Raw genomic sequence first — 121,896 nt, 5'->3', positions numbered from 1 at the left:
ATGTTCGTTATCTACTTCCTGCATAAAGCAGAACCTGTAACTAATGTTCAACCCTCAAACCCCACACCCTTATCCTGGCCCTCAAAAGGCTTCCCAAAACCCAGGTTCGGGGCTCTCTGTTCCTGCGTGTTCAGTGAGCCCCACGCATGTGTGGTAAATAAACCCCTTGCGTGTTGCATGAGAGAACGTCTCTTGGAGTCTTCCTTTGCGTGGCAAAACTCTCGAATTCTCACATTCTTACAGAATGACCTTTCCTTTGATTCAGTCTTACCTTCTTCAGGACACTTCTAATCTTCTTGGTCTCAATTTGAACATTCTCTTTGTTCAGAAGACCTGTGGGTACTTTTTTTTTTTTTGACACAAAAAAGACATTTTATTTCCATATACAAAATACATTCATTTCACCACAATATCACAAAAGCCTTAAATAATTTCAGTAATGGTATTAAGCACAAAGACTAATAGAAATCAGTTATAACATGGACTGTGCTGGTAAATAATTCTCCTCTGGCTATGGAAACTTAGAACAAGTTATCTGCTTCCAATATACATAACATTTTCAAACACCTTTCATCATTTTAAGACTGCCATTTTCTTACATATTTCTGTGACTAAGCATGTAATCAGTCTGTTCTGGCTTAATAATTAGATCATCTCCAACCTTCACATCTCAATCCATTGTACTTGTTGTCCTAAAATCTGCCCATCTTCTGACAGAGTTACTGTAGTTTTGGAGAGTGATTTAGGCCAATAGGCCATCTGATTTCCTCTTTTGTGGTTATTAATAAATCCTTTATTTTTCTGAAATGATAGTGTCTCAAGCACTGATCATTTGAGTGCATTGAGCAGAGAACCCACCATTGTTGATAAGTACATTGTGACTCAGAAACAGAAAATTTTGTAAATACCTCTTTCTTCTACCCATTCCTAATTATCAACAAATAGAAATGGGCAATTAACCATGCATATAACCTTGTAAACACCCATAAAAGTAGCTTTCATGTAATAGAAAATGCAGTTGATCTCAATTTAAGATACCTGGTTTCAAATTTTGGCCCTGAATCTGTCTGATTTCATGACCTTCAATAAAATACTTACATATGAAGTACCTTTTTCTTTTCATCTAACAGATTGGATTAATAATGCCAAATAATATGCATAAAGTCCTTAGCATATTCTAGGGTTCAATAAATATCTTTAGATATCACTATCGGTAGTATCATAGGGAAAAATAAGAGGCCTTCTGAAGCTACCCAGATAAATGTGTACATTGCAGCCTCATTGTGCTGGATAGATATAGATGTTTCCTTCTGACACATGGGGAAAAAATGAAGCTTTCACTATTGGGAGAGCCAAGGAACATGAAAGATCAAAGTGGACAGAAAGTCTTAAGATGTTAGAAGCTAAGAACTGGATGAGGTTCATTTGCTACTGGCTCATGCCTGTGGATACTTTAAACTACACAAATTACCATGTATTATTAATTTGCTAATTTCACTCTCCCACTAAGTGGTCTTGAAACAATAAAATAGTCATTGTCATTTGTGTCCTCATTTGCATAGTATAGTGGCTGGAATAATGTAGGTATCCCATAAGTATTTGTTGAATGAATTAATGAGTAACAATTCTTGTCTTCCACCAGCCTGGCAGTGGAAACCAACATTCTTGAATTCTAAGATATTAGTTGAAACAACAGAAAAGTGGAAAATTATTGGTGAGAATCTTCCCTAATTCAATTTTTATTAGATCTCTTGTGTCCTTTGTCTTAATATACTCAAAAGATGAGTGAAATCATGAAAGCCTTTTGAAGCTTTTGGAGTATAATTATTAAGTAAAGCTAGGACGTATGCAAAGACTTTTTACCTTTTATTCTGCTATTTTGAACACATTTTTATTTAAGAAATCAAGTCATGGGAAAAATTGAAAGAAGTCATCCAGTTATTAGTTGAAATTCTTTATTTCTTACAGGTATTTTTTTTTCACTTGGTCCAACTCTTTATATTCCAAATTGGGTATTCTAGCCTTAGATTTAAAACTCATTTTTCTTAAATATGCAAAGGAACATAAATTCATAAAGTATGTTGAAAATTAGGAAAATCAAGAGTTTTTGTTCTGTCAGGTGCAGTGTTTAAAGCGTTATTTTGATAAAATCCAGTTGCTCTGATATGGCTTGAAAACACTTGCTCCTTTGGAGTATAATTGCAAGGAAGAAACTGTGGTATAGGCAAAAATTCACCATAATCACTTGAATTGGTTTTATACATAATCATCTGAGGTTTTGATAGTGAGGTAGCTGTACAGAGTGCCTTTGGATCCATCATACATGAAAACACAGGATTGCCTGGATTCACACATGCAGGCAGTTCAGGTTTCATTTCTGTGTCTGGATTTGCAGCTGAAGGAATTTTCTTTTCCTAAAAGATTAACACATCCAATCATTCTCAATCACAAAGTTCTGAAGCAAACAATTTAACTTCACCTGACGCGCCCTCCTTTTTTTGGGAATCCTGTTCTCTTGAGACCTTTGAAGACTACATATTTGTACAGGACAAACTTGTCAAAAGTGTGAATAAGATAGCTTTTTAAACATCTTGCAATAAAACCACGAGAATCTGTAAAAGCATTTGTAAATCATAGAGAAAATGTGCAGTGTCAGTTACAAGAGGAAGGACAGCCGAATTTTGGAGTGAGAAAGGAAGAAGATAGACATTAAGGGATTTAGCCTTAAGGGGGATAGTTATTAAACAAATGATTACACAAATGACTATGTAATTACAATTGTGATAAATGCTACGAAGAAAAAAATATAAGGTATTTATGAAGACATTATATTTATGAGGACATTTAACCTGGTGGAGGGAGTTAGGGAAAGCCACTGTAGTGGAGTTTTTTTTTTCTTTTACATGGGCAGGCACCAGGAAACGAGCCGAGGCCTCCAGCATGGCCAGGCAAAAATTCTGCCACTAAGCCACTGTCACACTGCCCTGTAGTGGAGTCTTTTAACCTAAGCTGGAAGAAAAGGAAGGAAAAGATAGAGGCAAAACAAAGTCAGTGTGGCCAAAATCAAGTAAATTAGGGTGAAAATGGCTTGAGGTGAAACTAGAGGGGCAGGAGCCAGATCTGGCAGAGTTTGTTGATTATTTTAAAAATTCGGATCTTTATTGTAGAAGCAATGGAAAGATATTGGAGGGTTTTAAGGAGAGAAGCATCATGATGAAACACTTTTTTATTAAGATTACTTTGGCGCCTGTCAGGGCCTCGAGTGGGTGTAGAGAGGTGCTGCAGTAGTCCTTGTGACAGAAAATGACTTATAATAGAAGGGTGGTGGTATGGTATTCAGAGAAGAAAACGTATTTATAACATGCTTTGGAAGTAGAATTTACAGGACTTGGTGATTGGCTGGATGTGGGTGGTGAGGAACAAAGACAGGTCAAGGATGATTCCCAGGTTTCTGGATAAGCATCTGGGTTGTTAACGGTATCATTTACTGAAATAAATGGATGGGGGAACTTACACACACACACAAGTACATACACGGGCTGTGCATATATATATATATATATATATATATATATATATATATATATATATATGAATTTATTTTTTTAGCAGTTTAAGGAGGGAGGGATCAAGATATTAAACCATAGCAATGGATGCAAAAAAGAGGATAAAATCAAAATCTATTCAATAATAAAGATGAAAAAATTTAAAGGGAACACACTACATAGCTCAAAAATAGACCTGTATCATTCATTAATTAATTCAACCAATACATATTTCAGCACAAACTGTGTGTCTCACATTGTTAGATGCTGGGGATAGGGTGATGTATAATATAAAGTTTCTAGAGCTCATATAGAAGACAAACACATAGAAAATACTCATTTAAAATTACATGATAGAAAAACTAAAAATCATAGGGAAGGTATTTTAACCATACTAAGGAGAACATTCTAAAAGTGACAAAAGAAATCATAAAGGAAATAATTGCTATATTTAACTGTCTAATTTGTACATGAAAATAAAGCTAACAAAAATTAAAAGGTAAACAACAGATTTGGAACACTAGAAAGAATGACAATGGATTAAAACATTTAACTCATAAAGTATTCTTATGTAAAAAACAATAAGCAAAACATTGCAACTCTGATAAAGCAAAGGTAATTAAGACGTTAGTCTGTAATTTCTAAAACGTAAATTACAAACACAACGAGTTTTTTTTGTTTTATTTTAATTAAGATATCCAATTTGGCAATGAAAAAAGTACTTTGCATTGGTGGTGGTCAGGTAAATTAATATTAACCACTTAAAAAAATTTAACAGAATGCAAGAACTTTAAAAAATATTCATAACTTTGATCCTGAAATTTTAGTGTTGAAACCTATCTTTAAACTTAATTGTAGAAAAAAGTTAATGCACAGCTTTACTTATAAAAGTACTGAAATGTGTACTAATGAGATGGATGTTAATTTTAATTATATTTTTTAATGCCAAAAATACTCAAAAGATCTCTTAAATAGATAAGTTTCTTTCACAACCTTACATTGGTGTAAGAAAAATATTAACCCATTCCTGGTTTAATTATCTCAGAAGAATTAAAAGCTGATGAGGTTCCGTAAAGTTCTTTACTATACACTTTTTAATAAACTCACCTTGAGATTGTATTATACCACTTAATTTTTTTGGTTAAGACTTGCAATGGCTAATCCTTTATAAATTCAATTCATTTCCATTTCTAGTTGGGAAAATCACTACTGTCTTGTACCTATCTACTGGTATTTTAAATTTATCTGTGGCTGGTTATATTCCTGAAACAAAAAGGTCCTGTGAGTTAAAATGAACCTAAGCTGGAATATTTTCCCTATAAAAATTCCTGAAGGCTAGTTGCTTATTTAAAAAAACTATAAAATTATGTTCAACCAATTCTTCAGTATATTATTATTCTACCTGGACAGTGTCCCTAATAAACCTTTTCAAAGTGTGAATCAAGGTTTAGAAATATGAATTAAGTATAGTGGAAAGAGCTTTGAAATGAGGACCCAGATTCTGGTCCTAAATTTGCTAGAAATATAAATCTGAGTAAAACACTTAGATTTTCCATGTTTCAGTTTTCTGTCTGTTAAATAAGAGAGCCTGGATTATTTGATCTTCCAGATCGCTGTCATTAACTCTGTAGAATTTATAAAGTTGATAAAATAAGGCAGTATCTCATGTTTTCCTTATTTAATGACAATCATAAGGCAAATAAAATTTTTAGAAGTTCTTCTTTAAACAATTTTAACAAATCTTTTGGATTACTTTATGGCTTCTTGAAAATTCAATCCAAGAATTTTTTTTTCTTAAGAATTCTATATCCTTTATTGATCCTCTGTCTAGATGTTCTGTCCATTGATGAGAGTGGGGAATTGAAGTCTCCAACTATTATGGTAGATGTGTCTATTTCTCTTTTCAGTGTTTGCCACATGTATTTCAGAGCATTCTGGTTTGGTGCATAAATATTTACGATTGTTATGTCTTCATGCTGAATTGTTCCTTTTATTAGTACATAGTATTCTTCTTTGTCTCTTTTAACTGTTTTACATTTGAAGTCTAATTTGTTGGATATTAGTATAGCTACTCCTGCTCTTTTCTGGTTGTTATTTGCATGAAATATCTTTTCCCAACCTTTCACTTTCAACCTATGTTTGTCTTTGGGTCTAAGATGTGTTTCCTGTAGACAGCATATAGATGGGTACTGTTTTTTAATCCATTCTGCCAGTCTGTGTCTTTTGATTGGGGAATTCAATCTATTAACATTTAGTGTTATTACTGTATGGGTAGTACTTTCTTCTACCATTTTGTCTTTTGGATTTTATATGTCATATCTAATTTGTCTTCTTTTTACCTTTACTCTTAGTCTTCCTTTCTACACTCTTCTCCATACCTCTCTCTTTTGTCTTTTCATATTTGTCTCTAGTGCTCCCGTTAGTATTTCTTGCAGAGCTGGTCTCTTGGTCACAAATTCAGTATTTTTTTGTCTGAAAATGTTTTAATTTCTCCCTTATTTTTGAAGGACAATTTTGCTGGATATAGAATTCTTGGTTGGCAGTTTTTCTCTTTTAGTAATTTAAATATATCATCCCACTGTCTTCTCATCTCCATGGTTTCTGCTGAGAAATCTACACATAGTCTTATTGGGTTTCCCTTGTATGTAATCGATTGCTTTTCTCTTGCTGCTTTCAAGATCCTCTCTTTCTCTTTGACCTCTGACATTCTGATTAGTAAGTGTCTTGGAGTACGTCTATTTGGATCTATTCTCTTTGGGGTATGCTGTACTTCTTGGATCTGTAATTTTAAGTCTTTCATAAGAGTTGGGAAATTTTCAGTGATAATTTCCTCTATTAAGTTTTCTTCTCCTTTTCCCTTCTCTTCTCCTTCTGGGACACCCACAACACGTATATTCATGACTTCATATTGTCATTCAATCCTCTGAGTCTCTGCTCATATTTTTCCATATTTTTCCCTATATTTTCTTTTTCTTGTCGGATTTCAGATGTTCCGTCCTCCGGTTCACTAATCCTATCCTCTGCCTCTTGAAATCTACCATTGTAGGTTTCCATTGTTTTTTTCATGTCTTCTACTGTGCCTTTCATTCCCATAAGTTCTGTGATTTGTTTTTTCCGACTTTCCATTTCTTCTTTTTGTTCATTCCTTGCCTTCTTCATGTCCTCCCTCAATTCATTGATTTGGTTTTTGATGAGGTTTTCCATGTCTGTTCATATATTCTGAATTAATTGTTTCAGAATTGTTGGTTTGTTCCTTTGACTGGGCCATATTTTCAGTTTTCCTGGTGTGCTCTGTTATTTTTTGCTGGCATCTTAGACATTTAATTACCTTAATTAGTTTATTCTGGAGATTGTTTTCACTTCTTTTACCTAGGGTTTTCTTGCTGGATGAATTTGTTGTCTATCTCTTCTTTGCTATTCAGTTCAGCTTTTTCTGGACCTCTAGCTTAGGTTATATTAACAGAGGAAAATTTTTCAGTTCTTGTTTTCTTGCCCTGCTTGTATGGTGCCTTTTTCCCCCCACCCTTAGGAGGGTCTACGTAGGTATTATAGACCCCAGCCGGGTTTTCCCAGACCAAACTGGCCTCCTATCAGGGGGAGGGAGTCATCTGTGTCAGTTTTCCCTGAGGGTGAGACCCAGCAGGTTGAAAGACTTTCCTGTGAAGTCTCTGGACTCTGTTTTTCTTATCCTGCCCAGTATGTGGCTCTTGTCTGCCTGCAGGTCCCACCAGCATAAAATGATATGGTACCTTTAACTTTGGCAGACTCTCCCTGCTGGGGGCATGGTGGAGACAGAGCAGAGGTTGTAGGCTGGTTTTAATGGCTTCAAATTACCAAGCCCTGGTGTCTGAATTCCTTGAGGGAGGGATTACACCTGAGTTGGGCTTCACCCTTTCCCTGGGGAAGGCACAGGTTTGAGACACGCCCTGAAAGGAGCTTGTTTCTACCTATGCCTGGGGCAGTTGCAGCCTGAGAAGTTCTGCCAGTGAATCCAGAGGCAGTTAAGCCTTCGTAGAAACATAGCCACAAAAACCTCCGTTTCCTTTTTTTTTTCCTTTTTCCATCAGCCCTGCCCCCTTGGCACAGGGGCAAAAATGAGCAACCTCCGCTTTGACCAGGTTCACCTGAGCTGGGGGCCTATTTTTAGTAGCCCGAATTTGTTGATTAATGGCACAATTGGCATTTGGTTGAGTTTAGCCCCCGCTGCTGGTAAAGTCCCTTTCCTTTCCCCTCTGGGAAGCAGCCTGTGGGGGAGGGGGACCAGCCACCGTGGCTTGGGGGACTCACGGTTTTGGGGGGGCTTGCAGCCGGTCCAGCTGGTCCAGACTGGGGTACGCTGTGTGTCCAGTCACTGACGTGGCCCCAGGAGCTGTTCTGTACTGTTTCTGGTAATTTAGTAGCTGTTCTGGAGGATGAACTAAAATGCACACATTGCTAAACTACCATCTGGCCGAGGGCTGAGAAGTTTTCCCAAGAATATTTGTTTTGCTGCTGTTTTTCATAAGGGGAATAAAAACCTTATTCTTATGGTAAATTGCCCTATTGTAAATATATAAGGTGTTAGATACAAAATTGTTGGTGATTTCTGCTCCCCCTGCTTTTCAGATAAGTATAAATTTCTTTAAAAACTGACGCTGTGGGCCGTAGGGTGTTAACTCAGTGACAAAAATTCTCACTTGCCAAGCCAGAGACTGGGGTTTGTTTCCCGGAGTGTGCCCATTGAAAAAAAAGAAAAAAACTGATACTGTGATTTTCAAATGTGTGGTGTGTTCAGTTACTATTTTATTCTGTTGGTTTTTGCACTGAGTTTTGAATTTTCTACCTCAGGAAAATCTCATTGTTCCTAGGATTGAGACTAACATTTCAGGAATATCCATCTTATTTGAACCTTCAGCCATGGCTGGACCAGTCACCTTTGAGGCCCAAGTAGTGAATGACTTCATTCACTTGACCTTGCTAACCAGAAAGAAAATCTTGGTATCACCTTATTACCTACTTTTTCTCCGCTATAGTGTTGTTCTCTAGTGCAGTGCTTCTCATACTTTAATGTGCAGACTAAACCCCCAGGAATCTTTTTAAAATTTAGATTTCTGACTTGGCAGGTCTGGGATGGAGACAAGATTCTGCTTTTCTAGTAGGGCCCTCACTGCTCTTGCTGCTGGCCTCTGGATCACACTTTCTGAGTTCAAGGTTAGATACTTGGCAGAAAAGATGTGGCTAAACTGAGGCCAGGAGTTGAAGAGGCCCTTAGGAGAGTGAGTAAGGAGTCTGGGGATATGGACAGATGGTTGCAGGGCCAGATAATAATGACAGCTGCAGAGATTATACAAGAGCATGCCAAGCAGACTAATTGAGAAACTTGTTTTTATTTGTGTACCTCCTGCTGTAAGAGTTATAAAAAGCACAAATTAGGTGTCAGTAGTTGTGGATTCCAATGTTGGCAGTGACAATAGCTGTGTGACTTTGACAAAATTATTTTACAAGGCTTCAAGTTCCTTGTCTATAAATATAGAACAAAGAAGATGGATTAGATGGTTTTATCAAATTGGGGACAGAGATATCAGGGCTTTCTAAATGTGGCATTAGAAAACTGTGGTTTTCAGTTATGACGTTATAAGGCCCTCAATAAATGTATTCTTTAGTGTCAATGAAAGCAAAAAATAATTTTAGTGGTTAAAAAAAGCTTGGTAACCTTGTAGAATAGTTGAGATATAAATCCCTTCCATATAGGAAATTCTGTATTATATTTAAATAATCTAATAATGGTTGTTCTGTGCCTTTTTTAAAAAAAGATTAAATAGAAGATTGCTTATATATATTAAAGTTCTATTCCTTTTCTTTCAGAACTTTATAGTAGACCTTGACATTCATGAGACTGAGACTGTTTAAGAATCTCCTAAATGCTGAAGACCAGCAAGCATATGATCTCAGTTTCTTCAACTCTAAAGATAAAAATGTTTACAGAGTTACTGTGTCAAATTTAAGTGAGGACAAAGCCTCTTTGAAATTCAAATTTGGGTCAGATTAGCTATGTTTCTCACTAACATAATCCAGCTCATTGAATTCCTGTGTGATTCTAATTAATGTATCAGCAAAGTTAAACTTTCTGAATGTCACAAACCATCTTGTTTTGAAATCTTGATGGTCAAATCTGCAAATGTGAAGTGGTTAGTCCACTTCCTCTTTCCTTTGTTTAGATTTGAAGATTGTGAAGTATTGGAGAAGTAGTACAAAGTAGTACAAAGCAGGTTCATTTCACCTTTGCTTGTAAAACTGGTACAGATATCTACCTAACTCCTGTGGTTGCTGTGAGATAAAATGAAAGAGAAATGGATTTAAATGGTAAATTGCCATATAAATGGAAGCATTTTTTAAAATCCTATTCTTTTTGCAGGTTTACGTCAAGATATATGTATGATCTAGAATTTGCTGAATTTTTTAAGTTATTAACACTTTAAATTAGAATAGTACAGTTTACTAGCACTCATTTAATATTTATTAATACTTATTAATACATATTTAATATGGTGAGTATGCTGACAAAGCTGGAAGTATAACTCAGATTTCCTGAGTCTCAGATCAATGCTATTCTCATTAGGTCATGCTGTTTAGTCTTTCTGACATTGCTTATTAACATTGTTTTAAATACCAAGACAATACATAGACATAATAGTAAGTCACCAGAATCCTACAATTTGATAGTTTCTCAAAAGGTCTGCTTTTCTCAAAATGTCTACGTTTCTGCCGCACAGGAAGGGGCTTCCTAGGTGGAAGGTAGCTGCCCTGCAAGTTCTGGCAAGAAATATAACCCTGATTTACTTTATGGGCACCTACCCAGTCAAGTTGCCTAGGGCAACTCCTGTTTTGTTATTGTGTTAAACCATTTCCTTAAGTGACTGGGGACTCTTTCTTTCATCAAGTCACCCCCTACTACTGGCTCTAAACTCTGATCTGCTGTGGCTTAAAATGTAAAGCAGGAGATCGAATCTAGTCAAAGCAAAAGATAAATTAAGTGATAATCTTTGTTGGCATAATTTTCCACAGACTGGTAAATTAGTGTCTACTTAAATGTTTTTGATTCAGAAACAAAATACCCATTTCCCTTACTTTACTTCATAGGCCCTCTCTGCAGCTTCTTGTATTCAAGCTCTTCAAGTATGGATATACTGAAAATGTAGATAAGATGAAGACTAATGCAAAGCAGGCTACTGCAATGAATAATAAAAGGATTACTTTAAATTCTCTAGCAGATAACATGTCAACAACTGTTATTTACTTAAGGATGAAAGGTTAATTAAAATTATAAGTGATTATTTTAAAAGAGGCTGTATGTATAAAAATTAGCCTGTGAAAGTACAAAAATCTATTCACATAGATAGTATTAGATTTCTTACGAATTTTCAGGTCTCATAGTTAGAGAAAACCATGTCACTTCGACTTTTCAAAGTCCCTCAACATAAACACATAAACATTTTGAAGAAATGAAAACAGGCCATTGAAGTAATAAAAATGCCCATTTCTGTGCATATTTTGTAATTATAGTAACACCAAAAAACAAAAGAAAACAACAAACTCAGTCTTTAACTTAGAGGCATTCTTTGGTCTCAGCTCAGGCCCATCATCTTCCTTGTTAATGTTTTCCTTATTTATCTTTTGTACCACAATTGTGGGATACAGAATTAAACGTTAACTTTCTACTGCTTCCGTTAATAGTGAATTTAAGTGCGCCGATGCGCATATCTCTTTTGAACAAGGAATAATATAAATAAACGTAAAGTTAACAAGGTAGCGTTTTTTTGTTAAGTCATCAACGAAGTTAACAGGGGAGATATGTAGCATCCCCAATTATCTTTCTAATTTCAGAGGCAATTTCGGTTAATGCACGCAAATTTACGTTTGTGTAGCCCAAAATTCGCCTAGAAAGCGTTGTTTCTTCCGGGAGTGCTGGATGGAATGGGTAAGAGTAGGGGTTCTTGCCCAAAATACTAACATTCAAAAACATCCAGGCCTCTGCCCAAACCCACCCAGTCGTACTCGGTCATCCTCGCTCTCTTTTTTGTTAATTTTTCCGGTAAACGCAGTGTTGTCCTGCAGCTTAAGGCCAGCGACAGCCCAGGGGACGCGACTTTTCCACTGGATCCTATTAAAACATCAAAGAGAAAGTGAACCGTTGACGGGAACAATGCGCCTAATCCAGGGGACAGTCCTCCGGGGTGAAACCGCGAATCCTTTCCTGAGACTGTCTCTCGTCTCCATAGCAACTGGCCGCGGAACCCCTCCAGCGCCAGGGCCCGGATGTTGTGAGGAACTCCGCCACCCTCAGGGCTTCCTGCACCCCGCCCACGGCGGACTACGCTTCTCCTCGGGAGTCGTAGTTCTTCTCTCCTCCGCCACTCGGCATGAGGCGTGGGCTGGACTACGAGTCCCGGCATGCGCCGCGGCTCCCGCCGGCTGCCGCCTCCCGGCTGCGAACGCCTGCGAGCAGGTTGTTGTTTTTATGAGCAGGCGTCACTCGCGTTCTGAGCTGTGACCGCAATCACCGCGACAGTCAGCGCAGGCGGCGGAGGTGGCGCTGCCTGTTCAGGTACTTCCCTAGGCGGGTTTGGACTTCGGGGCCCACTGTCTTGGCCTTAGGTGGGCACCGTTGGCTCAGCCGCCCCGCTGAGGCACTAGTGGGGTCCCCTCTGAGGCGGGGCTGCTGAGGCGGGGGCTTGACCTCTGGCGCCTGGCGTGCGCGGCAGCGCCGGCTTCTTCCTCGGCCGCGAGTCCTCAGCCCTAGTGGTTGGACCCGCTCCTGAGGCACCCCTTCTGGTGGTTCAGTAGCTTTTAATCCTAGCTTGTAGCCGCAGCCGTGCGCCCGCGGTGGGGGAGGCGACGGCCAGGAGGACCTTTCTTCCTTCCTTCCTGGGCCAGGCTCGGGCGCTTTTCGGTCCTGATCGAAGAGAATCCATATGGTAAGATGTTACGTGCGTCACCCTGCCGGGTTTTCTGCCGGCCCATCTCTTTTGTTGACGTTTGAGTCCTATGATGCTAGGAATAGAAAGATTCAATATTGAATAATGCTGCTGGGGTTTCTTCTCGTAAGCCAGCCTACTAATGATTAAGCCCCCCCTCTGCCTTTCCCCTCCACAGGCCCTCTTAAACGTCGGTCTACTTTAGTCGATAAGTTCTAGGCAGCAGGCGTCCCACGCACTGCCTTGTAAGCACCTCATGCTTACCTCTGTTTAATAAATCCAGCTCTGCCACTGGGAGCGCCAGTTTTAACAAACTCAGCCAGTTAAGTTTTTTTTTTGTTGTTGTTGTTGAGTAGGTGAAATTTGCACTGCTGTCCTCTATTGTGGCTCTTTAAGCAAAACGAAATGGGGCTTTCTTGTAGCTGGAATAGGTAACTGCCGGTTTCGGGGATGTGCGTTCTCTAGTCCGGTAGCATCTGCAGAATAGTGCTTGATTAGCACATCATACCTTTGGCTTAAGATTTTGAATTTTAACAGACCCCGTATTTCTCAGTGGCTGTTTATTATACATAGTACCCTATGGTTTGGTAGTCTTTCCTGAGATCGTGTCATAAAGGGAAGCAGAGAATGAGGGTATCATTGTAATGCTTAACTTTTAACCTAAGGAGGGAATTCTCTTCAAAGAAGCCATTAAAAATCATTCTCAAATAATATTTAATGGTATGGGAAATACTCATTTAAAAATGAAAACAGGTTAGACAGTAGTATATTTCCAATTTTGTAAACTAAGTTACAGAACAAGGAATTTATACTGTGTTTATTAGAAATTAGACTGAAAGGATAATCGCAGTTATGAAAGTGGTTAGGTGGTGAAACTGCAAATGCTTTTTTCTTTATTATTTTCCAGTTTTGCTTTTTTAAAAAGAAAAACCTTAATTTAAAAAAAAGGATGTGATGTGATGCAGATGCAGCTGTTCCAGCTAAATGTGCCCTTAAACATTACAAAGCCCTTAAGCAAAAAATAAGCAACTACGAAAACCATAGACCCTGGTTCTGGAACCACAGACTATATGGGTGACAAATATAAATGTAAATTATTTGGAGAGAAGAAACAAGAAATACATCAGTTGGACTGGAAAAAATAAAAAGCAGACAATAATTCTTAGCATTTCACATACTGTCTTTTCTTTTCTTTTCATCTTGTACTGTAAAACCAAAGCCCATAGCCTTTTTTAAGTTAAGGCAGTGCAGTCTTTTTTTTTTTTTAGTTAGTTATGCAAGATATTCCTTTTATTTTAACTTAACCTTTGTGAATACTTCACAAAAATACACATTTAGAAGCAAATAAAACAAGTTAAACTAAATATCCAACAGACAGAACAGGTAATCAGAAATTCAAAGATAAACTGTAAGTGGCTGGTGGGATTGTTTACATAATCAAAGGAGTAGCACAAAATCAATTTAGAATTAATGTGGTTTTTTCCCATAAAGAGAAATGGTAATCTGTAAAATGAGTGGGTTACATGCATTGATGTGCAATCTTGAGTAATCCTGTAAATTTGTCAGGTGACAAAATATAGGGTATATTAACCTATTAAAAAGTAGGCTATAGCAGTTTCTTGTTTATTATTTGTATGCATTTACCAGTGGAATTTAAAAAGTTGTTAAGCACTTATAAGGAGACATTTTAAAGTTTGTTTACATTGAATCACTTTGAGTGGTGTGATTTGTGTGACTAATAATTTGAATAATGTATATTTTTGTTTCATTTGTTGTAGATATGTTGAATATGCATGGATAAATAATTCATTATTACCCTTTTTTGTTGTTTTTCAGGCCTTAGTGGTCATACTTTAGTTTTCTTGGGTTTTCTTTGAGGCTTTACTTCTCTACTCAGATTCTATTAATATTTTCAGTATTTTCCACCTTTTAATACTGTGTTCTTTGTCAGCTCAATATATTATTAGAATTTGGGTGCATTTACAGGGCATAGGAAACATTTATATTGGCTAACATGTCTGTTTACAGATTGGCTCCACTGTATTGTTATAAAGGATGTGTAATTGTGTTTTCCAAGTTAAATAAGTAAAGCTTTTAAAATATTAAGTGATTCTGAACTGCTGAAATAATAGTTTATGAAAATGTTAACATGGACGCAGCGGCAAGGCCTGTTAAGCCCAGGTAGTTTAAAACAGAAAATGCAGACTCACTAATAATGCAGAACTAGTTGAGACCGAATTGTTTTTGTGTTTGTGTGTTTAAGATGAGGAAATTGCCATATTTGAGGTGATAACTATTACATTTTCTTCCAGGTGGTTCTACCATTCAGACTAGATTAAAAGTTAAAAACTGGTCTGTTTCAGAGTTCATGTCCAGTGTACTGCACCAGATACAGTTGACCAAATCATCTCTCATTTTGAGCTCTAAAATGAAATTTAGCCCTATATATGTGCAAAGGATAGCAACTAACTGCTAAAACTAGGGATTTTTTTTTTTTTAAGAGTATTTAATGTGTGAAAAGTTGTTTCTGAGTCTATGGGATTTTCCAATGAAGTACTAGGAAATAAGATGTGTTAAAATTTTCTTATGTCCTCACAGGAAGTCAGAAATTTAATTTTTTCTTTAGTACTTGTCCAGAAATTGCTATTTTTCTCCTAAAACATACTTCTTGTTCATATCGCTAGCATGATGAAATACGAAAGAAGGATTGGATTCTGAGTCAGAAGATATGTTTAATGATATTGAGAAAGTAATTGAATTTATGAGCCTCTGTTGCTTCCTTTTTTTTTTTGGTGAAAAATAACATATGCAAAACAATAAATTTCAGAGCACACTGCAACAATTAGTTGTATAGATCAGGTTTCAGAGTTTGATATGGGTTACAATTCCTCAAGTTTAGGTTTTTACTTCTAGCTGCTCCAAGACAGTGGAGACTAAAAGAAATATCAATATAATGATTCTCTGTTGTTTTCTTTTGCAAATTGGAAATAATAGGTAGTTGGCTTACTTCATAGATTATTGTGAAGATAAACTCAGATACCATCACTTTGCAGATGATCTATTCATGTAAAGTAGTAAAATAGTATTTATTTAAAGCATGTTATAAATTTGAAGTGTGATGATCTGATGCAGTGTATGTCTGTTGACTGGGAAGTGTGATCTTCGTTTACTTTATTGGCACAGCTTGCTGGCTTTTTCTAAATTGAAGGTAACCTGGCCTCTTCTCCTGACTGTGACTTTGCACTCTGTTCCTTTGAAGGTTCTGAAACTGCAGTGTGCTTTTAAAAACGTTTGGCTTTTAATTTTGGTTTTTATTTGTTTTAATCTCAGGTTGAAAAGTTCAGGAAAGTTCTTTAGTTTAGCAATAGGAAGAACATAATTGTTTTTACTGCTCTAACATGGTACTTTCAAGTTGATTTCATGAACAATGAGCCTGTGTTGAATATGAAGTCACAAGTCCTCTGAGAGATATATTTCATATTTAACATTGGTCTTTGAGCCAAATTTTAAAGCATAGATGCTTCCTACTGGGTTTAGAATGTAGATGCCTCCTACTGGGCAAGTGAGTTCTAGCTATTACAGCATTTGATCTTTGCGATTACTTCAAGTTAAATTGAGATATAGATCATTCAAGTGAAAAAGTCTTTTAAAAATTTGTAAATAAATTCTGAGGACTTTACCACAGTATGTATAGGTAAGTGAAAGTAAAAGACAACAAAATACATACTGTGTGATGGGTTGTAATGACTTTGCTTATATGATTAGTTGATATCTCAAATAATTTTGCAAATATTTCATCTAGTATTACTACTGAAAAGTAACTATGGATTTATATATAATCATCTATGTAAATTAACAAATGGAAGACAGAAGAAAAATGAATAAAGTCCCTTATTTGTTTTCCATCTTTCCAAATGAAAAGTAGAAGACAGTTGTAAGAAAATTAGGGCAAATTATCCTTTGTAAGAAGGATGTTTAAAAAAGAAAATAGATAATGGATATTTATTTTTTAAAAAGTAAAAACAATTTTATTTTAAAAATTTTGAGAATAGAAGAAAGAACAAGAACCTAGTGATTTTACTTTTTTTTTTTTTTTTTTTTACAAAATTAGGGGAAAAGAGACCACCAAGGGCTTTTAGTGCTGAAGTATGAGCAGAATTTAACTTGTACATCTGTTGGCCCTTTCAGGCTTTTCCAAAATTAAGATAGAGCAATCCTGGACAGTCAGGATTTTTCTCAGAATGAGAATACCCAATGAAAGAAATATTTCAATAATAACAGTATCTTAATTTCCTCAGTGCTTTGAGCTCATATTGTTACTTTATTTTAAACTTTATATCAAAGGTGTGGCTTCTTTTAGATTGAGGCAAAAAGAGATACGTTTATCTTCACATATGGCAATAGCTGCTTTTGTTTCCCAATATGAGGGATGTTGCATCATAGAAAACCTGTGGAGTAATTGTGTGTTGGCTCACTTTTCTTGCAGAAATTTTTCTAGATCAAAAAGTTAAACTGCTGCATGTAACAGTATTGCTCCCTCTTTCTGGGTGCAAAATCTTGTTCCAGATTATTAGAAGATAGGTGCCTGTCTTTAGTAATCAGTTTCAGCATTTTAAGTGAAATTCCATTCCATTAAGACTAGGAGAGTCTGCTTTCTGTATTATTATTTTTGCATACATCCAGAGGTAAAATCTGCAGCAGGACAGTCATAGGACCACTATTTAGAAGTGATAATTGCTGCCCTCTTTGCTCAGAAACTCGATCAAAAGCTGTTGTTTCTCTAGTGTTAGTTATCTACAATAAACTTCTGAGACCACAGATAGTAAACATCTTAATGTTTACTCCTTTAACTTGTCTTGAAAAACTGATTGTCTAGAAGTTGCTTAAATTCATATCCATCATTCATTGAATTTTAAATTAAGTGTTGTATTTTATTTAAAGAAATATTTACTTTTTCTCTGATTATAAAAGCAGTATATTCTCATTGGAAATTTAGTGGACATATTACATACAATTTTAAGTTTTTTTTTAAGATTTAAAGATATTCCTAAATTCTAATATGGCACATGGTTTAATATAAATATGATTTATTGTACATATTTTATGACTTTTTTTCACTTAATATACTATTGCTCTTTCCATGTCAAGACATGGATCTACTTAATCTTATAAATGGCTGCTGTTATTAGTTTTTTTGTTTTTTGTATGCTATATGGTGTGGGTCACATTTCGTTCTTTTCCATGTGAGAATCCCATTTTTGCAGCACGATTTGTTGAATTTTTGTTTGTTCATTCTTTTTTTGCTTGCTTGTTTTTGGGAAGTTAATGGGCTGGAAACTGAAAGAATTAATAAATAATAATTTCACTGTTGATTGAATTTTGCTTTCCAACTTTGCATTATAAAAATTGTTTTTTATTCTTATACATCTGTATATAAATTTTTGTACTTGTGAATATTTTTATGAGATCAGTTCCCAGAAATGGAATTGGTAGCTCATAGGGTATATGCCTATAAAATTTTGATAGTTATTGCAAAATTACCTCAAAAGGATAACAACATACATTTCCACTGTTATAGTGTCTGTTTTCCCTTTTCTAGCCTTTTTATCTTTATTAATCTTTTGTTATTAGTCTATCATTATTATTTTAAATCTAATCTTAATCAGTTAGGTATAAAATAATCTAATTTTTCTTTGTGTATCTTTGGTGGTAAAGAGCATCTTTTCATATTTATAAGCCATTTTTATGCCTTCTATAAATTGCTCATGTTTTTTGCTAATTTTCAATTGAATTCTTTAAGACTGTTTTCTTGTTTGTTGGTATACTTTATATGTTTTGAAAATTAGATCTGTCCTGCATGTCACAAATATTTTCGCAGTGTATACTTTATATTTATTCGTAGTGACTTTTGGCATACATTTTTATATAGTAAAACTCATTTTCTTTCCCTTTATGATTTCTGAGTTTTGTGTGAAGTTTAGAAAGATCAACCCAAGCCCATTTTCTTTGAGTCCCTTTGTAGTTTCATTTTGTATATTTAAATATTTGATTAATAGTTTCACCAGGGTGGTCTTAAAGTTTTTGAGGCCTGATATTAATAGTGCTGATCTCTTACCAGGGGAAGAAGAGATGACATCATTCTGAAAGTCTTTTGCAACATCAAACCTAGAAAGTTTAGTGTAGGCTATGCTATCATTCCCAAGTGATGCAACTTTGTAAAAAACTGATTAGATTTTCCCCTTGGGAAGCAGGAGAGAAGAGAACAATGAAATATGCTTTCTTTTTTGATTCAGAGGCATTTTAGATGAAAGTGGCTCTCATCTTTCAGCATCTCTTTCATTCTCTTTATCTTTCACACAAACCATAAGATGCTTTTGTACTGTGCTTTGAACATCCAGAACGGCAGCCAGCCAATATTCAGAATTGCCAGTCACATAGTTTGTCCATGACACTGTTTTTTGGAAAGTAATTTAATTTGGACTTCTGTTTGGTGAAATTATGCTACAGGAGTTACCTGATTGTAATGGCTAAAAAGTCCTGCAAGTGAACCTGTAGTCTTCTTCAGACTAAGGGCTTACTGGACCTTTCTGACCAAGAAGGCTTGAAATCAGTTTGCCCAGGGTAGTAATTTCGTTTCCCAGACAACCCAAAGGCCTAGCAGGTAGTAGGAATTCCGAAGCTAGGTTTATTTATTGCCAGGTTTTGGGGTTGGGAGTAATGTCAATATTGTAGTCATTGTATAGTGTTTAAAAGGTATTGATTGGTTCTTCACTTCAGATTGAGTTGGAAAAGAGAAAACCGTACATGGAGAATTCTTCTTTCTAGAATTGAACAGGAATGAGTACCCTTTTCTTCCTGAAGGTGGCATATATCTTACCTTTTAACATCAGAGGAGTTTGATATATCGCAGTAATTTTTTAAAACGTGAATTTGTGCCAGATAACCTTAAAGCAAAGTGACAGTAACACATATCAACTGTTTTAGATGATTTTTTTCCTGTATCATTTACTTTTCATTGTGATAAAAACCAAATAGCAACCTAAACATCCATCAATAGGTAAATAGAGTATGATAAATATAATGTTACATAGTCGTTAAAAGTCATATTTTGGAATAATTTTAAAAATGTCAATGTAGAAATGTTTTAAAAAGGTAGAAAACTCTATGACCCCAATGCATATGTAAAAATGTTTGGGAAGGTATATCACAGGTGAATTAAAATTATTTGCAGTGAATATAAACTTTATGACCTGCTTATTGAGAAGGACTTTTCCTTACATGCTTTTTATTTTTGTTTTTATTGATTTATTTATTTTTAATGTTTTTTATTGAGAAATCTTGATACACATACATTCCATACTTGGTGTACAATCAGTGCTCACAATATCATCACAGCTGTATATTCATCACCATGATCATTTTTTAGAACATTTGCATCACTCCAGAAAAAAGAAAGAACTCATACATACCATACCCCTTACCCCTCTCTTTCACAGACCACTAGTATTTCCATCTACTCAATTTATGTTACCCGTTGTCCCCCCAATTTGTTTATTTATCCATACTTTTTTACTCATATGTCCATATCCTAGATAAAAGGAGCATCAGACACAAGGCTTCCATGGTACACAGTCCCATTGTAAAAGCTATGTTGTTGTACATCGTCTTCAAGAATCAAGGGCACTGGAACACAGCTCAACAGTTTCAGGTACTTCCCTCCAGCCACTCCAATACACCATAAACTAAAAAGGGATATTTATATAATGCATAGGAATAACCTCCAGGATAACCTCTCAACTTGTTTGAAATCTCTCAGCCCCTGAAACTTTTTGTCTCATTTCTCTCTTCCTCCTTTTGGTCAAGAAGGTTTTCTCAGTCCCGTGATGCCAGGTGCTGGTGAATCCATGGAGTCCTGGCGAATCCCATGTTTCCAGGGAGATTTACACACCTGGAAGTCATGTTCCATGTAGGGGGGAGGGCAGTGAGTTCACCTGCTGAGTTGGCTCAAAGTGTCCACATCTGAGCAACAGAAGAGGTTCTCTGGGGGTTACTCTTTATTTATTTATTTATTTATTAATTAAAAAAAGAATTAACAAAACAATTAGAAATCATTCCATTCTACATGTATAATCACTAATTCTTAATAACATCACATAGTTGCATATTCATTTCTTAGTACATTTGCATCGATTTAGAAAAAGAAATAAAAAGACAACAGAATAAGAATTAAAACATTAATAGAAAGAAAAAAAAAAAACAAAAAACCTATACCTCACATGCAGCTTCATTCAGTGTTTTAACATAATTGCATTACAATTGGGTAGTATTGTGCTGTCCATTTCTGAGTTTTTATATCCAGTCCCGTTGTACAGTCTGTATCCCTTCAGCTCCAATTTGGGGGTTACTCTTAAGCATAATTATAAGTAGGCTTAGCCTATCCTTTGCAAAAATAGCCCATGTTTTGCAGGAATAAGTTTCATAAAGGGCGAAATTTAAGATCAAGAGCCCAGCCTATTGATTTGTTTGTCCCTGCTGCTTCTGAGAATATCAGGGATTCCCCAGATGGGAAAGTTTAAGACCTGGAGCTCATTGCTACTCCTGATCCTTTTAGTCCCTAAACTGAGTAAATGCTTGCATGTCGTCTACTGTAGAGATAATAGAATGATAAAAAATTAGAGATGAGAGATGAGAAGAATATATTGATTTTTTATGATTAATATAAATCAATTAACATTTTTATGTTTTTATAAAGACATTTAGAAAAATAAAATCTGAGCTTTTTATCAAAACTTTGAGCTTAATGCTAATCAGTAAAGGAACTCAAGGAAAAATAAGCCGTATAAGCTATCCTTAGGCAAGTTATGCTAAGAAATATAGACAATAACTGCTGTAAAGTCAGGGGAAGGAAAGATCATTATATCAGGAGAAATTATTGGAGGACAGCTGAGAGTTAAATTAGTAGAATTCAGAAGACAGGAAGGAGGAAAACATTTGAGGAAGTGGGATTTGAGTAAGTGAAGACTACTCAAAGACAAAGGGCTACTCAAAGACAAAGGGCCATCCATTTTGTGTTTGGAAGACAGCAAGTAGATTACTTTGACCAGATAAGGTACAAGCAGAATTAATTACTAGCAAGCTAGATTAGAGTCCGATAGTGGAGTAGAATGGGAACTACAGAGAATGAGTTCATAAATGTGTAGGATTTTATGTAATAGAAGGTGGACTTTATATGATAAAAGGTGACATTTTGAATCATAGAAGGATGGAACATTCAATAATCAGTAGACTTTCTACCTCATGCCAAAAGAAACAGAAATCCAGATACATGGATTAAATGACTGCGTGTAAAAACCTAAACACTGAAAATTAGGAAATATAGGAGACTATTTTTAAAACGTAGGGGTAGGAAAGACTTTCTAAAGCAAGATAGAAAGAAAACCGAGAATCTATAAAGGACACCCTATTTCAGCCTCTACGTTTGACTGAATAAAATTTAAAAACTTTATGACAAAAGAGAGCATTACAAAAAAGTGTAAGCTTTGCAGTAGATAAAACAATGAATTCATTCATGACCTAACTTATAAAGAGCTATTGAAAATTAATAAGGACAGTCCAACTGGAACATAGATAATCCACAGAAAAGGAAATAAGGATAGCCTATAAACATAGGAGAAGATGCTCAATCCCATTACGTAACCTGGAAAATGCAGGTTAAAATAGAGATCCTGGTGCAGGGGTAGTTCAGTGGTAGAATTCTCGCCTGCCATGCGGGAGACTCAGGTTTGATTCCTGGACCATGCACCACCAAAAAATAATAATAAAAATAATATAGACATATTTTTTTGCTCATGAGGTGAGCAGAAATTAAAGATGGTTGTTACCCTGTGTTGGTGAGGCTATGGAGAAACAGATACTCTCATAAGTTGTTAGTGGGAGTTTAGCCTTTGGAGAGCAATTTAGTAATATCTGTAAAAGTTTTTTTTTTTTTTTTAAGTATGAATACCTGTTGGCTTGTAGGTATCTGTTTTAGAGAAACACGTGTATAGAGGAATTTACAAAGAAGTTCATTTAGTGTTCTTTGTGAAATAGTGAAAAATTGGATAAAACCTACAGTATATCTGTACAGGAATGCTTAATTATAATGCATCCATAAATTATTTTATATTGTGTTATAATTTCCCTTTTATACATAAGTGAGAGTTTGCTGTACAGAATGTTCTGCAGCTTGTTTTTTTTAAATTTATTTATAATTAAAAATAAAGAAACAAAATAAAACAACATACATCATCAATAATTCACAATATCATCACTTAGTTGAATATTCATCATTTCTTAGAACATTTGCATTAATTCAGAAAAAGAAATAAAAAGACAATAGAAAAAGAAAACGAACACAGGAAAGAAAAAAAAAAAAAGATTATACCTACCATACCTCTTACCCCTTGCTTTCATTGATCACTAGCATTTAAACTAAATTTATTTTAGCATTTGTTCCCCCATTATTTATTGTTATTCCATATGTTCTACTCCTTTGTTGACAAGGTAGATAAAAGGAGCATCAGACACAAGGTTTTCACAAACTTGTTGTGAACCAAGCAGCTTGGTTTTTGTATTTAATAAGTGTTGGAGATTTTTTCCATGATAAAAGTGCTATTTTAGGAATTAAACAGGTAAAGTGGCAAATGTAGGGAGACTAGGGAGAGGGAAATCAATAAGAAGGTGTATTGTTTTGTTAAGCTGTTGGAATGCAATATACTAGAAATGGGGTGGCTTTAAAAAGGGAATTTACTAAATTGCAAGTTTATAGTTCTCATCCTATAAAAATGTTCAAACTAAGGTATCTTTTCATCCATAGAAAGATACCTTAACTGAAGGAAGGCCACTGGGTCTGGAACAGCTCTGTCAGCTGGGAAAGTCATGTTCTGGCATCTGCTTGTGGTCCCTTGCTCTAGGGCTCTGTTGCTTTCAGGCTCTGTTGCTGTAGGGGTTTCTCACTTTGCTTCTCCAGCGCTGACTTACATCTGTTGGCTTCCCTTGGTTCTCTCCAGGTTCTGGCTTGCTTAATATCTCCAAGCATCTCCAAATATCTGTGTCTCTGTTCTCCAAGTGTTGGCATCTTTGTCAGCTTTGCTCTCTCCAAAATGTTTTCTCTTTTACAGAACTCCAGTAAGTTAATCAAGACCCACCTGAAATGGGTCACACATTTCCATCTAATCAAAAGGTCACACCCACAGTTGGGCATGCCACATCTCCATGGAGATATTCTAATCAAAAGTTTCCACCCTACGATACTGAATCAGAATTAAAAGAAACAGCTACTTCCACAAGATTGGCTCAGGGTTAAAATTTAGCTTTTCTGGGGGTACATAGTAGGTTTAAACTAGCACAGAAGGTATTTTAGTTTCCTTGTTGCTAAAGCAACTACCATGCAGTGGACTGATAATTCATTGGCTCACAATTTTGAGGTTAAGAGAAGTCCAAAATCAGGGCATCATCAAGGTGATCCTTTCTCCCAGAAAACTGTGGCATTCTGGGGACTGGCTGCTGGCTGTCCTTGGTCCTTGGCTTTTCTGTCACATGCCAGTGCACATAGTGGCTTCTCCCTTCTCTTCCAGCTTCCATGGATATTTGGCTTTTGGCTGCTCTTTCTTCCTCTTTCTCTGTGATCTTCCCTATAAGGCCTTCAGTAATAAAATTAAGATCTATCCTGATTCAGCTGGGGCATACTATAACTGAAGTAAATTCGTCAAGGTCCTATTTACCAAGAGATCATACCCACAGGAATGGATTAAGAACATGTTTTCTGAAATATATAGCTTCAAACCAACCACAGTGGGGATGTCAGCTATTGATAATCAAGCTTTTGGAATAATCCAATTATAATTCCCTTCTTTAGTTGCAGTTTAAATGATGTAAATGATATATTATGCAGTTGAAAAATGTCCTTTCTTACATGACTGATGAGACGTACAGGTTTCCAGTTGAAGCTACTCACAGGCCAGGATCACTCCTGTGCTTCAATCCAAACTACATGCATTTATAAGACTATACTAAAACAAAATTAACAATGCTTTTTGCTTCTTCTTTCCTTGGTAAGAATGATAGATTTTTGTCAGTTTTTATTCGTTAAACACATAAACAGTCTTAAGAAAAATCTCATTAGAAAGAGGACCCATAGAAATGCGGGGATGGGATAGAATTGTTGCATTAACTCAAAGGACAGGCTTTCCCACCCTTTCTAATAGAACAGGTGAGTTGATAACTCCTTTTATTTTATGTTTTTACATCTGAAATTGAAATCCATGACCATTCTCCCCCTCATACCTTTCCTTCTCTCCTGAAGGAGAGAGGCAGATGACTTGGTGTTCTAGTTAGCTAGCTGCCAGAATGTAATACACCAGAATTGGAATGGCTTTTAAAGGGGGGAATTTAATGAAATGCTAGTTTACAGTTCTAAGGCCGAGAAAATGACCCAATTACAACAAATCTATAGAATTGTCCAGTCTAAGGCATCCAAGGAGGGATACCTTGGTCCAAGAAGACCAGCGATGCTCAGGGTTTCTATCTTATCTGGAAAGACAAATGGCGAACACAGTCAGGGCTTCTCACTCGGCTGGAAGGGCACATGGTGAATATGGCATTATCTGCTAGCTTCCTCTCCTGGCTTCCAGTTTCATGAAGCTCCCCGGGAGGTGTTTTCCTTCTTCATCTCCAAAGGTCGCTGGCTGGTGGACTCATTGCTTCGTGATGCTGCAGCATTCTCTGCTCTCTCTGAATCTTTTTCTCCAAAATGTTTCCTCTTTTATAGGACTCCAGTAAACCAATCAAGACCCACTCAAATGGGTGGAGACATGTCATCCCCTAATCCAGTTTAACAACCATTCTTGACTAAATCACATCAACCAGGGAGATGATCTCATTACAGTTTCAAATATATAGTATTGAATAAGGATTATTCTACCTTTTAGAAATGGGATTTATATCAAAACATGGCTTTTCTTAGGGGGCATACTTCCTTTCAAACCAGCACACTTGGCTTCAGAAAAAAGAAAAAAGAAAAAAAAAAAGGCACTCAGCTTCCTCGATTTCCTTTCCATCCATCTGTGATTATACCTGTATCGAGAGTTGTCTTCATGTTTTCCTTTCAGTGCTGAAAGTTTTCTGTTCAGCACCCTTTTTGTGCCCAGAAACTGTCTCTCCTTAGTGATCCATCTTCTACGTATTACCAAATTCTCCCTCCCTGCTGGATCATTCCTTTTTGACATGGAAGCATATTAAGGTCATTTCTGTCTTCAGAATTTCCATGTTAACTGTAACATCTAAACTCTGGCTATAGCTCTATCTTTTTTCTTTTTTAGGCAAGCTCCTTAGAAAGTACCATATATACTATATTATTTCAACTTTCTCTCCTCAGTTGCAAACCTCTATATCCGCTTGGCAACTGAACATTTCTCAGTTGGCTATCCTATAAACCATATGGATTTGGTATTGTATTAGTTAGGGTTCTCTAGATAAACAGAATCAACAGGGAACACTTGCAAATATAAAATTTATAAAAATGTCTCACGTGACCGCAGGAACGCAGAGTCCAAATCCACAGGGCAGACTGTGAAGCCGACTCTGATGGAGGGTCTGGATGAACTCCACAGGAGAGGCTCACCAGCTGAAGCAGGAATGGGGCCTGTCTCCTCTGAGTTCTCCTTAAAAGGCTTCCCGTGATTAGATTTAACATCACTAATTGTAGAAGACACTCCCCTTTGGCTGATTACAAATGAAATCAGCTGTGGATGCAGCTGACGTGATCATGACCTAATCCTATGAAATGTCCTCATTGCAACAGACAGGCCAGTACTTGTCCAATCAGATAAACAGCTACCACAGCTTGGCCGAGTTGACTCATGTCCCTAACCATGACAGGTATGTTCACAAGATATCGTATGCCCTGACACATCTTTCCCCCTAACACCCTTCTCTTCCCCTTCAACCATCTTCTCTTCTCTTCCTCGTACTTTTCTGTCCTTTCTGATTGGCTTCACAGATATATCCTACTATTCAAGTCAGAATACCTGGCCATCCTGATCTTTTGAAATCCATCCCCAGTCATTCCCCTTCTTCCGCCAACCCTCCGCTACCCTCCATAATTACTTTGCATGATGTTCTTCGAGTATTAACTTATCTACACTGATGTGCTTTCTATCTTCTTTACCTTTTGGGATGCCCAGAAAGCTCAGGAGGTGTCAAACCTTTGCCTCTTATCAATTTCATTCTTTTTAGAAACAGTTAAGTTAATAATTCAATACAGTTTTCACCCCTAGATGGCAGTAGATCTTTTTAAGATTCAAGGTATCTGTGAGTGTTTTTTCTACTCAACTTTATCTCAGGATGTTAAGGCAGAAAGAAGGTTAAAAATTACTCTGCTTTGAAAGGCATTATAGAAATAAGTCCCTGAAAACTATCTGGGCTTTTTTTTGTCTTTGATCAAATTTACAATATGGGAGCACTTTGGGGGCCTTTGCTGATAGCCCACTGGTTGGCCTTACATTTGAATTATAGACGTGTAGAGAATAATGTCTCCATTCTTTTCCATCATGTCTGATTCTAGAAGATGGAAACCTTACCTTTTCCGTAGTAAAATTAGCTAGTTAGGAATGATAAAGGGTACCATCTTAGCATGGAATATTCACTGCATTTGTACTTTATGAGGTAAAATTAATAATATTGCTGTTATTTGTTTTTAATTAATTAATTAATTAAAAAAGTAACAACAAATGAACAGAAACATTAACATATGATCGTTTGCTGTTATTCTTAATAGTTTTGAAACCAACCACTGAAAGTGTTTTAAAGTTACATTTTTATCCCATAACTCTCTCCTGAACTCAATTTCCAGCTACCTACTTGACATCTCCACCTGAATGTGGTAATAGCTATCTCAGATTTAACATTCTGCAAACCAACTTACTGATTTTCCTCTCATAACCTGCTCCTTTGGAAGTCTCATCTCAGTGGCCATTCTGTTCTTTTATTTGCATAGACCAAGAGTCATCCCTTGTATCCCACATTGAGTACATCAGGAAATCCTTGGCCATGCCTTGAAAATATATCTGTAAAGAGTTCACTTCTCACCATATTCACTGCTAACCACCCTGGTCCAAACTACCACCATCTCGTGGATTATTGCAGTAGCCCTGAGAATAATCTTCCTAATCTACTTTTGCTCTTGTGCAGTGTTGTGTCTGTCCATATGGGCTCTTGTGGTTCTCATACTTTCTTCGAAATGTTTCCTCTTTTAAACGATTCCAATAAACTAATCAAAACCCATCTGAAATGAATGGAGTCACATTTCCCTCTAATTTAAGGTTAATACCCACAATTGGGTGAGTCACATCTCTGTGGAGATAATTCAATCACATTTCCAAACTATGGTTCTGAATAGGAATTAAAAGAAATGGCTGTCTCTGTGTGATGGATCAGGATTAAAACATGGCTTTTTTAGGTTACATAATCCTTTCAAGCTGGCACACCAACCAAAACAATTCCTGCCAATCCTGAAGAATACCTAGGTCATTATATAAGATTCTACATGCACTAGAATGACTGCAAAATCTACAACCTCCTGATGGATCCCTAGACCAAATAAGTCCTGAAATGCGAAGGGGCCAGCCTTTCCAGAGTGTCAACTAGTTCCATCCCTTTATTCCATATTATCAACAGCCCCTTTCAACATGAAAAAGCTAGAATGGAAATAGCTCAAATACCTCTAAAGAATGGGAGAAAGATCAAAGGTGATAATGGAATTATACAGAGAAGGTTGGGTTTAACAAATGAGTATGAGTGCTGAATCATTATACTGATCATTCTTTTAGCCTCCAATATCTTAGGGCAGCTAGAATAAAAACCTAAAGCCGTGGAGTTGTAATCCATACCAGGCTCTGAAATGTGTTCTACAACTAATTGTTGTGATATATTTTGATATTTATTACTTTTATGTGTGTATGTTATTTAAGGAGAAGGAGTAGTATAACAGAGAAGATAGGATTTAGCAAATAAGTATGACTACTGAATCATTATATTGATATTTCTGTTGGCTTCAGTTTCTTGGAGCAGCTAGAAGAAAAAAACGAGAAATCATGAAACTGAATCCCATACAAAACTTTAAAATCAGTGCCATAACTGCTTGTTAAAATGTACTTAGAAATTTATTGCTTTTTTTGTCTATATATTTCACAATAAAGAAAAAATTAAATTCTTCCACCACAGCATTTTGTTTTCCCCGTCCCCATTTTATTTTCATAGCAGGAAATAAAACATCTAATATACCACGTAGTCTACTTGTTCGTATTATTTGTTTCCTCTGTGAAAGATTAAATGCACTAGACTAGACAATTGGGATGATTTTTTTTTAAGAGAAGTAAGCCTTTATTTCCTCATTCACAAATAAAACTAGTTGAGTTGGCTGCTTTTTGAAGACTAATCAGAGAGACCAAATCCCATATCCTTGTCCAACTCCTCTGACTCTTCCTTTTCTTCAACCTTGGCTGGGGCTGCAGCAGCAGGAGCAGCAGGGGTGGTGGCAGCCTCAGGGGCAGCAGCCACAATGTAGATGAATCAGCCAAGAAGGCCTTGACCTTTTCAGCAAGTGATGTTGTAATCACTCTCCACGGACGAAGCCAGAACTCACTTGTACCAGTTGATGATGGAATGGGGTACTGAAGCAACAGTTGGGTAAGTGATCTGCAGACATATACTGGCAACACTGCAGACACCCTCCAGGAAGCGAGAGTGCAGTTTCCTCTGTGATGTTAAATACTTCAGGGTTGTAGATGTTGCCATTAACACCTGCTGGATGATCAGCCCAAAGAAGGGACAGATGTTCAGCATGTTTAGCAGTATGGCTTTGCAGGCTCCCATTTCGTCTCCATCTTAATCAGCTGCACATCACTCAGAATTTGATGATGCCCCTGGAGATCTTAGTGGTGGTGCTCAAAGCCTGGAAGAAGGAGGTCTTGGGCTCCAGACCAGTGTTCTGGGCAGGCACAGTGACCTTGTATGGGGTAATGGCGCCAGCATGGGCAGCATCTGATACCTTGTTAGCCATCAGCATGTTCCTGATCTCAGTGAGATCCTCCTTGATGAACACAAAGTCCACATTCCCCCGGATAACAGTTTCTCCAGGGCCAAGTTGTTTTCCACATGCCCTCGGATGGCCTTGTGCATCCTGGTGTTCTTTCCCATCAGCACCACAGCCTTACCCACAAGGGACATGTGGATCTGTTGCATCTGCTTGGAGCCCACGTTGTCTGCTCCCACAATGAAGCATTTTGGCTAATCATCCAGAAGTTGAATCATCTTAAGAAAGTAGTTGGACCTCCAGGTCGCCTTGTCTTTCCTGGACATCCTGGCGGTGTGTCAGGGATTGCCGCACAGGGTTTAAAGATGATGTTACTCTCATGAGGATGCCTGGTGAGAGCAACTGAGGTGATTTTATCCAGGTTATTGCAATAGGGAGAAAGTTCATTAATGAGAAACATCTCAAAGGGAGGAACCTAGAGTTTTTTTATTACTGTTTTTTTAATTGAATAAAATAACATATACGAAACAAAGAAAAAAGTAATTTTCAAAAGCACACTTCAACAGATAGTTACAGAACGGATAGATCTCAGAATTTATCATGGGTTACCATTTCATCATCTCAGATTTTTCCTTCTAGTTGCTCCAAAACACTGGAGGCTAGAAGGTTTATTAATATGATTCAACACCCATCCTCGTTTGTGAAATCCCATTTCCTTCTTTTCCCAGTATATAGGGATTTTTGGGCAATGCCTGTTCTAATTTTTTCATGTTGCGAAGGGGTGTCCACACTAAAAGATAGGGGAATATAATCAATTGATGATCCTGGAGAGGTTGGTCCCTTTGGTTTTTAGGATTATTTGACTTAGGAACCCCCTGGGAAATTATATGTTCCTTGAAGGCACACCTAGTATGTGAAACTTTTATAGTGACTCAGTCCGAGCCCTAGGTGTTCTTAAGAGTCAACAGGAGTGATGTTGATTGGAGTTTGGCAAACCATGGCAATTAACACTATCTAACTGAAGCTTGAACAAGAGCAGCTTCTAGAACAGCCTCTTGACTCCATCTGATCTCTCTTGGCCATTGATACCTTATTTTATTATACTTCTTTCCCCACTTTTGACTAGGAAGGCATTATCGATCCCATGATGCCAGGACCAGGCTCGTTCCCAGAAGTCATACCCTAAGTTGTCAGGGAGATTTTCTCCCCTGAATGGCTTGTATCATGTAGCAGGGAGGGCAGTGATTTTCCTTTCAGGGTTAGGCTTAGAGAGAGGGGAGCCACATCTGAGCAACGAAAAAGCTTTCTGGAAGCAACTCTTAGGGATATTATGAGTTAAATTAGTGACTAAGTACCTTTTTGTATCTTATTTCTGTTTTTGACATATTAATTTACTGTTAATATTCTTTTCTGTAATGTGTTCTCGGAGTTGAAGAATCACTAATGAATGATTCAGATCTATATTTTTACCCTGTTTTCCTTATTTCGGCACTGTTTCTATTAAATTTTCTGCAGTACAGTTCTCAACGCTGAGCAGCAACTTGGATCTAACGTATTCATCACAGTGTATATGCCATATTAGAAGCATTTATAAGATTTAGATGTAAAAAAACAAAATAAGACACCATTCAATTTAATGAGCTTAGTTTTGAGATTCAGATAGAGAGAGGAGAACAAACCAGTTAGAAGCATTAGTGTATGCTGATGTAGGACTTGAGTCTAGGTTATTACTAATGGTCACAAGTTTCTAACCAATCTATGGTCTGTTCTTCTGCTTTAGTCCTACTGAGGTATTGCTGAAATGGTTGTTTTCATAAAAACTGACCATATTGTGCTTCTTCCCTGCTTGAAAAACTTAAATTGCTTCATGTCGCTAGATAGACTTCCTTTTACTTGGTATGGGAATTCCCTCCTACTTATTCGGCCATGCTGTTTTTACCCTACTGTTTCTTGAAAATGTTTGCCATTACTCTTACTAATTCTCTCTCATTTGCCATTGCCCCAACTCTTGACATACAGTCAACTATGGTTCTCCTTTCCCCTTACTTCTGCCAGGCCAACACCTACATTTTCTTTCAGACCCAAGTTTCTTTTTCATTTTAGTAATAACAACTGTCCAGACTATTCTAGCTTGGGAAGGTCTCTCTGTGTTTGGTATTTGTTCATGCATGTTATGTAATCATCATATCTTATATGGTAAACCTATGGGTGGGTTTTCTCAGTTTCACCTGGAAGGCAGTGAGCCATTTTTCATACTTTGTATCACATATAACACTTGCTGTTGCAGTTCATAGAGTTTTTCATAATGTGTCCCGTATGTCAATATGTTCTTATTTTTGTAGATAGCTGAAAAATGTCTGAAAATTCCAGTGATAGTGATTCATCTTGTGGTTGGACTGTCATCAATCATGAGGTATGTTATTTAATACTTCTTATAATGTAATATTGCATTGTATAGCACTCATGAAATGTGAGTTCTTTAAAGGCCAATATTTTCCTGCATTTGAGCATAAAGTTCCATTTTCTATAGCTCCGACATTTTCCTATCCACTTTACATTTAACTGCTCAAAACTTAATGGGTCATGCAAATGTTCTAAGAAATGATTGTGGTGATGAATTTACAACTATGTGATGATATTGTGAGTTATTGATTATATACTAAGAATGGAATGATCATATGATAAGAATGTTCATCTTTATGTGTTATGTTTAAAAAAAAAAAATTACCAAAAAAATGAAACAAAATTTAATGGGTCAGCATCTTCTACGTTATTTTATATTGCTTTCCTCAGCTTTACATGAGGCATTAAGCAAATGTTTGGTGAGGGTTTAACAGGTCCTGTCCTTTGCCTGTATTCTCATATAACTTTAAAACAACCGTTTGGTACAGATGGCTTTTTTAAAAAAAATTTATTTATTAATTAAAAAAATTAACAAATGAAATAAAAATTAACATAGATAATCAGTAATTCACAATATCATCACTTAGTTGCATAGTCATCATTTCTTAGAACATTTGCATCCATTTAGAAAAAGAAATAAAAAGACAATAGAAAAAGAATTAAAATGAAAACAAAACAAAAAAAGATTATACCTACCATACCCCTTACTGCTCCCTTTCACTGATCACTAGCATTTCAAACTAAATTTATTTTAACATTTGTTCCCCCTATTATTTATTTTTATTCCATATATTCTACTCGTCTGTTGACAAGGTAGATAAAAGGAGCATCAGACACAAGGTTTTCACAATCACACAGTCACATTGTGAAAGCTTTATCATTATTCAGTCATCTCAAGAAACATGGCTACTGGAATACAGCTCTACATTTTCAGGCAATTCCCTCCAGCCTCTCCCTTACATCTTGAATAACAAGGTGATATCTACTTAATGCGTAAGAATAACCTCCAGGATAACCTCTCAACTCTGTTTGGAATCTCTCAGCCATTGACACTTTATTTTGTCTCACTTCACTCTTCCCCCTTTTGGTCGAGAACATTTTCTCAATCCCTTGATGCTGAGTCTCAGCTCATTCTAGGGTTTCTGTCCCACATCACCAGGAAGGTCCGCACCCCTGGGAGTCATGTCCCACGCAGAGAGGGAGAGGGTGATGAGACTGCTCATCATGTTGGCTGGAGAGAGAGGCCACATCTGAGCAACAAAAGAGGCTCTCTTGGGGGTGATTCTTAGGCCTAAATTTTGGGTAGACTTGACCTATCCTTTGTGGGGTTGAGTTTCATATGAACAAACCCCAAGACTGGGGACTCAGCCTGTAGCTTTGGTTGTCCACACTGCTTGTGAGAATATCAAGAATTCAACTTGGGGAAGTTGAATTTCTCCCCATTCTCACCATTCCCCAAAGGGGCTTTGCAAATACTTTTCCACTCACTGATCGAATCATTCTCGGATTCATCGGGGCATCACTCTGGGCAAACCAACAAAATCTCATGTCCTACCTGAGATTCCAAGTACTTACGGTGTTCAATCAAACTATCTACATAAGTTATATTAGGAAATGCACTAGTAAAAATATAAATTTTGGTACAGATGGCTTTTATTCGTAATTTGCAGTTGGGAAAACTGAATTTTAAAGAGGTTTAGTGATTTTAGACAGGTTTAGCAATTTGGTTAATTCTATGTATCTAGAAAACAGCAGGCCTAAATTTGAACAGAGCAGAAAGGGGCATGGCAGACATGTGCTCCATTTACACTGTATTATGTTATCAGCAGAACTTTACAAGGAAAGGAGTATGACTAAAGCTGTATCACAAAATAAATTTCATTATGGAAGAATGATGCTGCATAATTAGTCCAAAATAAACATTAGTTTAATGTCTTACACTGGTAATGTATTGTCATTGTAGAAACAACAAAATACTGATGAACAGGAAAGATAAAATTATCTGTTCAAAGTTTTTATGGAGTTTTCTTTAGTTTTTCTATTTGTTTTTAGGATCTTTCCTTCTTTTTTTTTTCTAAAGTAAAGGCATTATTTTATGGAAGTTTTCATATGGTAAAAAAATAAGATTACTTGAGTCTTATTCCTAGAAAAAAGACTGTGACTTAGAAATTTAAAGTAGTTTCTTTTTATTATTTATCAAATGTCATGTTAAATAGTAGAACTACATAGCTATAGCTTTTAAAAACAAAATCTTATTCTAAAGAATCGATTCATTCAAAGAATAAAATTTAAAATATGACCATAATTCCACTAATCAAGAGATAGCTCTTAGCATTTTAATTCATTTTCAGGGCTTTATTTCTTTTGAAAATTGAATCATATAGTATATACAATATTTTTGCTACCAAGCATTTTATTGTAAACCTTTAGTTCTTTAGTTTAAAAAGCTTACTTTTAGAGGATATTTAATTTAGAAAATATGCTCTTCGTGTATTTTTTGTCTTTTTTAAATTATGAAATATAATATATACATACGAACCAATAAATTTCAAAGTACATTTTAACAAGCAGTTATAGAACTCATTTTAAAGTTTGGTGTGGGTTACAATTTCACAATTTCAGGTTTTTCCTTTTAGCCACTCCAAGACACTAGATATGAAAGAAATATCAATATAATGATTCAGCAGTCATATTCATTTGTTAAATCCTAACTTCTCTATTATAACTCCTCATTCTCCTTTGATCCTTTTCTCAAACTTTAGGGATATTTGCCAAGATGTAATGGAGAGGCTGGAGGGAACTGCCTGAAAATGTAGAGCTGTGTTCCAGTATCCATGTTTCTTGAAGATGATTGAATAATGATATAGCTTTCACAATGTGACTGTGTGATTGTGAAAACCTTGTATCTGATGCTCCTTTTATCTACCTTGTCAACAGACGAGTAGAATATATGGAATAAAAATAAATAATAGGGGGAACAAATGTTAAAATAAATTTAGTTTGAAATGCTAAAAAAACAAACAACAACAACAACAACAGAAAAAACCTTTAGGGATATTTGGGTTATGCCCATTAAGCTTTTCAGGTTGTAAAGGGATGTCAACAATATGGGATGGGGGATGGAACTGGTTGATATTCGTAGAGAAATTGGTACCTCTGGGTTTTAGGTCTTATCAGGCTTAGGATGCATCTGAAAGTTTTAGGTTTCTGAAAAGTAATCTTAATGCATGCAACTTTTGTAGGATCTCAGATTGAGCCCTGAGTGTTCTTTAGGGTTAACAGGAATGGTGTTGGTTGGGGTTATTAATGATATTTAGGTGAAGCTTGCTTAAGAAAGCCTCCAGAATAACCTCTTGACTCCATTTGAACTCTCTTAGCCACTGATACCTTATTATTATTTTTTTTTGCTTTTTAAAAATTTTTAAGTTTTATTTAATTTTTTTAAATACCAAAAAAACACCAAATAAACGCAAACATTCCTATTTTGATCATTCCATTCTACATGTATAATCAGTAATTCACAATATCATCACATAGTTGCATATTCATCATCAGGATCATTTCTTGGAACACTTAACATCTATTCAGAAAAAGAAATAAAACGAAGACAGAGAAAAAAAAATTATACATACCACACCCCTTACCCCTCCCTTTCATTGATCACTAGCATTTCAAACTAAATTTATTTTAACATTTGTTCCCCCTATTATTTATTTTTATTCCATATGTTCTACTCGTCTGTTGACAAGATAGATAAAAGGAGCAACTGATACCTTATTTTGTTACATATATTTTCCCACTTTTGGTCAGGAAGGCATTGTTGATCCCACAGTGTCAGGGCCAGGCTCATCCCTGGGGGTCATGCCCCACATTGCCAGGGAGACACATCCCTGGACATTATGTGCCATGTAGGGGGGAGGATAATGATTTTACTTTCAAATTTGGCCTAGAGAGAGAAAGGCCCCATGTGAGCAACAAAAGAGATTTTCTGGAAGTAGTTCTCAGCATAATTATAGGTAGGCTTAGCTTCTCTGCTACAGAAATAAGTTTCATAAGAGCAAGCCTCAAGATCAAAGGCTTGATCTGTTAAACTTGAGAGTCCCTAGTTTTTGAGAGAGTATCCTGGGTTTCCCAGGTGGGAAAGTTTAATAGTTCCATTTTTTTTTTTTTTTGCATGGGCAGGCACTGGGAATCGAACCCGGGTCTCAGGCATGGCAGGCAAGAACTCTGCCTGCTGAGCCACTGTGGCCCACCCTAGTTCCATATTGTTTTGTCCAGTCCTTCAAGAGACTTTGCCAATACTTTTTAATTATCTGCCTAACATATTCTGGGATGTGTCCAGGTATTACATTAAGCTGTATAGAATTAGAAGCCCTTGTTCGCATTCTGGACTCCATGTGTTTGGGTTGTTTAAATGAACTGTCCAGAGGTTAGATTGTGTGTACAGAAAATTTAGGTTTTAGACAAAATAAAGCTTTCTTCCTTTAAATTATATTAATTCGAAATTACTTTGATAATTTGTTTAAAAAATTTATCATGTTCTAGAAAACATCGACAGAAAACTGATTACTTTTTCTGCCCAAAAGATTCAAAATTTAACAGCAGTTATAGTAGTTGAGACTGAGGTTTTTTGTTTTTTTTTTTAACCTAAATCATAAATGACCTTTCTGTTTTGGACCTGTTTTCTACAAAGCTTAGATCAACTCCCATAGCACCTTATCCTCCTTCAAGGATAATAAATAGTATAGGAGCAAGACAGAAAACTTCTGGTACTTAGCCTGTGTGTCATTAGGAGAGTTTTCTGTATTAGAGCTATCCTCTCACAGGATTAGATTATCCTTTATAATTTTATCCTTCTTCCTTCATATCTAATTACCAAGTTCTACTCTTTCTTGCTAATTAATGTCTCCTGCATTGTTTTATTTTCCTTTTCCATTGCCCTCTTTTGGTTTAGGCCATAACTGGTCTACCCTGCAACTCCCAATCTGATCCCAACCTTGCCTTTGCTTCTACCATTCTCCTACCTCTGAAGGCAACCCCAAAGTCTCATATTCATAATTTTTTCTAAGGCATAATTCCTCCCATGAATTCTTTTTAACTTTTGCTGTTTTGAGTTACTTAGCAGAAAAGTTTAAAAATTGGATTTCATGGATCAGTAAACTGTAGAAAAATTGGGAGGGAAGATCAATGTTAGTGGTTAACTTAATTTTGTCAATCAAGACATGAGAGACGAACTCCTAAGATCTCTACTACTATTTTACTAAAGAAAGGAGCAGTTTGAAATCAAAGTAGGGACAACCTCAAAATAAAGGTTAGTCTAAATTTTTTTAAGGAAAGGAGACTCTGTTATCCTAATACTTTAATTTATTAGAAATTTTTATTATGATAACATATTTAACAAAATGTACCTTTTTAAGTGTACAATTCAGTGGCATTAATTACTTTGCAATGTTTAGTTTCATTACTAAAACTTTTTCATCACCCAAAATAGAAACTGTTGAGTTGTTAAGCAGTAACTCTCATTCCTCCCACATTCTAGCCCTAATGACCTCTACTCTACTTTGTGTGAATTTGCTTATTCTAGATACTTCAGATATGTGGCATCATATAATATTTGTCCTTTTGTGTGTGGCTTTCACATAGCATAAGATTCATCAGTATTGTAGCATGTATCAGAACTTAATTCTTTTTTATGGCTGAAGAGTATTTCATTTTATGTATACACCACATTTTTAATCCAGTCATATTTTAATGGACACTTGAGTTGTTTCCACCTTTTGGCTATTGTCCGTAATGCTGCTGTGAACATTGGTATATAAGTATCTTTATGTCCCTGTTTTCAGTTCTTTTGGGTGTATTCCTAAGAATTGCTGGGTCAAATAATTCTGTGTTTAACTTTTTAAGGATCTGCCAAAGTATTTTACACAGTGGCTACACCATCTTCCATTCCCACCAGCAATATCAACACTTGTCATTTTTTTGTTTTATTCTTTTATTTAAGAATAGCCATCCCTGGGTGGGCCACGGTGGCTCAGCAGGCAAGAATGCTTGCCTGCTATGCCAGAGGACCTGGGTTCGATTCCTGGTGCCTGCCCATGTTAAAAAAAAAAAAAAAGCCATCCTTGTGGTTGTGAAGTAGTATTCTTTATGGTTTTTGTTTGCATTTTCCTAATGGCTAATGGTGTTGAGCATCTTTTCATATGCATTTTGGCCATTTGTATATCTTTGGAGAAATAGCTGTTCAGATCCTTTGGCCATTTTTAAAAATTGGGCTATTATGTTTTTGCTTTTGAGTTAATGCTTTTATTTTAATCTATGCCCTTAAGTATTTTTAATTATGAATTTCATAGGAAGAGGGTGGTGCAGTGGTGGCTCAGTGGCAGAATTCTTGCTTGCCATGCCAGAGACCCAGGTTCGATTTCTGGTACCTGCCTGTGCAAAAAAAAAATTGCTTAAATAAATTTCATAGTAAGTGATATTTGCCATGTTAGCTTGGTTCTCTGTTTGAATTTTGGATTTGAGTTTTTTGTATTCCACAACTGCTAGCAAAGTACCTTGCCTACAGTAATGCAAATGTTGAGTTAAAGTAAATTAGTAGAAATAGCTTGGGTTGGAAATTTTTTAGCTTCTAAGATTCAAATTCATTGCTTAATCTCTGAAAATACATTATTAGTCAGAGTATTTGATGTTGGGCCTGTCTTGACTTAGAATCTAAACTTCCATTCTTTTATTTCCCCTGCTGTAGGTCTTTTTATGGACTGAAATGAATAAATGTGAATCAGTATAAATACCATTCCCTTTGAAGTACTGCAGCACCTGCATCTTCATGCAGTCAGATCTTTGAGCAGCTGATAAGCAAACACTTTTGATAATTATCACTTTTTTTGTAGGGGTCTGATATAGAGATGGTGAATTCCAAACACGCTGCAGCCAATGACAGCCACGAGCTCACTCCAGAATGTTCATCTTTAGAGCAAGAGGAGCTACAGGTCTTGCAGTTAGAGCAGGGAGGTAAGTTGTTAAAAAAAATTTTTTTTATAGGGTATAGTATGGGTGACATGAATTTTCCCTTATTCCCAGGTGGACAGTCTTTCTGACTCATGTAAGGGATCTCTTAGATGTCACTGATGGATTAGACTTTTAATGAGAATTGGGTAGGCAGGCCTGTAGAACCCAGTGGCACCAACCTACCTCAGGGATTTATTGATTCACAGTAGTATATGTTTGAGAAACAGGTACTCTTTGTTACCACTGACCAAATACTATGTAATATGATTTAACTTGGATTTGTTTTGGCAGTTTAATTTACATTTACTTTCATTATTAATGTTGATTAAGACTAGTAATGTATAAAATTATTAATTTATCACAAGAGTTTTACCAAATTTTCCACTTATTTTATGCTTTACAGTACCCTGGTTAGTAGTGGCAAATTGGTATTTGATTACTGTATTACATCTGTGTTATTTATACTTTCTGTGGAGTTTGATACCTGTGTTAATTATGTTGAGAAATACTCCCAAATAATTAATGCATTCTTTATGCTTATATTTAAATTACATCTTGGACTCGTTAAAAGTAATTGCATTAAAATTTGAACTGAACAGAACATTTTCCCTTTAGGAAAATAAAGGATGTGTTCAGGTAAAAAATGTAATAGATTAAACCTGTTAATTTTTTTCAACTTATGTGTTGATTAATATTTTGATTTGAACAGTGATTGTCATCTTTTATGGGTCGGCATCCTTTTGAGGATCTGAAAACTATGGGCAGTCTTTCCCAAGAGACGCATATATTCACATACATGAACCCAAGTACATCTGTGTTGAGGAGTCTCATCCAAATTAAGTTAATATTCTATTAGGAGCATGAAAATGGTGTTTTTTCTTTTCTTTTTGTTCCCTTCTATTTTTTGGAGAAATTAAATTACTTAAGAAATGTGTGTGAGTGGAAGGAAAGAATGATAAGCAAAAGAAATTTACATCATGTATAATTGTTTTATCTAGAGGTGGTTACTATTAACATTTGGCATATGTTCTTTTTTATGTTTAAATTTTATGTTTTATTATATAGTTTTAATATTATTTTAAACTTTTGTTGACATTATATAGCCCTTTTCATTAAAAGTGCAGTATTAGAAACTCAGTATTCTATTTGTACATTTTTCCATTGAGATTCTTATAAAATATAATTTCTGTACTGACATTATCTTGTTTTTCATATTCTTTGAGTCTTTGTTTTTTATAGTTGATTTCTGTTGTTAAGCATTTATAATTTGAAGCCATAGTTTTGATTCCTATGTTAGGCATTAACAGTCATTAGAATAGTGGTACCTTTAGGAATTTTGAATGAACTTTTAAGAATTCAGGAATTGTAACACTGAGTATCTTGAGGATGAGTTTTCCATATTAACAGTTTTTTTAAATAATTTTTTATTGAGAAATCTTCACACACATATTTTCTATACATAGTACACAATCAGTGGCTCACAGTATCATCACATAGTTGTGTACTCATCATCATCATTTTTTTGAACATTTGCATCACTCCAGAAAAAGAAATGAAAAAGAAAAAAGAAAAACTCATACATACCATACCCTCTCCCTCCCCATCATCGACCACTAGCATTTCCATACCCCCAATTTATTGTAACCTTTGTTCCCCCTGTTATTTTTTTTTATCCATACTTTTTACTCATCTGTCCATACCAGACAAAAGGAGCATCAGACTCAGGTCACATTGTAAAGGTTATAACATTATATGATCATCTTCAAGAAACAAGGCTATTGGAACACAGCTCAACAATTTCAGATACTTCCCTCTAACCACTTCAGTACACCATAAACTGAAAAGGGATATCTATATAATGCATAAGAATGACCTCTGGGATAACATCTTGACCATATAAATTAGGAAATGCAATACCCAAAATAGAAATTTTGCACCAAAAAAACTTCACTCCCTTTAGTCTCACACAAAAGTTGAAGTTTTACAACATGGATGATATCATTTACCCAGTCTTCTAATATACCTTAGTCCTATCCAGATCAGCTTCGTTCATATCTACTTGATGTCTGATCACTTTCAACTTTTTAAACAGTTTCTGTATGGGGTACTGCTCACTTTCATGGCTTCAGAGCTCTAACCGTGAGTCTCATGTGTCATAAGTACCCAAAGTTTCTGGGAAAGACCAGGTTTATATACAAACAGCTCAATATCTCAGAATTTAGAATTAACACATATTAACAAGTTTTACACACACCTTTGATTATGTACTTTGGCATTGTAAGGTAGAGATTTTATTTACTTTGTCAAAGTTGCTTCAGTTTGACTTCTTAATATTAGGTCTTAAATGAGTTCAGCTCAGTATCTAAAATTATCCCCTGACAGTTTCACATAATTATATTTGAAATACAGGGATCTTATTTCAAAAGTGAGTGGCCATTATAATTAAATGTGTAGATTTTATTTATCTAAATTATAGTTATATGTAGTCTACAAAAAGCCAAAGTGTTTTAAATGAAGAAATAATTTAATCGATCTCTTCTCTGTGTCAGAAAGCAGCCAGAATGGCACAGTCTTAATGGGAGAAACTGCTTGTACAACTTTGGAGGAAACGTCAGCACTTGAGGTAAACTTGTATTTGACTCCATGGATATATGATAAATAGTATTCCTTAGAGAATACTAAAACAATGTTCCTTAGAGAACATTAATTAAAGCTTTTATTTCTAGTTATACCTTCTATTCATATTAGAATTATAAGCAACTTTCATTGAAAATTTTGAGATTCCATGGTTGGTCAGTTTTAAGGATAAAGCTAGCTACTATTTTGAGTCCAGATTCAGTGAGATGCCTTACTTTAGAAAAGTGATTTGGTAATGTATTAAAGAACTGTTAATTTAACCTGCAATGTAATTTTTCTTGAAAGTAGATTGCGTTCTTGAATTATATCACAAAATTAAACTTTTAGGGTTCATACATAAGATGAAAGTTAGTTTTTAAAATTCATAACACTAAATCTTGGAATTTTACTTGACTTCTAGATAAAACTAGGACTACATGATCATTACAAGGCATAGCTGTTGAAATTTATTGCATACTTAACAGGAAAGTTTAATTAGTCATTCATGGGCTCCCTGACTGCGGAGTTATGCTTAAATAAACCCTTAGAAGTTGCGAGAGGATTGACTTCCTGTCTCTGGTTAATGTGGAACAGTGGCAGGCTGCTTGACTTCTGTAGCCCAGGAAGAGAAGGGAGTGGTATAACCTGATGCTGAGAGTCACCAAGGATTTTGACAGTGTTTTCAAGCTAAAAGGTGAATCTTGGGCTGTAGTCCTTTCATATCAGGGAGAAAGCATATCTTCTCTTTTAGCCTCAAACTACGATAACACTTAGTACCATTATCTATTTTAAACTGTGGAAGATATGAGGTTGTTAAATAATTGTTGAATTTACCATCTCTAAAATTAAGGTTTTTTTTTTTCAGATAGGGGAAGAAAAATCATCTGAAGACAATATCTGTTTTGGAACTGTCAGTGATGATTCTGATATTGTTACCCTTGAGCCACCTAAGTTAGAAGAAATTGGAATCCAAGAAGAATCTCTAATTGTTAAAGAAGTACAGAGTCCAGAAGATTTTAACATGGGCTCTTCCTCTAGCAGCCAGTATACGTTCTGTCAGCCAGAAACTGGTAAGAACTATATGAAGATAAAGAATACACTGATAAAAGAGACTTAAGGAGTATCATAACCACATTTTAATACTGTGGCCTGTTTTCTAACACTGGATCTCAAATTTTGAATATTTTTGGATAAAACTCGACAAAGTTTATGTAAAAATTGTTATATCTAGAGATTTTCTAGACCCTGTGGCCTAGAGCACACCGATCCTTTCCTATAACAGTAGAGACGGACCATCTTTTTCAGTAAGTAAAAGAGAAAAAAATACGTCTTCAAAGAGATGATGTTTCCAGCACTTTAAAAAAGCATTTGGCATTTTTTTAGATTTTTAGAAGCCTGGGAGGTTGAGCCATTACATCTGAAAATAGGAGAATGTTAAAAATTTTGCTTACAGTAGTGCAAATTTTGTATTACAGAAATAGTGAAAAAAAGTTCTTATTGAAGTCTTTCCTATCCAGCCAATGATCAGTCATTCAACAAGCATTTATTGAGTTCTTACCACATGCCAAACAAGATTCAAGGAGCTGGTGATACAGTAGTATCCCAAAGCCCTGACTGTTGGGTCTTTGACTTTAGATTGTTAGGAAAACATACCTGTTACAATCACATTCTTGATGCAATTAATGCCCATTGTTCAGATATACTCATTTAGGGATTAAAATATGAGTTGCTGAGCTAATTCCCTCCACAATTCTTTGGTTCAGTTATAGAAATGTATATAATATCTTTCTAGGTATATAAATATTCAGACTTAAAATTGCTGGAAAATAAAGAAATAGACCTTTAATTAACCCATGCTTATTAACCCACAATTATAGTTTAAGAATGAATTATAGGAGTAGTGACACTTTAGGGCTTTGCTAATGATTCCAGGAATTTCCTAATTTGAGGTAAATACAGGAACATCTCTGTATCTGCTGATGGAAACTTCAAATAATTTTTTAAAGATTTTAGTGTTCTTTTTTTTTTTTCACATGTTCAGGCACTAGGAATTGAACTCAGGTCTCTGGCATGTGAGAACTCTGCCACTGAGCCACAATTGCCCACCCTTTAGTGTTCTTTAGTATTAACATTTAGCAACCAGAATCAGACAAGGTAGAATTTCTGTCATTCCAGTTTTAGCTCATGAAATGTCAGGTGGAAATTCTTTGCTATTTGATTTAATGATGAGTTATCTCAATGCGTACATCAGTAGTTTGTGTATAAACAAGAGCTTGAAAATACTTTATTCGAACTATCTGAATTCTCATCTGGCATTCTGAGTAGTCACAGAATACTTAGTACATTTGTTTACGAGGGCTTTATTAACTGTTAGATTTTAGAATCCTTTTTGGTCAGCAGATTTTACCACTTTCTAATTCAGGATTATTCAAGTAATCTCTCCTGCCTCTCAAACTACAGATGCTCCTTTCATTTAAGAATATTCATAGGCCAGAAAAGGTAGTCAAATTGGAGGAGGATGAATGCAGAGGATTTTACGGAGACATTTTAGTAAGTGACATTACACACCTGATTTTTTTATGAACTTGGACACATTAAAGTCCATTATTCAAGGTTTTTTTAAAAATATCAAATCAAAACAACATACAAACATGAACATTCTTAACATACAAACATTCCGTGCCATTATTCTAGCTTTTATCTTCTTTCTAAACTTGGCTTTCTTGGGGGGAATTTTGAAGATGCAGTTAAGAGGAATATTTTAAAAGGTGTTTGTTTTTTTTTTTTAAATCTATTGCTGTCCCTTCCAAAGGGATTAATTGTTTCAATAAACAAAATGTTAAAAAAATTCATCAAAGATGGAGTTTTGGATCATGTTGAAAATACTATATACAGATCTGTTGCCATTAGCTTTTTATTCTCTCCTTTATCACCATTTTGTTTTCCTTGGTGTGTTAATTTCATGCTACCCTATTACTTCTTTGGTTTTTCCTTTCCCTTTTCTATCTTTTAGGATTTCAACTTCAGTTTTTTATTCTTCTAAATTAGATTCTTGTGGTAATGTAGGTTTTTTTTTTTTTTTTTTTTTTTTTTTTTTTTTTTTTTTTTTTTTTAAAGGAAAGACAGAGAGAAGGAAGGAAGGATAGAAGGAAGGAAGAGAGGAAGAAAGGGAAACATCTTTTTTTTTTTTAAACATTTTCTTGTTTTTTATTGTATTTTGTTTCTCCGTTTTCGTTACATGGGCTGGGGCCGGGAATCGAACCGAGGTCCTCCGGCATAGCAGGCAAGCACTTTGCCCGCTGAGCCACCGCGGCCCGCCCGGTTTTTTTTTTTTTAATTTCAGTACACCACTCACTCCCTCCTCTATGACTCCCCTCCCCTTCCCAGAAGAGTGAATTTGGTAATTGTAGAAAAGTTTATTATAAATAGGTTTAAAAAGACATGATTGTTATATTTTGATGTAGCATAGATAATAATGTTGTGATATTTAAAAGAATTATTTTCAATTCTTTTTTCCTTTTCGTTCTTTATAATAAAGCTTTATACATCTTTTTTCCTGTTTATTCACAAAAGAAAGATGGTGGGAGAAGCTGTGGAAGATTCCTGAATGCATAAGGGGATGGGATGATCAGCTGAAACACCATGTTCCTAGCCAACTCGCTTTCCAAGGTGGTGTGACTGTATCTGATCAGCTTTTCTAGAGCTGAGTGTGCCTAGTCACATTTACTATTTATCTAGTGCTTTACAGATACCTGTTGTCATCTGTGATACTCTAAACAGGTGTTCAAAATTGATCTTGTAAAAAAGCTGGCTAAGCTTATTGCATGACTTTGCATTGCTTGCATCTTGGACTGTGGGCCCAATTAAGCTTTAAAAGAAGTTTAAACATCACAATATTTCAGCTATCATATATATGGGTTTAAAAAAGATGGAAGTTTTAGATAAGAATGTGAATTTATTAGTATGGGTTAAATGGGTTGTCTACTTTAATTATATAGTGAAGGCAATGTATGTGTAAGGTAGAATTGAAAATTTATTTAAAGAATACAGATAAGTGTTTTGTTTTTACATTTACTTATATGAGAAAGTGTGACCTTAATACTTCCAACCATGATCATGAATGCGTTTGTATTATGTAATGCTTTGTTTAAGTCTTCCTTTCTTTCTCTTTGTCCAAGAAATATAACCCCACAGCTGAGGCGACGGCATCTTGGGAAAACTAGTGATCAAGGATAACCTGATAAACATGATGGGCATATAAGGGTCATGGCCCAAAAATCTGTCATTGGCACCTGTATCACTAACTATTAGGAATATTCGTTTATTCAGTAGTGCCTTCTGTCTTTGTGTCTGTTGTTGTAAGTGTGAAACTTAACTGAACCCTTCATAATCCATCTTTGAAAAGTATTGCCTATCCTAAATCACCAGCTTTCCTGTGGCATGGATATCCTGTCTTCTGAAGAACTGTTTTGCTTTTTTGAAGCATGAATGTTTGTTGTGTTAGAGCTCCTTCTACCAAATTGAGGTTCACAATTTACCCTTTTAATTCTTTTCTTTTTCTTCTAACTCGTCTGTGGAGATTATTACTGAGTGATCTAATTCTTCTGTGTCAACGTATGGTTTACTGATATATGAAACAACATTAAGAAATTGTGCATTTGAAAAAACAAAGGTGGTTTTTCCAGTGGATATGTTTCCGGGCCTTGAGATTTCTTATAGGATTTTTTTTCAGTTTGTTATTCCTTACTGTTCTTTTCATAAAGCAACAGCACCAGACTAGTGTTTAATATCGGAGATAGCTTTTGTGTCACTTCCTCATGCTGACATATTTACTAGAGGGTGAAATTAATAACCTTCTAGTAAGAGTGGCAGTCGAAGGGAAGGGCTCATCTAACTTCTGGAAACCTATGTTAAACTATAGAGCTTTGAACTTTGATTGTGGGCTAATAGTATGAAATGAAACTAGGGACAAGGTAAACCCAAGGAAGAGTATTAGTATTTATTGTACTGTGTAAATCACAGGAACTGCTTGTACATTTTCCTGTGTTTCTTAAACAGCTGAGCTTAAATTACCTCTGTTTCAGATTGAATGGTTAGAGGCTTTTTATTCCTTCCCCAAATTATAATTTTTTATATAGTTTTAATGGCACTGAAATGTAATAGGCTATAAGAATGAATGATTAGTATTCTAATGATATAAAGTACAAAAGGGGTGAGAAAAAGTAGATAAGTCCTCAAAGGCACAGAATATGCTGAGCAGATTCTTGTGTATCACAGTTGAACCCTTTTAGGTTTTGGCTTTATGTTGATAAATGTGAGCACTTGTGTTTGTGGTTCTTTTTGGCTGCCTCATGTAAAAAGGCATGTAGAGATAGTATTGATTAATTCTAAATCACATTTACTGGGAAAACTTTTCAAAAATTTTAATACCTAAATATCTATACTTTTCTTTTTAAAATAGTATTCACATCTCAACCTAGTGATGATGAATCAAGTAGTGATGACATCAGTCTTCAGCCTAGTCCTGCCTTTAGACGACGCCGTGCTAGGAAGAAGACTCTTTCTAGTTCAGAATCTGAAGAGCGGCTTCTTGCTGAACAAGAAGCTGAACCTTCCAAGGAGAAGTTACATAAGCACCAGTTCAGCAGTGGTCTCAATAAATGTGTTATACTTGCTTTGGTGATTGCAATCAGTATGGGATTTGGACATTTCTATGGTAAGTATCTGAAAATTTCTTTTACATTAACTGACATTGTAGTGTAGAAGCAGTTAAATAAGAGTGATGAATTCTGGAATCTGTTTTAGTGCTGTCAATTAAATAAATGTATGGCCTTCGAAAACTTGCAGCCTGTTTGAGCCTCAGTTTTCTCATTTGTAAAATTGGAATAGTGCTACCTGTCTCACAAAGCAGTTATATGAGGCAGTAATTATTTATTTAAGAAATGTAAGGATTAATGTAATATGTATGTTTGTGGCTCTTTTTAAATAATAAAGACATTAAAAATCTGAAAGATCTATCATGAGGCAGATCATTTTAATTAGGAATCATAAACTTATTACAGTTAGGAAGAATATTTAAATCCCAGTTTGAAATAGCTACATTTGAACACAATAATTAGTGCTCATTTCTTCTATTGAGATTTCAGGCTTTATGTAAACATGTTTTGTGACCTTTATTGCTATTCCCATGAGTCATGTGAATAGACAGTATTTTCATTTTGTAGTTCAGCATCATAGTTTGCTTAGTATTATACTTGCTAGTGTTAATGTTTTTTTCCCCCCACAGGTAAACATGAAGGTAACAAAGGAGGAAGGTCTTATTTTATATATATATTTCCTACTAAAAAAAATTTGGTTATTGATTTTTAATATTAATCCAGATTGCATTTAAACCCCAGCAATTGCATGACCTTTTGACTCTTTTGTAGAAAGATCAGTTTAGAGAGATGTGCTTTCAAATTTGAGAAATTATGTTATTTTAGCATTTTGTTTTCTTATATAATTTGCTCTAATGATTATATTTAATAAAACATTTTCCTGTGCTTTTTTCTGTTTGCTTTTTCAGAATATGAAAAATCTGAGTGACATAGTATGAATTGTGTTTATATAGCAATGAGATTGGTTTAATAAACATATAAGAATTGATCTGAATGACTGTTAGCTTTTCAAGGTCACTACTTAAAGGACATCACAACTTTTCCTTAATTTGGTTCTGATCTAAGCATTTCTAAAAAACCTTTGGAGTTGCTTTTGGAGCTATCCTCTACCAGGAAGTTGGTCATTGCATCCCATAGTCAGTCATTTTCTTTATAATCATTTAACATACATACCATCTAAGTGAATCACTCCTTATATTCACCAGTCTTGGCTCCAAATAAATTTGGAGTGTTAAATCTATGCTGGAGGAGAAAACTAACATAAATGAGGATAGTAAAACAGTGTACTTCAGGTATTTGGCACTGCTTGCAGTTCTGAAAGTGCTTTCAGTAGAGATTAAATAGATGTTGACCAAAGGAAGCAGAGGTATAATAGTGCATAAATTCTGCAGATGGTCACATCTAAGTAAGGGAAGAATACATATTTGGTTTTGAAAAGACTACTTCTCTTTAATTAGCTGTAGTACATCTAGAAATGTGAAGGAATGAAATGTTCTGTGTAAGCATACTTTTTACTTTAGAAATACTGTATGACCCCATTTTTTCAAGTGTTAAGAATAAAGAATTACCAAGTCAGAAGCAATTGGTGACATAGAGGCACTTCAAGTTGGCTTAGTTCCTCAGGGTTATCATTGTGGAGGTGGATCATCATACCAGCATGGTAAGGAGATGCTAGTTAATGAACATGTACAGTAGTAATCCATATTTTAATTTGGATAAATATTTAAAACTAGGTACCATGGAAAAGGTTTAAAAAAATCTTCATGCATGAAGCACCTTTCTTACTCTTTATTTATTTATAGATTATCCTCTAAAAAAAGTCAGTGGAATTCAGTTGATTTAGTTTTATGGAGTTGCTTTAGCTATTAATAGGCTTCCCTGGTCTTCAGCAGACAATATAATCGAATTTAATTAGGTGGTAAATTATATGGCGCAATTAGAATGACAGCTCAGAAGAGCTTATTAAGTGCTGATAGGACTTTTTAACTTATTAAGTGCTGATAGGATTTGAGCTGGGTCTAGTCTAGATAAACTTAGGATATACAGAAGGGAAAGTGGGACATTTCTGCAATAGAGACTATGATAATGTGAGGAAGAGGTAAACTTTCTGGATTTGGAAGCAGTGAGAAGACTGTGACTGTGCTGTAGCAGAATGGGCATTTAGCAATAATGAAATATAAGGTTGGAATAGGTAGGATTCTTTTCTATTGTAGAGCATCTTAGAATCTAGAGTTTGATTAGTGGAGTGACCTGACAGCAGTATTTTTTCCCCCCATATAGGCTTTTTTAAAAACTTTTTTTATTATATAATATAACATACATACAAAGCAAAGAAAGAAAAAAGCAATAGTTTTCAAAGCACTCTTCAACAAGTAGTTACAGAAGAGATCCCAGAGTTTGTCATGGGCTACCATACCATCATATCAGATTTTTCTTTTTAGCTGCTCTAGAATATTGGAGGCTAGAAGGAATATTTCTTTTTTTATCATGACTTTTTCTTTTTTGTGAAAAATAACATATATACAAACAATAGATTTCAAAGCACAGTACAACAATTATTAGTGGTAGAACAGATTTTGGAGTTTGGATGGGTTACAGTTCCACCATTTTAGGTTTTTACTCCTATCTGCTCTAAGATACTGGAGACTAAAAAAATATGAATAGGATGATTCAGCAATCATGCTTGTTTGTTAAATCCTACCTTTTCCCAACAACGGTATTTTTAGAAGAAAAGTACAGGAAGAATGGAATGGTTAAGTGGTATGGGAAAGACTAGAACAGTCAGCTAGGAGGTTTAATAATCTAGATATTGGGTGACGAGGACTGTGACAACTATAGTAAAGTGAGGATAGAGAGAAGTTTGATGAAATGAGGGACACTAAAGGAATAATGGAAAATAGGACTTTGAGCCTGGATATTGGTGATTTATTAAATTCCTGAAATTGGTGATTTATTAAATTCCTGAAGTGTGCTAGCTGGTTTACTTCTGGTTTTGGGAGACTACTGGTAAAGAATTTTGCTGGATGCTTAAGTAAATAGATGGTAAACTCAGTTTGGTTGTTTTTACTCTACTTTATACTAGTGTGCTTTAGGGTCTGTGTTTGAAGTTTGATTTTTTAGGAAGTCTTCTAAACAATTGTGCCCAACAGGCAGCTGGGTATATTGGCTGGAAGCTCTTGTGAGAGATTGAAACTATATGTAGACGAGAAGTCTTATAGGAGTGATAGCAGAAACTATGTCAGTGGTGTGATACTAGGCCGAATTTACAGACCTGACCAGAAGGCTAAAGATTGTGCCTTGGATAATAACACTTTACTGTTAGGCAGGGAAAATGCAGGGGGAAAAAAGCCCAATGGCTGATTAGTGAGACTGAAAAACGCCACATTGAGACAGTCATTAAGCATATGCTATGTGTGCTATTACCTCGAATTCAGGTCTTAATAGTTTCTTTTCAGTGGGCAAAGGCATTCTTCCTTCTAACAGTTTGAAATAGAATGGTAGAGATTTTCTATAATGGGAACTATAGATGAATTCATTTCAACATTAAAAATAATCAGATTCTTTTGAGGAATTTGATAGTGTGGCATGAACATGTCAGAAGCAGAAAGAAGTTTCCCACTTGATAAATTGGAATATTTAAAGAGAAGTAAGTCTTAGCACAAAATATCAGAGCTGTTAATAGACATTTAGCTAATATCTAACAGTTGTCTCTGATTTGGTAAAAGTTTTCTTTTTAGTATTTTTCAAGAAGTGTTTAGAATAGATTAAAACTTAAATTTGGGTGGCTCAGCAGGCAGAGTTCTTGCCTGCCATGCCAGAGACCCAGGTTCGATTCCTGGTGCCTGCCCATGTGAAAAAAAAAACAAAAGCTTAATTTTTATATCAGTAAAGGAAGAAATAATGAGTTATCATTACAAGTGCTTTTGTTGCAAAATACTTTGTTGTTAACATACTTGTATGGGACTCTAGATGTAATATTTTTGCCAAATGCATTTTGCCTTTTTATTGTTTGTGATTTTTTTTTTCTCTTACCCGTGAAACATGTAGCAGTATGTAAACAGCATGTCTTGGTAAAAGTAACATTTTAATCTTCAGAGTGAAAATATTGAGAATCCTAGTTGGTTTATGATTCCATTATCACTGTTGGGAAAGGGATGGCGGTAATCCAGTTTTGGTGTCTGTGTGGTCCCAAGAAGAATGAGCAGCAGTTTCTGTCACTTACTTCAGTTTGGCTCACAGCACGTTGGGTAGGGGTCATAGCAGGAGATAGCTCTTTGAGTTCTACTCAGCTGTACTTCTATTTAGGTTAGAAGGAAGTCAACTTGGCCGGTGTATTTAAAGCATAGCTTATAATTTAAAGCATATTTATAAATACAGAACTAACTATTGCTGAATTTTTTAAAATTTGGCTTTGAGAATGGTGAATAACCAGTTATTTTCCCTGCTATACTTTTTAGGCTTATGTGGGATACTTGTATCATTTATTTAAAATACAGTGAGAAAAAATACAGAAGTTCATTTTAATTTTTCCTTATTGACTATAATCTGACTAGAAATCATTTTTTGTTTCTCTATCTATGGAAGAGGGGATGAAACACTTTCCCACTTCAAAGACTCCTCCCTCCTCCTCCCCCCCCCCAAAGAAAAACAAAAAGAAAAAAACTTGGTATGCCTTCAGTATAGTAGAATAAAGTCATTACATAGTTTCTCTGTTGCGGTAATGTGGGCTGGCTTGTTTTTATCAAAATGATAGTGAAGGGCTTAAATGATTGTGGGTGAATGCTAAAGAAAATAACCTACTGGGCCTGATTTACGTTATGATTAACACTTACTGCTGTTTGATGAATAGGCTCCATGAGCTTGTAGTTACTCTCAATTTAATCAATTTTTATGGGACAGTGAAATGCTGATACTTTGGAAAAAAATGATTCTGTCCAGATCAAGTATTTAGATTATATGTAGATTAAATGTTTAATCATATATTTTAAAAAGATTAGTAGTCATAATGTTTATTATATACCCCTAATGAAAATTTTGATTTCAGGTACAATTCAGATTCAGAAACGTCAACAGTTGGTCAGAAAGATACATGAAGATGAGTTGAATGATATGAAGGATTATCTTTCTCAGTGTCAACAGGAGCAAGAGTCTTTTATAGATTATAAGGTATGTACTATTAACAAAAAAAAATTATAACTGGTAATTATTGTGCTATTTAGATATGTTCAGCACATATTAGTAAATCAATAGTAATATTGGTAATTGTTAATTGAGCACTTAATATGTCCTATGCACTATCAAAAGTACATCATATGTAGTATTTCTCTTATTTCTCACTGCATTCCTGTGAAGTAAGCAAGTATTAACTTCATTTTATAAATGAGAGAGAGGTTCAGAAAGGTTAAGTAATTTTCCCAAGGCTAGGAACTGGCAAAGCTGGATTTGACTGTAAAAGCACTTGATCTAACCACCATGCTATATTATAATTGACATTTTTATACTGCTGAGCAAAACACTTTCCATTCAGTGGAAGGAAAAGAGGAAAGTTTGTGGCCATATAGCCAGAAACTGGATCAGAAAAGTGTCAGCCAGGCCTTTTGCTTTGATTCCTGCTAATTCTGTTGGAGCATGTTATTGCTTTCCTGCCTAAAACCCTATATATCCCACAGGACTGTACTATTCATTCTGTTTAGTTATCAGGCTGGTCTCTTTTCTATTTCTTCCCTAGGAAAGGTGAAGTGATTATAGATAAGCTCAGGGTAGAAAAGTAAACTGTTCCTTTCTCTCTCCATTCCCCCATATTTCCTTAACAAATTTTGTATGCATAGGGGGTTATGATTGTGTTTCTAGTGAAGACAGAATCCCATTTGACATACCAACTGTATCTTTCAGGGAGGTTCTACTGAAATTAATCATAAATAGTGCAGTTTTTCCCAACCTGGATCAGAGAATGTTATGAAAAGAGTAGCCATTTTCTTCTTTGCTACCATGGTTCCTGGTTCCATAGAGTGACGCTGGCTTTCAGGAGACTTGCCATGCACAGATCTTTACTGAAAGTTTTTGCAGATCTCGTTTCCAGCTCTTAAGTATGGCTCACATGTTGAAGATGTCCATGGAAGAACTGCTCAGCATCTGTTTATCAGTCACTTCTTCCAAGATTATTGAGTTTACTGGATGAGGAAAATTGTACCCTCTGGTCATTCTGGCTTTCCTGTGCTTGTGTGCATTTAAAGATGGTGCTACCTGAGTGTCTTCTACTCCACAGTCCACAGCTCTTGGGTAGATGAGACTGTTGTTTTCCTTCATGCAGGGAGAGTAGATGAAATGAACATAATTTAATTTTAATTTCTTCTCTGAAGATAAGTGAGGCATATAACGAAGCAACCATTGCAGTTTTTTTTAACTTTTTTAAAAATTGTACAATATAATATATAAACAAAGCAAAGAAAGAAAAAAGTAATAGTTTTCAAAGCACTCTTCAACAATAGTTACAGGGCAGATTCCAGTTTGTCATGGGTTACCGTACCATCATTGCAGATTTTTTCTTCTAGCTGCTCCAGAACATTGGAGGCTAGAAGAAGGAATAAATATTTTTTTATCATCACAATCGACATTTTTTTCATGAAAAATAACATATATACAAAAACAATTTCAAAGCACAGCACAACATTTAGTTGTAGAACAGATTTCAGAGTTTGATATGGTATGGGTTACAATGCCACAATTTTAGGCTTTTCTAGCTGCTATTAAGACTAAAAGAAATATCAGTATAATGATTCAGCAGTCATATTTGTTTGTTAAACCCTACCTTCTCTGTATAACTCTACCATTACCTTTGATATTTCTCCCACTCTTTAGGGGTATTTGGGCTGTGCTCATTTTAACTTGGTCATGTTGGAAGGCACTGTCAATAATAGGGGATAAGTGGATGGAACAATTCAAACAGTTGTTTTTTTGAGTGAATATACTGTCAGTTTCTTTTAAAGAACTTTTTAAAAATGTTTTTGTAATCAGTTATTTTGCTGGGATAACTAAATTAACTAAAATTTAAGTTCATTTTATATATTTATATATCAAGATATTTTAACTGACAGAATAATATTATCCATGAATTTATGGTGTTACTCTAAACCTGTTGAAGCACACTTTAATAATTTCAGTGTTTTTTAGTAATGCATTTGTTGAAAGAAAAATCAAATCAGTTAAGGCTATCTTGAACTGCCGTAAAATTCTGTTCTGATTGAACATGATTTCTCATTATCTCAAATGCTGGCTTTAGAGCTATATGGGTAATTTGGGTTACATTTGCTTCAGAAGTTTATTTGAAATTGAGGAAATTATAATTTGGATTCAGTTTGTCCTCTGAAGTGTTTGTAGATAATTGTTATGACTTAACCTATACTTACCTAAAGCTGCCTACACTTACCTAAAAGCTGTTAACTTGCACAGCACTTGGGTCTTTTAAATAAGACCAAGATTATTGAAATATTTCTTCTTTCAAAGGGTGGAGTGACTATACACAAGATCTTTTGAGGCCTAAAGTCAGCTTGAGCTGCAACTTTAAAGATAATCTTCCCCACCTCTAGATCGGAGAAGAAACCTTTCAACTGCCTAATTTCTCCAGGAGCTTCCCCAGGAGAGATCTAGTTCTATAGTCAAAAGGGCTACCTTTTTTTCTTCTGACTTGTAAATGGGTCCAGAAACCAGTAAGGATTTCTTATGATGAGGGAAATCTAGAAATACTGATCAATAGTATCCCTATTAATTTAAAAATTCTATTAGAGTTTAACACAGCTCTAGTTAACTTTTTCCTGTCTTTAAATTCTTCCATCATATTATTCTTAGTTTGATATAGCTCTCTGCTATGTATTTCTTCCATATAATCCTTATATTTTCCAAATTTTATACTACTGAAAATACTACCAAGGGGAATTTGAAAATACTACCCAGGAGGATAGTCTCAAGAAATAAAGATACTGAAGTATACTAGGTCGTTCTTAAATATGAAAGATTTAAATTCAGCTTTTAAAGCACTTGAATATTTTTCTTTCTTCTTTTTCAAAAAATAGTCATTGAAGGAAAACCTTGCGAAGTGTTGGACCCTTACTGAAGCAGAGAAAATGTCCTTTGAAACTCAGAAAAAGAACCTTGCTACAGAAAATCAGTACTTAAGAACATCTCTGGAGAAGGAAGAAAAAGCCTTATCTTCATTACAGAAAGAGCTAAGGAAACTAAGAGAACAGATTAGGATACTGGAAGATAAAGGAACAAGTACTGAATTAGTTACAGAAAATCAGAAACTTAGGCAGCATTTGGAAGAGGAAAAGCAGAGAATGCATAGCTTCTTTAATCAGTGGGAGCCTCTATTGGCAGAAACAAAAATGTTAAGAAGAGAACTGGAGAGAGAACGACTAAGAACAATTGCTTTAAGGATGGAACTTCAGCAGTTAAGCACTAGTCAGCCCTATGGCAATCCAGATTCTCCCAATGTATTGGCTGAAAAAACAGAAATAGAAACCTTGCAGGGAAGACTCACTGAGCTGGAGCAGAAGCTAACCTTTGAACAGCAGCGTTCTGATTTGTGGGAAAGACTGTATGTTGAGGCAAAAGATCAAAATGGAAAACAAGAAACTGATGGAAAAAAGAAAGGGGACAGAGGAAATCACAGGGTTAAAAATAAGTCAAAAGAAACGTTTTTGGGTTCAGTTAAAGAAACATTTGATGCCATGAAGAATTCAACCAAGGAGTTTGTGAGGCATCATAAGGAAAAAATTAAACAAGCTAAAGAAGCTGTGAAGGAAAACCTGAAAAAATTCTCAGATTCAGTTAAATCTACTTTTAGACATTTCAAAGATAACACCAAGAATATCTTTGATGAAAAGGGGAATAAAAGATTTGCTGCTACAGAAGAAGCGGCTAAAAAGTCAAGAACAACTTATCATGAATATTTACATCCGCAGAGCAAGGCAACTATGCGAAACCAGAACAGTAGAGGTCCTACTATGCAAAAGGAGGAAAGGAAAGAAAAGCCAATTCACTTTGAAGGATGTGGAAAAAATACAAATTCACAGAAATACAGTGCTGACCCTCAGTATACTAAAAATTATCATTCTTTGAGAAAGGCTTGTTTTGGTGTATTTGACTGTGTTCGACAGGAATCCATTAGCCTTTTTAATACAATGTTGAATCCTGTAAGGATAGATGAATTTACACGAATAATTGCAAGATACTTATTACAAGAACTGAATGGCTTCTATCATTGGAAAGAACTTAATCAGTTCATCAGTCAATTTTTTCTGAATGGTGTTTTTATGCATGATCAGAAGCTCTTCACTGACTTTGTTAATGATGTTAAAAATTATCTTAAAAACATGAAGGAATATCAAGTAGATAATGATGGAGTGTTTGAGAATTTGGATAGATATATATATAGACACTTCCTTGATGAAACTGTTTCCCCTCCATATGGACCCAGGTCGGTTTACATAGTACCATGTTAATCACAATAGTTTCTAACATTTATAGTTTGCATAGCATTTTTATCATTTGATAAGTTTTCTTGGACGGTTCCTATCTGTAAAAGACATACTTTATTGCCACTGAGAATTTAGAATAGCTATTACAAACTGATAATTTTATTTAATAATCAGTTTGACTTGGGCAAATGATTTAATTCTTACATTGAAAAAATGAGATATGAAATCCTGTTTTAGCCTGTTTTGCTTCTGTTCAGTATAGTTCATATGAAAAGATAATATAACCTTAAGTGAAATTATTTTCATTTAAGCTTTTATTTATGTACTCACTTTGAGAAGCTAGGAGCAAACACATTTTTTTCTGTGAATTCAGAAGAGCTCATATGCAACAATTCTTATTTTTTTACCTATTTTCATTTGCCCGTTTCATTTACCAACTTAATTATGGCATTTAATACATTTATTGCAGAATTATTGTTGACAGAGAAGTATAATGAAAGAGGCAGACTCAATAAACCATAAGTTCTATGTATGCTTCTTATATATGTAACTTACAAAAATAACTTTTTGTCCATCATTTATCAGCTTTATCCTGTAACATGAAACTTACCTAATTTTCAAATGTTAGCTTCCCTTTTTACCTTTGAGATCGTTACATATACACACACATACTTACATATATATATACGTATATATATATATATATATGTGTGTATCTTTTGAATAAATGCAGTGTGTCTGTAAAATAATGAGACTGGTTCTGGTGTCTTTAGCCATTAAATGTATTTAATGGAACAGGGCAATCTCACAGTACTGTCAAGGATCTCTAAAGCTGGTGCAGAGTCAGGTAAACAGATGATACAGTAAAGAGGTTAAATTAAGGTGTGGAGGTATGTATATGGCACGTGACCTCAGGCTGTCTGGAGATACTTGAGAAGGCTTCATGAATGAGATGGCTTTTGAAATGAACTTTTTTCAAACTGCCTTTTGAAGGAGAAATGGGAATTTGCCAAGCAGATAGGGGAGGGCATTCCACCTCAACTTCATTTAAAAGATTTAAGATGTGAAGACAAGCCACCTCAAGGAGGCAGGGTAGTACCTAGGGATGAATCAAAGAAAAGATTCAGATCATGAGGGCTTCGCTTTGTGCTTCAAGGATTTGTCCTGTAGGACATGACAATCTCTGAAGGATTTTGAGCTTCACAAGGAAGGATAAGAATATATTGCATATTAGATCACTGGCAGCAGCCTGGAGGATGAATTGAAAAGGTGGAAGCTGAAAGGGAAGTCTCTGAAACAATCCAGCTGATGAATATCTGAACTAGGACAATAATAGTAGGAACGGAAAGGAGGAGACCAATTTGAGCAGCAGTAAGTAAAATCGATGGGATTGATTGTGAAAGAGAAGTGGAAAGTGACAATGACTTCCAAGTTCCTGGCTTGGGTCACTAGTTGGATAGTGATAACACCAAGATAAAAGGTTTTGGGCAAGGGAACTGGAGATGAGAATTTGTTTTTGCAGCTGCCTATAACATCCAGCTGGAGAGGATTAGTTGGCCATTGGTTATATGGATCTAGGACTCTGCATATCTAACTGTTATTGTGTGTACATGTGGTCTGGGTTGGAAATACATATCAGACTCCTGGGGAATACATCTATGAGGGTGTAGAAAAGGCTGAAAAGGACAAGACCAAAGAAAGTAACAAAAGCCTATTTTCAGGAAAAAGGAATATACAAATATGTCCAATGCTCAAAGTGGGCGTGGTGGGGGGAGAGATAAGGACTGAAATTTTCTTGGCTCAGGATTTAAGTGGCCATGGCATTATGTACTGTTTCAGTGAAGTAGTAGTGACAAAAGCCTGATTTTAGAAATGGAGGAAAGCAGTAAATGTAGGTAGGTATTGCTTATGAAGCTTAGCTGTAAGAGAAACGTTAACTAGAGAATTTTTGCTTTGTTTTGTTTGTAAGAGATGTGTACATATTTCTGCTGAGGGCTGAAGCCAAAGGAGACAGATTGCTTATTATAGCAAAGGAGGAAAAATAATGGAGACACATCTCATTATTTTATTGTCACATTTCTATTTTTTATTACCTGTTGAATATTTTCCCTTTGTCAAGTTATATTTATCTACTTTTTTATTTTCACAGGTTAGAGTATAATCAATGAATCATTTTTGTATGTATATATTAGGTTTATACATGCTATTTAACATCTTTTTTCAGAGAATTCAGATAATTAATGAAGGAAAGCATTAAAATTGTTTATTATTTAAATAAATTTAACTCTAACATAGTTGAAAAATGTGTTTACTGCTTTCAGTCGACCTGGTAAAAGGCAACGTATGGTAAATATTGAAAACTCCAGGCACCGAAAACAAGAGCAGAAGCACCCTCAGCCACAGCCTTATAAAAGGGAAGGTAAATGGCATAAATATGGTCGCACTAATGGAAGACACATGGCAAATCTTGAAATAGAATTGGGGCAGTTACCTTTTGATCCTAAATACTGATTGTCATGATTATTAATTAGAAAACTGTAGGAAACGTGGATGCTTTCTACGATGTCTGATGTTGAAACTAAGATGAAATTATCAAGATGACTGTCTTTTTTTCTATTTCTAAGTATAATTTGATGGCTTTACACTATTACTCAGAAGCATCAATCAAAAGCTTACTAACCTGCATTTTCCTGTAGTTTAACTTTGCTGCATTGTTTTGGGACTGGAAATGTTCAACTGTAGTTTTTTTGTTAGGCATGCAACAGATTTTATGCATGAAATGAGACTTCCTTTCAGTCTACGAGCTTAAAGCAAATGAGCTCAACTCATACACGACAAAGTGTAATTAGCACTGATACTTGCATTAAATTTGCAGTAGAGCTTGCAAAAAGTACACTGTGCATGCGAGAGAACCAGGTTCGATTCCTGAACCATGCACTCAAAAAAGAAAAAAAGTACATTGTGATAGAAAAAAAAGTACATTGTGATGGAATTTTATCTTTAACATTTTATAATTTTACACCTGCTTCTTGTCTTTTTGTGGGTTCAAGAGCCTGTTGACTTGTGAAGAATTTGCTGCCTTCTTGTGAAAGCTTACTGACTTGTTCTCTTGTGAAATTTCTTGCGTATCTGAATATTGTGGAAGAACAATAAAACTACACCATGAAGAAAACGAAAGGTCTTTATTTAAAATCTGGCACTGTATTAATATGTGATTTTATACTTTGTGACATTTTGCGCATTTCCTTGGCAGTTCTATTAGGTAAAGCGGTTCATAGGAGTTTTTTTGTTGATGTTAGTATGATTCTTACCCAGAGTTTACTTACAGTATCTAAGCATTACCTGAATATCTAAGCAATGTCAGCTTGCCTGGGGAAAGATCTAAAGAGTTCAGAACTTCATCTTCTATTGAGTATGCCTTTTAATTTCCGTTCATAGATGTATATGTGATTCCCAGTTCGACCCTCTGGCAAGTGAGTGTGGAAGATAACAGCAGTTCTCTCATAGTTTCTTGAAATTAGGAAAGCACTTATTTCCTACAAGTAAATAAATGTTTACATAAATAAGGATGTTTTAACTGAGTACTGTTTCAAAGAATTTTAGGATTACCTACTTTAATTGCTCTTACATAAATGTTCTCTTAATAAAACTTAAAGTTTCTTAATAAAAGTATTAACTCATAGTAAATAATGTACCTTGACATAATAGAACTGTGCTGATTTTGACTGGTGAAAAAACAATTACAAAATACCAGTGTTGAAAGGGACAACAGAAAGGCTATGTTGTCTATGTATTAGGTATTTACTACAACTGAGGTGAAAAAAAAACAGTGAGTTTTCCCTTTTATCATGTTTAGTTACCTTCTCCAAAACGCTGAAGATGATCATGTGAGTAGGCAATGATGCATCACTCTTAAACTCTCTATATAGCCAGTTTAAGGGATTTTGATAAAATATATCTGCTTCATCAAGATAATGACTTTTTCCAGTTAGGTCTGGGGGACACTGAAGATATCTCATTGGAAGCGGGCAGTGAACATGGCTATGAAAAGAAAGTTACCATAACAGTTGCAATAAGTAAAAAAAAGAATTGTGAAAATACTCAAGTTACTCCTAAGATACACTGTGTTCACGTAAGAAAATGTGAGGTCTGAATCTGTAAACTCCAATAAGATGAGGAACACAGCCTTTAATGCAGTTTTTCAAAGATGAACACGATTCTCACACCATACAGCAGCAACCCAATCAGAAAGTTCAAACTAAGTATGAAACTTCATTTTTCAAGGTGGGCCATACAGAAAGCCGTGCTTATAACTTTACCTTAGGAAAATTAAACCTCACTTTATACAAAGAGTTAAGATGTCCAATTAGAAGCAAAGTTAAATAATTATGTATAAGTTTATTTATGGAATACATGTAAAATAAATTTATAAAAAATCTAATTATTTTAAAGACTTTTATTGTGATTTTGGAGATGAAGGTCTTATTGCAAGAGGGAAGCAGAAAAAGCTACCAGACTTACATTCCAAAGTAGGAATCAGCTTATTCCCCCTCAATTGTGTGCTTTTAAAAAGGTAAAGTGAGAACTTGGTATACTATACAAAGCCTCAGATGTCCACCACTACAACCATTTATGTATCTCTAGAATTCTGGTTCTTTGCAGTATTACCATTAGAACAAGCATGGAGGGAGAAATGAGTGATGTCTCTTATTTTGGTCCCAATTTTAAAGTTTTTTTAGCAAGGGATCCTTGAGGTCTTTTCATCTAACCCATGCCTTGTGCTGGACTATTGTGGTTTTCTAAATTGTGTATTAATGATTACCATTAATGAGTCATTTAAAAAAAGCATTCTAAAAGGGTTACATTTCCCTAATATGATATCCACATTAATGTTAAGTTGACTAATTGAATGTACACATAAAAAATCCAATTGTTTAAACTCATATTGAGTAAGATAGGAGTAGCATTTCCTATAGGAAAGTTGGTTGCTTTAGTCTGTACCATCATTGGGTAATTGGTAACTGATTTGTCTTTCTGAAATAGAAGTATAGGGCCAAATGGATGTCTTTTTAAATGCCTCTGCATAGCTGAGGCAGTTTTAGTATTTTTATATTTCCTAGAAACAGTTAATTTAAGCACAGAATACCATCTAATTGAATTCCCTAATTTACAGAGCAGAGACAACTGACATCCAAAGATATTAAAAGACTGTTTTAAGACCAGGGCAACAGTCCAGGGGTAAAGCTGGATTAGAATTCCGTGCTTTGAGATAATTTAAAAATATTTATTGCAAGATCAATGAAAACTAAATTAAGAAAACTATAAAATCCCTCTAAAACAGCTTTTTATCCTACATTTAAATCCGATTATTTTAAGACTAAGGTGTTTAAATGTCAAAATAAAGATAATAATGATTATTTAAAAGTGGAATATAACCATTCAAATGATTTTAAAGTCTGTCAGTGATTAAATATGAATGGAAGTTTCAAATTTCTTGTAATCATTTTATCAGTGATCCATTTAAATTCAGCAATCTAAAAAAGAAATTTTAAAGCAATCTTTAATAATAGCATAGAATAGAACAACTTTTATTACCTGTAATAAGGTGTAGAGTGGCAGGGCATCATGACAAATACTGAAGATTTATTAGGACCATCATAACAGAGTTCTTGAATATAACTCATGACATCGAGTGTACCTCGTTGATGAACTAATCCAGTGTAGAAGGCAAGTAGTGTATTTGATAAAAACAAGAAACTTAGAGCTGGTTTCTTCCAAATTTTCAGGTGGTTTAGTGAGTATCCTATATGAAAATGCACACACAATGAACTGAGACACTGGCATTGAACTGTAAAACTGGTATATCTTTTGTTTATAGCTATGTAAATTTTTTTTTTTTTTTTGGGTGTGTGGACATGTTTTTCTCTAGAAGTAGGAAGGCTTATACATCTCATAAACAATTGCCAATTGTTTTCCAAAGTGGCTGTACCGTTTTTTCATTTTTAATGCAACTCTGAGCTATATTCACACAGCATAGAAAGACTGTTCCATTTTGCATTACCACCTGCAAAATGAGAGTTCTAATTGCTCCATTCTTATCCTTGAACTTGTCAGTTTTAAAATTTTAGTTATCAAATAGATGTGTAGAACTATTTTATTGGGGTTTTTATTTGCAGTCCCTTAATGACTAATAATGCCGGATATCTTTTCATTGACTAATCTGCAACCTGTGTATCTTTGTTGGTATAATGTCTGTATCTTTTGCCTTTTACTGTTTTTTAAAACTTGTTGTATTCTGGATACAAAGCCTTTATAAGCTCAGTGTTTTGCAGATATTTTCTTCAAGTCTGCGACTTGTCTTCTCTTTTTCATTTTTAAATACCAAAAAACACCAAACAAACGCAAACATTCCTATTTTGATCATTCCATTCTACATATATAATCAGTAGTTCACAATATTATCACATAGTTGCATAATTATCATCATGATCATTTCTTGGAACATTTGCATCTATTCAGAAAAAGAAATAAAACAAAAACAGAAAAAAAATTTATACATACCACACCCCTTACCCCTCCCTTTCACTGATCACTAGCATTTCAAACTAAATTTAACATTTGTTCCCCCTATTTATTTTTATTCTATATGTTCTACTCATCTTTTGACAAAGTAGATAAAAGGAGCATCAGACACAAGGTTTTCACAATCACAAGTCACACTGTGAAAGCTATATCATTTTACAATCATCTTCAAGAAACATGGCTACTGGCACACAGCTCTACATTTTCAGGCAGCACTCTCCAGCCTCTCCGTTACACCTTTTTTAAAATCTAAAAAAAAATTTTTTTAAATACCAAAAAAACACAAAGAAAATGCACACATTCCTATTTTGATCATTCCATTCCTCATATATAATCAGTAATTCACAATATCATCACACAGTTGCATATTCATCATCAAAATCATTTCTTGGAACATTTGCATCTATTCAGAAAAAGAAGTAAAACGAAAACAGAAAAAATCTATACATACAATACCCCCTTACCCCTCCCTTTCAATGATCACTAGCATTTCAAACTAAATTTATTTTGACATTTGTTCCCCCTATTATTTTTATTCCATATGTTCTACTCGTCTGTTGACAAGATAGATAAAAGGAGCATCAGACACAAGGTTTTCACAATCACACAGCCACATTGTGAAAGCTATATCATTATTCAGTCATCATCAAGAAACATGGAACACAGCTCTACATTTTCAGGCAGTTCCCTCCAGCCTTTCCATTACATCTTGAATAACAAGGTGGTATCTACTTAATGTGTAAGAATAACCTCCCGGATAACCTCGCGACTCTGTTTGGAATCTCTCAGCCATTGACACTTTGTCTCATTTCACTCTTCCCCCTTTTGGTCGAGAAGGTTTTGTCAATCCCTTGATGCTGAGTCTCAGCTCATTCTAGGATATCTGTCCCACGTTGCCAGGAAAGTCCACACCCCTGGGAGTCATGTCCCACATAGACAGGGGGAGAGTGATGAGTTTGCTTGTTGTGTTGGCTGGAGAGAGAGGCCACATTTGAGCAACAAAAGAGGCTCTCTTGGGGATGACTCTTAGGCCTAATTTTAAGTAGGCTTGACCTATCCTTTGTGGGGTTAAGTTTCATATGAACAAACCCCAAGACTGGGGGCTCTGCCTATAGCTTTGGTTGTCCACACTGCTTGTGAGAATATCAAGAATTCAACTTGGGGAAGTTGAATTTTCCCCCATTATCACCATTCCCCGAAGGGGACTTTGCAAATACTTTTTATTCACTGTTCAAATCACTCTGGGATTTACTGGGGCATCACTCTGGTAAACCAACAAAATCTCATGTCCTACTCAAGGTTCCATGTACCTATGGTGTTCAATTAAGCTGTCTACTTAAGTTATATTAGGAAATGCACTAGTCAAAATATAAATTTTGTACCAAATAAACATTTTTTGCTTTAGTCTCACACATAAGTTGAAATTTTAAAATGTTTATTTCCATCTATTTTCAGCACCCTGCAGTAATGACATTCCTTTGTTCTTCCTCATGCAAAAACATTTTTAAAATCTGTACATTTAGTCACTATCAATATATACTGTAGGCATTCCTAGATTATACCATCTCAATCTTTATCTTCTTTCTTTCTGATTTCATGTGTGCCCCCAGCCCTCTTCCCTCTATCATTCCCACATTCAGCTTCATTCAGTGTTTTAACATAATTGTATTACAGTTAGGTAGTATTGTGCTGTTTATATATTCAGTCCTGTTGCACAATCTGTATCCCTTCAGCTCCAATTACCAATATCTTACCCTATTTCTATCTCCTGATGGTCTCTATTACCAACGAAATTCTCCAAGTTTATTCTATAGCTATGTAAATCTTAACTGCAAATACATTTTAATTTCTCATGAAGAGAACACAAGTGGTAATGTCATCATGGACAAAGGATAAACAGTTATCTTCCTAATTTCCCTGACTGTATACTATCTTTGTCAATTGTCATTCAAGTCATGACTTTTTTGAGGAAAAGGCAGTATTATAAAGTGAAAAGAGCAAGGCTATAGATTCCAACAAACCAAAGTTTGAATTCTAGCTCAAGCACAAGTTGCTTTACTTTGTCAAGCATTATGAATTTCTCCATCTGCAAATGGGGAAATAGTACCTTTCCAAGAAGTAAAAAAATATATACCCTGTCCTGGTACACAATACGTATTAAGTTGGACTTTTACCCCATTTACCTTCATCTTCTCTCTTTAATTTCCCAAGTGCTAGCAAAGGTTATTTAAGTGTGTTCAAACAAATTTCAATAATTTTAAGTGAAGTATAATAGAATGCCCTCTTAGAAAAAATGCCATTGGAGTCTTGGAAAGTTATCAGTGGTCAGTGTTATCAGTGATAGCATGGATCTCTTTATTGTTCTGGAAGAACAAGAGCTATACTCTACATCTTTTCTTTCATTATAGCACTGGACTATTTGGAGATAATGAATAACGTGTACAAGTAATTCTTGCCTATGGAATAAAAAAAGAATAGTATAAAATGAAAAGTCCTTCTCCTCTCCTGTAGTCCTGATACTCCCCAGCAGTTCACTGGTAAGATTCATTTGGAATAAATATGGTAGAGTGAGTTGCCTCAAGGCTTTAAGCAACAAACAACAGTTGGCAGAACATCTTTTTCAGAGCTCTAGGAAAACAGTTAAACAGCTACAGTAATAGGGCAAGTGGTGAATCAAGAAAAAGGCAACTTAGAAATGGTAGGATCCTGTGATCCCCTTGCTGGTCCCTGGTTCTGGTTCTGGAGGTGAGTAGAGTAATAACCCTGTGTACATTCTTGGTGCATTTATGTCTGTGCCAACTTGCCTGGTGTTAGTAAGAAGGATTGAACTGGGACATAAGCTTGCTGTCACAGAACTTGCCCTGCAGGTAAAGCCTGGTTCTCCAAGCTCTTCCACAGAATGCTGTAGGAAAACTGCCAAATTCCCCTACAGGGTTGCTGGCTGCAGGATGTACTACAGTGTGGAGCCTGGGACTATGAGTTAACTGTCCTAAGGGAAAGGGACACATCTGGATCTCTGAAAAAGTGAATTCCTAGGGCAACACATGCATCCTAGGAATAGATGCATGTGCAGAAAAGACCAAGGAGGACCAACTGCATTTGCTCCAGGCTGTTCTGTGCACTTTTTACTTTTAGGAAGGTTAGACTCTGAAAAAGAACACTCAGGCCAATCTGCAGACTAGGGAAGTTTCTTTGTTTTCCTTCCTTTTCTTTTTTGCCTTCCTCCTCCCCTCCCTCCGTTTCCCTCCCTCTATTTCCTTTTTGTTAGCTCTTGGCATTCCTGGAAATTATCACAGCATTAGTTGGATACAAAGTTAAAGAACCTCCATGTCTAAATTTTAGATATTAAATATCAAAACGTTAGGTTGCAAAAAAGTATGAAACATACAAACTGAAAATTGGCTCATGCAAAGGTGAAGAATAAAGCAGTAGAAATCTGTGGAATGAGGAAGACTAGACTTGGGACATACAAGACTTTAAAAAATAGTTCTAAATATGCTCAGGGCTGAAGGAACACAAGGATGAAGAACTAAAGGCAATCAGGAAAATGGATAAACATAGAATATCAACGCAGACATGGAAATTATGAAAAGGAACCAAAAAATGCTGAAGGTCAGAGTAACAGGAATAAAGAATTCTCTAGAGGTAGAACTCAAAGATAAGACAAAAAATACTTTGAGAAATAAAGAGGATGAAGAAAGGTAAGCAGAGTCTAAAATACATGGGGAAGATCATCAAGAGTACTAATAAATGGATTATGAGTACCAGGAGAGGAAAGGAGGAGAGTATTCAAAGAAATACTTGGCTGAAAAGTTACCAAATTTAACAAAAGACATGAATATACACATGAGCTCAATGAACTGCAAACAGAAAAAACCCAAATAGACCCACACAGATTTAATCAAAATGCTGAATGCCAAAGGTGAAGAGAAAATCTGATAACAATGTGCCATGTACAAAGGAGCCCTGGTAAAGTACACATTTCTCAGAGGAAACCATGACATAAGAAGGTAGTGGGATGACTTACCTAAAACGCTAAAAACAAAAACCTGCCAACCAAGGACACTACATTTGGCAAAGCTATCTTTCAGAAATGCAAGAGAGAATAAGACACTTCCAGATAAACAAAAGTTGAGGGAGTTTGTCACCACTAGACTGCCATATGTGAAAATCTAAAGACACCTGAGGTGAAAGGAAAAGATGCTAGGAGATTCTTCATGGAAAGATCCATGAAGATTGAACTGGGACATAAGCTTGCTGTCACAGAACTTGCCCTGCAGGTAAAGCCTGGTTCCCCAAGCTCTTCCACAGAATGCTGTAGGAAACTGCCAAATTCCCCTGCAGGGTTGCTGGCTGCAGGATGTACTACAGTGTGGAGCCTGGGACTATGAGGAAACTGTTTCCTAAGGAAAAGGGACACATCTGGATCTCTGAAAAAAGTGAATTCCTAGGGCAACACATGCATCCTAGGAATAGATCCATGAAGAAATAATATCTGGTAAAGGTCATGAAAAATATATATGCCAGTACTATTGTGTTTTTGGTCTATAAGGCCACTTTTTACTCCTTATAGGAATTAAAATGCAAATGTATTTGCATTTATAATGTATAACCTATATAAGCTACAAGAGCTATGTAAAGGTGGGGAGATGCGGTAGGAACATAGTATAATGAAGTTAACTTGGTATCAAAAATAGATAAGACCATTGTAGATTTAGGATGGCAAATTTAAGCCCCATGGTAGCGACAAAGAAAATATCAGGAAAAATTCACAAAGTGGAACTAAGGGATTCTAAAGGGCTCATTACAGAAGACCAAACTAGACACAAAGGTGGGCATTAATGGAAGAACTGAGGGATGAAAAATATGTAAGACTTAGAAAAAAAAAAGCAGCAAAATGACAGAAGCCCTGTATTATCAGTAGTTACTTTAAATGTAAATGGGTTAAGCTTTCTAATGAAAGGGTAGAGGTCTGGAGAATGAATAAAAAAGCATGACCCAATTATATGCTATTTACAAGAGAATCATCTTAAATTCAAAGACACAACTAATGTAAGAAAAATGATGGAAAAATATTCCATGCAAACAGTAATCCAAAAAGAGTGGTGGCTGCTATACAAATATCAGACAAAACAGACTTAGTAAAAAAACAAAAGGAACAAAGAGCACTATACACTGACAAATACATCAGTTCATCAAGAAAATACGGTGCTTATAAACATATTCACTAACAACAGAGCCCTGAAATATATGAAGCAAACAGTGACAGATTTGAAGGAAGAAACAGATAGTTCTACATTAATAGTAGGAGATTTATATACCCCTTTCACTAATGGATAGAACATACGGACAGAAGATCAATAAGGAAATAGAGGATTTGAACAGTATTATAAACCAACTAGACCTAGTGTGCTTTTTGGAAACTGGTATGGACCCCAGAAAAACCATGTTCTTTAATCCAGTCTTGTGGCGGCAGGCCTATTGTTGGGTGGGACCTTTTGATTAGGTTGTTTCCTTGGAGCATTCAAGATGGGTCTGGAGTCATTTAAGGGAGAGACTAATTTGGAAAGAGCTCAGAACTGAGAGAAACCAGGAGGGGAAGAAAATGCGCACAGAAACATTTTAGATTGGAGGACTAGTAGATGTGGCCATGTGCCTTCCCATGTGACAGGAATCCTGGATGCCAGCAGTCTTTCCTCCTAGAATATATCCTCTTGGTGCCTTAATTTGGACATCTTCACAGCCTTAGAATCGTAACTTGTAACTTAATAAATCTCCTTTGTAAAAGCTAATCCATTTCTGGTATACTGCATCCTGACAGTTTTAGCAAACTGGAATACCTAGTAAATATATACCACTTCATCCCGCATCAAAGAGTACACATTCTCAGTTGCACACAGATCATTCTCCAGGATAGAATATAAGGTTACAAAACAAATCATAATTTAAAAAAGACTAAAATCATACAAAGTATGTTTCTCTGACCACAAAACAATACAACCTCCAGATGGGCCCCTGGACCAGGTAAGTCTTGAAATGCAGAGGGGCCAGCTGTTCCAGAACATTGACTAATTCCATCCCCCTATCCCATATTATCAACAACACCCTTCCAACATGAAAAAGTTAGGTTGGGCATACTCCAAATAACCCTAAAGGGTGGGAACAAGATCAAAGGTGATGGCAGAATTATACAGAGAAGGTCAGGTTTAACAAATGAGTATAAGTGCGGAATCATTACACTGATATTTCTTAAAGCCTTTAGTATCTTAGAGCACCTAGAAATAAAAACCTAAAATTGTGGCAGTGTAACCCATACCAAACTCCAAAATCTGTTCTACAATGAATTGTTGTGATGTGCTTGGAAATTTATTACTTTTTTGTATATATATTTCACAGTAAAAAAATAAAAGCCAGAATGAGCTGGAAATCAACGAAAGAGGGAGAAATGGAAAACTCATAAATATGAGAAAATTAAGACACTTAAACAACCAGTGGGTCAGAAAAAGGAATCAGAAGATCCCTGGATATCAGAAAATATCTACACATGAGTGAAAAAGAAAACTTGACATACCAAAACTTAAGGGATGCAGCAAAGGAGTGCTGAGAGGGACGTTTATAGCTATATGCATGCACTTAAAAAAAATCTCAAATGAATAACCTAACCACACCAGGAGGAACCAGAAAACCAAAAGGAAGAAGGAAGGAAATAATAAACATCAAAGCAGAGATAAATGAAAAAATAGGAAAATTACAGACTCAATGAAACCAAAAAATTGGTTCTTTGAAGAGATCGATAAAATTGACAAACCTTTGGTGAAAACCATAAAAAATGGGGACATTACTACAAACCTTACAGGTTTATAAGAGCATACTATGAAGAACTGTCTGCTAACAAACTGGACAACCTAGATGAAATGGAAAAATTCCTAGAAAAACAAATTACATAAAGTGACTCAAGAAGAAATCGAAGATCTCAACAGACCAATAACTAATAGAGAAATTGAATCAGTAATCAAAACTTCCCAACAAAAGTCAAGGATGATGTGGCTTCACTGGTGAATTTCACCCAAACATTCCAAGAATTAACACAAATTGTCATATTCTTCTGAAAAATTGAGGAAGAGGGAAATTTCCTAATCCATTCCATGAGTCTGGTATCACCCTAATACCAAAGCCAGACAGAGATATTACAAGAAAATTATAGACCAGTTTTCCTTATGGATATGTTGCAAAAGCCCTCAACAAAATACTAGCAAACTGAATTAACTGCATAATTACAGGATTATACACTATAAGCAGTAGGATTTCATCTAAGAATGCAAGGGTGGGTCAACATAAAATCACTGTAATATATCACAGTAACAAAATAAAAACCCACATTGTCATTTCAATCATACACAAAAAGCATTTGACAAAATCTAGCACCACTTGATAAAAACACTTGGAAAACTAGAAATAGAAGAAAATTTCTATTCATGAAAATGAATGAAGCAAAATATATATGCACAATGGAATATTAGAGAGTTGTAAAAAGAAATTTCTGATACAAATGACAAGACAGATGAACCCTGAAGACATGTTGAGTGAAATAAACCAGACACAATAAGATGAGTACTATATGATCTTGCTTATATGAAATACCAAGAATAAGCAAATTTCATAGAGACACAGTAGATTACAAGAGGCTTACCAGGGGCTGGAGGAGAGTAGGGAAGATTGTTATTGTTTAATGTATGCAGAATTTCTCTTTGAGATGATGAAAAAGCTGGTGCAATGGATGTTGGTGATAATAGCACAAAATGAATGCAATTAATACCACTGAATTGTATACTTCAAAGTGATTAAAATAGGAAATTCTGAGTTGTTTATATGCTACTGCAATGAAGAGTTCAAAAACATATTTCAACATATAGTAGAACTTCAAAAATAAAAAATATTGCAAAGGCCTACTGGAAGAAGAGGCTGTGATGGTTTGAGGCTTTATGTACTCTCCAAAAAGATGATGTTCTTAAAGCTAATCCATTTCTGTGGTTGTAAACCTATTGTAGGTGGGATCTTTTGAATTAATTATTTCAGCTGAGGCATGCACCAGGTGGGTCTTAATCCTTTTACTGGAGTCCTTTATAAAAGAGATAGAAGACAGAGAACAGAAACACAAAGAAGCTAAGAAGCCAGCCAGAGGTTAGAAGGAGACACAAAAAAACAGGAAGTCACTGAAGCCAGAAGCTGGAAGCAATGAAACCCAGAAGAGATGGGAGAGGCCAGTAGACACATGCCTTGTGTCTTGCCATGTGACAGAAGGGTCCCAGAATGCTGGTAGTCTGTCTTTGAGGAGAAAGCATTGCCTGTTATGGCTTGATCTGGGCATTTTCATGGCCTGAGAACTATAAATTTGTAAGTTACTAAATCCCCACTGTAAAAGTCAACCCATTTCTGGTATATTGCATTTTGGTAACTTTAGCAAACTAAAACAGAGGCCAAAAATAATATCAGAGGAGTAAATAACTATAAAAATTGCATATGCATTGGGGGAGTCTTAAAAGAGGTAAATGTACATAAAAGCATCAAAAACTAGCTTCAACAGCTAGATATTCTTCCTTTGTGAAAATGAAAACTCTCACAGTTCAACCATAAACTTAAAACAGTCTGAGATAGAAATACTGGATTTTTAAATAGTAAAAGTTGTATAACAATCAGAAATAATATCAACATTTTGTTTTGGATATTGGTTCCTTATGTTTTTTTCTCAGTTTATGGGTCACATTTTTAGTTTTTAGTCTAAAAATGGGAATACTGGAGTAATTCTAACTGATTTATAATTAAGAAACAAGTAATTCTCATTTAGCCTATTTGAAAGTAAATATTTTAGAGTTTAATAAGCATTAATTGTTTTTTAATTATTTCTATAAAAATAATTTTTTCTATATTAAACAAGTACTTACCACAGAATACCATACAAAATGGCAAAATTGGATAGATAAACCTGAATTCTTTGTGGCCCAACATGCTATAACAACAAGAAAAGATATTAAAAGAAAAACTTAGTGCTATTTTCTTCTGTTACACAATAGGTTGAGAAATTAATGTTTATAAAACACAACATGATTTATTTATTTTTTAAGTACTAAGATAGGAATTTCATGCTTCAAGAACCAGTCTTATATTTTAGTTATAAGGTGATGATGATTATACATCTTAGGCTGCCATTGTGGAGTTCTAAACTACAATTACATTCTAAATGTATTTCTATGACCAATCCAAGTAATACTCAAATTTGAAATAAGAATGCATAATTTTAATTTTAAAATATTTTTTTTACTTTTTAAAATTGATAGTTTTAAAAAAATTTTTAAAAGCAAATAAAACATTGAAATTCATAAAAACTGTATGTATTTGGTTGACCAAGTTAGCATTATATGACACTTTAGGGTGCTGCCTCCTACAGAATCTTTAAATACCGTTCGAGTCATCTTTGACAAGTTAAAGGGTTGCATAAATGGGCAAGTGTTGAATAAAGAAAACATAGCTTGAAAAATGGTAGAAACTCACAGTGCCTTTAACCTGTCCTCCACACCCACCCTGGTATGGTGTAAAGTCAGCCTATGCTACCATTGAGAGACCTTGGTCTTGTTTTTGAGAGAGCAGAGTAATGTCTATGTACATACTGGGGTCCCTTGTATGTTGGTGCCAATCTGTCAGCTGGCAGGCTGAAAGACTATACCAGGAAACTCATTTCCATTTCTGACTTGTCCTGCCAGAACTTGCACTGCAAGAAAAAGCTGCTTCTGGACAATTAGAGCAATATAAATAAATAATTGTCAAAGGATTCTGCTTTAAGATAACAAAATAACTGGGAGGGAGAGAGTCTATTTCATGTGGAGGAGAGGAGGCTTTTCCAATTTCTGTAAACAAGGGAATTTCTAAGGCCATAAGCAAGCAAAAGCCCAGGAGAAGATGCAGGCTCAGAAAAGAGAAAACCCTCCATTTCACTTTTGCCCTGGGCTGATCTTCTTGATAGGAGAGTTCAACTCTGAAGGAGAGCCAATTTTCATACACTGTGAAAGGTGTTTTTTCTATTGTAGGTCTTGGCACTCAAATCTCTGTCATATCACTAGCTTTATACAAACCTAAGGAACATGCTCAGGGACGAAATCCCAGTCAACACTTCAAAATATTAAAATGTATAATGTCCACAAAAAATTATAAGAAAAACAAAAGAAACAAGAAATGATGACTCATCCAAAGGAACAGGACAAAAATCTAAAACTTTACCCTTATATGAAAGCCAGATAAAGATATCACAAAAGAAAACCAGACTAATATCTCTTAGGAATATAGATGTAAGAATCATCAACACAATACTAGCAAACTGAATCCAACAGCACCATTAAAAGAATTATACACCACGATTAAGTAAGATTTATCTCAGATATGCAAGGTGGTTTGTTGTAAGAAAATCAATTAATGTAAAACACCACATCACTAGAATGAAGGGAGAAAGCCACATGATTAACTCTCGATATACAAAAGACACTTGATAAAATCCAGCACCCTTCTTGATAAAAACACTTAGAACTCTAAGAATAGAAGGAACTTCCTAAGCATAATAAAGGATACACATGACTAAGGATACATATGAAAACCCACAGTTACATCATACTCAATGTTGAAAGATTGAAAACTTTCTCTTCAAGATCAGGAACAAGACAAGGATGCCAAATGTCACCACTGTGATACAACACTGTTATGGAAGTTTTAGCCAGAGCAATTAGGTAAGAAAAAGAAATAAAAGGCCTTCAAATTGGAAAAGATGAAGTAAAACTTTCTCTATTTGCAGATGGCATGATCCTGTCTATAAAAAATATTGTAAAATCCACAACAAAGCTACTAGAGCTAAAAAAAGAATTTGGCAAAGTGGCAGGATACAAGGTCAACATGCAAAAATCAGTAGAGTTTCTATACACTAGGAATGAACAATCTAAAGAGGAAATCAAGAAAAAAATCCCACTTATAATAGCAACAAAAAGTCAAATATCTACGAGTAAAGGTAATGAAAGGATTGGTATACAGAAAACTATAAAACATTGCTGAAAGAAATCAAAGAACACTTAAATAAATGGAAGGAGATTCCATGTTCATGGATTGGAAGATTAAATATTGTGAAGATGGCAATTCTACCCAAAGCAATTTACAGAGTCAATGCAATCCAAATCAGAAGTCCAACAACCTTTACAGAAATGGAAAAGCCAATCATCGAATTTGTATGAAGGGTTAAGAGGCCCTTAATAGCCAAAGCCATCTTGAAAAAAAAGAATGAAGTTAGAGGACCTTTACTTCCTTATTTTGAAACGTACTATAAAGCTACAGTAATCCAAACAGTACAGGTATGAGGAAAGTCTTATAGACCAATTTCAAATTCAGAGTTTAGAAATAAGCCCTCACGCCAATGGACAACTGATTTTTGACAAGGGTCTCAATTCCACTCAATGGGGGAAGAACAGTCTCTTCAACAATGGTGCTGGGGAAACTGGATATACATATGCAAAAGAATGAAAGTAGGCAGCATATACAATAATAAACTCAAAATGGATCAATGACCTAAATATAAGAACCAAAACTATAAAACTCTTAGAAGAAAACGTTAGGAAGGCATTTTCAAGACATTTGTGATAGGCAATGGTTTCTCAGACATTTAAAAATAACTCAAAAATTAAAAAGTAACTCATAGGACTACAATACAAACAGTGAACCCCGCTGTAAATTATGGACTATAGTTAATAATATAATGATAATAATAGTGTTTCATCATTTGTAGCAAAGATACCATACTAATGCAAAGTGTTAATTAATAATAGGGAGAATTGTTTAAGTGAGGGGGTGCTATATGGGAACTCTGTATTTTCCACATCATTTTTCTGTAAATCTACAACTCTTCTGAGAAAAAATAAGTGGAATGCAATCCTTGGTAAACAGGTATACATATCTGAAGTATTCACTCCATCTGAGCACAGCATAATTACTACTACTTTTGTCTGCTAAATAATCCCTACTACCAAACTAAAAAGAATTAATGCATCTCCAAAAGATAAACAGTTTACTTTTAAAGTTTCAATTTAATTTATTTTCTTGGTAACATTTAAAAGCTAGCTATTTTAACTTTGCTATCTGAATATGTAGATTTTTTTCCTTGTTGCCTTAAATTTAAATTGGTTTATGAAACTTACTGTGCAAACACAGGCTTTACAATGATTATATGGATACTTTATTTAAATAAGCCTTTGGTTAAGCTAAAATATCCATTGTCGGTGGTTCTAAGTGTATTTGTTTTCTTAAATAAAATAGAAATAAAAAATTAAAAAAACAAGTAAATCTTACCTATAAACTAGCAGTGTCCACAGCACACTCACCAAAAGTATCCGATACCTCTTTGGAGATAGAAAGCAGCCATGAATAAAGAAGGGTAAATGAGTACCCAAGATAACTGGAAATCCTTGACTGAAGTACCAATGCCATGGATGAGAACCATAAAATGTCCCCAAATTCTGCAGCACGTTAAATTTCAAAAAGTTAAACTGAACTAAAGTCCACTGTCATAATTGAAGGAGAAAGAAATAGAAATATGTTAGTGCCATGTAGGAATCTTGCCATCTTTGAAGAATCCTGACATTAAATCAAGAATGAAATTTGAAAACCAGACAATCGTTATAAATTTTGATTCATGACTGTATCAATTCAATTACTATTTTTTCCTGCTATATGCACTAATTTGTTCTTTGTTAATTTATACAATGCCAGATTTTTGAAATTCAAAGAATAAACGTTCATACTTAGTTTGAAAATCTAACTTTAACATCCAATTGATAGAGGGTCCTCAAAATAATTTTTATGAGCTTTTTATCACCATATAAAAAATTTTACTAGTACCTTGATATATCTATTAAGATAAAGCTTTGAAACACTACAGATTGAATTACCACACAAAGCAGGTATCAGCCGCAGTAAATATTAACAGAGTAACATTGTTAACACTAGCTGCTCACTTGTGGTACACACTGTTCTAAGCATTTTACATGCATTAACTCATTTAATCCTCCACCACTTTTTTTTTTAACTTTTTAAATTGTATATACAAAGCAAAGAAATAAAAAAGCAATAGTTTTCAAAGCACTCTTCAATAAGTAGTAACAAGACAGATCCCAGAGTTTGTCATGGGCTACCATACCATCCTCGCAGATTTTTCCTTCTAGTTGCTCCAGAATATAGGAGGCTAGAAGGAATAAATGTTTTTTTTAATCACCATATTTGACTTCTTTTTTTTGTAAAAAATAACATATATACAACAAAGCAATAAATTTCAAAGCTCAGCACCTCAATTAGTTGTAGAACAATTCCACAATTTTAAGTTTTTACTTCTAAGATACTGGAGACTAAAAGAGATATCAATTTAATGATTCAGCATTCATATTCATTTGTTAAATCCTATCTTCTCTGTATAACTCCACCATCACCTTTGATCTTTCTATCCCTCTCTTTAGGGGTGTTTGGGGCAATGGCCATTCCAACTTTTTCATATTGGAAGGGTTTGTCACTAATATGGGGTAGGGAGATGGAACTATCTGATGTTCTGGAAAGGCTGGGACCTCTAGTTTTCAGGACTTATCTGGTCCAGGGACCCATCTGGAGGTTGTAGGTCTCTGGAAAGTTACTCTAGTGCATGGAACCCTTGTGGAATCTTATATATTGCCCTAAGTGCTCTTTAGGATTGGCTGGAATGGTCCTGGTTGGGGGTTTGGCAGGTTTTGATAGGTAGCAATGTCTAACTGGAGCTTGCGTGAGAGCAACTTCCAGAGTAGCCTCTCTGACTCTATTCGAATTCTCTCTGCCACAATCCTCCGCCACTTTATGATTAGGTATCACAATTTTCAGATAAGGACACTGGCAAAAAAGGTATGTAACTTGTCAAAGACTGTGTAGCTAATAATGAGAGCACCAGGCTTCAAACCATTGCAGTCTGATTCCAAAAATCATAGGTGACTTTTTAGGGGGGAGAGGGTATTTAGAAATAGCCATAGGCAATGGCTAAAGTCATGAGATTAATAATCTCAAACCAAATAACTGAACAGAATATTCTGCTTACTTTGATTTCTGCTTAAGGGACAAATAAAATTATTTAAAATTTTAACTTTTATTATTTATAAATCTGACAAAACTGTAGGTAAAGTCTGCCTTAAAACACTCTTGAAAATCAATTTGAAGCACACAATAATGTAGAAAGAACAGCAAACTGAACCAAAGGTATACTTTTGGAAGTTGTTTTTTTTTTTTTTAATATATCCTCTCAGTATCTTCTTTTAAAAATGTGCTTTGGTTCCTACATGTTAATGGATTAAAAAACCCAGATTGAGGTTTTAATGTAACAAATGGTTGGATTAAAAAAACCTTTTAGTTTAACATATTTTTTACTTACCTGACCAAAAAAAATACGATCAATTATCAGAGACAAACCCAACATGGTAAATCTGAAAAAAAAAAAAAAAGAATAGTGATTTTTATTCAAAACTTGCTGAAAATGCAATATTAGTATGTTTTTATAAGTGCCTTGCACAAAAACTCACTTTAAAATGCTTTACGATTTCACCAACTAAGTATTTATACATTTTGAAAGATCTTTCATTGACAGGAAGCTACATTTAAGTGAAGTTTTAAAAAGTAATAAATACTATTATCTACTGCTATTAACAAATCCTATTAAAGTTGGCAATTTAAAACTACATTATTTCAGAGTTCCATGGGTCAGGAACCCTGGTGCAACTTGGCTGGTCACTTCTGGCTTCAAGTATCCCTTAGTTGTGGTCAAGCTGTCAGCTGGTGCTCCAGTTTCATCTGAAGGCTTGACTAGGGGTGGAAGGGAATTCCACTGCCAAGTTCACTAACGGTTGTTGGCAGGGCTTGGTCTCTTGCCACGTGGCCCTCCCCATAAAGGTGCCACATAACATGGCAGTTGGGTTCCCTGAGATAAGCCAATTAACAGAGTGGTAGAGTTCACCCAAGATGTAACTATCGCTTTATAACTTAATCTTATGTTGTATTCTATTCATTAAGATTGAATTAATTCCAACCCATATTTATTATTTTTATTGACAAATCTTCACATACATACATTCCCTACATGGTGTATAATCAGTAGCTTACAATATCATCACGAGAGTTGTGTATTCATCACCATGATCATTTTTTAGAGCATTTCCTGCCCATATTTAAGTGGAGGAGAGAAGAGATACAAATCAGTCATGAACACCAGGGGGCTGGGATCAGTGGGGGACATCTCAGATATTCAGAAGAGTACACCACTGGCACAAAGCTCCATGAATCATCACTATATGAATGCAATTGTGTAACTACTGTACAGATCAGGCCAGAAAGCATTGCCAGTAATCCAAAAGGCCTTCTTACTCTCCAATGAGTTAATATTGATCTTCTTCCCAAAAGTAACCACTATCGTGATGGATCTTGTTTTATATTTTATAGAAACTGTATCATACTGTATGTACTTTCATATCCATTTCCTTCAATCATTATATATGTGAGAGTTAACCATTTTTCTTGCATGTTGCAGTAGTGCATTGTGTATTATTCAACTTAATGAATATACCAGAATGTATTTATCTAGTCCCCTAATTGACTGACATTATGTTTTCCATTTTTAGCTATTATGAATGTCATGAACATTTTTGTACATAAGTGTATGTACACACACACACACACACACACATTTGTATATATACACATTCTGTTGGTTATATACCTAGGATTAGAATTGCTGGGACTTTGAGTGTAAGTATGATCAGTATTACAGTTTTTCAAAGTTTATGGAACTTATATTTCCACAAGGAATATACGAGGGTTTTACATCCTTTTTTCATTCTGGTAGAAGTGTAGTAGTACCTTATTGGGATTAAATTTGCATTTCCTTAATGATAATGAGTTGAGCACCTTTATACTTATTGGCTATTCTAGTATCTTTTGAAGTATCTTTTGATAGTAGTATCTAGTATCTTTTTTTTTTTAAGAGCAATACATTTAATACATTCACAGATCTCAAATAAAAACATACATTATCATGCTACAGGTTTTCAATCATCCTTGGACAACATAAAAAACACAATACTCAAACTGTATGTTTTAACAAGAGGAACATGAAATCTCATTTTGACACAAAAACACGTTAAAACAAAACAAAAATGGAACTAATCCAGTACCAGAAGACTTCCTTAAATTCCCACCCTACCCAACTCCGGAACTCATATAGCTGCCTTCACCAGCACATGAAACTCTCTCCTTTGACATTTCTTCCTCCTTACCCAAAATTTCAACCCAAAAATAGACATCCAGAGGTAAGTCATGGAATGAGAACTACTACATCCTCAAAAAAAAAAAAAAACCCCCAACTTATTTGGTGAAGGTTGAAAAGGTGGGTAAAAGATTAGGTAAAACTTAAAAAAAAATGCCATGCTGGAGACCCGGGCTTGTTTCCTGGTGCCTGCCTGCCCATGTAAAAAAAATTTAGAAAAACTTAAAAAAAAAAAAAGTGTAGTGGGAAAACTGTGAGGAGTTTGTTTCATTCCCTTTACTCTGATTTCAGAGCATAGGAATTATGCCTACAGATAATACTCTAAATACTCTAAATATGAATTATAAAAGGAAGACTGTACTAAGGTTTATTAAGAGGATATAATAACATGGGAAAATATTTGTTATGAAGTTAAATGAAATAGAATACAAAACTTCATATACAGTATGAGCTCAGTCATATAAAAAACAAACCAACCAAAATATGTCCTAAATATAGGCTGAAAGGAAATAACTTTAAATGTTAATAGTGGTTTTACTTAAGGAATGTCTACAGTGATCCTTTTTGTTCCTTTTATTTTTCTGTCTTTTTCACTGGGGAATTTTTTTTTTAAACCTCTTAGTTACAAAAAATAAACTCTGATACAAGTATTGAATTTGAGTTAATGAATTTAAGTCCAGCCTATAAGACTGGCCTTGCACATTTGTAAAACTATAGAAGATTCCAGGCTATCCCATGAATCCACTCTGTATTAGGAGTAACTTGACAGAGGTTGAAGTGCTTCAGGTAGTTGAAAAGAGACTGCCTTATGAAAAATGCTGGAATCAAATGGAAATGCTATGGTTTTACAAAAAAAGGAAGAGAAATAACAAACTCGGCAAAAATTTATTTACAATACAGTAGCCCCTTAACACTGGAATTAAACATGAGGACAGCTACTTTCTATTTTCTGTGCAGATTTCAATTTACCAAAAAAAGCTATTATCACAATAACTACAGAAAGCCAGTCTGGTTTAGAAACAGAAATAAAACAATACAACAAAAATAGTGGACAGAGAAAAGCACAAAGTTTAGAAAATTATAAAAAGTACTTTCTATAAAAATGATTCCTTTTAAAACATTTGTTTACTGTACATATTTTAAGGCTCCCCACCCCACCCCCAAAAAAGCAATACCTCCAAACACTTTCTACCAAAGGATCCACTGGTTTTGTTCATTCAACAAACACTGACAGCAGGCTCATAATATGTGAGCACTGGGATCTTAAGATGAAAAAGGCTTGTCCCTGCCTCAAGGACATCTTCCCCAAGCAAGGAGAGAGACACATCCAACCACAATACAGCAATTAAAAACAGATGCCTCTGCTTTCTTTATAATTAAAGGATCTGTTGCAATTCTCATTGAATTACTTACACAGAAACTTTCCTGACTTAGTAGGTGACAAAAACGCAACTATTTTATCCTTATAAATACTTCTAAAATAAGCAGGCATTAAAATCATTTTGTGATATTTACCCATTAATATCACAATGCCTGGTGAAGTCAGTTAGCTTTCTTTTACACAATGGAGCATACTGTACTCCAAGAATGAGACACCTTGAAACCAAAAATAAGTGACCAGTCCTATATCTAGATCAAGACTAGTGAGTACCATCAAAAGGTGAGATTCAGGAATATAAATTTCAATTAGAATGTTCAGTCTCTTCTTCCATCCGCTGATTTTCAATACGCTCCTGTGTCAGCTGCTCTAGATCTTTCCTCACATTTGGATGATCTTCCAGATCTTCATAGAGTGATCTGACGATGTCCAATCTCCTATGATTCTCAGGCTTGACCAAGCTTCGGACAACCTGGAGGCATCGCTCTTTCAAGGTATACACTGGGAGTGTGATGTTGGCAAAAATAGGCTGTCCATCAACATTGAGAGACGGCACAAATAATTCAGTTTGGTTAACCAGAAGCCCATCATATGTCCCTGCATCTCTGAAGAGCCAAAGATGACCGAACGAATTGAGAAAGTCTGCGGTTTTCTTGATGCTGCTGGTGATGACCTCAATGTACTCCCGGTTTGCCCAATCCTGGTGAATCTCGCGCTGCACCTGGATCCTCCTGGCCCGCCATGGCGGCCGCTGAAGGGAGCAGTATCTAGTATCTTTTGATCATTTTTCTACTGATTTTTTTTGTTACAGATTTCTAAAAGTTCTGTATATGAAATCTTTTGTTTGTTTATGTGTTACTAATATCTTCTCCCAGTCTGTAACTTGCCTTTTCACTCTCTTAATGGTGAATCTGGTGAATAAAAGTTTTAAATTTTAATGCATTCATTTCCTTTGTAGTTGGTACTTACTGTGTTCTATTTAGGAAATCTTGCCTGCCTTAAATCCATGAAGATATTGCACTCTATATTCTTGCAGAAGTGCCACTGTTTTACCTTTACATTATGATCTATAATTTCTTTGGAATTTTTTTTTATAGTGGGAGATAGGAGTGAAGATAATTATTTTTTCTATATGGATATCTAGCTGACTCTGTATTTATTGAAAAGACTATCTTTTCTGTAGTGTAATGCAGTATCATCTTTGTCATAAATGAAGTGACTGTGTAAGTCCTGGTTTGTTGCTGGACATTATTTTGTTACACTGGTCTACTAAGACTGTACTATCTCAATTACTAAAACTCTGTATTAAGTATTAGTATATAATTTTATAAGTCTTCCAACATTTTTTCCTTCAAGACTATTTTAGCTATTTTTGGCCTTTTGCATCCATTAAAAACTTTAAAATTAACTTAACAATTCACATATACAATCTACTAGGATTTAATTGAGATTGCACTGGCTGCTTGGGTCAATTTGGGGAGAATTCATACCTTTATAGTATTGAGTCTTCCATCCATGAATATGGTATATTCATTTTTTTAGGCCTTCGTTATTTCAAGAATGTTTTGCAGCTTTCGGTGTAAAGTACTTGCAGACCATTTATTAGATTTATTCCTACACATTTGATGTTTTTTGATGCCATTAGAAACGTGAATTTTTTTAATTAAAAATTTTTAAAATTATGTTTAAAAAATTTAAACATAACAACATACAACACGAACATTCTTACCATATGATCATTTCATTCTTGGTACTTAAACAATAACTCACGATATCATCACATAGTTGTATATTCATCACCACGACCACCTCTCAGAACATTAGCATCAATCCAGAAAAAGAAATAAAAAGAAAAAAGAAAAAAATTCATACATATGATATTCCCTCCCCCTCCCCCTCATCCATCACCAGCATTTCAATCTACTAAATTTATTTTAACATTTGTTCCCCTTATTATTTATTTATTTTTAATCCATATGTTTTATCATCTGTCCATAAGGTAGCAAAAAGGAGCATCAGACACAAGGTTTTCAAAATCACACAGTCACATTGCAAAAGTTATATCATTATACAATTATCTTCAAGAAACATGGCTACTGGAACACAGCTCTACATTTTCAGGCAGTTCCCTCCAGCCTCTCTGTTATGCCTTAACTAAAAAATGATATCTATTTAATGTGTAAGAATAACCTCCTGGATACCCTCTTGACTCTGTTTGGAATCTCTCAGTCATTGACACTTCATTTTGTCTCATTTCTCTCTTCCCCTTTCAGTCGAGAAGGTTTCCTCAATCCCTTGGTGCTGAGTCCAGCTCATTCTAGGATTTCTGTCCCATGTTGCCAGAACAGTCCACACCCCTGGGAGTCATGTTCCACGCAGAGAGGGAGAGGGCAGTGAGTTTGCTTGCTGTGTTGGCTGAGAGAGATAGACCACATCTGAGCAACAAAAAAGGTTCTCTTGGGGGTGACTCTTAGGCCTAATTTTAAGTAGGCTTAGCCTATCCTTTGCGGGGTTAAGTTTCATATGAACAAACACGAAGATGGGGGTTCAGCCTATTGCTTTGGATGTCCCCACTGCTTGTGAGAATATCAAGAATTCTCCACATGCGGAAGTTGGATTTTCCTCCTTTCTCACCATTCCCCCAAGGGGACTTTTTTGCAAATACTTTTTTATTCACTGTTGTAAATGTTGGTTGTTTATACCATTCTAGGAAGTTGTCCATTTCATCTACATTGTCGAGTTTATTAGCATAAAGTTGTTCATAGTACCCTCTCAATACTTCCTATATTTCTGTGGCGTCAGTGGTTATGTCTCTTTTTCCATTTCTGATTTTATTTATTTGCATCCACTCTCTCCTTCTTTTTGTCAACCTCGATAAGGTTCCATCAATCTTATTGATTTTCTCATAGAACCAACTTCTATGTTGGTTTTGTTGATTTTCTCAATTGTTTTCATGTTCTCAATTTCATTTATTTCTGCTCTAATCTTCATTATTTCTTTCCTTTTGCTTGCTTTGGGGCTAATTTACTGTTCTTTCTCTAGTTCTTCCAAGTGGATAGTTAATTCCTTGATTTTGCCCTTTCTTCTTTTTTGACATAGGCATTTAGGGCAATAAATTTCCCTCTTAGCACTGCCTTTGCTGCATCCCATAAATTTTGATATGTCATGCTTTCATTTTCATTTGCCTCGAGATATTTACTGATTTCTCTTGTAATTTCTTCCTTGCACTGGTTGTTTAAGAGTAGCTGTTGAGTGTTCTAGTTTGCTAGCTGCTGGAATGCAACACACCAGAGACAGATTGGCTTTTAATAAAAGGGGATTTATTTCATTAGTTCTTCAGAGGACAGGCAGCTAACTTTCATCTGAGGTTCTTTCTTATGTGGGAAGGCTCAAGATAATCTCTGCTGGCCTTCTCTCCAGGCCTCTGGGTTCGAACAACTTTCCCCGGCGTTATTCCTTTCTGCATCTCCAAAGGCCTGGGCTGAGCTGCGAGTGCTGAGATAGGGTATGCCAAGCTGCTTGGGCTGTGCTACGTTGCGCTCTCTCATTTAAGCATCAGCCAATTAAGTCAAACTTCATTCACTGCAGCAGGCATGCCTCCTAGCCAACTGCAGATGTAATCAGCAACAGATGAGGTTCACGTACCATTTACTCATGTCCACAGCAACAGAACTAGGTGCTTTCACCTGGCCAAGTTGACAACTGAATCTAACTACCACATCGAGACTCCATATATTTGTGAATTTTCTGGTACTCTGCCTATTATTGATTTCCAGCTTCATTCCTTTATGATCTGAGAAAGTGTTTTGTATGATTTCAAACTTTTAAAATTTATTGAGACTTGCTTTGTGACCCAGCATATGGTCTATCCTTGAGAATGATCCATGAGCACTTGAGAAGAAGGTATATCCTGCTGTTGTGAGTTGTAATGTTCTATAAATGTATGTTAAGTCTAGCTCATTTATTGTATTATTCAAATTCTCTGTTTCTTTATTGATCCTCTGCAAGATGTTCTGTCCATTGATGAGAGTGAGGAATCGAAGTCTCCAACTATTATGGTAGGTGCATCTATTTCTCTTTTCAGTGTTTGCCGCATGTATTTTGGAGCATTCTGGCTTGGTGCATGAATATTTATGATTGTTATGTCTTGTTGAATTGTTCCTTTTATTAATACATAGTGTCCTTCTTTGTCTCTTTTAACTGTTTTACATTTGAACTCTAATTTGCTGGATATTAGTATAGCTACTTCTGCTCTTTTCTGATTATTTGTATGAAACATCTTTTCCCAATCTTTCACTTTCAACTGATGTTTACCCTTGGGTCTAAGATGTGTTTCCTGTAGACAGCATACAGATGGGTACTGTTTTTCAATCCATTCTGCCCATCTATGTCTTTTGATTGGGGAGTTTAATCCATTAACATTTAGTGTTATTACTGTATGGGCACTACTTTCTTCTACCATTTTGCCTTTTGGATTTTATATGTCATATCTAATTTTTCTTCTTTTTACCTTTACTGATAGTCTTCATTTCTATACTCTTCTCCACACCTCTCTCTCCTGTCTTTTCCTATCTGTCTCTAGTGCTCCCTTTAGTACCTCTTGCAGAGCCAGTCTCTTGGTCACAAATTCTTTCAGTTATTTTTTATCTGGAAATATTTTAATTTCCCTCTCATTTCTGAAGAACAGTTTTGCTGGATATAGAATTCTTGGTTGGCAGTTTTTCTCTTTTAGTAACTTAAATATATCATCCCACTGTCTTCTTGCCTCCATGGTTTCTGCTGAGAAATCTATGCATAGTCTTATTGGGCTTCCCTTGTATGTGATGGATTGTTCTTTCTTGCTGCTTTCAACATTATCTCTTTGACATCTGACATTCTGATTAGTAAGTGTCTTGGAATATGTTTATTTGGGTCAATTCTGTTTGAGGTACGCTGCACTTCTTGGATCTGTAATTTTAAGTCTTTCATAAGAGTTAGGAAATGTTCAGTGATAATTTCCTCCATTAGTTTTTCTCCTCCTTTTCCCTTCTCTTCTCCTTCTGGGATGCCCACAAGAGGTATATTTGTGTGCTTCATGTTGTCATTCAATTCCCTGAGTCCCTGCTCATATTTTTCCATTCTTTTCCCTATATCTTCCTTTGCTTGTTGGATTTCAGATGTCCCGTCTTCCAGTTTACTAATCCTATCTTCTGCCTCTTGAAATCTAACATTGTATGTTTCCATCGTTGTTTTTTTTAAATCTCTTCTACTCTGTATTTCATTCCCATAAGTCCTGTGATTTGTTTTTTCAGATTTTTAATTTCTTCTTTTTGTTCATTCCTTTCCTTCTTTATATCCCCCTTGAATTCATTGATTTGATTTTTGTTGAGGTTTTCCATGTCTGTTCGAACATTCTGAATTTTTTCAACTCCTGTATCTCATTTGAATTGTTGGATTGTTCCTTTGACTGGGGCATATCTTCAATTTTCCTACTATGATTCATTATTTTTTGCTGGTGTCTAGGCATTTAATTTCCTCAATTAGTTTATTCTGGAGATTGTTTTCACTTTTTTCACCCAGGATTTTCTTGCTGGATGACTCTGTTGTCTATCTGTTCTTTGACATTCAGTTCAGCTCATTCTAGACGTCCAGCTTAGGTTTTGTTTAACAGATCAGAATTTTTCAGTTTTTGTTTTCCGGTTTCTTCCCCTGCTTGTATGGTGCCTTTTTCCCCCCTTAGGAGGGTCTACTTAGGTATTATAGACCCTAGCCAGATTTTCCCAGACCAAATTGGCATCCTCTCTGGAGGAAAGAATCACCTGTGTCAGTTTTCTCTGAGGGTGAGACCCAGCATGTTGAAAGACTTTCCTATGAAGTCTCTGGACTCTGTGTTTTTCCTATCTTGCCCAGTATGTGGCCCTTGTCTGCCTGTGGGTCCTACCAGCACAAGGTGATGTGGTACCTACAATTTCAGCAAACTCTCCCTGCTAGGGGTGTGGTTGAGAGAGAGGAGAGGTTGTCCTCTGGCTTTAATCACTTCAGTTTTCCAGATGGGGGCCTGAATTCCTTGAGGGAAGGATTCCACCTGATCTGGGCCCCACCCCTCTCCTGGGGAAGGCACAGGCTACAGACGAACAGTCAAACAAGCTGAATTCTGCCTATGCCTGGGGCCACTAAAGCCTGAGAAAACCATATGTTATGGTCATGGAAGATGAAGAAAGTTTAAGGAATTATTACAGATTAAAGGAGACTAAAGAGACATGAGAATGCAACGTATGATCAGGATTTTTTTTTTGCTTTGCCATAAAGGTCATTATTAGGACAACTGGTGAAATCTAAACAAGGTCTATAAATTAGATAATGGTAAAGTTTCACTGTTAATTTCCTACTTCTGATGATTTGTGGTTTATGCAAGATAATATTCTCAGTTTTAGGAAGACTTATGTAGGAATTTTAGAATAAAGGTGTACAATATCTGCAACTTAACTAAAATAGTTCAGGAAAAAATATATAATTAAAGAGAGAGAAAGAAATGGATAAAGCAAATGTGGTAAAATGTTAACATTTGGAGAATCTAGTTGAAAGACATGAGAATTCTTTGTACTATAGTGCACCTTTTCTATAAGTCAGAAATTGTCAAAATTAAATGTTAACAAGAAAACAAAGTTGAGGGGCCAAGATGGCAGCTTAGTGAGTTGTAGGATTGAGTTCGTCCTCCAGAGCAGCTAGTAAATAGCCAAGAACAGTACAGAACAACTGCTGGGGCCACGTCACTGACCAGACACACTGCATATACCAGACTGGACAAGCTGGGCATGCTGTGAACCCACCCAGAACCATGAGTTCCCCAAGCTGAGGCAGCCAGTGCCCCTCCATGACAGGCTGCTTCCCAGAGGGGATAGGAAAGAGACTTCAACAGCAGCAGGGGCTGAGCGGAATCAAGCTCCAATCGTGGAATTAATTAACAAATTCTGACTACTAAAAATAGGCCCCCAGCTCAGCTGAGCCTAAAGTAAAAGTTGAGGTTCCTGGTTTTTGCCCCAGTGCAGATGGGGCATGACTGATGGAAAAAGAAAATTGAAAAAAAAAAAGGTTTTTTTGGATTGGATAGCACGTAATACTTGAAAGGGTCTGGGCCCTGAAGGAAAGGAGGGGGCACACAGGACCTGGAGATACACAAAGCAACATACCAACGTAAGCTCTTCATTGGCAAACCCGAATGTATTTTGCAGAATTTGGGTTTGTCTGATGTTTTCTTGTGATTAGTTTCAGGTTACGCATTTTGGTAGTAATACCACAAAAGTGATAATGTATATTTCTCTGTACTACAAGAGTCCCATGATACTGATTTATCCTTCTACTGGTAGTGTTAACTTTGATCATTAAGGTGGTGTCTGCCAATTTTCTTTACTTTAAAATTAACAAGTTCATCCTTTGTAATTAATAAGTATTTTTTTTTTTTTTTTTTTTTTTTAAGAGAGAGGGAGGAAAGGAAGGAAAGACAGAGAAGGAAGGAAGGATGGAAGGAAGGAAGGGAGGAAGAAAGGGAAACATCTTTAAACATTTTCTTGTTTTATTATATTTTGTTTGTTTGTTTGTTTTTTACATGGGCTGGGGCCGGGAATCGAACCGGGGTCCTCCGGCATGGCAGGCAAGCACTCTTGCCCGCTGAGCCACCGCGGCCCGCCCATTAATAAGTATTTTATGGGGATACTTTGAGGGTATGTAAATATCCTGTTGTACCAGTTTGAATTTATTCTGTACCTCAGAGAAGCCATTTTTTATGTGACCCAATCTTGTAGGAGCAGCTGTTTTTTTTAATCCCAATTCAATATTTTAGGGTGGAAACTTTTGATTAGATTATTTCCATGGAGATGTGGCGTGCTCAATTGTGGGTGTGACCTTTTCATTAGATGGAGATGTGACTCCACTCAATCCAAGTGGATCGTGATTAGTTTACTGGAGTCTTTTAAAAGAGAAAACATTTTGGAGAGAGTACAGAGTGGACACAGATGTAAACATTAGAACACTTGCTTCAGAGCAGACAGAGACTTGGAGTGCTGACAGAGAGAGAGATGTTGAGAGACAGGCAGAGCCCAGCAGACATTGCCATGTGCCATCCCTTGAGATGCCAGCAAGCCAGGACCCAGAGTTATGCCCCAGAGGAACTAAGTGAAGGCCCACAGATGCTTAGAGAGGAAACCACTGGCATTAGATGCTGGAAGCAACGGAACTAGGAATAAGGACCAGGAGATGTCAGCCATGTGCCTTCCCAGCTAACAGAGGTGTTCTGGATGGCATCAGCCTTTCATAAGTGAAGGTAACCTCTTGTTGGTGCCTTAACTTGGACATTTTCTCAGCCTTAGAACTGTAAACTTGTAACTTATTAAATTCCCTTTATAAAAGCTGTTCCATTGTATATCCAATGTATATTGAATTCCAACAGCTTAACAAACTAATATATCAGTTATTACTCAAACTTTTACCTATTAGTTTCAGTATCCAAATGCAATTAATGTTTGCACAGTGACCTTGTATCAAGTGAGTATCCTGAATTTATTTACTAATCTAGAAAGTTATCTCTAGAGTCTTTTGGATTTTCTATATATACAATCATGTCATATAATTTTACTTCTTCCTTTCTAACCATTTATTGTTCTTCTTGCCTTATCACATTGGCTAGGATTTATGTTGTTGAATATGGTGGAGATCATCCTTGTGCCCTTCCCCAATCTTAATCAACATCAAGTATGATTTTTTCAACATTTTATAGAAATCTTTGTCAGATTAGGGGAGTCTCTTCCATTGCTAATATGCCTTTCTTTTTTAACCATGAATGGGCCTTATTATTTTAACATATACTTTTTTGTGCGTCTCTTAAGATAGCCGTATGATTTTTCTCTTTTATCTTGTTATTTTTATGAATCATACAAACTGAATTTCAAATAGTAAAACTACTTCACATTCTTGGAATAAAACCACACTTACTTGTGATGTTTTCTCCCTTTTAGTGTAGTGTTGGATTCAATTTGCTAATATTTAAGAGTTCTGCACTTACATTCATGAGAGATACTGATCTATAATTGACCTTTCTTGCAATGTCCTAGCTAGATTTTGGTATCAAGCATACGCTATCTTCATTAAAGGAGTTGAGCAATGTTCTTTTCCTATTCTCTGGAAGAGTTTACATGGAGTTGATATTTCTTCTTCCTTAAATATGTGGTAGAGAATTTACTAGTGAAGCCAATTGAAGGCCTTAATTGTAAATTCAATTAAAAAAAAATATATATATAGTACTCAGATTTACTATATTTCTTCTTTTGTCTATTTCATAAATTGTCAGATTTATTGGCAAAAAGTTATGACATCTTATCTCTTTTTTAAAAATATTTTTATTGATAAAACTTAATATCCAAACATTTCATATGTGGTATACAGTCAGTGGTTCACAATATCATCACATAGTTATGTATTCATCACCATGATTATGTTTTTGAACATTTGCATCACTCCAGAAAAAGAATAAAGAAAAAAGAAAAAACTCACACATACCATATCCTTTACCCCCCTATTGACAACTATTTATTTACCTCTTCCCAATTTATTTTAACCTTTGTCTGCCCTATTATTTATTTTTTATCCATGTTTTTTACTCATCTGTCCATACCCTAGATAAAAGGACCATCAGACACAAGGTTTTCACAGTCACACTATAAAAGCTATGTCATTATACAAACATCTTCAAGAAAAAAGGCTGCTAGAACACAGCTCGACAATTTCAGGTACTTTCCTCTAGCCACTCCAATACACCATAAACTAAAAGCGGATATCTACATAATGTGTAAGAATAACCTCAAGGATAAACTTTTGACTCTGTTTGAAACCTCTCAGTCACTGACATTTTATTTTTTCTCATTTCTTTCTTCCCCCTTTTGGTCAAGAAGATTTTCTCGATTCCCTGATGCTGGGTCCTGGTTCATCCTGGGACTTCTGTCCCACATTGCCAGGGAAATGTACATCCTTGGGAGTTATGTCCCCATTGGGGGAGGGGAGGGGAGGGCAGTGAGTTCATTTGCCACAGCTGAGCAAAAAAAAGAGGTTCTCTGGGGGTAACTCTTAGGCATAATTATAAGTAGGCTTAGTCTATTCTTTGCAGGGACAAGTCTCAAGGGGTGAACTCCAAGACTGAGCACTCAGCCTATTGATTTGGTTGTCCCTACTGCTTGTGAGAATATCAGAAATTCTCCAAATGGGGAAGTTGAATATTTACTACTTTCTCCCCATTCTCCCAAGGGGACTTTAAAAATACTTCCTTATTCACTGTCCAAATCACTTTGGGATTTGTTGGGGCATCACAATAACCTGGACAAACCAATAAAATCTCATGCCCCATTCAAGATTCCATGTATTTATGGTGTTCAACTAAACTTATATACAAGTTAAACCAGGAAATGCACCCCCAAAATTTAAACTTTGCACCAAATATCTCCCCCTTTAGTCTTACACAGAAGCTGAAGTTTTAAAATATGGATGGTATCATCCTTTACCCAGTCTTCTGATATACCTTTGTCCCATTCAGATCAGCCTCATTCATATCTCTACTCATTGTCTAATCAATTTCTTAACTTTTTATCCAGTTCCTGTATATGGTACTGTTGACTTTCATAGCTTCAGAGCTCCAATTCTGAGTCTGAAGTGTCACACAAATACCTGAAGTTGCTGGGAAATACCAAGTTATATACAAACGGCTCAGCATCTCAGAATTTAGAATTAACAGTTTCACCTCCTGAATATATGTGACTGCTGGTAGAGCCTACATCAATCTTGTCTTTAAAATCTGTATTCCTGTCCCTCACTTCATTTCTGTCATCCAAACTACTGATGAGATAATGTAACAGCTGAAAGGCAAATGAACTATTTTTGATTTTAAAAAGGTACTGACAAAATAATATCCCAAATTTTCAAGGTTTGTAAAAAGTTGAAAAAAAAAAAGTCCACATAGATTAGAATTTTTCTGAAGAGTAATTCAATATTTTTCTCTATATTTAGAGATGGTTTCTATTACTACACAGATATCAAACTGTTTTTTCTAGTTGTAAAACATTTTTTATTATTCATATAAAGTACTGTTGTACTTTAAAACTTTTTTATTGTGGTAACATATATTATAAAACATAAAATTTGCCATTTTAACCATTTCTCTCTCTTTCTTTTTTTCTTTTTTTTTTTTGGTACATGGTCCCGGAATCAAACCCAGGTCTCCCGCATGAAAAGTGGGCATTCTAACCAGTGAACTACCCGTGCACTCCATTTTAACTATTTTTAAGTGTACAATTCAGTGTATTAATTGCATTCACAATCTTGTGAATTATCAAAGCTCTGTCATCACCACTAATTCAAACTCTGTATCCATTAAACAATAACTTCCCATTCCATCTCCCCCCAGCCCCTATATCCAATCTACTTTCTACCTCTATGAATTTGCTTTTTCTATATTTTTCATATAAGTGGAATTATACAATATTTATCCTTTTGTGTCTGGCTTATTTTACTTAGCCTAATGTTTTTAGGGTTCATCCATGTCATGGCATATATCAGAACTTCATTTCTTTTTATGGCTGAATAAGATTACATTCTACGTATATACCATATTTTCTTTATTCATCTTTTGATGGACACTTGGTTGCTTCCACATTTTGGCGTCTGTGAACAGTGAGGTACAAGTGTTTGTTTTCAGTCCTTTGGGGCATATATGTAGAAGTAAAATTGCCAGACCATACCGTAATTTTACTTTTAACCTTGTGAACAACTGGTTATTTTTAAAGGGTGCTCAATAGGTAAAAGGCTGTGAAGAGTGTTAGAATCTGGGCACAACTCTATACATCAGTGGTTTGAGATTATAAGATTAATTAGGACTATGATTCACATTTGTTCTATGCTATACCATGTTCAAATATCTTCAACCATACTGTCTCATTCGTTCTTTTCTAAATTTCTCTTCAAAATAAATGACAAATATTTTTATTTATATGAATAGGCTTATTTAGGCCTTTTCAACTTTAAGCATGCTGACACCTTTGCCTAGCAAACTCCTGCTCATACTTACTGTTATTTGAAACATCACCTACTTTATAAAGCTTCTACTAACATTCCCTCTGCAAGTAAAATTAGGCTCTTAATCATCTGTTCTCCTACAGCATCTTGTTACACATTCCTCTACTAGAACACTTCATATTGTTTGGCAATAATTGTGGTTATATCTCTTTACCCAGCAGACCTTGGTCTTGGGAACAGATGCTTTACCTTATTCACTTCAAATGCTTAACACAGAGTAGGTGTTCAATAAATGTTTATTAAATGAATCAATCATATCATACTGTTGCTGAGTCTAAAAAAACTTCCTCAGTGTAAAAGCGTATATGATCAGGGCCCCTGTTATTCTCTAATCTCATTATCATATGCTCCAAACTCATTCCCCTTTAGCTATATTGCCTTCCTTGCTGTTCTTGAATGTTCTAAACACACTCCAATGTCTCGTACCTGCTGGTCTCTTTACCACGAATGGTGTTTCTTCGGGTATCTACATGACTCATTCTTTCAATTCCTTTAGGTTTTGACTCCAGTGTTAACTTACCATGGTGGTCTTCCACAATTACCCTATATAAAATAACACTCCCACCCCCCACACCAGCATTCCATCCTTCTTATCCCACATTAATTTTCTCATAGCATTTATCATTTGACAAACATTTACACTTATTTTTGGCTGTCTGGCTTCCCTACTAGAATGTAAGCTTTATGAAAGCAGGGACGTTATTTCATTAGATTGCTGTATTCCCAGCATTTGGAATAGTGCCTGATATGTAGTAGGACTAAAATATTTGCTGAATGAATGCATCCGAAACAATGTTAATAAATCTGAGAAATGACAAGAATGGCAACTTAGCCATATTGAGCAAAAATAACTTAATCCTTCTGTTACCAAAAAATTCTTGTGCAGACAGAATAACAGTATATTAAAAATATGAAAAATATATTTAAAATATTAAAAATACAGTTGCTCTAGAGTCAGAATGTATTCTTGCTTTCATTAAATAATTATTTTGGATACATTACTACATCCCTGGGATACGTCTGATCTTAGAAGCTCATAGTGTAATTAGAAGGCCTGGGTTTTGATCCCAGCTCAATCACAGCAACCAACACACTGACTCTGCTAACTCATTTTTAATTTCTCCAAGCAGCCTGTTTCCTCTATTATACAATAAACAACTGCACTGTCAGAATCCAAGTATTGTGAAAATCATGAGGTAATATGTGAAAACACAATATAAATGATAAAGCCCTATTAAATGTGAAAGAATCAAGTATTTCTAAAATGTGTTTGAGAAATATTTAGGGAATAAAGTATAGGAAAGTTCTACATTAGAAATCATTACAAAGAACCAAAGAACCTTAAGCAAATTAAAATATTTATATTAATAAGAATCATGATAGGTAAAAATAGAAATCTGGAGATACTCTGTTTACTTGGACTGATATTTCTCATTGATTTTAGAAAATACAGTAACATTGACAGATATAAAATCTTGTTAATAATCTATAATTAAAGGTTGTTAGAATTAATAGATGAATTGTAGCCATACTCACCCTACAGGTAAAAAATTATGTAGAATAAGATCAAACTTTCTCTGTTCTTGCCAGAAATGTCTGAAGAGCAAAGGTATCCATGGAATGATGGCTGTGGGACGAATTATAAAGGCAAGTGCCACCAGGGATGAGTACTTGACGCTATAAGCAAGAAAAATGATGTTGTTGAAACAACTAGTAAATGAATTTATAAGTTATCTACTGTTTAAACTGTGATATAACAGTGCCAGTTTGAATTTGTTGTGGACCCCAGAAAAGCCATGCCCTTTAATTCTCATTCAGTATTGTTCCGTAGGAGCTTTCTGACTGTTCCCATGGAGATGTGACTCACCCAATTATGGGTGGTAACTTTGATTAGATGATTTCCACAGAGCAGTGTCTCCACCTGTTCAAGGTGGGGTTGCTTACTGAAGCCGTTTAAGAGGGAACCATTTTGGAAAAAGCTACAGAGCCCTCACAGCCAGAAACCTTTTGAGATGAAGAAGGAAAACCCCCCCTGGGGGAGCTGCATGAAACAAGAAGCCTGAAGAGAAAGCTAGCAGACGTTGCCAAGTTCACCATGTGCCCTTCCAGTTGAGAGAGAAACGCTGAACATCAGCGTTTGAACAAAGGTATCTTTCCCTGGATGCCTTTAGACTGGACATTTCTATAGTCTTGCTTTAATTTTGACATTTTCATGGCCTTAGAACATGTAAACTTGCAACTTAATAAATTTCCTTTAAAAAATTTTTATTAATAAAACCAATCAACATGCAATATGAACATTCTTTTTTTCATCACATAGTTGTATATTCATCAAAATGATCATTTCTTTGCATCAATTCATAAAAAGAGATAATAGAGAAAAAAAATCATACACCATAACCCTTAACCCTCCCTTTCATTGATCACTAGCATTTCAATATACTAAATTTATTTTAACATTTGTTCCCCCTATTATTTATTTATTTTTAATCCATATGTTTTACTCATCTGTCCATAAGGTAGATAAAAGAAGCATCAAAAACAAGGTTTTCACAGCACACAGTCACAATGCGAAAGTTATATCATTAAACAATCATCTTCAAAACATGGCTACTGGAACACAGCTCTACATTTTCAGGCAGTTCCCTCCAGCCTCTTTGTTACGCCTTAACTAAAAAGGTGATATCTATTTAATACATAAGAATAACCTCCAGAATAACCTCTTGACTCTGTTTGGAATTTCTCAGCCATTGACACTTTATTTTGTCTCATTTCTCTCTTCCCCCTTTCAGTAAAGAAGGATTTCTCAGTCCCTTAGTGCTGAGTCCTAGCTCATTCAAGGATTTCTGTTCCACATTGCCAGGAAGGTCCACACCCCTGGGAGTCATGTCCCACGTAGACAGGGGGAGGGTGGTGAGTCTGCTTGTCGTGTTGGCTGAGAGAGAGAGGCCAAATCTGAGCAACAAAAGAGGTTCTCTTCGGGGTGACTCTTAGGCCTAATTTTAAGTAGGCTTAGCCTATCCTTTGCGGGGTTAAGTTTCATATGAACAAACACCAAGATTGGGGCTCAGTCTATTGCTTTGGTTGTCCCCACTGCTTGTGAGAATATCAAGAATGCTCCACGTGGGGAAGTTGGATTTTCCCCCTTTCTCACCATTCCTCCAAGGAAATGTGCATATACTTTCTTATTCACTGTTCAAATCCTTCTGGGATTTATCGAGACATCACTCTGGACAAACCTACAAAATCTCATGCCCTACTCAAGGTTCCACGTACCTATGGTGTTCACTTAAGCTGTCCACATAAGTTATATTAGGAAATGCACTAGTCAAAATATAAATTTTGTACCAAATAAATATTTTTTGCTTTAGTCTCACACAGAAGTTGAAGTTTGAAAATATTAATTACCATCTATTCTCAACACCCTGCATTATTGACATTCCTTTGTTCTTCCCCATGAAAATATTTTTAAATTTGTACCTTTAGTCACTATCATAAAAATTCTAGGCATTCCTAGATTAAACCATCTCAGTCTTTATCATCTGTTTTTCCATCTGATTCCATTTGTGCCCCAAGGCCTCTTCCCTCTATTGTTCTCACATTTAGCTTCATTCACTGTTCTAACATCATTGTATTACAGTTAGGTAGTATTGAGCTATCCATTTCTGAATTTTTACAATCAGTCCCGTTGCACAATCTGTATGCCTTCAGTTCCAATGACCCAATATCTACCTTTTTTCTATCTCCTGATGACCTACCTCTGTTCTTAACTGAAATTATCCAAGTTTATTCATTAATGTTAGTTCATATCAGTGAGACCATACAGTTTTTGTCGTTTTGTTTCTGGCTAATCTCACTCAGCATAATGTCCTTAAGGTCCATCCATGTTGTTACATACTTCATACCTTTATTCTGTCTTACAGCTGCATAATATTCCATCGTATGTATGTACCACAGTTTGTTTAGCCACTCATCTGTTGATGGACATTTTGGCTGCTTCCAGCTCTTCGCAATTGTAAATAATGCTGCTATAGACACTGGTGTGCAAATGTCTATTTGTGTTCTTGCCCTCATGTCCTCTGAGTCGATACCTAACAATGGTATTGCCAGGTCATATGGCAATTCTATATTTAGCTTCCTGAGGAACCACCAAACTGCCTTCCACAATGGTTATACCATTTTACATTCCCACCAACAGTGGATAAGTGTGCCTCTTTCTCCACATCCTCTCCAGCATTTGTCATTTTCTGTTTTATTGATAATGGCCATTCTGGTGGGTGTGAGATGATATCTCATTGTGGTTTTGATTTGTATTTCGCTAATAGCCAGGGAAGTTGAGCATCTTTTCATGTGCCTTTTGGCCATTTGTATTTCCTCTAGAAGTGTCTGTTCAAGTCTTTTGACCATTTTGTAATTGGTTGTCTGTTTTTTGGTTGTTGAGTTGTACAATCTCTTTATATATTCTGGATACTAGACCTTTATCTGATATATCATTTCCAAATATTGTCTCCCAATAGACAATAGATGTGTAGGCTGTCTTTTTACTCTCTTGACGAAGTTCCTTGATGTGCAAAAGTGTTTAATTTTGAGGGGTTCCCATTTAATTATTTCTTTCTTCAACACTCTTGCTTTGGATATAAGGTCTAGGAAACCACCTCCTAGTATAAGATTTATAAGATATTTCCCTACATTTTCTTCTAAAAGTTTTATGGTCTTGGATCTAATGTTTAAGTCTTTGATCCATTTCAGCTAATAATTGAAATATTCATTCTTTTGCATATGGATATCCAGTTCTCCAGGCGTCATTTATTGAAGAGACTGTTCTGACCCAGGTGAGTTGGCTTTTCTGCCTTATCAAAGATCAACTGTCCATAGATGAGAGGGTCTATATCCGAATACTCTATTCTACTCCATTGGTCAGTATATCTATCTTGATGCCAGTACCATGCCGTTTTGACCACTGTAGCTTCATAATATGCCTTAAAGTCAGGTAGCGTGAGACCTCTGACTTCAGTTTTTTTCTCAGGATACTTTTAGCTATTGGGGGCACCCTGCCCTTCCAGATAAATTTGGTTATTGGTTTTTCTATTTCTGAAAAGTAACTTTTTGGGATTTTAATTGCTATTGCATTGAATCTGTAAATCAATTTAGGTAGAATTGACATCTTAACTATATTTAGTCTTCCAATCCATGAACATGGTATGCCCTTCCATCTATTTAGGTCTTCTGTGGTTTCTTTTAACAGTTTCTTATAGTTTTCTTTGTATAGGTCTTTTGTCTTTTAGTTAAATTTATTCCTATTTTATTCTTTTGGGTGCAATTGGAATTGGAATTTTTTTCTTGATTTCCCCCTCAGTTGTTCATTACTAGTGTATAGAAACGCTACAGATTTTTGAGTGTTGATCTTGTAACCTGCCACTTTGCTGTACTCATTTATTAGCTCTAGGAGTTTTGCTGTGGCTTTTTTTAGGGTTTTCGACATATAGTATCATATCATCTGCAAACAGTGAGAGTTTTACTTCTTTCTTCCCAATTTTGATGCCCTATATTTCTTTTTCTTGTCTAACTGCTCTGGCTAGAACTTCCAACACAATGTTGAATAACAATGGTGATAGTGGACATCCTTGTCTTGTTCCTGATCTTAGAGGGGCAGTTTTCACTTTTTCCCCATTGAGGATGATGTTAGCTGTGGGTTTTTCATATATTCCCTGTATCATGTTGAGGAAGTTCCCTTCTATTCCTATCCTTTGAAATGTTTTCAACAGGGAAGGCTGTTGAATTTTGTCAAATGCCTTCTCTGCATCAATCAAGATGATCATGTGATTTTTCTGCTTTGATTTGTTGATATGATGTATTACATTAATTGACTTTCTTATGCTGAACCATCCTTGCATACCTGGGATGTATCCTACTTGGTCAGGGTGTATAATTCTTTTAATGTGGTGCTGGATTTGATTTGCTAGAAATTTGTTGAGGATTTTTGCATCTATATTCATTAGAGAGATTGGTCTGTAGTTTTCTTTTTTTTTTTTGTAATATCTTTGTCTGGCTTTGATATGAGGGTGATGTTGGCTTCGCAGAATGAGTTAGGTAGTTTTCCCTCCTCTCCAATTTTTTTTGAAGAGTTTGGGCAGGATTGGTACTAATTCTTTCTGGAATGTTTGGTAGAATTCACATGTGAAACCATCTGGTCCTGGACTTTTCTTTTTGGGGAGCTTTTTAATGACTGATTCAATTTCTTTACTTGTGATTGGTTTGTTGAGGTCGTCTATTTCTTCTCGAGTCAATATTGGTTGTTCATGCCTTTCTAGAAAATTTCCATTTCACCTACATTGTCAAATTTAGTACCATAAAGTTGTTCATAGTATCCTCTCATTACTTCCTTTATTTCTGTTGGGTCAGTGGTTATGTCTCCTCTTCTATTTCTGATTTTATTTATTTGCATCCTCTCTCTTAGTTCTGTCAACCTCGTTAAGGGTTCATCAATCTTACTGATTTTCTCATAGAACCAACTTCTGGTTTTGTTGATTTTCTCCATTGTTTTCATGTTCTCAATTTCATTTATTTCTGCTCTAATCTTCATTATTTCTTTCCTTTTGCTTGCTTTGGGGATAATTTGCTGTTCTTTCTCTAGTTCTTCCAAGTGGACAGTTAATTCCTTGATTTTTGTTGTTTCTTCTTTTTTGATATAGGCAGTTAGGGCAATAAATTTCCCTCTTACATTGCCTTTGCTGCTTCCCATAAATTTTGTTATGTCGTGTTTTCATTTTCATTTGCCTCAAGATATTTACTGATTTCTCTTATAATTTCTTCCTTGATCCACTGGTTGTTAAGAGAGTGTTTTTGAGCCTCCATATATTTGTGAATTTTCTGGCACTCTGCCTACTATTGATTTCCAGCTTCATTCCTTTATGATCTGAGAAAGTGTTTTGTATGATTTCAATCTTTTTAAATTTATTGAGACGTGCCTTGTAACCCAGCATATGGTCTATCCTTGAGAATGATCCATGAGCGCTTGAGAAAAAGGTGTATTCTGCTGTTGTGGGATGTAATGCTTTATAAATGTCTGTTAAGTTTAGCTCATTTATTGTATTATTCAAATTCTCTGTTTCTTTATTGATCCTCTGCAAGATGATCTGTCCATTGATGAGAGTGGGAAATTGAAGTCTCCAACTATTATGGTAGGTGCGTCTATTTCTCTTTTCAGAGTTTGCCTCATATTTTGGAGCATTTTGCTCGGTGCATAAATATTTATGATTGTTATGTCTTCTTGTTGAATTGTTCCTTTTATTAATACATAGTGTCCTTGTCTCTTTTAACTGTTTTTCATTTGAAGTCTAATTTGTTGGATATTAGTATAACTACCTCTGCTTTTTTGTGATTGTTATTTTCACGGATTTTTTTTTTCCCAAGCTTCCACTTTCAACCTATGTTTATCTTTGGGTCTCAGATCCACTTCCTGTAGACAGTGTACAGATGGGTCCTGTTTTTCAACCCATTCTGCCCATCTATGTCTTTTGATTGGGGAGTTTAATCCATTAACATTTAGTGTTATTACTGTATGGGCACTACTTTCTTCTATCATTTTGCCTTTTGGATTTTATATGTCATATCTGATTTTTCTTCTTTTTACCTTTATTGATAGTCATCATTTCTACATTCTTCTCTACACCTCTCTCTCCTGTCTTTTCTTCTCTGTCTCTAGTGCTCCCTTTAGTATTACCTGCAGAACTGGTCTCTTGGTCACAAATTTTTTCAGTGATTTTTTATCTGGAAATGTTTTAATTTCCCTCTCATTTTTGAAGGATAGTTTTGCTGGATATAGAATTCTTGGTTGGCAGTTTTTTCTCATTTAGTATCTTAAATATATCATCCCACTGTCTTCTTGCCTCAGTGGTTTCTGCTGAGAAATCTATGCATAGTCTTATTGGGCTTCCCTTGTATGTGATGGATTGTTTTTCTCTTGCTGCTTTCAAAATTCTCTCTTTTTCTTTGACATCTGACATTCTGATTAGTAAGTGTCTTAGAGTATGTCTATTTGGATCTATTCTCTTTGGATACGCTGCACTTCTTGGATCTGTAATTTTAAGTCTTTCATAAGAGTTAGGAAATGTTCGGTGATAATTTCCTCCATTAGTTTTTCTCCTCCTTTTCCCTTCTCTTCTCCTTCTGGGACACCCACAAGAGGTATATCTGTGTGCTTCATGTTGTCATTCAATCCCCTGAGTCCCTGCTCATATTTTTCCATTCTCTTCCCTATATTTTCTTTTGCTTGTTGGATTTCAGATGTCCCGTCCACCAGTTCACTAATCCTATCTTCTACCTCCTGAAATCTGACATTGTAGGTTTGCATTGTTTCTCTTCTACTGTGCCTTTCATTCCCATAAGTCTGTGATTTGTTCTTCTGGATATTCGATTTCTTCTTTTGGTTCATTCCTTTCCTTCTCTATATCCTCCTTGAATTCATTGATTTGATTTTTGTTGAGGTTTTCCATGTCTGTTTGAACATTCTGAATTAAATGTTTCAAGTTCTGTATCTCATTTGAATGGTTGCTGTGTTTCTTTGACTGGCCATTTCTTTAATTTTCCTTGTGTGATTTGTTATTTTTTGCTGGCGTCTAGGCATTTAATTACATTAATTAGTTTATTCTGGAGATTGTTTTCACTTTTTTTTCTCCCAAGGATTTTCTTGCTGGATGACTTTATTGTCTATCTGTTCTCTGACATTCAGTTCAGCTTATTCTAGTCCTCTAGCTTAGGTTTTGTTTAAACAGATCAGAATTTTTCAGATATTGTTTTCTTGTTTCTTGCCCTGCCTGTATGGTGCCTTTCCCCCACCACTTAGGAGGGTCTACTTAGGTATTATAGACCCAAATCAGCTCTTCTCAGACCAAACTGGTCTCCTCTCAGGAGGAAAGAGTCAATTGTGTCAGTTTTCCCTGAGGGTGAGACCCAGCAGATTAAAAGGTTTTCCTATGAAATCTCTGCACTCTGCATTTTTCCTATCCTGCCCAGTATGTGGTGCTTTTCTATCTGCAGGTCCCACCAGCATAAGGTAATGTGGTACCTTTAACTTTGCAGACTTTCCCTGCTGGGGGTGTGGTGGAGACAGAGGAGAGGTTGTAGGCTGTCACTAGCATGACAAATGCTATTCCTTACCTGATAATAAGGTGAGTTTTTGTAAATGCTTTAAAAATATAAGAATTATAAATGAATGATTCCTTTAAGAATGGTAACAGTTAATGAGAATATCTAGCATTGATATCTGTAAAAAAGGAATAATAAAACAGCTATCCCAAGAATTAAAAGAGAATCTATATATATATATAAGGCCTATTACATAGTAAAGTGCTTGGTAAGTATTATGGTAATGATAATAATGTTGTTAAGTAAAGGACTATTCAATGACATTGTCCCTATTTGGGCACAGCTTTCACTCATTCTTCCTAACTGAATGAGGTAACCTAGTCAGACAGTCCAAAGCTGAATAGAGTGCAAGCTGTGCCCAAATAGGGACAATGTCATTGAATGGACCTAGTCAGATTCTTTCAAACTGAATTTGATATGCATATAAAGTTGAACAATTGGTAGCAGGAACAGAAACTGACAGGTGACTTAAATGGAGATTCATAGACTTTTTGGTTTACAGAGACAGAACAAAATAATCCATTTCCCAGAATTGTCTTAGATTCTGAATAACCTTTCATTTCGTTTGTAGCTAAGATATTCTATAGTTTTATGGCAGGCCTAACTATAAGGTTGAGATGACCATTTTCCTTTTTTTTCCCCCACTTGTACAGCCTTATAATAAAGTTCTCACCATTTAGGTGAATGTCTTATCACTTAGGTGAATGTTTTATCATTTAGTGAATGTCTGTTCTTGCAGTCAAAGGAGTCTAATGCTGAAATTATCTTATTTAATTTGATCTTCCCAATAACCTTTTTATATAAGAAGAATGGATACTAGCTTCTTAGTTAGATTCCTAAATTCTGGCTTTTCTTCTTTTAGTATATCCTTACAGCAACTACTAAAGAATTATTTCTAAATCAGATTTGATTATGCCATGCTTCTCAAAAGTCTCCAATCATTCTCTACTACCTACAGAATAAAGTCCAAATTCCAGAGAAGGGCAAAGTCCCTTTTTCAGCCTCATCCCTTATTTTTATCTTCTCTCATGCATTCTACCACATTCTACCTACTCAAGACAACCTGCCCTGAATACATACACTGAGATTCCCTGCTGTGATGAGCCTTGAAGTACTATGGTATCCTCTTATTGGTTTTACCCAGCCAGTGTGTTATCTGTTTACTATTCTAATAAGTACATCTGAAAGCTTGTGGTTCCTATAACCCTCATGAACACTAGGGGATATACTGTACATTACAAAATATTGACATTTACGATGTTTAAAAAACATGTTTTTGAGTTTTGTATATAATTATTAATAATATATCTCACCTGTTTGTAGACTTTGAACCTTCCAAAGGATAGTAGAAAAGCGCAATAATAGTGAGAACAGTTTCCATGGTGTTTGTAAGAGTTCTGGTACAGCAATACCATGTGAACCAAGAGCACACCTGGCAAAAAAACTAAGAACAATTATGAGCAAATATGTATGGAGTAGGAAATGGATAGCTTTTAGTATTATCCTCTTCTGTGGAAAACAGAAAATCTAAATATTGCAAAAGCCACATCAAAAAGTAAATGATTTAAAAGTAAGCAGGTATGTTCAAATATTGCTTTTAAGAAGTTATACAAAACAAAGGACTATGATAATATCAGATTTGCTAATATTATGAAGTTTATACTCTCAGGCAGGTTTTTATGGCATTGCATTTGATTTAAATGCCAATTCCCACTAATGAAAAACATAAAACACAGTTTCTTTGATGGGAGATTTTTCTAGAGGATTGAAATTCATGACTAGATTCTCCCAATTAGTATCCTTCAAATTGTTTTTTTGTAACTGACACAAGTATTATGACGTTTTTATTGGCTTTCTCAATGATGAGTTTGGAATGTTGCCATACTTCTTGATGAAAAATTAAGACAAAACAGGGGAGAAAAAAATATATGAAGATGAAAGGACTATCAGGAGGCATTATTAATTCTTAATTTGAAAAATTGGCTAAATTAATAAAGTGATTTTGGGAGGAACATGCAAATAGAAGCATCATTAAATCTCTAAAAGAGTCTTAAAAGAGACCTGTTTGGTGGCAAGCATTTAAATATCTGGCATTAACTTTCTATCTCTTCAAATATAACCATTAAAAATTATTCCCCCCCAAAAAGAGCAATATTGTATGGTCTCATTTAGAAAATATTTATAAGAAAACAGTGGCCTAGACTCTTATAGCAGTCACATTTAGTCCGAAGTGGTAATTGTTATTTCTCTATTTTGAGAGACTGTTTATATATGTATAACCTGGTATTTAGAAATAAGAATGAAGCCGATCAGCTCAGGATTAAGGTAATTCAGAATACAGGGGTAAAGAAGACACTGTCTATATTTTAGAACCTCACCTACTCTTTGAGGCCAAAGGAAGAAAGGTTTATTTTGTTCAGAACCTAAATTTTCTGTTGCACAAAATCTAACTCAACCTGTCTGGATAGATCATTTAAACAATCCAAACACAGGGAGGATAGAACAAGAATGAAGGCCTTATCCTGTATAGCTTAATGTAATGCCTGGATACATCCCAGAGTATATTAAGCAGATAATCAAAAGTACTGGCAAAGTACCTTAAGGGATAGGAGAAAATAAATGGAATTTTAAACTATCACTGGGGAAACCCCTGATACTGTTTCAAACATTAGAGACACTCAAATCAATAGGCCAAGCCCTTTATCTTGAGGCTTGCTCTTATGATGCTTATGTATGTAGTGGAGAAGCTTAACCTACCTATAGGTACTTCTGGAGGACCTCTTTTGTTGCTCAGATGTGGCAGCTCTCTAAGCTCAACTCTGCAAGTGAAATCACTGTCCTACCCCCTACATGAGGCATGACATCCAAAGGTGAAATTCTCCCTGGCAGTGTGGGAGATGACTATCAGGGATGAGTCTGGCCCAGGCACTGTGGCATCAACAATGCCATCCTAACGAAAAGGGGGAAAAGAAGTTTAACAAATAAGGTATCAGTGGCTGAGAAAGTTCAAATAGTGTCAAGAGGCTAGTCTGGAAGCCACTCTTAGGCAAGCTTCAGTGAGACACTGCTACCTACTATAACTTGGTAAACCCCAACCAAAACCATTCCTGCCAATCCTAAAGAACATCTAAGGTATTATATAAGATTCTATAGAGGTTCCATGCAATAGTCTAACTTTCCAGAAACCTACAACCTCCAGATGGGTCCCTGGACCAGATGAGTCCTGAAATGCAGAGGGGCCAGCTTCTCCAGAACACTAACTAGTTCTATCTCCCTATCCCATATTATTGACAGCCCTTTCCAACATGAAAAGTCAGAATGGGCACAGCTCAAATACCTCTAAAGAGTGGGAGAAAGATCAAAGGTGATGGTAGAGGTATACAGAGAAGGTAGGATTTAACAAATGAGTATGATTGCTTAATCATTTTATTGCCATTTCTTTTAGTCTCCAGTATCTTAGAGGAGCTAGAAGTAAAAACCTAATATTGTAGAACTATAACTAATACCAAACTCTGAAATCTTTTCTACAATAATTGTTGTGATATGCTTTGAAATTTATTACTTTCTTGTATATACGTTATTTTTCACACACACACACACAAAAGTTGACTGTGATGATAAAAAATAGAAATAGAAGGGGGTGCAAGGGTAGTTCAGTGTTAGAATTCTTGCCTGCCATGCAGGAGACCTGGGTTCAATTCCCAGCCCATGCACTTTCCAAACAAACAAGCAACCAACAAAAAACCCAAACAAACAAAAATTCAACAAATGGTGCTGTAATAAGGGACTCACATGGAAAAAGAATGAAATAAATGTGACCCCTGCCCTACAGCATACAAAAAAAAAAAAAGAGAAAAAAATTTCTCAAAGTTAAGGGCTTTACTTAAACTATTAGACCCTAGTGTTACTAATTCAGATGAAAGATTTCAATAGCAAGGTGCCCTTTGCTACATTTCAGGTTGAGACTGTAGTAGGAGAGGGCAAGTAAATATAAAATACAAGCACAAAATAAAGGGACTGATTTTGTCCCTGAATCAATTAGTAAGGACTCAAGTGCTAAACCAATTTGTCTTTCTTTTGAATACAAATGAATACACTACTTGGAGAAATATGTCATGTTTCCAATACAGAAATATGTTGATAAATTGGTCACTTGGAATTTGGAATGTATTTTTCAATAGAAACAATATAAAAAAGGTAGTAAGATTTCCAGGCTGGCTTATATAAGCCTAATTAATTTAGAAAAGATACACAGTAAGGTAACAACATTACCCCAGAATTCATTCACTTTTCCAGATACTATTTACATGGGAAAATACATTCAAGATTTCAACTGGACATGTCAGGAATCTATCCACCATTAAAAAAGCCAAATAACAAAACACAGTCCTCTACACCACATTCTCTCTCTTACATGAGTTCACTATTTCAAATAACTATAGCGGGATGTGTACTTTGGTGAAAGATTGCTCAGGTCAAGCCTCAGGTAGCTGGAGAAATAGTGAAGAGGGATCATAAATAGCTGAGGTGCTTGGTGAGATAGGCAGCAATTTGTTGAATTTTACAGAAGGTAAGACAAGGATTGACAGTTCTGAGGAATGAATAGATTTCAAAAGATTTACTCCTAGGGTTTAGCCTCATATAGGGTTTGAGAGTATCAGTGGCTTTGTCCACAGCCCAGGGCTCAATGAGAAGGAAGGACAGATATGGCATGTGCCATTTGCACTTCCTGTTCTTATTTATGGAAGTACTTCTATAAAGCTGCATGAATTATCTTCTGAAATTGTTTTGAGAAGCTTAAAATTTTTCCCTGTGTTTCATGTCCACAGGTATGAAGTAGTAGCTTCTAAAGGGTTTAGGACTTACCACCCATCTTGCCATTTTCGTATCTTCTAGTTGCTTTATTAATGAGTAAAGCCTTATATCTGCTATGGCAGACAGAAGTGCTTGGATAAGTCGAGGAACCCAAATCTTTGTTAGTTGGAAAAAAAAAAAAGAAGACTATATTAACAAAAACATCTGTTGATTCACACTGAATTACCATAAAACTCAACCTGCTGATTCAACTATCAAGTGAAAGCAACTCTTAGTACATAAACAGACATAATTCTAGTACTCTACTCTTCTGAAAAAAAAGAAAAAAAAAGCCATTTATTTTTCTACAAAAATTACATTAATTCCTCATGGAAATACCAAGGTAGCTTTACCATTCTCAATCTATGTAATACATAGATAACAGTACTAATTTTAATTTAAATAACAAACCACTTCAAAATGTTGAAGTTCTATTTTAGAAGCACATTTAGTTATTTTCATTAGCAAAACAATCAGTAAATTTTTAATGAATATTTACAATATTATATGCTAGATATCAAACTAAGTATTTTATATCTATTAGCTCCTTTAATTTTCCTAACAGTACTAAGAAGTAGGTACTATTTCATTTCTATTTTACAGATGAGGAAACCGAGAGAGAGAGGTTTAGTGATTTTTACAAGGCTTCATAGCTAGTTAGTGTGGAATTTAGGATTCAAACCCAGATCTGCCTGACACCAAACAAAGCCTGTGTTCCTAACTACTAAGCTACACTGCCTGCGCATCTTGCAATATAGATAATAAAATAATGCTATGAATTACTTTTTAAAAAGAAGGATGGGTGGGTGGGCAATGGTGGCTCAGTGGCAAAAGCTCTCACCAGCTGTGCCTGGGTTTGATTCCCAGTGCCTGCCCCCACCCCACAAAAAAAGTATGGGTATTCCAAATTATAATAATGTTATTCAAATCACATGAAATCAAAGCATAAATGATTTATAACTAAATTACTGTTAGAAAGTTTAATAAAATGCATCAGAGGTATCACTAATAAAGTTAATACTTGCTGGTAGAACACAATTTAATCTTGGTTTGTTCCAAAGATGTGTTTCTAAAAATATATGTAAATTTATATTTTTGTTGAATTGAAACTTTATATTGTAACTAGAGTTTTACTTTTGGTTGTTCAGTGGCTTCTAACACTTCAGCTTTATTTTCCTTTTCTTTGTCAGTGATCTAAGATTAAATGCTTAAATCTTAGAGTTTAAGCTACCCTGTACTTCATAATTACAGTTAAACTGTGCCCTGTAAAATACATTAACAGGCACCTATGTACATACCTTCTCTTTACTCTGCATAGGGATTTATAAGCTTCATCCTCAATTCCCAGGCCCCCTGAAAGCAGTTCATATGAAAAATCAATTTGGCTGCAAACTTAGTGTGAGCCAACAGTGTGAGGTCACTATTAAAAAAGCTAAAAGAATTCTCGTACACTGAAAGAAGTATACTATTTATGAAATTAACAGTCCCACCATACTCTGAAGTAATTAGTTACCCTAACCTTTGGTAGTATTCAGTTTGGAGACTCACATTTTAAGATGATATCAATAAACTATAGGATCTCTACAGGGCAATATATAGCTAGGATTGTGAGATGTAGGACTAGAGATGTTTAGCCTTGATAAAGATAACTTTTCGAAGGACTATCAGGTAGAAATCTTGAATTTAAAAGAAGAAAGATTTTGGCTCAACATGAAAATAATTGGAATTGTGAACTTCCAGTTATTAGGTATCTTCCCAAACTTTAAGATACCATAATTTTCTACATTGTAGTAAAGACCCAGCAAGAATAAAATAAATATGACATGGTTTCTATAAAATAAAAAGCAGTGGGGAGGCATGAAGAGAAGAAATAGGGGTAAAACTTGACTACAATCTGTGAGGCAGCTTACCATTCTGTCTCCTATACTCTAAAATCTTGACTCCTCCTTTAGCTCCAGAAGCCAAATGCCCTTTTGTTGTCTATTCAGTGCCCCTAGTGTGGTACTCCATTCAGGTTTCCCACCTCTCCCTTTCCCCTTCATAGCCAGTGCTATCCAATAGAAATATAATGTGTCACATATCTAATTTTAAATTTTGTAGTAGCCACAATAAAAAAATTAAAAAAATGTAAAATTAATTTTAATTTTGTTTAACCCAATATAGAAATATTTTACATTCCTTTTTTTTTTTGGACTAGGTCTTTGTCAACCAGTATGTATTTTATACTTACAACACTTCTCAATTTGGACTAGCCACATTTCAAGTACTTAACAGCCACATGTGAACAGTGGTTACCACATCGGACAGTGTAGCTCTAAGCCATCTCCAATTCTGTACACACACCTTATGTAGTTAAGAGAGAAGCTATCTGAAAAGAGCACTAGGCTGTGAATAATTAGATCTAGGGTCTAAGTTCCAGTTCTGCTATTAAAACACTGTAACCCGGTTCTATTTACTTCACTTCTCTGTATCCTTCTAACTTTAAAAGTATATATTTTATGTTTAAAATAATAAGTACATAATAAGTACAAAAGTGTAAAAGACTGATAGCATCTTAATGAATCTCTCCCTGATCAAGTTCCAGGTAGGAGAGAGATCTTTGTTGGGGTTAGGAATAGGAAGGTGACCAGAGAAGATTCTCTCTAGACCACAAAATAGCCAGGTGAGTCAGCTACAAGTTGAAGGCAGTGGACAGGTCTCAGAGAAGTAAGTTTTTCTGACTATTTTGAAGACCCTTCATCCATAATCTAATTACTTCCTGGAAAATAAGGTAAGCTTGATGATATTAAATATATTTGCCTGTGGTTCCAGACTTTATGGAGACTCTGTATAATCTAGAAACTAATGGGTGGCCCTGAGAGAGTTCACAGCTCCTAAATTCCACTGTGTTAATGCAAGAAACTCTGCACCTGCTCTATATTCTCCTTTCCCGTGATCTTCCAATGGGAAGTAACAGTTTCACTGGTCCAGTTTTTGTTTCTCAATGACTTGAAATCAAACATCAGTGCAAAGGAAAAGTTAAAACCCTGCCTTAAAACAAATGCCCCAGAATCTCAGAGTTTTTCTAGGCTCTAAGAAAACCCTCAGGTTTTGGAATCTCTTGGAATACGAGGCCACCAGCCATACCTAACAGAAAAAGGAGAAGGTTCAAACTTCTGACTCAAACTTGATGATAGTTTAAAAGATTACGAGAGTGAAGTTAGGAAACCTTTTGTATCATCAGGTCCTCCTTATATTCTCTCCCAGCAACTGACCTTTAAAATGCATGATCTAGGAATTATAACCCTACTTACTATTGAGGCTTATTACTTCATAGCACAATGATTACGCATAACATTAAATTTTTGTCAATTTTTTTTCTAAATTTTTGTTTCAACACTGAATTCTGTTTGGTATTCTTTATAAGCTCATTTAGTGGCTCACAAGTTCAAAAGCACACACACAAAACAGCACTACTCTCAAGTAATTCTTTTATAAAGGAAGTATACTTCTAAAGTTCAAATAATACATATAGTAGCAATTCTGAAAATCTGTATATCTTAACAGGATTCCTCATAGTAAGGCACTCTCATGCTCAGTATTGTATTTTAGCATAAATTGAAGAGTTACAAATCACATTATGTCATTGGAATCATAAGCTTCCCAGATCAAGCAGGATCTCAACAGCAGTGGCCTTTAAAAGCAAACTGCATGATACCAATAATAACATTTAGTTAATATACATTTACCTTCAAAAAAGTATGGAATAAATCTATTTTTAGCAGTTATTTTGGTTACATTTATTTAAACTTACCAGCAACCACACACTGTCTTTATCCAAGAGATGTAGGATCTTGTAAATACTTGCAAAGATTAAGGGGTAAGTGTAACCCCTCAATTTTTCTGTCCATTCCCAGGTCAGATTACCATAATTAGCAATATTAAGGACCAAATTTCAAATAGGATTGAAACAAAACTTATTTTCACGTCCATGTATGAAACAATATTTTACTTGGACAATTATGCTTTAAAACACCTAGGCATTTGATTTAAAATTGCAATCGGATGGGGGTAGACGTATAGTTCAGAGGTAGAATTCTTGCCTGCCATGTGGGAGACCTGGATTTCCAGTTCATGCACTTAACCCCCCCCCAAAACAAACATACAAACAAAACAAACAAAAAGTTCAACAAATGGTGTTGCAATAATGCGATACTCACATGGAAAAAACAATGAAATGTGATCCCACCATACAGTATACAAAAAAAATTGCAAATGGCTAAACTTTTAACTTCTTCAAGGCAGTAATGTGTTTTTTACTTCACCTGTATCCTCCATAGCACTGAATATTGTGAGAATTCGTATACAATATCAAAGAAAAGACACAGAAGAAATAATACCATAAAATAATGGCATACTTTGAGTTAAAATATATTTGGAAGAAATACAGAAAGTTAAATGAAAACATTTAATAAAGATTGAACAAAATTCCCAACATGCGTACACATTCCTAGCTTGGAAAAGAAGCCACAAAGGATATTGGAAAACCATGTGATGTGCAACTTCAAGAGACTGCCAATATTCATCTGGAACAAAACTTGTCTGGACTAAAAAGCAATTAAATATTCGTAAAGCCATGGTAAACAAAACCAGATAAATATTTTCACCAAGAAGATCTGAAAAACAAAACAAAAGTTTTTTAAACTTTTTTTTTGGTAAAATATAATACATATACAAAGCAAAGAAAGAAAAAAGCAACTGATTTTCAAAGCACACTACAATAAGTAGTTACAGAAGAGATTCCACAGTTCATCATGGCCTACCATACTATCATCTCATATTTTTCCCTCTAGCTGCTCCTAGAAGGAAACACTGGAGGCTAGATTGAATATTAATATAGTGATTCAGCAGTCATACTCATTTGTTACATCCTATTTTCTGTTATACTGCCTCCTTCTCCTTTGATCCTTCTCCCAATCTACAGAGATCTTTGGACAGTGACTGTTTGGACTTTTTCATGTTGAGAACGGGTGTCCACACTAAAGGATAGGGGGTTGTAATTAATTGATAATCTTATAGACTTTGGTCCCTCTCAGTTTCAGGATTTATCTGACCTAGGAAACCTCCAGGAATTATAGGTTCCATGAAAGCAAACCTAGTGCATGAAACCTTCATAGTGTTTCAGTTCAAGCCCTGGGTGTTCTTAAGAGTCAACAGGAGTGACGTTGGTTGGGGTTTAACAAACTATGGCAATTAGCACTATATAACAAGCTTACATAAGAGTAGCCTCCAAAATAGGCCCTTGACTCCATTAGATCTCTCTTGGCCACTGATGCCTTCTTTTATTACATTTCTTTTTCCCCTTTTAGTCCAGAAGGTGTTGTCGATCCCATGGTGCCAGACTCATCCCCACACTGTTAGGAAGATTTTCACCCCTGAATGTCATGTCCCATGTAGGGGGTAGGGTAATGATTTTCCTTGCACAGTTGAGCACAGAGAGAGAGAGAGAGAGAGAGAGAGAGAGAGAGGCCACATCTGAGCAACCAAGAGGGGTTTCCTGGAAGCTTATAGGCCTCATTATGGGTAATCTTAGCTTCTCTCCTACAGAAATAAGTTTTATAAAGGGTAAGCCTCAAAATCCTGGGGGCTTGGCCTATTTTTTTTTTGGATTCTCCAATGGTTGAGAGGGTATCCAGGGTTTCTCAGATGGAAACTCCCTGCCCCCTCAACCCATCTCAGACCCTACCAATACTTTTTTTTTTTTTTCAGATTTTACTGTTTTTGTATGCTCTATGGTGGGGGTTACATTTCATTCTTTTTCCATGTGAGAATCCTGTTATCGCAGCACCATTTGTTGAATTTTTGTTTGTTTTGATTTTTCTTTCTTTGCTCGCTCATTTGTTTTGGGAAGTGCACGGGCTGGGAATTGAACCCAGGTCTTCCCTATGGCAGACGTGAATTCTACCACTGAACTACCCTTGTACCCTCCCACCAACACTTTTTTTTTTCATGGGTAGGCACTGAAATCGAACTCGGATCTCTGGCATGGCAGGTGGGAACTCTCCTGCTGAGACACCGTGGCCCGCCCACCTGCCCACCAATACTTTTTAATTATCAGCCCACCACAGTCTGAGATGTCTCCTGGTATAACACTAAGCCACAGAACTAAAGGCCTTGTTTCTTTCTGGACTTCAGGAGTCTGGTTTGTTTAAATGAGCTATTCAGACAAGCTAATCTAGATTATGTGTTACAGAAAATTTAGGTTCTAAATATCATAAACCCTTCTACCTTTGGTCTCACACAGGAGACAAGGTCTAGAGTATATACACTATTGTATTTTACCCTGTATTCTAATTCACCCCAGACCCAGCCAGACTGGCTTTGTTTGAAACTCTAATTGAGGCCTTTTCTCTTTTTCAGTTACTTTAACTGTTATTACACATAGCTATGCTAACTTAAGGGGCTGCAGCCCTCCACCCCTTGAGTCCTAAGCGTCAGAGTCACCCACAGTTCCAGGGAAACACCAGCTGATATACACATAGCTCAGTGTGTCAGAATCTAGAAATACATTTACAACTTCAGACTAAGTGTGGCTGTTATGAGGGCTTGCACTCTAGGCTCCCATTTTCATATAAATATTTCCTGAGAGAGACCTTAGTATATTTGTTCTTTTGTTCCTGGCTTATTTTGCACATTACACTGATCCTAAGGTTTATTCAGTTCATTGTGTGCCTCTCCATGTCCTTCCTTTTTGTAGCCACACTATATTCTATCACATAAATGTATCACAGTTCGCCATTCTGCTTCTCAGTCATTGTACCCTTTGGCTCTCTCCATCTATTCCACATCATGGATAATGCTTCAAATAAATGTCTTACATTACCCTCTCTTGGTTGTACAATGAGCAGCACTCTCAATTTTAGACAGTCAAAAGAGGTAATTTTGACACAAAAGTCAGGGAAGTTCCCTTTGGAAAACCTAAATTTTGCTACGCTATTTTGTCATTTGATCATTCTCTGTTAAAGCATAATAGTGATATCTAGCCCCCTCCACAGCATTATCAAAGCAGATCTGGATGGAAAGTTATATCCCCAGGGCCAGAATTCAACTCTGGGTAATCTACACTGTCCCTCTTTTCGTTTAACCAACCTCAGATTCTTAGGAAATATTTACTGAAAGAATGAGTCCATCTTTATATTAAATACCCCCTTACAAATAAAAATTCCACTTTCTGGGATAATTTTTCTTCTGCCAACAATACATCAGGACCAAAGTGAAAGGCAGTAGAAGAGATGGGATAAAGGAATAGGGCCGGAGTGAGATTTGGTTTCACTCCAGGACTCCCCTCCGTGGCTACGCAAGCCTGAGTAACTCCCGGTTTCGGTGTCCCCATTTCGAAACTGCGGATGACAACTTTATGCGTAATCCACATCGCCGCCGTCGCTAGGAGGAGAGTATAAAATAATATAGAGTAAAGCCCCTTGCAAGCGGCAGGGGTCGAGAAGCCTACCACGAGGAAACAACGACTTTTGGCAATTCAGCCCAGCAGAGGGAACCCTAGTTCAAATTCCGCAACTTCCGCCCAGCGCCGGAGCTCGGTGTCGGTGCAGTATACTCACCCCTACGGCGCCTGGCGCTCTCCTCCTGGGCGCTGAGGTACAAGGTCGATTTTCTTTTTCGCAGCTTCATCTTCTTCTGGAAGCGATTCTGGAGACCGCGGAAAGACAGGCTGCTACCGCCGCGTTGCTGCTGCATCCCGCACCTGTCCCGTAGCACGCAGCAGGAACCCCACTGGCACTCTTCCCCAGGAAAGAAGGGTTGAAATAACGCGCTTTATTTTTCCCGCGTACTAAGTTTGGCTGCTACGAGTAGCCGTCGTTTGGAGGCGCGGTGATTGCCGGGAAAGGGCAACTTCTCTAACGACAATCTTAAAAGGAAGTGGTCGTGGTTAAGTGTTGCTGGTTTGGACCGCGCCGTTAGGTTTTGTCGCGGGCTCACTGGGGTTTTTCCCTGCGTCATCTCATTCACGCGGGATTGCTGCACAACGCTGGCTTTTCCGAAGACCGAAAACTCCCGCCCTATTCCTTTATCCCACCTTCTCTACTGCGGGATTTCGCGTCTGTCGTAGTAGGTGGGAGGCCGAGTTGGCCATGCAGACCCGGTGCAGAACTGTCGGAGAAGCTGGGGGGTGTTTATAATGGTAATGGTGGTTATAATAATAATTATAAACGTAAATGTGTGTGTATTGTTTTATCGTTTCTGCGATCGTTTGAGCGAGATAGGCGGAAGGTCAGAAAGGTTGAATGACTTAGTCAAGCCTGCTAGTGGTAGGACAGGCTAATTCCTTTTGCTGTGTGGTTTAATCATCTCTTTTTCAAGCAGCTGACTTGCAGATAGTTCCTGTATTTTTGTTTAACACCCATCAGCGGCCCGTGAACGAAAGCAGACTTGATGTTAGTATGCAATCAACCTTAAGAGTCTAGAAAAAGCCGGTTCTCTCCCTCAGATTATTTTACATTACATTTTGAGGAGATGAAGGGCACACTACTTTTTAGTGTCGGTTCAGCCCTTGCGACAGGTTTCAGAAGCTGTGATATATGACAATAAAGAAACAAGTGAATCCTTCGCCTTTCCTCATTCATGAGCATATACCTGGTTTCTCCAAAGGTTGAGTTGTTGGCAAGTAACATTACTTTCCAGGAAGCACTAGTCATAATTCATTAATTGCTAAAAGTAAAACCAGCTAGATATTCTTTGGATGGCAGATGATTGTGTTTGTATTTACTAAAGTATCAAAGGACTCTTACATAAAATCTTTTACCCTGTTAAATTTTATTTATGTCATACATATTGTCAATAGAATGAAATAGTACACAAGATCTAGTAATGAAATATAACAGCGTCCTACCCCATTTTCTCCTACTTCCAAACCTGTTTTCTAGAGCAATCACTTCCAACTTTCTGGCTTACTTTTTGTAGTTAGCTTCTTGGTATGCCTTTAGAGGCAGAAAGAGTATACCTTTTTTTTTTTTTCACGATTTTAAATTTACTTTTGTAAAACATGATATTGAGAATCTTCTGCACCAGAAGAGGATTTAGCTTTGTCTTAAACCATCCCTTAACCCTTGTTTCCCACACTTCCTGTGTTTCCCATATTTCCATTTTAGTTAATAAGTGATATTTATATTGTTGTCACAAAGTGTTCATCTAGAGAAGAGAAGTGACATGAAATCTAAAAGGATGCTGTACTAAATTATTGTTTCCCATTTTCTTTGTACACAGATCTGAAGAGATTTCCTGGATGTGGGAGTGTAACTTCAACCTATGTTGTGCTGAATTTGTTGAAAACAATGTTTAGAAGATTGACGCTTCCACAACTGCTTTTTTCTACCATCCTTGGAATTGCTGGAGGGATATATATTTACCAGCCAATATTTGAACAATATTCCAAAGATCAGAAGGCATTGAAAGAAGAGTTGAAATTGGCACAAGAATTAGAAGAGAAGAAAAGTTAATACTTTTGAAATTGAATTGCAGTGATTATTTAAAGTTCCACTGAAATTATACTTTGACTATAAATAATCTGGAAAAATTTCTCAAATATATTCTAAGCATAAATAAACTGTGGGTAATGATGATTTAAAATTATTTTTTGAAATAGCATTATCAATTTTAGTATTTATTGTACTTTTAATTGGATTTTGTGTCATTTCATCAGGACAGATTAGTAATTTCTTTTAAGTAAAAGTGTTATGAGTACTATTTGGTTTCCTGGTCAGGTCTTAATATTCTGAGAACATAACACATGCAGTTTCAAGGAATGACAGTCTAGGTGTGTATAAAAAAGCTGCAGATGGTATTTATGGTAGTGTAGGTGAAGTGACTTTCTTACATCTGGCAGAAAGTCCCTCAGTTAGCCTGGTTTAATGTATTTCGGCATCCTCTCAAGCCAATTCATTTCTTATCCGAGACAGAATGGAGACATGGTTGAGAAGTTTGATGGCTCAGAACAAATTGAGGTTTTAGGGACAATAGATGGTGTTAATAGGGTAGCAGATATAATATACATATTTGTTTATCCCACTAAAATTAGCAGTAATATTGGTGATAAGGAAAGAGTTAGTTTGTTATAAAGCTGTTATTCATATGAAGTGTTTTTTTAATGGCTAAGAACTGATAGTACTTTTTTCTCTAACAATCTTAAGCTTGTATAATCAATGAGAGCCATAAATCACAAATGTGCAAAATGCTTTATTTAAATCAACACTTTTTATTACTGATGTTCTTTTTCTTGAGAAGTGAATTCATTACAACTGAATTCAGCTGTTTATGTTAAGAGGAGACAAGCATAGGTAATTTTAAATGAAAAAATAGTGTAAAAGTAGTGTTTATTTTAAAAACTCTAACAATACAGAAATACAGTGAAAAGTGAAAATTATTTCTGTGTAAATTATTTAACCAGCACCTTTAGTAGTTTATTGTGAGCTTTTTGAGACCTTTTTAAATATATAAACATTTAAAAACATATAAAAATTTAAATTCAAATATCAGGTGTTACTATGTAACAGCTCTGGCTTTACTTGGCTGCAGGTAACTGGAGTTGTGCTCTGTGTATCTTCTTATTCTGGGACCCCGGGCTACAGGGGCAGCCCTTTCTGGGCTGTGACAGAGAGAGGCTGAGCAGAAACATAAAATTGTTTTTTAAGTTCTTTACTTGTGGCAAATCTTTTTGCCTTCTGCTGGTTAGAGTATGTCACTTTGTTAAGTCCAAAGTTAAAAATGTCAGGGACATTTACTCAGCTTTCAAGCCAAGTTACATGACAATGGGCAGCAAAGCATCCTTCTACTGAGGTAAGGGAACAATGATCCAATTTAATGTATCAAGTAAATTGAACTTTGATCCTCCGTTTGAGAACAGTGCACTAACCAGTAATCCCATACCAAGAGCCAGAGGCTGAGATGATTTTTTTTCCTGTAAATTACAGCATTCATGTGAATCAAAACCATAATGTAATATCACTCCGTACTCCTTGGGATGACTATAATCAAGAAGATGGACAATAACAATTATTGGCAAAGATTTGGAGAAATATGCTCTTTGTCACTGTTTATAGGAGAGTAAAATAATGCAGCCGCTTTGGAAAAGTCTGGCAGTTCCTCAAACTTTAAACATAGAGTTACAATATGATCTAGCAATTCCTCTGCTAGGTATATACCCAAGAGAAATGGAAACATGTCCACACAAAAGCTTATGCATGAATCTTCATAGCAGTGTTATTCACAATGGCCAAAAGATGAAAACCCAAATTTACATCAACTGATGAATACATAGAAAATGTGGTATCTCCATACAATGGAATTTCATGCAGCCATAAACAGAAGTGAAGTTCTGATACATGCTATGAGATGGATGAACTTTGAAATATCCAAGAAGCCAGACCCAAAAGGCTGCATGTTGTATGATTCCATTTATATTAAATGTCCAGAATAGACAAATCGTTGGAGTTATGTTAGTGACTGCCAAAGGATGGGGGATGGGGAAGATGGGGGTTACTGCTAATGAATTTTTAAAAAACTTCATGTTGAAATACTTAAAAAAAAAAATACAAACACAGAGAACTCCAACATCCTATACCCCAGATACATAAAATATTAAATTTTGTCACATTTGCCATATTCTATTTATCCATCTATCAATAAATCCATTTTCGGAACACTTGAGAGTAGGTTGTATACATCATGCTCCCTGAACACTTAATTAATTCTGCCATATACGTTTCCTAAGAACCAGAATATTCACTTAGGTAACCATTCTAAGGGCAGTTATCAAGCTCAAGAAATTTAACATTGAAACAAAGCTTACAGTCTGTATTATAATTTTCATTTGTCCCAATAATTTCTTTTTGAGCCTTTTCCCTTATTAGACCCTGTCCAGGATCATGTAATGCATTTAATTGTTATTGTCTCTTTCATTGCTCTCTCTTTTTTTTCCGTAAATTGTGCAACATGAATGCAGCATAAACTTTCTCATCTCATCCACTCCCACGCATGCCATATAGAGGGATTAATCATATTCACAATATTGTAATGTAATACTTACATTAGTAAGATATACCCATCTTTCCAAACAACCCTACACAAGTTTTACCTTTTTTTTTTGCATGGGCAGGCACCGGGAATCAAACCCAGGTCTCCCGCATGGCAGGCTAGAACTCTGCCTGCTGAGCCACTCTGGCTTGCCTCACCAATTTTGCATTAACTCACCATTCCCCTTTTTCCTTCTGCCCCTGGCAACCTGTACTCAAATTTCTGTCTTGTGAGCTTGCATTTTCTCTGATACTTTCTTTATGGTTACCATGGAGCTTAAATTTAACTTCCTAAATCTATAATAATCTTGTTCGCTTTGATTTTGTCCTCTCCTTTCAACCTGTAGAACTGTCTTTAGCATCTTCTGTAGGGCTAGCCTAGTGATGATGAACTCCCCCTTTTATTTATTGGGAATGTCTTAATTTCTGTATCATTAAAAACAAAAAACAGTTTTGCTGGATACAGAATTATTGGCAGTTTTTTGCTTTCAGCATTTTAAATATGTTGTCCCACTACATTCTTACCTCCATGGTAATTCCTCTGGTGAGGAATTAGCATTTAATCTCCCTTGTATGTGAAATGTTGCTTCTCTCTTGTGGTTTTTTGAATTCTCTATCTTTGGCATTTGACGGTTTGATTATAATATGCTGTGGCATGGGTCTATTTGGGTTTATCCTGTTTGGAGTTCATTGAAAATATTGGATGTGCATATTCATGTCTTTCATTAAATTTGGAAAGTTTTTAGTCATTATTTGGATGGTCTCTCTGTGCCTTTCATTCTTCTTCCGGGACTCCCACAATACATATACTGATACCCTTTTTTATTGTTGGTTAACTTTTTAAATTGTATAATATAGCATATATACAAAACAAAGAAAAGAGAAAAGCAATACTTTTCAGAGCAGTCTTCAACCAGTAGTTACAGGAAAGATCCCAGGTTTTGTCATGGGCTACCATACTATCCTCTCAGATTTTTCCTTCTAACTGCTCCAGAATATAGGGGGCTAGAAGGAACATATTTTTTTTTTTTAATCACAATAGACTTTTTCTTTTTTGTGAATAATAACATATACAAAAAAGCAATAAATTTCAAAGCACAGCACAAGAATTAAGTTGTAGAAGATATTTCAGAGTTTGATATGGGTTACAATTCCACAGTTTTAGGTTTTTACTTCTTAAAATACTGGAGACTAAAAGCAGTATCATTTAATGATTCAGCAGTCATAGTCGTTTATTAGACCCTACGTTCTCTGTATAACTTCACCATCACCTTCAATCTTTTTTTAAAAAATTTATTTTGTATAATCAAACCAAAGCAACATACAAACATGAACCGTTCTTATCATACAAATATTCCATATATGGTATACAATCAGTGGCTCACAATATCACCACATAGTATTATACTTATCACCATGATCATTTTTTAGAACATTTGCATTACTCCAGAAAAAGAAATAAAAAGAAAAAAGATATACCATACCCCTTAATTCTCCCTCTTATTGATCACTAGTATTTCCATCTACGCAATATATTTTAACTTTTATTCCCCTATTTTTTTTCTGTACCCCTTTCCATTCCCTTTTATTGTTCACTAGTATTTCAATCTACTCAATTTATTTTAACATGTGTTCCACTTATTTATTTTGGTTTTAAACAATGGGAATTTATTAGAAAATTTATTAGGTCTTTATTAGAAAGTCCACATCAGATATCATCAAGGTGAGGCTTTCTTCCTTAAGATTGGCTGCAGGTGATCCTTAGCTCATCTGCCACATGGCAAGGTATATGGCGGTGTTTGCTGGTCTCTCCCTTCTTTTCTGGGATTTGTTTCTTTCAGCTTCTCGCTTCTGTGGCTTTCTCTGTATTCGTTCCATTTATGAAGAAGTCCAGTGAGAAGATTACAACCCCATCTTAAATGAGGTGGGTCACACCTTAACTGAAGTAGTCTCATCAAAAGGTCCTACTTTCAATGGGTTTACATCTATAGGAATGAATTAGCTTTAAGAACATGTTTTTTCTAGGGTACATACAACTTCAAACCACCACAATCAGTTAGGATGATATTGCAGTCATCTAGGAGAAAGATGGTGGTGGCTCAGATTATACTGAAAGGTGGTTAGAAATGGCTGCATTCTGGTTATATATATATATATATATATATTTTTTTTTTTCTTTTCTTTTGCATGGGTAGGCACTGGGAATTGAACCCCGGTCTCTGGCATGGCAGACAAGAACTGCCTGCTGAGCCACTGTGGCCTACCATACGTATATATAGTTTTTATTTTTTTACCATATGATCATTTCATTCTTGGTGTATAATCAATAACTCACAATATCATCCCATACTTGTATATTCATCACCATGATCATTTCCTAGAACATTTGCATCAATTCAGAAAAAGAAATAAAAAGAAAAAAGAAAAGAACCTCATACATACCATACCCTTTGCCCCTCCCTCTCATTGACTGCTTGTATTTCCATCTACCCAATATATTTTAGCCTTTGTTTCCCCTATTTTTTCTATACCCCTTACCACTCCCTTTCACTGATCACTAGCATTTCAATCTACTAAATTTATTTTAACATTTGTTCCCCCTATTATTCATTTATTTTTCAACCATATGTTTTACTCATCTGTCCATGGGTAGATAAAAGAAGCATTAGACACAAGGTTTTCACAATCACACAGTC

At 35.6% G+C, this 121,896-nt stretch overlaps 4 protein-coding genes and 1 pseudogene across 14 annotated transcripts; 2 read left to right on the top strand and 3 right to left on the bottom strand.

Moving 5' to 3' along the window:
• Window positions 1-1,978: 1,978 nt before the first annotated feature.
• On the bottom strand, window positions 1,979-12,617 carry PIERCE2 (piercer of microtubule wall 2). The gene is made up of 2 exons (XM_077127977.1): window positions 11,570-12,617; window positions 1,979-2,414 (listed from the first exon to the last, which is right to left on the bottom strand). The coding sequence occupies exons 1-2, from the start codon at window positions 11,975-11,977 to the stop codon at window positions 2,070-2,072; spliced, it is 753 nt and encodes a 250-aa protein (XP_076984092.1). The 5' UTR covers window positions 11,978-12,617; the 3' UTR covers window positions 1,979-2,069.
• CCPG1 (cell cycle progression 1) lies at window positions 11,977-81,987 on the top strand. 8 transcript variants are annotated; one of them, XM_077127968.1, is made up of 12 exons: window positions 11,977-12,129; window positions 20,092-20,207; window positions 31,913-31,983; window positions 38,864-38,984; window positions 41,531-41,604; window positions 42,463-42,667; window positions 45,171-45,266; window positions 47,059-47,313; window positions 52,299-52,420; window positions 55,324-56,729; window positions 59,052-59,149; window positions 81,492-81,987. In XM_077127968.1, the coding sequence occupies exons 3-12, from the start codon at window positions 31,924-31,926 to the stop codon at window positions 81,662-81,664; spliced, it is 2,610 nt and encodes an 869-aa protein (XP_076984083.1). In that variant the 5' UTR covers window positions 11,977-12,129; window positions 20,092-20,207; window positions 31,913-31,923; the 3' UTR covers window positions 81,665-81,987. The 8 variants fall into 8 exon arrangements, with proteins under 8 accessions (XP_076984083.1, XP_076984081.1, XP_076984087.1 ...); XM_077127966.1 differs by lacking the exon at window positions 20,092-20,207 and having other exon boundaries at window positions 11,979-12,129; XM_077127972.1 differs by lacking the exons at window positions 20,092-20,207; window positions 81,492-81,987 and adding an exon at window positions 59,781-61,171 and having other exon boundaries at window positions 11,983-12,129.
• LOC143656146 (large ribosomal subunit protein uL10 pseudogene) lies at window positions 28,970-29,896 on the bottom strand (annotated as a pseudogene).
• Window positions 49,655-115,061, bottom strand: PIGB (phosphatidylinositol glycan anchor biosynthesis class B). 3 transcript variants are annotated; one of them, XR_013162410.1, is made up of 13 exons: window positions 114,734-115,061; window positions 111,656-111,790; window positions 110,929-111,047; window positions 107,148-107,252; window positions 103,595-103,725; window positions 94,671-94,811; window positions 77,780-77,831; window positions 75,688-75,899; window positions 72,255-72,319; window positions 62,326-62,533; window positions 60,591-60,771; window positions 60,073-60,266; window positions 49,655-53,825 (listed from the first exon to the last, which is right to left on the bottom strand). XR_013162410.1 is itself a non-coding variant. In XM_077127974.1 (12 exons), the coding sequence occupies exons 1-12, from the start codon at window positions 114,867-114,869 to the stop codon at window positions 60,129-60,131; spliced, it is 1,623 nt and encodes a 540-aa protein (XP_076984089.1). In that variant the 5' UTR covers window positions 114,870-115,061; the 3' UTR covers window positions 59,692-60,128. The 3 variants fall into 3 exon arrangements, 2 of the variants coding, with proteins under 2 accessions (XP_076984089.1, XP_076984090.1); XM_077127974.1 differs by lacking the exon at window positions 49,655-53,825 and having other exon boundaries at window positions 59,692-60,266; XM_077127975.1 differs by lacking the exon at window positions 49,655-53,825 and having other exon boundaries at window positions 59,693-60,266; window positions 75,688-75,737.
• On the top strand, window positions 114,657-119,952 carry PIGBOS1 (PIGB opposite strand 1). 2 transcript variants are annotated; one of them, XM_077127979.1, is made up of 2 exons: window positions 114,657-114,770; window positions 116,397-119,952. In XM_077127979.1, the coding sequence occupies exon 2, from the start codon at window positions 116,465-116,467 to the stop codon at window positions 116,627-116,629; it is 165 nt and encodes a 54-aa protein (XP_076984094.1). In that variant the 5' UTR covers window positions 114,657-114,770; window positions 116,397-116,464; the 3' UTR covers window positions 116,630-119,952. The 2 variants fall into 2 exon arrangements, with proteins under 2 accessions (XP_076984094.1, XP_076984093.1); XM_077127978.1 differs by lacking the exon at window positions 114,657-114,770 and adding an exon at window positions 115,002-115,314.
• The last annotated feature ends 1,944 nt before the right edge of the window (window positions 119,953-121,896 follow it).

Source organism: Tamandua tetradactyla, chromosome 14 (genome assembly GCF_023851605.1).
Source record: "Tamandua tetradactyla isolate mTamTet1 chromosome 14, mTamTet1.pri, whole genome shotgun sequence".
In the NCBI taxonomy this organism is placed as follows: Eukaryota; Metazoa; Chordata; class Mammalia; order Pilosa; family Myrmecophagidae; genus Tamandua; species Tamandua tetradactyla.
This window is presented reverse-complemented; position numbering and strand designations above follow the sequence as displayed.

What these genes read in the sequence shown, in the direction of transcription:
- PIERCE2 (XM_077127977.1), bottom strand. Translation starts at nt 11,977, where the DNA reads ATGCCGGGACTCGTAGTCCAGCCCACGCCTCATGCCGAGTGGCGGAGG. An exon ending in GGATGACCGAGTACGACTGG is followed by an intron (nt 2,415 to 11,569) that starts GTGGGTTTGGGC and finishes TTAATCTTTTAG; the next exon opens with GAAAAGAAAATTCCTTCAGC.
- CCPG1 (XM_077127968.1), top strand. Translation starts at nt 31,924, where the DNA reads ATGTCTGAAAATTCCAGTGATAGTGATTCATCTTGTGGTTGGACTGTC. An exon ending in GGACTGTCATCAATCATGAG is followed by an intron (nt 31,984 to 38,863) that starts GTATGTTATTTA and finishes CTTTTTTTGTAG; the next exon opens with GGGTCTGATATAGAGATGGT. An exon ending in TAGCCAACTCGCTTTCCAAG is followed by an intron (nt 45,267 to 47,058) that starts GTGGTGTGACTG and finishes TTTTTAAAATAG; the next exon opens with TATTCACATCTCAACCTAGT.
- PIGB (XM_077127974.1), bottom strand. Translation starts at nt 114,869, where the DNA reads ATGCAGCAGCAACGCGGCGGTAGCAGCCTGTCTTTCCGCGGTCTCCAG. An exon ending in GGTTCAAAGTCTACAAACAG is followed by an intron (nt 94,812 to 103,594) that starts GTGAGATATATT and finishes TCTTGCTTATAG; the next exon opens with CGTCAAGTACTCATCCCTGG. An exon ending in CACTCTACACCTTATTACAG is followed by an intron (nt 60,772 to 62,325) that starts GTAATAAAAGTT and finishes TTCTTTTCATAG; the next exon opens with CCATGTTCACTGCCCGCTTC.
- PIGBOS1 (XM_077127979.1), top strand. Translation starts at nt 116,465, where the DNA reads ATGTTTAGAAGATTGACGCTTCCACAACTGCTTTTTTCTACCATCCTT.